At 35.5% G+C, this 144,179-nt stretch overlaps 4 protein-coding genes across 13 annotated transcripts; 1 reads left to right on the top strand and 3 right to left on the bottom strand.

The window, feature by feature from the left end:
- Positions 1-54,643: 54,643 nt before the first annotated feature.
- Positions 54,644-63,870, bottom strand: LOC106050995 (uncharacterized). Its single transcript, XM_013206108.2, has 4 exons — positions 63,455-63,870; positions 61,727-61,878; positions 60,150-60,263; positions 54,644-58,688 (listed from the first exon to the last, which is right to left on the bottom strand). Exons 1-4 carry the CDS (start codon positions 63,749-63,751, stop codon positions 58,610-58,612), a joined length of 642 nt encoding a protein of 213 aa, XP_013061562.2. The 5' UTR covers positions 63,752-63,870; the 3' UTR covers positions 54,644-58,609.
- Positions 63,871-67,718: 3,848 nt separating this feature from the next.
- On the top strand, positions 67,719-87,449 carry LOC106050986 (uncharacterized). 4 transcript variants are annotated; one of them, XM_056005985.1, is made up of 9 exons: positions 67,719-67,936; positions 72,486-72,631; positions 74,754-74,825; positions 77,886-77,933; positions 79,197-79,252; positions 79,988-80,066; positions 80,787-80,993; positions 81,938-82,054; positions 83,334-87,449. In XM_056005985.1, the coding sequence occupies exons 2-9, from the start codon at positions 72,491-72,493 to the stop codon at positions 83,454-83,456; spliced, it is 843 nt and encodes a 280-aa protein (XP_055861960.1). In that variant the 5' UTR covers positions 67,719-67,936; positions 72,486-72,490; the 3' UTR covers positions 83,457-87,449. The 4 variants fall into 4 exon arrangements, with proteins under 4 accessions (XP_055861960.1, XP_055861961.1, XP_055861959.1 ...); XM_056005986.1 differs by having other exon boundaries at positions 67,719-67,956; positions 72,489-72,631; XM_056005984.1 differs by having other exon boundaries at positions 67,720-67,948; positions 72,489-72,631.
- Positions 87,450-88,324: 875 nt separating this feature from the next.
- Positions 88,325-123,162, bottom strand: LOC106050994 (phosphatidylserine decarboxylase proenzyme, mitochondrial-like). 5 transcript variants are annotated; one of them, XM_056006021.1, is made up of 7 exons: positions 123,116-123,162; positions 122,302-122,510; positions 121,411-121,547; positions 94,581-94,817; positions 92,877-93,168; positions 91,775-91,935; positions 88,325-90,835 (listed from the first exon to the last, which is right to left on the bottom strand). In XM_056006021.1, the coding sequence occupies exons 2-7, from the start codon at positions 122,504-122,506 to the stop codon at positions 90,620-90,622; spliced, it is 1,248 nt and encodes a 415-aa protein (XP_055861996.1). In that variant the 5' UTR covers positions 122,507-122,510; positions 123,116-123,162; the 3' UTR covers positions 88,325-90,619. The 5 variants fall into 5 exon arrangements, with proteins under 5 accessions (XP_055861996.1, XP_055861995.1, XP_055861993.1 ...); XM_056006020.1 differs by lacking the exons at positions 122,302-122,510; positions 123,116-123,162 and adding an exon at positions 108,520-108,997 and having other exon boundaries at positions 121,411-121,550; XM_056006018.1 differs by lacking the exons at positions 121,411-121,547; positions 122,302-122,510; positions 123,116-123,162 and adding exons at positions 108,520-108,997; positions 116,570-116,798.
- A 1,837-nt stretch (positions 123,163-124,999) lies between these two features.
- Positions 125,000-140,936, bottom strand: LOC106053993 (splicing factor, suppressor of white-apricot homolog). 3 transcript variants are annotated; one of them, XM_056006235.1, is made up of 18 exons: positions 140,724-140,835; positions 138,690-138,778; positions 138,236-138,399; positions 137,065-137,172; positions 136,232-136,305; positions 135,850-136,072; positions 134,582-134,667; positions 134,297-134,385; positions 133,514-133,843; positions 132,941-133,181; positions 132,266-132,434; positions 131,791-131,889; positions 130,639-130,827; positions 130,008-130,155; positions 128,944-129,123; positions 128,407-128,661; positions 126,750-126,885; positions 125,000-126,380 (listed from the first exon to the last, which is right to left on the bottom strand). In XM_056006235.1, exons 2-18 carry the CDS (start codon positions 138,707-138,709, stop codon positions 126,294-126,296), a joined length of 2,598 nt encoding a protein of 865 aa, XP_055862210.1. In that variant the 5' UTR covers positions 138,710-138,778; positions 140,724-140,835; the 3' UTR covers positions 125,000-126,293. The 3 variants fall into 3 exon arrangements, with proteins under 3 accessions (XP_055862210.1, XP_055862208.1, XP_055862209.1); XM_056006233.1 differs by lacking the exon at positions 138,690-138,778 and having other exon boundaries at positions 140,724-140,936; XM_056006234.1 differs by lacking the exon at positions 140,724-140,835 and having other exon boundaries at positions 138,690-140,427.
- Positions 140,937-144,179: the final 3,243 nt, after the last annotated feature.

The following is a 144,179-nucleotide window of genomic DNA, read 5'->3' as shown; positions in this document are numbered from 1 at the left end:
AATCCACTCAATCAAGTCCAACACAGGAGCTACGTCATGTCAACTCGTCATACCGGTAACACGTCGCAGCATGAACCTATCAACCCAGACAAACAAACTAACAATCAATAATGAAAGTTTCACAGTTTAAAGCAGCGGTTCTCAAACTTTTAAGCTCGGTGACCCCTTTTTACAACCCCCCCCCCACTCTTCCATGACCCTCGCCAACCCGCCCACACATTCAGCAATAGAGGAGTTGACGAAGACAATCCAATTATCGATGATCTTAGGCGACCCCTGGCAAATCGTCAATCGACCCCTAAGGGGGTCGCGACCCTCAGGTAGAGAACCCCTGATTTAAAGCAATTACGTCAGACAACGTAAGACAACGAATCAATTCATTTATTTCACAGTTTTAAACCCATAGCCTAGTATAAGAAGTCAGTGTTACGGTCCTTTGATTGAATTCCCTAAAATACAGAAAGACACATCGTCTTTAGTCTGGCTGTCATTTTTTGTACAATGTTTGACATGTTTCGGATGTTCCTTCAGAGTTGAAGATAGTTTACTTCCTAGTCCAAACCTCCCGCAGGACGACGGGGGGATGGGAGCGGGCTGGGTTTGAACCCTCGACCGTCGATAAATCCGAACGACAGTCCATCGCGCAAAGCAGGCAGCCATCCACAGATGTCCTTGACCGACACAACAGTTGGCCCACTGCCTGATTGTATTTCCTTCTTTCTCCTTTTTTGCAATCAAGCAACATTTCTTTAAAGGTCATGAAGTCACTGAAGGTCACAGCTAGATTTCAAAAAATCTCTCCTTCTAATTCTTCCTTTCTCTCCTGCAGTTGTTGTGTTAAGTCTGACAGAAAAATTTGCTAAGCGTTTTTTTGAGCTCTGCCTCAAGGTAAGACTCAATGATTGTAATATATTCCTTGTGTATATCTGTGTAACAAAACTTTTTCTCTTCTGTGTCCTCAAATTCTTTATAGTATTTGTCTAGAAATCCATTCTGAATGATTTGATAAGGCTCCTCCATAATAATATCTTCTATACAACCAATAATTGTATCGAAATAGGCATCTTTCGATGAGAGTCCAGTTTCTGGATCTTCGTCTAATTTGTCATCTCCAATGAATAGGTCAACCTCCATGTCACCTTATGCATGGATATTGTTGGAATTAGATGCTTTTACTTTGTGCATTTTAAAAATCAACAAAATGTAATACGTCACAAAATATACGTTTCATTTGTATGGTTTAAAAATGGTTAAAATTGTCACGCATTTTAACTCTCTGGTATCTGATATTTATCTTTTCTTTTCCAATTTCATATTTATGAGAAGCTGCTTTCTTCAGCATTTGTAAACATTAAAAAAGGAACAGACTTATTAGACTAGGAACAGCGTCTCAGATTAAAACTAGCAACTAGGGAACCGAATTCTATGATCAATCATCTCAGCACATACATGCAAATACATATAGTGGGAAGGGGGGTCTAAGGGGTACTCAGACTTACAAAAATTGTAAACGGGGTACACATAGGTCAAAAGTTTGGGAATCTCTGCTCTACGTTATCGCGAAATTTGAAACTACATCAAGTTATGCTTATCAACATAACCAGGGCCGGCCTTAGACATAGGCAAACTTGGCAGCCGCCCAGCGCCTGAGATTGGTGAGACCTAACACATCCATCCATCCATCCCAGTGGCGCTACAGCCCATGGAGGGCTCTGGCCTGCTTCAACACATCCTTCCATTCAGATCTCTCCTGGGCCTTTCGTCTCTACGCCCTAACCCCAAGCTGCTTCAGATCTGCTTCCACATCGTCAATCCATCGCATTCGGGGTCTGCCTTTGGGTCGCCTGCCTTTTGGTTTTTGCCTGTATACGATTTTCGCTCCTCTGTTGTCTGACATTCTTTCAAGGTGACCTGCCCAACGTAGTCTGTTCTTTTTTATTTCCGTCACTATTGGTGGGTCTTCATACAATTGATATATCTCATGGTTAGTGCGTGTTCTCCACCCAGTTTCATCCTGTATAGCACCATAGATTTTCCTAAGAATTTTTCTTTCCCAAGTGTTAAGTAAATTTTCAGATGTCTTTGTCAGTGTCCAGGTCTCACTTGCATACATTGCTGCTGGTCTTATTATGGCTTTGTATATTATTTTCTTGGTTTTCCTTGAAATCGTTTCGCTCTTAAGTAATTGATGGGTGCCATAAAATGCCCTGTTTCCTCCTGCTATTCTTTCCTTTATTTCTGTTAGTAGGTCATTTTTGAAATCAATTGTACTTCCTAGATATTTGAAAGTTTGGACGTTTTCAAATTCGTGGTCTTTGATTTTGATATTTTGTCCCTCTGTTTGATTGTCTCTTGTCATTGTGATGTACTTGGTTTTACTGTCATTGACCTAATGTCCTGCTGGTCGAGATGCTTCTTCTGAAACCTAACACAGGACTCATTAAATTAATTATTTTTTTAGATAAGAAATAGCGAAACTTGTACCTAACGTTATTGTTGGAGTCACGTGATTTTTTAGAAATAAATAAATTTTATTTTTTCACTGTTTATTATTTATTTTTCTATTTCATTCAGGGCCACCAAATTCACTTCGTCCAGGGCCTCCGTTTATCTAAGGCCGGCCCTGAAGTAATTACTACTATATAGAATTACTAGTAATTCGGAACTGTAGCAAACATAACTGTAAATCTTTCCCAGATTAAAAAAAAATCTACAAAATAACGGTCATGAACAACCAATGAACCTTTGAACCAATTAGATCTAGCCCATTACATAACCATAGTTAGTGTTGAATGTGTTTTTCTGGGGATTTTTTTCCGCAATGTAAAAAGATAATTAAACTTGTGCCTTGGTTGTAAGCACTTAGTTCTGTGAAGGACCAACTTCAAAGAACAGAATAAAAATCAAATCGATTGCTGTCGTCTGTTGTTTGGCAGGGCTCAGAATTCCAACCGCAGACGTCTGAGTGTTTAGCAGTGATGGTGCAGGGCTATATGGTGTAGTTTAGTGGTGCCCAAACTACGGACTGAGGGTCGAATCCGGCCCGTGGCTTGTTCTATCTGAGATCTGTACCCACAGTGCAGAATAAAGCCGCAGAGGATCAAAGGATTGTTGAAAAAAAAATAGTCCAAAGCCGCAGAGGAATCTATTGGACTCTACCTTTTTGTTTTCGTTACGCATGTTTGAAATTTAAAATAAACCCCAGGCTAAAAAATGTTGTGCACCCCTGATGTGATCTGTAGACTAAATAGCAAGTTGAAACCAGCCGACAAAATAATTTGACGTGACTTCGTAACACTCGCACATGACGTCATCCCACCATTAAGAATCAAAGTGCTTATTCACTGATGTACATTAACCCCCCCCCCCCCCCCTCCCTGGACATTTCAGGCATCCAGACATTGCTGATTGATTTAATATATCTCCTGTATCCGAAAATGTAAGAAATGTAACAATTTCTCCCACTGGTTACGCCCGGTGTTTCGATATCGACAACCCTTAGGGTAAACTTACTAGCCTTAACCTTTAGACATCATCAGACTTGGCAAAGCCTTGAAATTAAAACCTGCTCACCTGAGACCCCCCTTCTACCATATGCGCTTACTGTTCCCCGGTCCTTGCCAGCGGGATTATTGAGCATTCTATACTGAAACATACCTCAACATAACAGACATATCAAAACAATACAAAAGTAACATAGCAAGCATAACATAGCATGGTCTAAGAAGTGCACATATAGTGTAATTGTTTTGTTTCTTAAATCTATATGTCAATGACTGTGATTCCTCTATTTGAAGTTGTAAGCAGAGTTGCTGCCAACCTTTAAAGAAGCGGCGGGCGAAAAGTCAAAAACGCGCCTTTTTTTTGTGTGTGTGTTTCCCAGCAAGGGGAAGTTACTGTTCGTGTACACTATGTTACATTAGCAGACGATCTTGTTGTCTGGAGCAAGGGATACAAATAGCGCAACGTAAACAAAGGCCTAGGTTTTAGTCGCGAAAATTACCCAGCAATTTATTTACGTCTGCTGAGTTTATACGTGGGTCGTTTGATGATTCGTCCTCTCCCGCCTTCTGCCATTCTTTACTCTTTTTTAAAATGTAGAGTGAGAGTATGAAGATTGGAGTGATTAGGAGGCCAAAACGTTTAGAGCAAAGAGCATCTGTTGGGATTGGTGAATTCTGTGTGACTTGTGTATCAGACTTATCTACGTCATTGGGTGACAAATGTAGGGTATTAAACTGTATTAGTCATTGCGTTGTAAAGCTAGACAGACTTATACTTAACGACTTTGACAGCGTGGCAGAAGAGGCTTGGTATGCGGGAGGATTTGGGGTAGGATGTAATAATGTTCAAATCTGAACAAAAAAAAAACACCCAGAGATGTAAAATAAACAAAAACAAACGAAACATTAGTTAATCACACGTCACACTTGGGCAAGGAGAAACATAAGACTATCTTGCGTCACAGTGAGGCAGGCAGAAACATGAGACTATCTTGCGTCACAGTGAGGCAGGGTGAAACATAAGACTATCATGCGTCACAGTGAGGCAGGGTGAAACATAAGACTATCATGCGTCACAGTGAGGCAGGGTGAAACATAAGACTATCATGCGTCACAGTGAGGCAGGGTGAAACATAAGACTATCATGCGTCACAGTGAGGCAGGGTGAAACATAAGACTATCATGCGTCACAGTGAGGCAGGGTGAAACATGAGACTATCATGCGTCACAGTGAGGCAGGGAGAAACACCAGACTGTCGTGCGTCGCAGTGAGGCAGGGTGAAACATTGGGCTGTCATGCGTCTCAGAGTGAAAAGATTTGACTCCGAAATAAAATATCAAACAAAATACAAAAAAAAAATACTTAAAAAACAAACAAACAAAAAACAAAGTTTATATTAAGTGTATCAATTAGTTTGGATCAATAATGTAATTAAATTTGCAATAAGCCTCAGACGACAATTTATAAAGGGGATTAATTCAGTTTATACCACCACTTCACCAAGTACTATTTCTTTTTCTTTGTTTGAGATACCCAACAAAGTAATTTATTACCAATAGTTAATTAACTAACTGGCTAAATTTTTGTTTTATTGATTCTTGTGTTGTCAGGTAAAAGAAATAATTGTGAAAACTTTTACCTTGATCCTAGATTGGGTGTCGGAGAAATAACGTGTACAAACCTTTGGTCAGACAGACACGCAGACAGACAGAGTTTATATAAGCTTTGTAAAAAAAAAAAGGTTTTGCGCCTCAACTTTACACCTACACACACACACCGACACACACACACACTAACAATTCCCACAGACAAAGTAGCTGATGCTAATCAAGTCTAAACTAACACCAATGTTAAGCACTGCCAGGAAACAAATAAATACCGTGTCTTTACGCAGCGATGGATAGTCCATTAGCGGAAGAATACAAGCACGCTAAAACATTCTGAAAAGCAGTGTACATGTAGATCTAAATTTCCAATAGAACTGGAGATCATAGACGAAGCAGCAGTTGAAATTAAAGAGAGATATTCGTTAAGGGGCCTCCCGAATACCTGGGGGCACCATCCGTGACCTCCGTGACCCCATATCGAAAGCGCCGCCCCATCTAATGTCTGATATGTACCTGTAGCAGTAGCACCTCTGGAAGTTACTTTTTAACTTTTAAGTAAAAAAATGGCTGAGACGGATTTTGGGAGTCAGTTACACAGATCGAGTCTCAAACAAGGAAATCCTATGCCGAACTGGGAGTTGACCACTTAGGTTGTGACACAGCGTCGCATGAGGTTTGCGAGACATGTTCTACGACAAAATGAACTACGCATACCAAGAGTTGCGATCACATGGAGGGCAATACGAGGAAAGCGCAAACAGGGACGCCCTCGTATTACTTGGCGCCACACCTTCATGGAGGACCTCCAAACAGTGGACACCAGGTGGGAGGAGGCTTCAGACATTGCCAATGACAGATCCTTATGGAGACAGCTTGCCGCCCAATGCGCCGAACGGCGCGGGAGGACCCAAGTCAGCATCATCTTCTTTGTTGATCATATGTTTTGCCGCTAAGAGATGTGAACGCTTTTGTTTGGTTAGTTTAATTACTAGCACGTCTGAAGCTATCTATAAGTAAAAATGTATTTTTACAAAGCTTATATCAACTCTGTCTGTGTGTCTGTATGTCTGGCCAAAAGTTTGTACACGTTATTTCTCCGATACCTAATGTCGGATCAAGCTGAAATTTCGCACAATTATTTCTTTTACCTGACAACACAAGAATTAATTAAAAAAAATAATTAGTCAATTAGTTAATTAACTATTGGTAATCAACTACTTTGATATCTCAAACACGGGAATGAAATAGTCGTTAACTGAAGCTCTGGTATAAGCAGAGTTAGTTCCCTTTAAATTAGGCTGCTGTCTCAGGCTTAGTGAACTCTAATCACAAACATGAAATAGAAACAATAGAGAACTATACCATCTTCCATGTACATAGACTCTTCGCTAGCAGAGTGGTTACCGTGTTGGCACATGTTCGAATTCAGGTTGTTCCCTTTTTTTTGTTGTTGTTGTTGTTTTTTTTTTAATTTGTATAAATGCTTTTTTCATTGCGTCTAGATCTATTAAAAATTTAATTACATGACTGATCCTAACTAATTGATACAAGTACGCTTAATATAAGCTTTGTTGTTGTTTTTTTGAAGTATTTTTATGTATTTCTAGGTATTTCGTCTAGTTGTATAGTAAGCGTGAGAGTGAGACAGACACAGAGAGACTGTTAGGAGCAGTAAGCCCTGATTTAGAATACAGCGAAGCTTCAAAGCTAAGCTAGAGAAGGAAGTCACGAGTGAACCAGGGAAGTGAATTCCTGATCATTGTATCCCCACACTGATGTTCAAAAATATTTTCTAAATCGATTTTTTTGTAAAGTTTTTATTGGATAACAGGGGAGATAATGAAGTTAACTCTGTTTTAAGATCATGACGTTGAATATAGCAGGGGAGATAATTTAAAAAAAAAAAACAACATGGAAATGAGAAATCTATTTTTAAATCGTTTGAGCATTGATTCCAACACATCTCTGTGACAAAGTCATCGTTCCTGGTTTTAATGAAACTAAAAATACTAGAATATTATTTTAATAATTAAAAGACTCTTCTAAAAACAAGTGTAGATCTACCCAGTGGCGTCACTAGGGTGGGTGTCACCCGGTGCGGCCCGCAACCCCCGCACTCCCATAGTGACGCCACTGGACCTACCTAATTACACCATAAACCTCACTAATTATTTATTATCCGGAGGTCAAATCTTGTAAAACATAAACACTACATGAACTATAAAATACTTTCTTAATGTAAAGCTCTTCAGTGTGTGGCAGTCAACTTTACACTTTCACAACATATAGATGATTGGAATTAGGAACAGTTTCAGAGTTACGTGTGTTCAGAAATCTGATAGATATTAAACACAGATATTGTTCTGATTACTCGCTTATTCTCCTATATTTGCGATGATGAAATTATAATTGATGAGCTGCTGCGGGTATATTACAATAAACAGTGTAAATCAGGGGTTCTCAACCTGTGGGTCGCGACCCCCTTAGGGTCGATTGGCGATTTGCCAGGGGTCGCCTAAGACCATCATAAATATGGAATGTTTTTGTCTTTTCTTCTATTGCTGTATGTGTGTGTGCTGGGGGAGGGTCGCGGAAGAGTGGGGGATTGTAAAAAGGGGTCGCCGAGCATAAAAGGTTGAGAACCGCTAGACTGTAAATGATCATAAACGATAAAAAAAAAAGATAGGCCACGAGCTGTCGACATTTGAGAGTAAGTAGCCTTGTCCCCGGTGAAGTGGAGATTATAGACATTCAGGTGAATGATTCAGTGCACTCAGGAGTCTTCATCGCACTGTTTTGTTTTCCTTTGAGTTATGTTTAAGATATTGATCTAACTACAAAAATACGAAATAAAGACCTATATATATATATATTTAATAAATATATATATATATATATATATATAAATGTGTGAATTTGGTCGGATTGGTTCTCAGAGTCTATTTGAGACGCATGACTGAAGCTTTTTTATAGGAAGTGGAGTGATCGTATCCTTTACTACTTCTAGCAATAAAAACCATACGGAACCGGGATAAGAGCTAGTATCTAGCCTTCCCGTCTATATACCAAGAAAAATAAGAAGAATATATCATCAATTTTTTTCAGCGTTTAGAAAAATGCAAATGTTTGTGGTGAAAGCTTGTTGACCAATGCTCCGAACGACGCTGGGGGGGGGGGGGGGATCTAATTTAGAGAACTGCAGAATGGGCCCATTTTAATCACAGCTGATACTATAAGACATGAAGTTCTTCTATATCGACACTAACAGCTGTGAAAAAGTGGCGCTAGATAGATCCACATGGAGAGCGAGCTTAAAGGAAGGGTCCCGGATTGCAGATGTCATACACAACAGAAGTATAAAGAAGGGTGAAAATGCAACGGCGCCTGTTGATTACATATGGCCAACCTGTGACCGAAGCTGTGTATTGGCCTCTTTAGTCACACAAGAAGTTGCAAAGGGAAAAGATCGTCTCTCGAGACGTAAAATGCCACAGAATAATGTGTCATATAAATGCCAAATAAAAATGTCACAAGATACCTTTGGTTTTGTCCACTATTTTTAGCACAGCTTGGGGGTTTGTCCATTATTTTAGCACATATTGGGCTTTTTGTCCCCTATTTTTAGCACATCTTGTTTTTTTTTGTCCACTATTTTTAGCACATCTTGGGCTTTTTGTCCCCTATTTTTAGCACATCTCCAAACTTAGAGGGATTTCGAGATACCAAAAAACTTGTTTTTGGTGACCTTGACACCTGTCCATATCTTTATTGGCTTGATACATTGGAACATTATTTTGAATGATATGAAGCCCAGCTTTTCGATAATTACATATAGTCTGAGTGTATAATGTTTGAGAACCACTTAATTAGCAACCACTAGCACTGATTTGCGCGTGCAGCAACGTCAAAGCATTAAAGCAGAGATGCCACTCGGGATGTCATCTGACATGTCACACGAGACTCCGCTGTTGTTGAGTTGTCTGTCCCCCGTCATTCTCTGGATGTCAGCAGGTAGTTTTGTACACACAGAATCACTATCGCCCCCCACGCCAGTAAATCAACGCTAAAAACAAACAACAACATAGGAGCCGAGGGAGGACATGACGATGACGGTTACCGGTACCTACGATACTGAAAAATGCGGTGATGTTTACATAGGCTTGTATTGGTATCGATATTTCAAAAAAAAAGTCTGTGGGTAAGATTGATACCTCTCGAGAGAAGGGAGTTCACCCAAAGCTTATTAATCATGCTATGCTACGTTAGCGCGCGGGAAATAAAAATATCAAATTCCAGGGATTCTCAACGATTTCATCCATTTGTCTTATTAGCTGGGAGACGGTTATGAAGACGGTTCTAAGTAGTGGCAAGCGAGGCTGACCACCAAATGAATCGCCCAAACGGGATCTAGGCTAACCAAAAATGTGTCCTTAGTATTGTACGAACTAGGTCTGTATGTTGCCAGCCAATGTCCATACTCCAGAGAGCTGGTACTATAAGTATGGTCTTCTGATATAATCAGATTTGATTCGCGCATGAATTGTTTATATACCGTTCAAAAAGCTTATGAAGAAATCACTAGAATTATATCCTACAAATATAACAAGTGAATAAATATCCGGTAGATTCCGCTTAATGACAAGGCTTACAAGACTTGCAAATAAAAGCCATACCTGTTTAGTGAAAAGATCATTCCCATACAAGTCTATTTTTCTAGTATCATACAATTATGCGGAGAGTTATTGAGCGAATTGTGCTGAAATGTTTGCATCGCCTTCAGAAGTTTATTGTTAAACCAAAAGAGGCGGCGGCGTAATGAAAATTCGTTGACCGCGAGCTGGATATCATCAGGGCCGGCCTTAGGCCACTGCAACCTATACGCCGCAGTGGGCCCCAGACTTTCATAAGCCCCGCGCTAATTCTGGGTGTAAATTATTAAATTAATATAACTTTAAATATGGTTCCCGTGGTCTCCTTATTTTTAAGGAGCTCCTCGAATTCTCCCTAAATAGCAAAATATACGAACAAGTCCTGGCAATCTCCTGAAATTATTAAAATCTCCTGAAAACTCATAAAAATGTCTTTAAAATAGACAAAGTGTCATTTTGGGGTGTCTATCAATATGGTAAACGCCAATACTAAGCGCGATAAAAAAAATGGTATTATCAGCTTTCATTTAATGAAAATGTAATGCAAAGACGAATTTATTTTCTAATACAAGATCTTTATTTTCACTTATCATCCTTATCCCTACCCTGACTGGGCCGCGCGCAAATAATTTCACATAGGGCCCTGGGTATCATGTTCAGTGTGTGCAAGTAAGGCAGCGGTTCTCAACCTTTTAAGCTCGGCGACCCCTTCTTACAACCACCCACTCTGCCGCGACCCCCCCCCCCGCACACACTCACAGCAATAGAAGAATAAACAAAAACAATTCATTTTTTCGATGGTCTTTGGCGATCCCTGGCAAATCGTCAATCGACCCCCCAAGGGGGTCGCGACCCACAGGTTGAGAACCCCTGAAGTAAGGCGTAGAGAAGCTGTGTTATGACCATTTCCTATGTTTGGTATGGGACAGTCAGGGCCGGTGTGTCCATTTATCTTGGTGCTTGGATCCGAGTAGGCTTTCCCAGGAGCAGGTAAATATAAGACTTCAGTCTTGTTTGTGTTAATGGTAAGACAAAAGTCTAAGCATGCTCTTGAGAAGTCACTGACGATGCTCTGCAGATCATTTTCAGAGCAGGTATTTAGGGCATAGTCGTCAGCAAATAGCAAGTCCCTGATTACTGCTGATTTTATTTTTTGATTTTGTTGAATAATAATAATACTAAGGCTTGTCTTCGAGTCTGAAGATTAATGAGGAATGCAGTATTTCCCGTGGCTACGCAACCACAGCTATGACCTACATATGATATGAAATGTTGAATATATAACTCACATAGAGAAGTACCCTTCTTGTATCTTGGACAAATGTAGGTATGTGTTTTTATGAATTTATACTCCTGGGTGTTAAGTACTTCCAAATGTCCATGTAATTGGGTTTTTTTTTTTTTCAAATTAAGCACGTTACTTGTGTGAGTCTGAGTAAAAATAAAATTTTCTGCTGACACCTTTTATTTCTTATGACACAATCGTTCGATGAATATTTAAGGACAGAAACGGCCTTAGCAGTATGCGGCCCCTGGGCGAGTGTCATAGCAAAGCTCCCGCATATTGGTATGATGGGCGAACGGTAAGAAAAGAATCTTCCTAACGCCCCTTCTCTTTAGGTGCGGAGCCTGTGGCGGTTGCTCCACTGGCCACCCCCATGGGCTGCCTCTGAGGAATTGGATGTATGCCCCTGGAAATTCCCGTAAGGGGGGCGAAAACAAATCCCCTGAAGCGTAGACTTCGGTATGAAACAACAAACTGCAAATGTACTAACACCTAGTCCCAGAAGGTCTTCCGCGGTATGTGAGCGCTCCTCTACAAACACTGCGCGAGGGACTCCCTGCGGCATGGCCATTCTATAGGTCGGAGTGAGGTACATTAGGTTTTCATATCGGGTCGTAGTGAAACATGATCTGGCCGGGGGGGGGGGGGGGTAGAGGCTTACGGGTTACAACATTACAGTTAGTATCGAGACACCACTACAGAACCAGCGTTTGGGCTTACATGAAATATGACATAGCCATGTATATGACAACTTTAAACAAAATATGACATTGACATATATCTGACAGTCTGGCATCTGTCTGTGTTTTAAACAATGACATATATCTGACAGTCTGACACCTGTCTGTGTTTTAAAACAAGTGATTTTCCACACAGATACACCACACTCCACACATATACAGCACCACACACATACAGCACACTCCACACACTACACGCCTCACACACCACATTCCACAAACATCACGCTCCACACTCACACACATCACTTTTTTTTTTCCAGCGGGTCATAAATAAATCATTAGCACCAAAAGCCCAAGTCCATTCCAATTTGGACTGTTAGGTCGTGACCTAGCAAAGTGAGACATTTTTCGGACCTTCTTCAATGGAGACGTTCTCTCCCCCCCCCCTCCCTCCCTCGTATTCGATCGGATGTGGTATGGTATCATCCTGTACTACTATATCAGAAGCATTCCTAACAATATGAATATGTTCAATGAGGCAGCACTGCACATATTGACATATAATTTCATCGTATTTATTGGTGGGTGTGGAGATAAACAGTCTGGGAAGTTCAAGTGTTTTTTCTAGTAGATGGTGATTGAGGCGTCCAGCGTTTGTATTCTGAGCGTAATTATGAAAGAAGATAAACAGAAGGGGTGTTTGTATTGGCTGAGAAATAATACTTACACAGAAGGGTTGCTCTAGTGTTCTCGTTAAACAAAAGGCGGACCTCTTAAAGAAAGTACAATGGATCTGTATGTGTGTGTGTCTCTCCCTCCCTGTCGCTCTTTCTCTCCCGCCCTCCCTCTCTCTCTCTCTCTCTCTTTCTCTCCATCTCTTTCTCTTTGTCTCCCTTTCTCTCCCTCTCTTTCTCTCCGTCCCCCTCTCTCTCTCTCTCCCTCTCTCTCCCTCTCTTTCTCTTTATCTCCATCTCTTTCTCTTATCTCCCTCTCTCTTTCTCTCTCTCCCTCCCTCTCTCTCTCTCCCTCCTTCTCTCTCCCTCCCTCTCTCCCTCTCTTTCACTCTCTTTTTCTCTCCCTCTCTCCCTCCCTCCCTCTCTCTCTCCCTCTCTTTCTCTCCCTCTTTTTCACTCTCTCTTTCTCTCTTTCTCTCCCTCCCTCCCTCTCTTTCTCTTCCTTCCTCTCCCTCTCTTTCTCCCTCCCTCTTCCTCTTTCTCTCTCTCTTACCCTCTCTCCCCACCCCTCTCCCTCTCTCTCTCTCTCAGTTCTAACTAGCACATTTTTAAAAAGTTGAATGGTTGACATGAATTTTGTCGACCTTAATTTCTTGAGTCCGTGCCTCTTTCATTTTTCATCACATCTCCGCCTCTGAAATTAATAATAAAACCTTTTCTTTTTTTGCAGGGTGAGTAGTACAAGGGGGAATTGGAAGGGTTTAACTGAGGAATCGTTACGAGGCAAGACAATTATGTAAAGCATAACCAGGAAAATAAATCTCGATACAGGTGAAGATTTTTGTATTGACTCATTGCTAATAGCGTCATGTACAAGTGCACAGCTATGTAGACTCAAAGCTAAAAGTACCATGTACAAGTGCACAGCTATGTAGACTCAAAGCTAAAAGTACCATGTGTAAGTGTACAGTTCAGTCTATTCAAAGCTAAAAGTACCATGTACAAGTGCACAGCTATGAAGACTCAAAGCTAAAAGTACCATGTGTAAGTGTACAGTTCAGTCTATTCAAAGCTAAAACTACCATGTACAAGTGCACAGCTATGAAGACTCAAAGCTAAAAGTACCATGTGTAAGTGTACAGTTCAGTCTATTCAAAGCTAAAAGTACCATGTACAAGTGCACAACTATGTAGACTCAAAGCTAAAAGTACCATGTGTAAGTGTATAGTTCAGTCTATTCAAAGCTAAAAGTACCATGTACAAGTGCACAGCTATGTAGACTCAAAGCTAAAAGTACCATGTGTAAGTGTACAGTTCAGTCTATTCAAAGCTAAAAGTACCATGTACAAGTGCACAGCTATGAAGACTCAAAGATAAAAGTACCACGTGTAAGTGTACAGCTAAGTAGACTCAAAGATAAAAGTACCACTTACAAGTGCACAGCTATGTAGACTCAAAGATAAAAGTACCACGTGTAAGTGCACAGCTATGTAGACTCAAAGATAAAAGTACCATGTACAAGTGCACAGCTATGTAGACTCAAAGCTAAAAGTACCACGTACAAGTGCACAGCTATGTAGACTCAAAGCTAAAAGTACCATGTACAAGTGCACAGCTATGTAGACTCAAAGATAAAAGTACCACGTGTAAGTGTACAGCTATGTAGACTCAAAGATAAAAGTACCATGTACAAGTGCACAGCTATGTAGACTCAAAGATAAAAGTACCACGTGTAAGTGTACAGCTATGTAGACTCAAAGCTAAAAGTACCATGTAAAAGTGCACAGCTATGTAGACTCAAAGATAAAAGTACCACGTGTAAGTGTACAGCTATGTAGACTCAAAGCTAAAAGTACCATGTACAAGTGCACAACTATGTAGAATCAGAGCTAAAAGTACCATGTGTAAGTGTATAGTTCAGTCTATTCAAAGCTAAAAGTACCATGTACAAGTGCACAGCTATGTAGACTCAAAGATAAAAGTACCACGTACAAGTGCACAGCTATGTAGACTCAAAGCTAAAAGTACCATGTGTAAGTGCACAGCTATGTAGACTCAAAGCTAAAAGTACCACGTACAAGTGCACAGCTATGTAGACTCAAAGATAAAAGTACCACGTACAAGTGCACAGCTATGTAGACTCAAAGATAAAAGTACCACGTACAAGTGCACAGCTATGTAGACTCAAAGATAAAAGTACCACGTGTAAGTGCACAGCTATGTAGACTCAAAGATAAAAGTACCACGTACAAGTGCACAGCTATGTAGACTCAAAGATAAAAGTACCACGTGTAAGTGTACAGCTAAGTAGACTCAAAGATAAAAGTACCACTTACAAGTGCACAGCTATGTAGACTCAAAGATAAAAGTACCACGTGTAAGTGCACAGCTATGTAGACTCAAAGATAAAAGTACCATGTACAAGTGCACAGCTATGTAGACTCAAAGCTAAAAGTACCACGTACAAGTGCACAGCTATGTAGACTCAAAGATAAAAGTACCACGTGTAAGTGCACAGCTATGTAGACTCAAAGCTAAAAGTACCATGTACAAGTGTACAGCTATGTTGACTCAAAGATAAAAGTACCACGTACAAGTGCACAGCTATGTAGACTCAAAGATAAAAGTACCATGTGTAAGTGTACAGCTAAGTAGACTCAAAGCTAAAAGTACCATGTACAAGTGCACAGCTATGTAGACTCAAAGATAAAAGTACCACGTACAAGTGCACAGCTATGTAGACTCAAAGATAAAAGTACCACGTACAAGTGCACAGCTATGTAGACTCAAAGATAAAAGTACCATGTACAAGTGCACAGCTATGTAGACTCAAAGATAAAAGTACCACGTACAAGTGCACAGCTATGTAGACTCAAAGATAAAAGTACCATGTGTAAGTGCACAGCTATGTAGACTCAAAGATAAAAGTACCATGTACAAGTGCACAGCTATGTAGACTCAAAGATAAAAGTACCACGTGTAAGTGCACAGCTAAGTAGACTCAAAGCTAAAAGTACCTTGTACACGTGCACAGCTAAGTAGACTCAAAGCTAAAAGTACCATGTACAAGTGCTCAGCTATGAAGACTCAAAGCTAAAAGTACCATGTGTAAATGCACAGCTAAGTAGACTCAAAGCTAAAAGTACCACGTGTAAGTGCACAGCTATGTAGACTCAAAGCTAAAAGTACCACGTGTAAGTGCACAGCTATGTAGACTCAAAGCTAAAAGTACCACGTGTAAGTGCACAGCTATGTAGACTCAAAGCTAAAAGTACCACGTGTAAGTGCACAGCTATGTAGACTCAAAGCTAAAAGTACCATGCGCAAATGTTCTGTTCTGTCGACTGAAAGCAATTGAGCAGTGTCTACATAAGGCCTTGTAGAGAGAATCGTAACAATAGGCCTATATGATAATTTTTATTTAAAAATAGTAAAAACAGAATTTTATTTTTTAAAAAAAAATATTTAAAAAAAAATAGTTCACAGTAGGTGTTGAAAGCCCCACCCTGAACTTCGACGGACAAATTCTCTCTCTTTATCTCGGCCACATTGTATTTTACCTAGAGACTAGATCTATATTTCCGATATCTAGCATCATCCTGAGTAGACATTGTGTAAATCTGGTCTAGATCTGCATCTGTTGTGTCTGTAATTTACACTAGACATGGACAGGGCGCTCCGGGTTGCTAGATCTTTTTATGTTTTTATCTCCCTTCTACAAGAAATGCGTCTGGACGAAGTCTGTTGATGTATTTGTCTGGTAGGAAATATTTAAACACAATAGTCTGCGCTGGGTGGTCATGACGTCAAACTAATTTGCAAAATGTGCTAATGTTTACTTGATGAGTGTTTGTGGATGGGCTGAACCGATCGGTGTGTGGGAGTGTGCGGAAAGCGGGCTTCTACCTCTGTGATCGTGGGATGTAATCATCTTCTGTACAAGATAAGATAAGATAAGATAAGATAAGATGCTCTGTCCGTATTCGTACGTTCAAAGCCGGCGTGTGGAATTTTTCGTGTATTAGCGGAGCTGTTCCGTTAATTTCGTTTTATTGTGCACGCAATCTTTAAGCGCTAATAAGATTATTTTTTTTTACATATATGCATGGCACGCTTTTCAACCATTAGCCACTGGCAATGTGTATGCATTCACATGTTCTGAGGATGGCTTTAAAAAAAAAGGGCGTATATTATTACAAGCCAATCTCAAGTTCGTGCATCACTCGTCTATTACTGTGAAATCCGTTTAATTACCGGTTTTGAACTGGAAATACTAGACCCACCCATAGGGGAGGGATATCTTAGATCCTGTGAAACGAGAAGTTTAAAGAAGTTTGAAATCAATATGTTAAGACAAGATCAATTTTTTTTTTTTTGTTCTGCTTTAGTTTCTTGTGCCTGGGAGAGATATTTATACATCTGGGTGAAATTTAAAAATGTAACCAATATGATAACATCTTTTCTTTTTTTTTCTTCCGGTTTAGTGTCATGGACCTCGGTAGATGTGATCGCAGAGGCGTGCCTTAGCGCGTCGTCATATGACAGAAGGTACTTGAATCATAGATAGATCTTGGTATCTTGATCTGTTGCGTCGGTTATTTTCACCAGACATGGAGAGAGCTCTCCGGGTATCTTTTTTTCTTTTTTCTTTTAAATTTCCTGCTAAAAATGCGGCTGGGTGAGTCTGTTGGTGTCTTGTCTGGTGTGAAATATTTAAACACAATAGTCTGCGTTGGATGATAATGATACATTGGAAAATGTGTTAATGTTTACTCGATGACTGTATATGTATATAAAGTTATCAATGCGTTAATTATTTGTATCTCCAGAAGTTTCCCTTCTAGTTTCGAATTGATCATCACTAATCATAAGTAGTTGTTTTTTTTTTTTTCTAATTGTCTTAAAGGTTGAAAGCACAGTTCTATGGGCTCTAGACCTATGTGCGTTTGCTTCCATCTGCCTGTCTGAACAAACGTCTGTCTGGGAAAGATCCAAGCAGATGTAGATTATCTTATCTTATACAGACGTTACTTCAAAAAAGAAGATGATTACGTCCCACGCGTCATGCATTTAGTCATACATATTAACCAATGACCTAAATTCTGCCAAGTCACTGGTTTTCCTGGCTGGCTCTAATAGCACTAAGGAAGAAGGAGCGTTTGTACAAATTTGTCCTAGCATATGGAACGAGGAATGTGCCTTTATCTTTGGGAAGCCAAGTGCTTTATCACTCATCTACCTTGCCTACACTCCTTTAACTGACCATATAAAAATGTCTGTGTGTGTAATGTGTGTTTGTGCTAGATTGACCTCTATGTTATAGAATGTAGAGCCAAAAAATAAAAAGAAATATGACAAGAAAAACATTAAAACCCGTGACTTTCGGTGTGACATCCAACGCTCTAACCATAACCACCAGATGAAAAAAAAAAAAACAAAGAAAATCCAGAACAATGCAAACAAATAATAAGCATTCAATCAGGGGAGAAGCTTTTGATTTGAATACCCTCGCCACGTTTGTGGCCTAAATATTGTTTAAGTAACGCACGCACACGCTCACAGTTCAAGTGAGGAACATCGCTAACGACTTTTTTTTAAAACAAGAAAGTTGCGTTTTTTGTTTTTTTTAAGGGAGAGACCTGTTATACATATGTTCCCCCTTTCAGACTTTGCAATTTAAAGGACAGATGATGTAAAGGTCATCTGTTTTCTGTGGCCCACGGTTAACGAGGGTGTCATGTTGCCAGCACAACGACCAACCACCTGTACTTGTCCCCAACCAATGTCAGGTACTCACTAGAGCTTCAGCTAGGTGAACTCAAGAGGCGCCCTAAAGATCCGAAATTACAAATAACAGGATTCGAACCCCGGACCACCACGCCTCCTTTTATACATATAGTTAGTAAGAAAAACTTTGTTTTCCATGACCCTAAGCCTTAGAAACCACTTCCTTTTTAAATCAATATATCTTTAAAACAAAATAAGCTTTGGATTCCACGGGGAGATCATCCCCCAGTTCTTTTCAGCCATCTACGCCGCAGTGAGTTCTCCTCTATATATGCTCTAAGGATAATAAACATGTGTCTGATGACCTGAACATATAAACCTCAGCAACAACATCATCCTTCACCACAACTTCGAGACGTCGACGTAATCCACGCAACCCCTCTTTCCCCCTCTCTCTATTGTTTTAACCACTGCAAAACTGCACTCGCATTTCAAGACAACGTCTAGATCTAGACAACGCAATGAAACAACCTTTTTTTTTTTCGGGGAGTGAGGCCAATAGCAACTCATAACAAAAACACTGTCGAATATAATCAATAAACAATACACTAGTTTCACTTTTACGTGGAGAAGCGGGATTTCCCGAAACTATTATAGATAGATAGATAGATAGATAGATAGATAGATAGATAGATATATTGGTAGGTAGGTAGGTAGGTAGGTAGATAGATAGATAGATAGATAGATAGATAGATAGATAGATAGATAGATAGATAGATAGAAATTTAAAGCGACTTTTAAATAGTGTAAACAGATGATATTAACTTTGGCAAGTAAATTGTGGGTTTCTTTGTAGTGTTTATTTTTAGCTATGACTCATAGCTAGCGACTATGACGTAGGTAAAAAATAGGAATGGAAATATAGATATGAAATAAAAGTTAGTTCAAAGCTCATCTGCAGTCATGATACATAGATCTCTTGTATTATTGGCGCTGTTTGGGTCTTAGTTGTTTTGTTGTCGTTATTTTTTTTTTTTTGGTCAGCTAGCGACAATGGGCGTATCTTTATTTTCTTTGATGGATTAAATTTGATGAACTTTAACCTCGCCTTATCGGCTCTTTTTTTTTTTAAATTAAGTCGTCTGCTTTGTGGTTTGATCTGAGTGTGTTTTAAGTTATTTAGGATGGTCACCTAAACTTAGTCAACACTCTAGATTAAATGCAGCGATAGTTTCAAGTTTCAACAATAGACAAACTGCTTCAGCTGAAACAAATGTAGCAAACTATGTAGGTCATTGTTTTGTAAACTCGGTTGCATTTCTCCTTCAATCATGGATCTGAAAAACTTTCACTCAATTCTATAAATTTTCACTTTTGGTATTGAATTAATTCAGAGGAATATCTGGCGATGAAATCTGAAAACGCTGATCCAAAATACACTTTTTTTTTTTACAGATGTTCGAAGATGTAACATTAATTGACTTATTTCCCTTTGATACCAAAAAAAAAATAATTACCAATAGTTAATTAAGTTATTGGTTAATAATTTTATTTTATTGATTCCTGTGTTGTTAGGTAAAATAAATAATTGTGCTTAATTTCAGCTTGTGGAAGAAATACCGTGTAAGTTGATACAAGCTTTGTAAATACTCCGAATTTAATTTGCCTACAATGTTCAACTAATCTATAATCCTAATAAATGCAAGTAAAGCTTATAATTTGTTAAAAGTTTGTTGAAATGTTAGCGGGTAGCCTGACTCCGCCCCTTCCAAAAAAAAAAAACAGTCGATTACCAGAGTTGAATCTTCTAATTAACACGCACGACTAGACTAACACACGACTACGCAAGGGACGTAATCATCTTCTCTTTTGAAGGAACAATTGTAATTTATAAGTTAAGAACAACGAAAAAAGAAACTCAAAATCTAGTTGAAAATACCTAGCGAAACAATCACTGTTTCCGATAGCCTCGTACCAAGAATGATTATAAATAGATGGCCATCGTACTGTTTACTCTTGAATACACACATTTTGCTGTGCACTTCAGTCTCATTGTCGTAGAGGGAGTTATACTTAGAAGGAGAATATATAGCAAAAAACTTACACATACATACAGCCATGATATCGGTGCATTAGTACTTTAGTCATTTATGAGTGAGTGCTGCAAATTTTAAAAAAATTCTAGTCTTTCTGGGATTCAAAATGTAATAGTTAGCAATCGATGACTTGAAAGAGCTTAAAAACTCATACAAAAGTACAGAATTCGCAATGGAGCCCCCACCTCCCCAATCAATTCCATACCCTCACTCCTGCTCCACCCCCCTCCCCAAGGATCTAATTGCACATAATCCCGAGCCATGATCCGCTCAAGTATGGTCAAGGGATCAAACGCTTACCCTACAGTTTCACTGCCGCCGGTGTAATTTACAGCGCGCGTAGGCCCGGGTAGACGTAGTACATTAGTGGACGATTAGTGACCACCGCTGACCATCGAGGTAATGGTAATGAAAGGAGACAACGAGGGCTTTGAGGGAGATGCGCTGTCGCTGGAAATGAGTGGGGCGGGATCTCAAGGAGCTCTTGGCTTTAGAAGTGAAACACGGACACTGCGGACCCCTTGCTGACCAGTGTCATCACGTATTAATGCCGTCTTCAATTTTTCAATTCCCCAACACTCATGTTTGTTCTAGTCAAAAGTAGACCACTTCTCTGTACAAATATCCTTAAGTTGTCAATGATAGTATTCTAGGGAAGCGATTCAAAATGATTTAGACATACTAGAGAATGGTTTTCAATTTCATATAAAATTTATTCGAAACAAAGGGAAGTAACAGTGATAATATTTGCAATCCGGTAATAGAAAACTGCCTAGCCTAGGTTTTAAACAATTTTAATAGCAGTCATTATAACCATACTAAGTCTTAGAATGTTAGCTTAGATTTAGATAGTCTCAATACAAAAAAAAGGTCCGGTTTAAAGGGTTGTTTTCTAGGAGGACGATCCGAAGTCGCGAGTTCGAGTACATGTGAAGGTGCCGGGGAACGTGAAAAGGGCCTGAGATCCGCCAGCTCTAAATGGGCAAAGAAAGAAAGATGAAAAACGTCGGTTTTAGCGTCCCCCGAAAGGGGCAAAGACGCTATTAGTTTTGTGTGGCCTGTCTGTCCGTCTGATCTCAGAAACTAGAAGAGAAAATGAAAATCGGACATCATGATATTTTAGATCATTCAAGGTTCTGGTGCAACGGCTACATTTTTCTTTTCTGAAAGCGAAAAATCTAATTTTTTAAATCAATTATGCAAGCAGTTTTTTAATTAAAATACACCATTTTTACAACTATTTACTATTAATAGTTACAAACACTAAAGGCTTTTTAGTAAGGCAAACACATTCTTCAAACTTGTGATACATTTATACAAATAGTTTTAGATTTTTGGTCAAAAAAAAAAATTTTTTACAATTGTATTGCTAAGCTATGTAAGTTCTGTCATATTAAATACTACATTTACAAAGAAATGTTAACTTTTTTTTTTTACAGAGAAAAAATCTATTTACTATGCAAATAAGTTGGGCATAATTTAAAACAATAATTAATTAGTAGTTTTTCATATTATCGCCTGAACTGTAGAATGCACAGAGCAAAGTCCTTATTTTTTTTCTGGATGATTCAGCCAACTCGTTGGATGCTCTAATGACCCTACAGAAGAAGCTAGTACGAATTAGTGCTAGCATATGAAATACGAAATGTGCCTTTATCTTTGTGTCTTCTGGGTATTTTATTGTTTTTTTCTTTCTTTCTATTTTGTAAGATATGATTTAGTGTTTTATTTATTATTGCTGTAATCATCTATTTTTCACTATTCATGCCTATATTTTAAAAAATGCTGAAAAGCTATAACCAAAACGATAATAAAAAGTTTAGTACTATAATAAAACTTGCATTAGCCCATTATGCAAAGGAGAGGAATGTACGCAGACTGTGAAGGATTCATCTTACCTTAGAATGTGTTTGAATGTCTTGTGTTTTCAAAGTTATCCACTAAAAAGATCTGCTTTAACAAATGCGAAGAATGGTTTCCCTTTATCCTGGAACGTTGTGGCCTAGCATTAACTAGCTGTTGAAGGAAGCGTTGCCATCTCAACAAGGGGAGTAATTCTAGAGTATTCAATTACAACAGCGATTTCTTTGATACCAATATGGCTAATTTTATCAATTGGAAAACATGTTCTATTACTCAGAGAATTTTTTTTCATTTCTCTCTCTCTCTGTCTCACTCTCTGTCTCTCTCTCTCATTCTCTCTCATTCCGTCTTATTACGGTGTCAAAATCCCCCCCCCCAGCTTCCCTTGTTCAGCAGACGATGGACACAGTGTTAAAGAACATTTTCTAACTCTCCCTGGCTCGAGTGTTAAGTTCTCAATCAGAACCTGGGTTAGCTGGGAAATCGATGTAATTGGAACTAATTGATCACTGTGTTGTGATTGACACAGACATGGGTTTAGGGGGAGGGGGGGCTGACTTAAGTTTGAGAACGAAAAAAAAAAAAAAAACAAGAAACACACACGGTGATATTTCCAGGTTTAATCTCACAGGGAGATGTCGCGGTGAGTTGCAAGCAAACATTCTGCGGCAAGGTGTGAGATATGATGAAGCCAAAATAAAAACATCTTCCTGTGTTCACTTTATTGACACATTTGTCATCGGTATGCGACACTTTTGAGCAGCCGTTTTGAGCGCAGCTGTTTTGACGCATGCCGTTTTGCCGCTTGACGTTCTGACGGTAATTTAAAAAACATTTTTTTTTTAATTATGTAAATTCTTTTCACTTTTATGAAATAGTATGCACTGCACCAAAAGGGTCGCATCAAAACAACTGCACCAAAAGGGTCGCATCAAAACAGCTGCACCAAAAGGGTCGCATCAAAACAGCTGCACCAAAAGGGTCGCATCAAAACAGCTGCACCAAAAGGGTCGCATCAAAACAGCTGCACCAAAAGGGTCACATCAAAACAACTGCACCAAAGCGTCCTGCTTCGACTTGTCCTATTCCTTTCTCTTGACCAGTACCTTGAGCATCTGTTTGACTTTTGAATGGTTCACTGCTATCAATCGGTTTGAATGTTTCTCCGCTATTCTAAACTTTGAATGATTCACCGCTATTATAATGTTTGAATGTTTTACTGCCATTATTAAGTTTATATCCTTGGCCTTTGTATAAATGTATCCATAGAAATTCGTTATGTTTGTAACTGATAAAACTGTTATATTTATAGAATTAATATAAAGCATATTATTTTAAGTAATTATATAATTTGATAGGTAATTTTTTTTTGAGGGGTGGGGGGAGGGTGGGGGGCTTTTTTAAAAATATAAATCGAAGAGTTCTCAAGTTTAGTGGTCATGTTAGAAACAAGTTCTTGCCATAGACGATTCCGAATCTTTCAGGGATCGGTCGATAAATTATTACTTGTATTATTGAAGCCTAGTAATCATAGACTCACTTGGCTGTTAGTTGTATCGATATTTTATTGTTTAATCGATACTGATGGTGTTTCTATAATCACCCACAAAAAATATGAAACTAAATCGGAATAGGGGGGGGGGGCATAGCGGTATAAACGTGAAACCAAATTGGAATAAGGTGAATTATAAGGTGAGGATGATTTTATAATGTGAAGCTTTTTTCGGGTACATACGAACTTAGCCTTAAGCTGGGGACAGCTTTGAAATACAAGTTGTAACTTTAGCAAGCTAAGGGAGTGTAGAGTCCAGAAGGCTTGGTTGCTTTGGCCATACATGATTCGACGTACAGTAGACAGATTATACCAGGGCCGGCCTTAGATAACTGAAGTTACTAGGCGAAGTGAATTAGGTGGGGCTCCAAATGAAATTGAAAATAAACAATTAACTGCAAAAAAAAAAATTACACAATTTATTTAAAACCTAGATTACTCCAACAATAACGTTGGGCACAAGTTTCGCTACATCTTCTATAAAGATTATTTTGAATCCTAAGCGAGGCCCCCACCAATCGATGGTAACATAGTTTGCCTATGCCTAAAGTTGGCCCTGATCACACAGAAACGGTCGCAAGAAGAAAATCTGGCTGGACAAGACTAACGAACCGATAAGTTTGTCTCTCATTTTGCTAATGCGGGTGGCTTCTGGCCGAGAGTCCTGACAAAGGTCTTTTTATATATATATAGTTAGTCCATCGTGGTTCGATGGTCACCACTTTTGTCATTCAGGGGGGCTGATTGAAACTTTAAACGATTAGCCTATTTATTGTACCTAAAAAAAACAACATGATTCCATTATAAACAGTTGACCAATTAGTCAATAATTATTGATAATTAATTATTTTGTTTAATACGGAAAAGGGGAAATAAATTCTACATTCTTGAGGTATATAGTTTTAAGTAGGGATTTCTTCCACTTAGATAAGCTGCTTTTTTTTTTTTAATGAATTTTAACAAATATTCTGCTTGTATCATTGCTAACACTTAATTAGGGATGAACCAGGTGCTGCCACTCTATACGCAAAATGATGCAAAATGTATACATACTACAGACTGTAGACCATGTGATCTAAGTGTCAGATCGTAGGCTACGCTATAGCATTGATACGCTTTAAAAGATCATTGAAAGGATTCAATTTGACACATCTCTTGCTGGGGCACAGAGGCGTAGCTAGGATGGGGGAGGGAGTGGGAGAATTTGAAAATCTCCCCGGGATATCACTTGAGGTGGACCCCCAATGAGTGTTGTTGTTTTTTCCATTAAATATTACGCAAAATGCAGGGGCCTCCAAAGAGGTCAAGCCCCCCCCCTCCCGGGCCCCCAAATGATGGCAAATTCATAGCTACGCCACTGCAGTGGCAGGTTCAGAAGCATGGCATTGATAAATTCTTCGTTGCGTGCCCTTGTTCTATGGAGCATTGAATTGTTCACTTGAGAGTTAGAACTTCAACCTTCTTCAGGTGTCACTGTTAAATGAACTCGTTTAGCACCTACTTGTAGAATGGTAATTTCGTGGTTCTCAAATCTTTCTTTGCTGCTCTCAGTAATGCATTCACGACAGCAAAACAGACATTTTAACAGAAGATTAAAAGGTTAAAATGAGACTCTCTGCTGCCTGGTGTGTCGATTGAAGCTGTTTCGGGAATTTCCATTCGAGTTATTTTTCAGCGAACTCGTGGCTAGTAGATCGATTAAATAAGGAGTATGTGACCTACTTGAGGAGGAAGAAAATACACTAGACATGCATAAATGTGATACTGCAGGGCCAAGTAAAAGTCCAGCAGGGTCACTTATATGCATATTTAGTGTATTTTCTGTACAGCCGTTCACCCCTGCTGAAGTAAATATTTGTTTTTGAGTCTTTGATGAGGAAGATATTTGATTTGTTCTTTCAATATTGAATACTAAAAAGAGAAACAACGAAACAAAGAGAAACAACGAAACAAAGAACAAAGAGAAACAAAGAAACAAAGAACAAAGAGAAACAACTAAACAAAGAATAAAGAGAAACAACGAAACAAAGAACAAAGAGAAACAACGCAACAAAGAACAAAGAGAAACAACTAAACAAAGAACAAAGAGAAACAACTAAACAAAGAACAAAGAGAAACAACGAAACAAAGAACAAAGAGAAACAAAGAAACAAAGAACAAAGAGAAACAACTAAACAAAGAACAAAGAGAAACAACGCAACAAAGAACAAAGAGAAACAACGAAACAAAGAACAAAGAGAAACAACGAAACAAAGAACAAAGAGAAACAACGAAACAAAGAACAAAGAGAAACAACGAAACAAAGAACAAAGAGAAACAAGGGAAATAGAACAAAGAGAAACAAGGGAAATAGAACAAAGAGAAACAAGGAAATAGAACAAAGAGAAACAATGAAATAGAACAAAGAGAAACAAGGAAATAGAACAAAGAGAAACAACGAAACAAAGAACAAAGAGAAACAACGAAATAAAGAACAAAGAGAAACAACGAAACAAAGAACAAAGAGAAACAACGAAATAAAGAACAAAGAGAAACAACGAAACAAAGAACAAAGAGAAACAATGAAATAGAACAAAGAGAAACAAGGAAACAGGGAAAAGAGAAGCGTGGGATTACCAGTGATTACTTTACTTTTTTTTTTATTGATTTCTGTATTGTCTTCGCCAATAAATAATTGATCCGAGAATGGGTGAGAGAGAAAAAAACGTGTTCACCATTTTTACCAGACAGACAAACAGACAGACAGAGTGATTGATTTACATTTTGTTATAAGTAAACAACTTCAAGGATCATATTAATTTCATATACTAAACTAACTAAAAGCAAATACATTCCTATTGGATATTAAAATGAATTTTATTTATTAATGCGAGACAATCAAGGCAGGTGCGCGAATGAAGAAATGGCCCACACTATTCAGGAGCGGCTTCTTTTCCATTAACTTGTGACCTTTGAACTCGATAAAAGGCTACAGGGGTCAAAGCAGATGTGAAGCCCTATGTGACGTACGTGTGAAAGAGGAGTCCATGTCCTTGACCTTTTATTTGATGTATGCTTTTATGAGGCTGAGGCCAAAGGGCTCAAACGAGTAGAGGAAAGTAAAACGATTTGATAGACCAAATGTAGCCCGCGTGCCGCCGTTAGTGAAACACTGCAGAGTAATAGCATTGGTGTCCAGCAAAGAGAAAACTTAGTGAGAGAAAATGAAAGATGAGAGAGAGAGAGAGAGAGAAAAGAGAAAATTAGCGAAGAGAGAAAAAAAAAGATAAAGTAAAAAATTGAATAAAAAAAGAGACTTAGAGAATGAGAGAGAAAGAAAAAAAAGAGACTGACATTTAGAACATTGATTAAAAAAAAAAGAGCAAGATAGAGAGAATGTGTTAAAAAGAGAAAAAATGAGATAAATAGAGAATAAACTGACAGAGAAAGAGAGAGAGAAAGAGAGAAAAAGAGAGATAGAGGAAATAAGTGAAACAAGCTCCACGTCCTTGACACGATGACTTCAAGTCAAAGCAATTTCCTTTTTTAATAAATATTTCTTGAATTTCAAGGAGGATGACCACTCGGACCCATTTAAAATTTGAAGATCTATTTACTCCCTTTCATTTTGTCTTCCATTTTGGTTTGAAAATACTTAAAACAGAAATGCGAATATATTTTTTTCCAATCGCCACCCCCCCCCCCCAAAAAAAAATCTTTTTTTTTCCCACTCGAAACTTCTAGATCAGGACTTGTCTAGACTAAAGTGCATTGATCTGAAATCATTCGATCAGCGTAACATGATTATTGATAAACGAGGTATTGGGTGAATATTTGTCCTTCGCGGCAACATTTCTTATGTGTTTATACTCTTGAACTCTTTCATTAAAACGTTTTCCTTGAGAGCAGTGGCGTAGAAAGGGATGATGGGGCCCGGGGGAGGCTTGGCCTCTTTAGGGGCCTCTGCGTTTTGACATTCGACATCATGACATGACATATCTCATGTCAAGTACTAAATAAACCTATAAGTCTATTGTGTGGGATACATGCACATGGTCACTGATATATATAACAACACGAATAGCAAGATGACATGGCATTGGCTTAATATTTATTGTAAAAGAAATTTCTGGCACTCATTTGGGGACCCCCACAAGCGGAGGGCCCGGGGGGGATTTTCAAATTTGGACCCCCCTCCCCCACCCTATCTACGCCAATGCTTGAGAGAGAGAGAGAGAGAGAGACAGAGAGAGAGAGAGCAGACTAGAAAGAGAAAGAAAGAGAGCGACAAAGACAGAGAAAGAATGAAAAAGATAAAAGAGAGAGAAAGAGTGAAAAAGATAGAGAAAGAATGAGAAAAGGGGAAAAAGGAGAAAGAGAGCATGAGAGAAAGAGAGAAAGAAATAATTGAAAGAGAGAAAGAAAAAGATGGAAGGAGAGAGACAGAGCAACATTCGCTTAGCAAACCGTCACACATCATCACTCTTATAAGTCGATAGATCGTACTGCCTATGACTAACTATTTGTTAAGTCCAGTTTTTAAAGTTGACTTTGTCCTATTTAGTCCTACTTTGTAAAATGTCCTATTTAGTCCTACTTTGTAAAATGCCCTATTTAGTCCTACTTTGTAAAATGTCCTATTTAGTCCAACTTTGTAAAATGTCCTATTTAGTCCTACTTTGTAAAATGTCCTATTTAGTCCTACTTTGTAAAATGTCCTATTTAGTCCTACTTTGTAAAATGTCCTATTTAGTCCTACTTTGTTAACCTTTGACCTAATTTTCTACCTCCTTGTGATATGTAGGTGTCTGGTAACCCTAGCTGAGCACGCTACACCTCGATACAACAAGCACATTTGTAAAATATTTCAAGACTATTTTACAGCCTAGAATGGATTCAGTGTTCTCTTCCAGTGCTTCCCAAACTGTTTCCTTAACGGGACACGCCCCACACATTCTGAGTATTTAGCGGAACACTTTGCTTATTTTTCAAGAAAGATTATTTCCCGGGTGGCCTACTAGTTAATTACTCCAACAGTTTGTGGAACACCTATTCAGACCGCGCGGAACACTAGGGTTCCGTGGAATTCAGTTTGAGAAACACTGATCTATTTTAAACGATATAGCTCATCGCGTAGTACAGCGTAAAGAGGACAGAGCGTAGTAATCAGGACAGAGCGTAGTAATCAGGACATAGCAAAGGAACAGAATTCAATCCTCCAATAAGAAACACTGTAATCGTCTCAATGACATGACACTGATCGATTTCCTCATCTGCTTTTTAGCTTATTAAAGTGTAAAGTATACAGGGGACATAACCAGCCCGCCTTAAGCGTAATTCACACTGGTGTCCCTTTGTATAAAATGGAACTCTAGAAGAAGCTGTTTTATTCTTATAAATATTATTTTTAACAAAGAATGAATTTTTTTTCTTTGTCTATCTAGTGTTCAGATGCAATCAAATTATATAATCAAATCGTTGTTGTTTTGTTTCGCTAAATCTATTTATGCAACTAAACAAAATCAAGCCATCTTATCATTGAGGGACTGCATTCAGCCCATTTACACAGCAGACGTGACAAAATGGAAGCCAGAAGAGAGAGTAGCATTATGAAATGTAATGGCTGCCTAGCCGTGTGGTCAACGCTCTGGTTTTAATATAGTCTCTGGTTCGACCACATTGACTTAATGATCTGAACGAACTATAAGTCACAAGCCAATAAACGTGTAATTAGTTTTCTGTAATTTCACAATTTTAAAGTCTTTACCAGACAATTTTTTTCCAACCAAATAAAAACGATTTCTTTGACTTAAAATTGCATGAGCATCTTTTTCCCACCTGTTCTCCATACACAAACACACACACACACACTTTGTTGATTCACGATATATTTCTGTTTACGCTGGTTCAAGGAATTTTTCAACTGTTTTACATTCAGATCTAATCTTGGGGCTAAAATGTGAGGCCAAAGGCCGAGCATTCCGTGGGAAACCATTTTCGTTCTACATACCTCCCAGTGATGAACGATGCACTGTATGGTAAGTGATTAGACTTTTAACTCCAAATGGGTTCCAAATTGGTTCTGCGATACCTGCTAGCTTCTATAAGTTGAACTACCAAAGCTGAGCTATATAAAGAATTTTACTCTCTCTCTCTCTCTCTATAGAGAAGGCAAGGTTAAAATAATCTGATATCTACTTAATAAAATCACGTGTTTCTTTTGGTGACTAAAAATGTCTTAAATATTACAAGGCGGTTGTAGCGGCGAAGAAATTGTCGATAACTTTTAAAAGCAAATGAATTAAATTTGTTCCTCTACTCTTGAGACGATGGTCGAGTGGGAAAATCCTCCGTCTGTGCTGAACATGAAGCTTAAGAAATTAAAAATCTTATGAAAACTTGGATTTCTTTTTTCTATGGAACAAGAGAAAACTCTTTTAAAATACCCGCCCTCCCCACGAATGTCTACAAATGAGATTAGACCAGAGCGTCAATGAGCATGCTGTAGATGCAAAAGGGGAGGGGGGGGGGCGAGGTGTACAAACGAAATATAAAAAAATAAATAAATAGATTTTCGGAATATAAACCCCTCCATCCAACACTTCTTCGTGTCCCGCCCACTTGATTCAATCACGGGCGTGAAATTCTCACTTGATAAATCGATGTTTGTATACGCGATGTTGCGTTACTTCGTTAAATTTCGATATTGAACTGTGGGCTATGTGCCCACCGGTCGATGACGTCGATAGTGAGTGACCACTGTTGTCCGGACCTGGATTTGTCATCTAGCTAACCACCTCTGCCTCTCTCTCTCTCTCTCTCTCTCTCTCTCCCTCTCTGTCTCTCTCTCTCTCTCTTTGCCCCACTCGACGAGCTAATAGTGGACTAGTGAAATTGCTGGGCAAATGTCAATATTGGCACCAGTCGTTTTTGTTCACAATAGAGTCGTGATTTTTTTTTTTGGGGGGTGGGGAGGCGGGGGAATTTTACTACACTAATAATATTGTTTATATATGTTTATGTGTTATTTGTGTTTCAAAAGATGGTTGCGCTCCATCATGGACATACGGTGGCAAGACCACACTACAAACTGTGAGCTCCTTGCGAACGCCAGTATGGACAGTATAGAGGGACTTCTAATGATCTGACAGTTACGCTGGGCAGGGCACGTATCCCGTTTGGGGGACGCACGTATGCCAAAGGCAGTCTTTTTTTTTGGTGAGCTAAAAGGTGGTCGACGTAACAGAGGTGCCCCACGGAAACACTTTAAAGACCAGGATAGGCGCCAACTTGCCTTAGCTGACATAGAAGAGAGCACCTGGTTGCAGGCGGCGTCAGAACGAGAGAGCTGGAGGTCACTCACTAAGGCCTCGGGATACTCATTTGACACCAAAAGAAAATCCGCTGCCGAGGACAGACGCAGACGGCGAAAACAAAATCTTAATCGATCATCGGCGGACAATGGTTATGCTTGCCCTGGAGTGGCAAAATATGTAGGTCACAGCTGGGATTGCGTAGCCACGAGAAATATTGTATTCCTCATTAATCTTCGGACTCGAAGACAAGCCTTATTATCATTATTAATATTATTATGTTAGAAAAGAAAGAGTATTCATTGTGAGGTCAGTTGTTATTATCCTCTCAGTTGATATGACAATGGGGTATATTGTTGTTTTAGATCACTTCCATAAACGCTTAATCTCCAAGCCTAGGTTCCCATATTTCAATTGTTTTTCCAACTCAGTTTTTCTTAAATTATGAGACAGTGGTACGGCGATGTCAATAATGGTAGCGGCTTTTTCTTTTTTATCGATGAGCAGCAGGTCAGGGCGATTAAAATCTACCGTTTTGTCAGTCGAAATAGGCCAATCCCAGTACAGCAGATGATTTATTATTATTATTGTTATTAATATTATTATTATTAATATTATTATTATTATTATTATGTTGGAAAAGAACGAGTATTCATTCTCTGGTGCAGCCAGGGTCGAGTTTCGTTAAAGGGAAACAAAATTCATCGTAGTCCCTTTATCAGTTTCCACCGAGGAATTTTATTATTATTATTATTATTATTGTTATTATTATGTGTGTGTGTTTATATGATCGTGTCATACATTTGCTTGTATATGTTTGTTATATGTCAATGAATGTGAACTTGAAATTTTGGCAGGAGGTTTAAAAATATGTCTAAAATAAGGCAATGGATAATGGGGCTCACGATATAGGTTTGCCAACAGTTGAGTAATTAGGAGAGAAGAACTTCACATTTACCTAAACTAGAACTGGTGGGGGGCTGCTAGAAGAAGCAGCTAGATTCTGCATAAAAAAAAAATGATGTTAACATGCTCCTATCTTATCTTATCTTATCTTATCTGGCCTGCTTAGACGAAGATAATTACTTTTGAACGTGTTATTTCTCCCCCTTCCCACTTCTCGGATCCAGTTGAAACTCTGCTGCGCATTTATTCAGTGTTCGTAACAAAACGTGAATCGATCGACAAATCAAACAGTTATGTAATTAAATAGTGGTAATTAATTAATTATGTTTGAGTTTGAAAAGGGAAATAAATCTTACAGTATATATAAATAAATAAATAAATATATATATGGGCAAATATATATATATATTGTTTGAGACAAACATCTATAAAAAAAAAAGCTAACAAGATCCTCGAAATAAAGAATCACCCTTTGTGTCAAGATTTTGTGATTTTACCATCACAAAAGAGATACAAGACACCGATAGCAAAGACAAACAGACACAAACACTCTTTTGTTTCCCTGGCAATCAAATCATTAAATAAGTACAACCTGGTATAAACTTTGTCACATGTAAATTATGAGTGAGTCTGGTGTGAATGTACACTTTGGTTTCTTATAGTTATAATGTTTTCTTTTGTTTGGTGTAATGCACAAATTGTAAGACAAATTTAACTCACCGATTGTCAGGTCGCCGATATCCTTCTGGTTGCAGCAGCACAATCCACTCCGAACAGTCAATAATCCAAGTAATAGAAATAATTTCAAAGTTCTCCTAAACAAATGTACATACAACTATTCACATAAACCGATTCAAGAAAAAAAAAATCCTCCATTGAAAAGTCCGCGATCATAACTCCAGTTACTTTACACATCCACACACTCGCTCAGGTCAGTTTCGCCTCCAAACATAAACAAAATTCAAAAAGTTCTCACTTGGGGAAAATGGTTAGTCGGGGGGAACAAGTTAACAACAATATATATATATATATATATATATATATATATATATATATATATATGTATATATATGTATGTATGTATGTATGTATGTATGTATGTGTGTGTGTATGTATGTGTGTGTGTGTGTGTGTGTGCGCAGTAAAAGTTCGTCCCATTAAATAAGCTTTGGCTTTTTTGTGGTTTCTTTTAGTTATTTAGTTTTGGGATCTTGTAAAACATTTAGAACCACTGTGCTCTTAGCAGTCTTCCTAATGTTTCTGTTGCCTATTGTTGTGCATGGGTCTACTAAGTTAGTGACTTTGATCCTGCCGCAACGTTCGTCGCACTGAGCGGCAAGCTGTCTCCACAAAGATCTGTCAATGTCTGGTGTCCACTGCTCTGAGGTCCACCATGAAAGTGTGGCGCCAAGTCCTACAAGGACGTCCCTGTTGGCGCTTTCCTCGTTTTGGCATCAAGTCATCACTTGATATGTATGGGTAAATGTAAATAATCTTAAGACGGAGTCTAAAAAAAATGTTCATTCTGTACTATTACTTGACCTAGACCAGTGGTTCCCAAACTTTTTTGTCTCATAGACCCCTTGCCATGTTTTCCAGTTTTCGGTAGACCCCCTGAATTTTTTAAAAAAATTCATTAATATCAAATGTGTTTTTCTTGCAGATATGTATGTACATTGATGATATTCAAATTAAAATGAAGCAAAAAAAAATTAATATGCATGACATGAATTGACTAATAAAAAAAAAAAAAAACTATTGGTAGAAAAGTTTGATAATAAAATTTTCATATTGAGCTTCAATTTAGGTTTAACGTTATACCTTCTCGATTAGATAATGTTTGACTAAGTTAAATTTGGAAAATAAAAAAAAAAATTCATGCTGTTCAATGCACGCTACATTCCTGTAATCCTCCCAAGAAACACTGAGATTATGACTTCGTTTTGACAAAATTTAGGCAATCACCTTGGTACAGCAAATAAACTACATTAAATTATGAAACAAATCTGTTAAAGTCACACATAAGCCTTTTGACAATGATCATACTTCAGTGTGATGGAGCCATTGATCAAAAAGTAGATCTTTATGATTTCTTGATTCATAACAAAACGAAAAATACGATAGTAATAACACACTATATTATCACTATATTGTAGCTACGAGGAATTTTTGATTATGATATCAGATATAGGCAGGGCTTTTTTTTGTGATGGTACACACCGCTATGGCATACCGGCACCTTTTTTGAAAAAATTATTATTTTTGTCGTATTTTAACGTATATTATTAATTTTTAGTAGTTAAAAGTTAGGCAATCAACTACTGAGTAACGGTACCTACTTTTTTTTTTTTTACAAAAAAAGCACTGGATATAGGATTGTGTAAAACAGGTTGCAAAACCTCTTCAATGGCTGGCAAAGTCTATTTTTTACCTACAGTGTGCAGTTTTCTGGAGTTTGATAAAGTAAAGTATTGTAAAATGTTCACAAACCTCTTCTCTTTTGTGATATCCAATCAAACATTTCAAATCTTAATCTATTATATCATGTTGGCGTTGCCTCAAATGATGTTCAAGATTTAATGGTTTCATAGCGACATAAGTTTAAACTTTATTGCATAAAAAGCACACATGCATTTGCTTGTTTCACAAGGACAAAATGAATAACCAATGGACTTTCTACAATTCTTTTCAGACTCGGTCATGTACAAGATTAGGTATTTTCATACAGACAAAATTAAGCTAATTAAAATAAGATGTTAAAATTGTAAAAATAAAATCATTAGACTAACAAGGCTAAAATTCAAAGGATTAACTAAGTTACAAATCATTAATAGAAAATGAAATTTCAAGTTTAGACATGCTTAAATGAGATCCACTATCGTAGACCCCCATTTACAGATCATAGACCCCCAATTAATTTTTTCACCTCCGTAGACCCCTTGGAAGTCCTCGTAGACCCCTGGGGGTCTATATGGACCACTTTGGGAATCACTGACCTAGACGAAACATGATTTCTAAACAAGATTTACAAAGAGAGTTTGTGTTATCACACAAACTCAGAGGCGGCCCCCGTCGGATCCCTATCGAATCCGCCCATTTGCAAGGAATATTCAAGACATGATTTTGTTTTGATTGTCCAAAGTAATAATTTGTCAAAGATTCATTTGGCTTTGTAAAAAATGTTGTTGTTTTTTTTGTTAAATGTTATTAATTTTAAATTGCCTCTTTTTGCCTATTAAAATAACCTGGGCAACAGTTATACTATTTTGTTTCTCATCAAACTATTCAAATATTCTAAGATGAAATTGTTGGATCAAACTAACGTGTTGTACGATGGAAATTAAGAACAATAAATGTGAAAGAAAATAAAATTAAAACGAAACAATCATCCAAACCAATTTAAAATAAAGAACTGTGTTAAAGTTTAAGCGATCGCTGACATGTCGTGAGAAGGTTTCACTACTCAGTTCCCTGCCTCGTGTTCTAACGACGTAGGGCAGGTTTCAATCCCGGATCAATGAGATGCTTCATCTGATAACAAATGAAATTAATACAGAATCGAAGCTCTAAGAATCTTTGAGAATCTCATTGTGACCTCACTGTGTTTGTGATCTAGTGTTTGTGATATGTATATCATGTTTGTGATATGTATATTGTGTTTGTAGTATGTATATTGTATTTGTGATGCATATCTAGTGTTTGTGATATATATCTTGTATTGGTGATGTATATCTAGTTTTTGAGGCATGTATCTTGTATTTGTAATATATATATATATATATATATATATATATATATATATATATATATATATATATATATTTCGTCCATCGTGGTTCGATGATGACCACTTTGTCATCCAGGGAGCTGAGGGCTTTGCACTGGGGTTTTATGCCTCCTCATGTGGCTGGTGAGACCTATGTGAGCCCGGAATGTTCGGCTGCACACCGGGCAGGTTATTCCAGCTGGAGCTAGTGTCGTTTGTCTTGCTTTTCTTTTCTGGCGTTTTTCTTCTGCCTGCGTTGTTCTTTTTTCCTCAGCAACCTGTGCGCCAGTTTTCACAGCGTGACGCCATGATGCTCTGTCTTGTGCCTCTGTCTCCCAGGTGCCAGGGTCTATGCTGAACGCCTTCAGAGAAGCTTTGAGGGTGTCCCTGAAGCGCTTTCTTTGCCCACCTTGCGAGCGCTTTCCTTCGCTTAGTTGGCCATACAAGAGTCGTTTTGGGATGCGGAGGTCTTCCATTCTGTAGACGTGACCTGCCCATCGCAGCTGGGACTGCATCAGGATTGTGTGGATGCTTTGCAGACACGCTCTTCGAAGGACTTCTGTATCTGGTATTTTGTCTTGCCATTTGACATTTAGTATTTTTCTCAGACATGTCATGTGGAAGCGGTTTAGTCTCTTTGCATGTTTACTGTACACTGTCCATGTTTCTGAGGCATAGAGCAATGTAGGGAGGATGACGGCTCTGTAGACCCCTAGCTTGGTGTTTGTGGTGATACCACGTCTGTTCCTGTATTTGTAATACGTTTGTGCTGTATATCTAGTGTTTGTGCTGTATATCTAGTGTTTGTGATGTATATCTAGTGTTTGTGATATATATATATATATATATTTTCTTTTTTGTGGTTTCTTTTAGTCATTTAGTTTTGGGATCTTGTAAAACATTGTGATGTGTATCATGTGTTTGTAATAAGTATATTGTGTTTGTCATATGTATATTCTGTTTGGGATGTGTATCTTGTGTTTATATTTTGTACATTGTAATTGTGATGTATATAGAGGTAGGCGCTTTTTTACTCGGAGGTGATTCGCCATTACGTGGACGACTGTAGGGTATAGATTTGAGACTCAAAGGAAAACCCTTATATAAGACATGCGCAGAAGACGAAAAAAAACTTAAATAGACTACCGCTTGACAACGGCTTTGTCTGCACGAGATGTGGGAAAATATGCAGGTCGCAACTGGGTCTGCATAGTCGTGTGAATCACTGAACGCATCCTTAATCTTCGGAATCGAAGACATTGCCATTATTGTGATGTATATCTTGTGTTTGTGATTTGAACCTAGTATTTGTGATGCATATCGTAAGATTTAGGATGTGTATCTAGCGTTTGTGATATGTATCTCATATTCATTGATGCGTATCTAGCTTTTGAGATGTGTTTTTTAGTTTTCGATGTGTATCTAGCTTTTGAGATGTGTTTTTATGTTTGTGATGTGTATCTAGCTTTTGAGATGTGTATCTAGCTTTTGAGATGTGTTTCTTATGTTTGTGATGTGTATCTAGCTTTTGAGATGTGTTTTTATGTTTTCGATGTTTATCTAGTGTGCGTGTGATTTGTTTCTTATGTTTGTGATGTGTATCTAGTGTTTGTGATGTTTTATTTTAGGTTTTTGATGTGCATCTAGTGCTAGTGATGTGTATCTTATGTTTGCATTGTGTATCCTGTGTTTGGAATGTGTATCATATTTATTTGTGAAAATTATTTTATGTTTGTATTTATGTCTTGGGTTTTCTAATATTTTGGTTTGTGGTGTTTATCTTGTGTTTTGTCATCTTATGTTTGTGATATATATCTCGTTTTTTTTTTATTTTGGGGGGGGGGGGGTTGTGATGTTTAGCTTGTGTTTGTGACAATTCACAAAGAAGATTTTTTTCCAGCTTCTGTTATTGGCTCAAAATTTCGCCAATCATTGTCAAAACCAAAATTTTTTTCAAGTTAGGTTACATCGTCTTGCTAATGACGCGAATGTCGTGGGTTCGATCCCCCAATCTGGCCAATTTTATTTCTCTTTATTGTTTTCAACGGCCAATAAAATATGAAGGTTTAGTTTACTATATCATTTGGAGATAAAGAAGGAATTCTTATTGTATTTGATGTGTATATTACTTGTTTTAATTATAAAGATTCGACACATTTGTTCTAAAGATTGAATAGTCCCACGTCTCGTGATTAGAGGTAGATAATCAAGTTCAATTAATAGGGTCCTCTAGGAAAATATGCAAGAATGTAGATACCTATTTCTTATCACGTTGTGTGATTAGAGGTAGATAATCAGCTTCAATTAATAGGGATTCAAAGCAACCTGTACACATATCTAGATACCTATTTCCTATCACTTTTCGTGATTAGAGGTCGATTATTACCTGCGATTAATGGACCACCAATACAATGTACATATATAAGGTCTCTGTGAATATGAACAAATTTCATTAATATGATGCTGCAGACGTATAGTTTGACATTTACTATCATTCCTCGACAGCCTTGACCTACAAGACATAGGCAGCATAGTATTTTATATTTTATGTTCGGTGAATTAAAAAAATGTAAATGTAGCTCTACGAAACATTTTTATAAGAAAGTTTACATAAAAACTAAAACAATTTATTGAACAACAAAAGCAATAAAACAAACATGAATATAGCTCTATATTCTAGATGCTACTCGACACGGGAGATTACTTTGCATGCTGTCTGATGACTTTTAAAATCACATTACAGTTGCGGCCCTTTCATTGTTCCTGCTTAGATTGACTGCTATAGATTTTTACGTAAATGGAATGTTAATTTCAAATAAATAACTAAATAGAATCTAGAAGGGAAAAAAAAACAGTGCATAGCATGCAATTAAGGGCATTCGGTAAATAAAGATAATTTTAAGTTCGTGATTGCTCTTACCGGAATAAAATTGTTTGACGCTAAACGAAGAGAAGGGAAAAAAAAGGCTTCTCCTGGCCAAGTCTGCATCTCGTGTCAGGGTCCAGCGGTCTCTTAATGTGATTCAATGGGAAATCTTCCATTTTTACGGCTTCTTGCTAAAATGATATTTAAATATCAGAATTTATTTTTCATAAAGCTAGGCCTGTTTCTTATATGACACACTCCAAATTAATTTAGACTTTGTGTGTACAGTGCTGCTAAGGATTCACAAATGGTTGGGGAAAGTTGAGATTGAAATGTAACACCTTTGTAGGGTGTCGATAAGGGTCGAGCAAGCGCCCTTTTATGACCATTGACCAAAAAGGAAGGATTTTACCGAGTACGAGGCCAATCGTTATTAGAATGCCTGAACACTGGCCTGTGACGTCGCAAGCTGTGGGCAGTTGAGACGAATAGCTCGTCGCCACGTCACAGCTCGCCAGAAATGAGAGATTGGCTCTTCGCCGATTCTCTATCCGAAGGTCTCTCGTCGACTAGATGATTATTTAATCATATCCGTCTGTATAGGACAGTTTCTTGAACTCCTCTGGTTTTCTCCCGGCGAGGTCGGAGGCCGAGCTCAGGGGAGATTCTTCCGTATTCCTGTAATGTACCACCACTAGCCGTGCAAGAGCGGACAGCGCAGCTTACGGTGTGGCGGTTAGAATGGATTGGCGGAGCCTTTTTTCTACATCTTCTCCACGTGCAAATGCGTCTTTGCGAGAAAGTGCTGTGGGACTCCCCCAACTGGAGGAAAAGTCTCTTTTCCATGCTAGCCTGTCTTTCTCTCCAAAAGGTGAAACAAATATGCCACGATGATGCAGGGAAAATATACCATTGCGATCTAACGCTTATTTGGAAGTCTAATCTCACATGTTCAATTCAGTCCCTTATCCTGTTGTACCGTTGTGCTCCACATATGATCCTTCGACCACCTCTCTCCATTTCTCGACGTGACAAGCCTACATGAAGGCGTACGTAAAGTGTTCAGTTTCAAACATATTTAAAATAAAAGCTCCAAAACAAGTTGATTTTCTCTATAATATAAATAAAGTTATATTTAGTATAGTTTACAAAAAAGTTACAATGGTTTAGTTGTCTACCAGCAGTTTGGTGCTACAAGTCAACGACCGGTAATAACATGACGATCACGCCTAACACAGAAGTCCAGCTTCACCTTTCCCTTAGTCTGTTGCACTGTTTGGGGCACCACACGTGAATTGACGGAGATAGTGTTGTAGTTGTTGATAGTGTTGTAGTTGTTGATAGTGTTGTAGTTGTTGATAGTGTTGTAGTTGTTGATAGGGTTGTAGTTGTTGATAGGGATATAGTTGTTGATAGTGTTGTAGTTGTTGATAGGGTTGTAGTTGTTGATAGGGTTGTAGTTGTTGATAGGGTTGTAGTTGTTGATAGGGTTGTAGTTGTTGATAGGGATATAGTTGTTGATAGTGTTGTAGTTGTTGATAGGGTTGTAGTTGTTGATAGGGTTGTAGTTGTTGATAGGGTTGTAGTTGTTGATAGGGTTGTAGTTGTTGATAGGGTTGTAGTTGTTGATAGGGTTGTAGTTGTTGATAGGGTTGTAGTTGTTGATAGGGTTGTAGTTGTTGATAGTTTGTAGTTCATAGTTTCTGATATTCTTTCTGAAAATATTGAAACCTGCCTGAGCGGACCACTTCGGTGGCCGATTTTGAGTTTGTGTTTCCACACAAACTGTCACTGTAACCTTGCTTAACATAAACTCAACATAATATTTTATTACACAGATTCAACTTAAGACGAGATATAGATCTAATAGTAAGGCATTGAAATGATATCTCAAATAACCACCGCAGCTGTTTGGATTATGAGGTTAAATTTTACTTTCTGTACCGCCAACTCGTCTTCTACTTAAAACAATCTTCAAAAAATACCCAGCAATGTCTCCAGGCATGCCGATGACGTAACACAAATGATAAATCTGTTACAACGTGAACGGAACAAATTAGAAAGTTGGGATGATTTGCAACTTTTACATTCTTTTTTTCCTTTCTTGCCTTTACAGGAAATGAATACTTTTTATTAAATAAATTTTTGTTCTTTTAAATCGTGAGAATATTTTAAATGACAAACTGCCCTCCCTTTTCCAATCTATTTTTGGTGTTAACTGGAAATCACGTGATCGATATTTAGTTGGGCCTGCTCTTATCGCCCAAGAAACAAACTTGCTTGCCGACTCAAAGCCAAGCAGGGGGGAATAAATAAGAAAGCAAACCAACTTAATGAACAATATATTTTTTTTTAAATGCTGAATACAGTAATAATAATCAGGGTCGGATTTACGGGAGGGCAGGTGGGGCTACTGCCCCGGGAAGTCCACAAGAGAGAGGACTCCACAAAATAAGTATTTTAAAAAATCCGAATTTCGACTGGTCGGAAACTTGACATTATTTTTATAAAGCTTCTATCAAGTCACTCTGTCTGGTAAAACGCTTGTACACGTGATTTCTCCCACTCAATCTCGGATGAAGCTGAAATTTCGCACAATTATCTCTTTTACCTGACAACGCAAGAATCAAATTTAAAAAAAAACAACTATTTGTTAATTAACTATTGATGATTATTTATTTGATTTGGTATCTCGAACAAAAGAAAGAAATCTTACGGAATCAGTCCCCTAAAAAGGTCGCCGCTTTAAAATAAGTTTGAAACAAACAATAGATAATACTATAGTGTTCTACTTTCATATTTACCTCACCGGCAGAGTGGTTAGTGCGTCGGCAAGAGGAGCCGTCAGCCACGAGTTCAAATTCAGGTCATTCCCCTTTTTTATATAATGAAACGTTTTTAAAAAGTGATTACGGTAAAATTCCCCCACATATCCCTTACTTTCTTCCCCCCCCCCCCGCCCTCCGCCTGCTACCAACTGGTCCAGATAAAGTCAAAAGTCTGAAATAGCGCTACACAAAAACCATTGGATTTATTTTTGTTGATCCAGACCTATTACAAGTTAATTGAATATTGATACAATTACATTTCGTCAAAGCATTTTTGTTATTCCAATTCTTCTCAACCATCAAATGTTGATGAAAAAAAAAATAGCTAGCAATGTCCAGTGCTGGATTTAGCTAAAGGCAACCTCCGCAATATAATCTATCTCTTGGGGTCCCCACTTACTTTCATATCATAGCAAAGGAAAAAAATATATGCCTTATGTTGATTACAAGCCCCCCCCCCCATTGCTCAAATGTCTTAGGGCCTTATCAAGTCTAAATCTGGTCCCGGCAATGCCAGTGTCGTGGACAGTGTCAGTGGTTGCTATGGGGGTCAAGAGAACAGAATCTGAGAGGTGTTACAGTAACGAGGGATGACACAAGAAAAAAGAAATGTAAATAAACATTATTAAATTCAAGCCTTTTTTGTAAATATATATATTTGTAAACATAAATTAAGAAGAAATGTACATCTTCATTTTCTTGTCTATCTTGAATATTCCAACACTTATTGCACTGACTAAATAGAGGTGGGTTTTTTTTTTGTTGTGCGGAACAATAGTCATACCTTAGTAGTCGCTCCTTAAAAGTACCGGTATCCAAAATTTTCCTATAATAAAAAGTCTGTTTTGGCAGTAGTAAATTCAAGTTATCAATATTTAATTTCTATTAAGTAATAACCTTTATTGATTCTATTTGTATAATTAATACTATTTTAACCTTTTTTTTTTTGAAGTTCAAAGATTTGTCCTTCTTTTATATCGATCCATTTGTTTTGTAATGATGTTCATGCGATATTATAATCTAATTAAATTAATTTGTATTCGTGTACAGTAGAAGCTCCCTCTCAAACAAAGTACACACGATCTGCCACCCTACCACCCCCTTCTCCCCACCATTTCTCTCTCTCTTTCTCTCTCTCTCTCTCTCTCTCTCTCTCTCTCTCTCTTCTACTCATCCTGTCTCCTACCCTTTACCATCAACCTTTATTTTTTTCCAAATTTTTTTAAACTCTCTCTTCGATTACTTTGTTCATATTCTTGATGCATGTATTTCGATTACTTTGTTCATATTCTGGGTTCACGTATTTCTCGCGTTCTATCTCCATATTCACAAACTGATTGGAGTAAAAGGCCTGGGGAAGGGGAGTCTGGAGGAAGGGAGTATTCTCAGAGCATGGTTCTGCATATGAAGAAGTTTGTGAAGTCTTCTGGGAGGTTTTTAAGAAGTGTTAAGACATGACGTATTACACCGGAACCAGTCTGTGGACAAGAAAGGGAAAGGGGGGGGGGGGGGCGGAATATTAAGAGTCAGTTCGTTGCATTCAATCTTGTGATGGATATGAAACGTGGTCGAGGAGGTTCTCAAGCTATAGACAATGTCTTTGAGAAGGTTCTCATGCTATAGAGAATATCTTTGAGAAGGTTCTCAAGCTATAGACAATGTCTTTGAGAAGGTTCTCATACTATAGACAATGTCTTTGAGAAGGTTCTCGTGCTATAGACAACGTCTTTGAGGAGGTTCTCATGCTATAGACAATGTCTTTGAGGAGGTTCTCATGCTATAGACAACGTCTTTGAGGAGGTTCTCATGCTATAGACAATGTCTTTGAGAAGGTTCTCATGCTATAGACAACGTCTTTGAGGAGGTTCTCATGCTATAGACAATGTCTTTGAGAAGGTTCTCATGCTATAGACAACGTCTTTGAGGAGGTTCTCATGCTATAGACAATGTCTTTGAGGAGGTTCTCATGCTATAGACAATGTCTTTGAGAAGGTTCTCATGCTTTAGACAATGACTTTGAGAAGGTTCTCATGCTATAGACAATGTCTTTGAGAAGGTTCTCATGCTATAGACAACGTCTTTGAGGAGGTTCTCATGCTATAGACAATGTCTTTGAGAAGGTTCTCATGCTATAGACAACGTCTTTGAGGAGGTTCTCAAGCTATAGACAATGTCTTTGAGAAGGTTCTCATGCTATAGACAACGTCTTTGAGGAGGTTCTCATGCTATAGACAATGTCTTTGAGAAGGTTCTCATGCTATAGACAATGACTTTGAGAAGGTTCTCATGCTATAGACAATGACTTTGAGGAGGTTCTCAAGCTATAGACAATGTCTTTAAGGAGGTTCTCAAGCTATAAACAATGTCTTTGATAAGGTTCCCATGCTATAGACAATGTCTCTGTATAGGTTCTCAGGTTTTCAACAATGCATTTGACAAGTTTCTCATGTATTGAACAATGTATTTGACCATTTCTTTATATTTTCAACAATATATGTGACATTATTTCATGCATGTTAACCAATGACTTAAATTCTTTGCAAGTCATTGGTTTTCCTGGCTAGCTCTCAGGCTTCCATGCTCTAATAGCACTAGGGAAGACGATTAAGATATGAAAAATAGTCTCAGTGATGTGAAAGATAGTCTCAGTGATGTGATAGTCTCAGTGATGTGATAGTCTCTGTGATGTGATAGTCTCTGTGATGTGATAGTCTCAGTGATGTGATAGTCTCAGTGATGTGATAGTCTCAGTGATGTGATAGTCTCAGTTATGTGATAGTCTCAGTGATGTGATAGTCTCAGTGATGTGATAGTCTCAGTGATGTGATAGTCTCAGTTATGTGATAGTCTCAGTGATGTGATAGTCTCAGTGATGTGATAGTCTCAGTGATGTGAAAGATAGTCTCAGTGATGTGATAGTCTCAGTGATGTGATAGTCTCAGTGATGTGATAGTCTCAGTGATGTGAAAGATAGTCTCAGTGATGTGAAAGATAGTCTCAGTGATGTGAAAGATAGTCTCAGTGATGTGAAAGATAGTCTCAGTGATGTGATAGTCTCAGTGATAACGATAGTCTCAGTGATGTGAAAGATAGTCTCAGTGATGTGATAGTCTCAGTGATTTGAACAAAACCTATGATGCTGTTCAAAATGTGTTTTTTAAAGACCTAGACTAAATCAGAGCTTGCTGCTCTGTAGTAAAATGTTCATAGTAGTTGTAAGTGAATGTAGATTGTGTCCCCTTGTTTGTAAAATAAATGTCCCCCTTTCGGACCTTGCGATCCAGTGCTTTTTTGTGACGGTACCACCGGTACAGCGTACCAGGACCGCTCTTATAAAATATTAATTTTCACGTATTATTCTTATCCCTACCCAGACTGGGACCCGCGCAATCCGTTTCGCATAGGGCCCCGCAATCTGTAGGACCGGCCCTGCAGCGTACCGGCACCTTTTTCAATGTGTGGAGAAAATTATTAATTTTCTTGTATTTTAACGTTTATAATTATGTATTAGTTGTTAAAAGTTAGGCAATTCATCACTGAGTACCGGCACCTTATCACTGAGTACCGGCACCTTATCACTGAGTACCGGCACCTTATCACTGAGTACCGGCACCTTATCACTGAGTACAGGCACCTATGTTTGTACAAAAAAAAGCACTGTTGCGATCTATAGGGCAGATGATGTAAAGGTCTTCTGTTTCTGTGGCACACGGTTAACGGGGGTGTATGTGGCCAGCACAACGATCTAGCGCTTTTACTTTTTCCCCAACTAATGTCAGGTACCCATTATAGAGCTTGTTACAAAGCTTATAAAATCAACTTTCTCAGTTTTTCTGGGTTCATTCTCTTATATGTTTTTCTTTTTCTCCCATTCTCGGATCAAGTTAAAAATGTGCACAATTATTCATTGTAAATGACAACACATGAATCAATCACAAAATCAAACACGTATTTTATCAATTAGTTGTAATTAAGTAAGTTTTATACAGAGAAAAGTGGAGAAAAATCTTGCAATATTGAGATAAATGGCAGCCAATGGACGGTCTTCCTCCTTCATTCAATATAAGCTTTATTGTTAAAAGTTTTTATTTCTATATTTCCAGGTTTGTGTCCCTTTAGACATAAATAGCGTCAGTCACTACTTCTTACTAACTGGACACAATCCATCCTAAGACCGGCACTGTGATTCACTATTTTGATTATGGCATAAATGATACAGAGGGACCTTCTTTTAAACATTATTCTACTTGGCCTTCATTACTTTTACGCAACAGTCAATTCTATCTGGGTTTTTTGTACATTCTAATTGGGTTTTTGCATTGATTTCTTTACGATGCTCTGCCACTGATAATCTTAGCTTGCTCTTGATTACCTTACTTAGTATGTAAATACTGAGAATTAAACAATGGGCCCTGTTTTATTCACTTCCTGTTTGCTACCGTAGTAAATCCGTAAAATGAAGAGGCAGATAGAGAAAGCGAATGGAGGACAACATAAAAGAATAGACGGGCCTGCCATTGAAAGAGGTTCAAACTAGGGCAAAAGACAGAGAGGAATGGAGAAAGACGGCCGGTGCCCCAACGGTCCAGCAGACTAAGGGATAGGTAAAGTTAAAGTAAAGGGATGTAAATCTGTAATAAATACTGCAGAAATCCTGAATTTGTAAAAATCACATCAGTCAGGATTCAAGCTCGAGATATCAGACCGACAATCAACACGTTTTGAAACTCGGCCACTACAATTCATGCCATTAGACTAAGCTAATAGTTGCATACTGTGGCGTAGCAAGGTATCCGTGGGCCCGGGTTCAAGAATATCTTGGTGGGCCCCCTCCCCCAAATAAGACGAATGTCGTGTGTGACAAAACAATGGAGTAATCTGAATGTATGGGTATATTAACCAAAAGACATTTCATTACTTTATGCTTTATGAAGAGCTTGCTGCTCATTTTTTTTCAACATTTAAAATGGAACACTGACTGCGCTTACAATTTAGTATTCGACAATAAGCAGGTCTTATTTCCTTCTAAGTGCTGCAGCTTAAAGGCGTTCTTTTTCCTTTGAGAAACAAAGTAATTTGTGTTAACAGCTTTAGGGCATCAAAATATCCGAATCATTCCTTGATGACCACCTTGTGAGCAAAAGTATTTGAGTGTACTATCCCAATTGGATTCAAGACGCAAAAAACACATTCCTAGTCCTAGAAATCTGCAACGTCTTGAACTCAGCGGACGTAATCATTTAAGATGACGTTTAAGTCGTGCTTAGCACAGTGAACATAATGCACAAGCGGCTACTTTTGATAAAGCGAGTACTCGAAGACCATTGTGGCCCTACTATCCACTTTCATTGAAGGTACCATCATAGCCTTAGCCTCGCATCTTATTTAAAGATAAATGCAGCAGTTCTTCCGCCAATTCTGCAGACGTCTGGTTCTCACAAAAACGAAAACCTAGACATGACTCTCACATGACTCTCGCATGACTCTCTAATTGCTTTTTTGTTCGGGGTATTCCATCATAGGAGATCACAAAACAGTTTTAAAAAAAAAAAAATAAATGCTAATGTCATCAAATTTTAATATGTCTTGAGTTCTCTCAGATAAATTGTGCGGAAAGGAGCTCGGTATATTTGCCAGAACTGCATTGCCCAACAGGTCTGTTATCTTGTTTTAAATCTGCAGGGCTTTGTTTTCCTGTCAAATTTCAATATTCATAACAGTTTAAAATAAAACCTGGTTAGTGATTTTTGTATAAATATATTGGTGATATCTTTCTTTAAGAACTATGAACCAAATATTAAGCATTGGTCAGAGTTCCATATTCATATATACCTTTGGATAGATCAGCTTTGTGGAAAGGGGGCAACTGCTGTGTGGGCGACATCATTCCGGATTAATGTATACGTAGGCATTTATCTCCGAAAGACATTATTCCATGATTATATTTTGTAAAAATATAATGGTGTTAACTTTCTTTACGAACTATAAACCAAATACTGAGCATTGGTCATAGATAGACAATGTTCCGTGATTAATTTTGACATCTTTCTATCTTCCACATTTTTGTTATAAACCTGCTCTACAATTTGATCTCACCGTTAATTGTAACAGAACATACATTTCAATTTTAACAATACATGTCACTTACTCTGGTGTTTGGTTTCCTTGCTAAATATTTAATGTTATGTTGTTTTTTTTTTTAGATTTCGTCATCTTTTTTTTTAATTCTGTTCTAATGATTAAGCTAACATTGTTTTTACACAATACAAAGACAACAAAACAATGTGATGAAGACTGTCGTCCTCAATGAGTGTTTTACACATTTTAAAGTATTTACTTTATTGGCTCGGATACAAAAGTTTTAGATTAACAACTGTTTTGACAGTTGTATTACTTTCAAAGTGTGTAGTAATCAATTAAGAATTCAGAGCTCACATTTAAAATACAGAATAAACAAAATCAAATTGAGCTTTGAGAAAACTGAATAATTAGCAGCTGTGTCGAAATTCGTGAACATCAGGACTTTTAGTGTCATCCGTAAGTTCTTACGTGGGCCCCAACTAGTCAAGAGTCATGGGCCCAAGTGCAATGAACCCCTTTTTCCCTTGCTACTCCACAGGCTGTGGGCCCCAAATGGTCGTGGGCCCGGGTTCATTAAACCCCTTCGCGCCATGAATGCTACGCCACTGGTTGCATAACAACTCAAAAAAAAAGAAAAAAAATCCCCTTTTTTATGTTCTATTTTGACCTCGAAAGGGGAGGGTAATTTGTTATTTGAGGAACTAGAATTTGTACAGATGTGATATAGACACAGACCACTAAGCAGCTCAACACAAACGCGCGCACAAACACACATACATCACACACACACAAACTTACGCACATCTCTCACACTGACACGACAAATATTCTTGGGGAGGAGAAACTATCTTATTAACCCTATGCCGGCTATTGTGATGTATTGAACCACTAAACAAAATTACTCTCGCTACAAGTGCTGTTGAAAGCTGGCTCTAGTGTCTGCGTTAATTAAATCCAGTGTCCGTCTTTGCGCTGAGCACATGAAGATCAAAGAAAAATAATTTGATTATCAGAGTCCTGAAAAAATGTGGCTTCCTCGAGAACAAGCGAAATGAAAACCTCAATATAGTAGAGTTTCAATGACGTAAAATTTTGCTTTTCAATAAAGTAATAAGATAAAAGGAGGGAAATGAGAATGCGACTTTGATTTGGGGGGGGGGGGGGGAGAGAGGGGGGGTAAACACTTGCGTCTCGAAGTCCATCACTATTGTCTATAGACAGATGTCAATAGGAAGATATGTCCGTTGTCCCCATAGACCAACCGTTCTAAAAGGCCTGAACACTGACCTGCAACGTCACAACCTATGGGCAAGTTTTAGACCAATAGCTCGTTGACATGTCTCAGTTCTGTACCACGTGTCAACGAGCTATTGGTCCAAAACTGCCGACATGTTGTGACGTCGCAGGTCAGTGTTATCACGTAGACTATTTGTTTGTTTGTAAAAATGTTTGACATGTTTCGGATGTTCCTTCAGAGTGGAAGATAATTTACTTCCTAGTCCAAACCTCCCACAGGACGACGGGGGATGGGAGTGGGCAGGGTTTGAACCCTGGAAAATCGATAAATCTGAACGACAGTCCAGCTCGCAAACCGCACGACCAGGCAGCCATCCATTTATTCGAAAATTCACACTAGGACAGTGGGGAATTCGTTGTACCTGCAAACATAAACACCAACAATTGAATCTCAAATGCTCAAAATCTTCTCCTCCAACAGCTGTGTATGTAAGTTAGATTCATAGGCTACTCCTGAGGAATGTTGTATATTGGTATTACTATATAAAAAGCAAGTAAATTCAAACATAGAAAAGGTAGTTTAATAAATGTGTACCTACTTTTGGGCCACGCTGTATATTTAGGTCTTTCATATGTGATTTAATGTCAACGACTGAGTTAAGTTTAAATTATAATGTGACATATATTTATGTCATTGCTGAATCCGCTTTAGAACCCAGAATTAATATCAGATTGGGTCTTAGGATTAGTACCCATTTGAGATTAAATTCCGATAATTTCCGAAAGTATTAGACTGAGTATTGCTGTATTGGTTTGTATGTTTTGGTTAGAAATAGTATGGTACTACTTATCTTATATTTTATATTACAAACATTTTACGTTCCTCAAAAAAAATAAGATAATTACGTCCTACGCATTTAAAGTGTCAATCTAGTCATGCATGTTAATCAATGACTTAAACTCTGCCAAGTCGTTGGTTTTCGTTGGTCACAAGAAAAAGGATGCCTATTATAAGCTACCTTGACATGACCCACGCATAATTTTTCGACTAAGAATCGAACACAACAGAATGAGACAACATATGTTCCGGAAGCTAAAAGTCGGGACTAGCGAAACTTGCCCTTGTGGAGCATCACCAGAGAATGCTGGCCATGTCCTTCAAAGCTGCTTACTATATTAAGAGGCCAGAACAAGACTCTGGGCCTAAAACCTTTCTATAAAAGAAAAACTTTACGGAAAACTGGCTGATCTTAAAACCACTGCGCGGTTCATCTCAGATATAGGATTACTAATCTGAACTCTCCGACCTGAAAAATTAGAACGAAGAAGAAGTTGGTTTTCCTGGCTGATCAAGGGAAAGAAATTGTACTTGACTGATGTGGTGGTATAAGTGAGTATAAATGAGTGTTCGAAATTTGTTTCAACATCAAATATTACGGCCATTATCTAGTGTGATGATGTCGAATGTCTAAAATGCAGGGGCCCCTAAAGAGGTCAGGCCTCCCAAATCTATCTACGTCACTACCCCCCCCCCTCCTCCTGTTTCCTGATTTCCGATAAAGACTATAATAACGCTCCAAATAGTCGTGCAGGTCAGAATCGAAAAAAAAAAAAGGTTTCTCTATCTAGCGGTGCTAGACCTAGACATGCTATTTCACTACCTAATGTAGCAAAGACAGTTTAATTGAAGTGGCGGATAATAAAGGAGGAGGGGGGCCTAGGGACCCCCCCCCCCTTTTCCCCCTTGTCAGACACCACTCTCTGCAGTGCAGACTAGTGTGCATGTGAATACGAACACATGATCAAGGGACGTAATGAAGGAGTTTCGTTCTGAGTTAGGACGTAATCATCTTCTTTTTTGAAGTAACGTCTGTATTATATAAGATAAGATAATAAAAAAATGCCAGTATCACTTGACATGGTCATTATGACTGTGTGTCTATATGACTGTGTGTCTGTGTACTGTGTGACTCTTCAACTGTGTGTCTTTGTGACTGTTTGACTGTGTGTGTGCTACGTATCTTTGTACTGTGTGTCTGTGTATTATTTTGGCTGTGTGCTACCTATCTTTGTACTGTGTATCTGTGTACTGCTTGGCTGTGTGCTACGTATCTTTGTACTGTGTGTCTGTGTACTGTGTGTCTGTGTACTGTGTGTCTGTGTACTGCTTTGGCTGTGTGTCTGTGTACTGTGTGTCTGTGTACTGTGTGTCTGTGTACTGTGTGTCTGTGTACTGCTTTGGCTGTGTGCTACGTATATGTGTAATGAGTGTGTGTACTGCTTGGCTGTGTGCTACGTATCTTTGTACTGTGTGTCTGTGTACTGCTTGGCTGTTTGCTACGTATCTTTGTACTGTGTGTCTGTGTACTGCTTGGCTGTGTACTGCTTGGCTGTGTGCTACGTATCTTTGTACTGTGTGTCTGTGTACTGCTTGGCTGTTTGCTACGTATCTTTGTACTGTGTGTCTGTGTACTGTGTGTCTGTGTACTGTGTGTCTGTGTACTGTGTGTCTGTGTACTGTGTGTCTGTTTGCTACGTATCTTTGTACTGTGTGTCTGTGTACTGTGTGTCTGTATACTGCTTGGCTGTTTGCTACGTGTCTGTGTCTGTGTGCTACGTATCTTTGTACTGTGTGTCTGTGTATTGTTTTGGCTGTGTGCTACCTATCTTTGTACTGTGTATCTGTGTACTGCTTGGCTGTGTGCTACGTATCTTTGTACTGTGTGTCTGTGTACTGCTTTGGCTGTGTGTCTGTGTACTGTGTGTTTGTGTACTGTGTGTCTGTGTACTGTGTGTCTGTGTACTGCTTTGGCTGTGTGTCTGTGTACTGTGTGTCTGTGTACTGTGTGTCTGTGTACTGCTTGGCTGTGTGCTACGTATCTTTGTACTGTGTGTCTGTGTACTGCTTGGCTGTTTGCTACGTATCTTTGTACTGTGTGTCTGTGTACTGTGTGTCTGTGTACTGTGTGTCTGTGTACTGTGTGTCTGTTTGCTACGTATCTTTGTACTGTGTGTCTGTGTACTGTGTGTCTGTATACTGCTTGGCTGTTTGCTACGTGTCTGTGTACTGTTTGTCTGTGTACTGTGTGTCTGTGTGTCTGTGTACTGCTTGGCTGTTCGCTACGTATCTTTGTACTGTGTGTCTGTGTACTGTGTGTCTGTGTACTGTGTGTCTGTGTACTGTGTGTCTGTGTACTGCTTTGGCTGTGTGCTACGTATATGTGTGCTACGTATTTTTGTACTGTGTGTATGTGTACTGCTTTGGCTGTGTGCTACGTATCTTTGTACTGTGTGTCTGTGGACTGCATCGCTTGTCTGTGTACTGTGTGTCTGTGTACTGCTTGGCTGTTTGCTACGTATCTTTGTACTGTGTGTCTGTGTACTGTGTACTGTGTGTCTGTGTACTGTGTGTCTGTGTACTGTGTGTCTGTGTACTGTGTGTCTGTGTACTGTGTGTCTGTGTACTGCTTTGGCTGTGTGCTACGTATATGTGTGCTACGTATTTTTGTACTGTGTGTATGTGTACTGCTTTGGCTGTGTGCTACGTATCTTTGTACTGTGTGTCTGTGGACTGCATCGCTGTGTGCTACGTATCTTTGTACTGTGTGTCTGTGGACTGCATCGCTGTGTGCTACGTATCTTTGTACTGTGTGTCTGTGGACTGCATTGCTGTGTGCTACGTATCTTTGTACTGTGTGTCTGTGGACTGCATCGCTGTGTGCTACGTATCTTTGTACTGTGTGTCTGTGGACTGCATTGCTGTGTGCTACGTATCTTTGTACTGTGTGTCTGTGGACTGCATCGCTGTGTGCTACGTATCTTTGTACTGTGTGTCTGTGGACTGCATCGCTGTGTGCTACGTATCTTTGTACTCAGTGTCTGTTTAGAATTCGCATGATCCTCCCTCCTCTTGCCTTTAAACCTCATATGTCACATGGGAAATGTATAGACTGAGAAAAGGGGCCATCGCTTCTATTTGTTAATGCTAGAGCTTGATTTACAAAGTCACTCTGTCTGTCTGTCTACCTGTTAGTATGGTATAAAGTTTGAACATATCTTTTTCTTCCCTTTCCAATTCTCTGATGAACTTTGCACAATTATTCATTGAACCAGACAAGACATGAATCAATAATAAAAAAAAAATTAACCAATTCCATCTCGACATCTGTCTATTACTCAAAATTTTTCTGTTATTTAAAAAACAATAATAAACAAAGTTACGGATAATTTTTCAGATTGAAGAAAGTGCACGATTGTTGACATATAATCCTTCTGTAACCCGTCTAAATCTTCCGCTGGAACCGTGAGCATGTAGAGGGAAACAACTGGAAAATAATTACTTTACAAATAGTCATAGAGTTGTTTACCTTGTGTTGCTATTATCTGATCTTATGAAATACAGACGTTACTTCAAAAAAGAACATGATTACATCCAACGCATCATGTCTCTAGTCATGCATGTTAACCAATGACTTAAATTCTGCCAATATTTTAGCCTAAGCTTCCATAAGCACATTTATAAATCTGGCATTAGGTACCAGGTAATAGCTGCTGTAAGAGCAGGTGAAATAATATAACTGAACACTTGGTAATAGAAAAGAGGTAAAAACTCAGTCATATAAGTGGACACTGTAATAGAGGGGGGGGCACTGTAAAGGGGGACATTGTAGTAGAGGGGATACTGTAGAGGGAGACACTCGTAGGACAGGTAAACACCGCGACAGTGGTTATACATAACACTGAGCCATATCTTCAAATACAAAAACAAAACCTGATAAAATACTCTGAAAGACACAAAGATAAAGGCACATTGCTAGGACAAAGTTGTACAAATGCTCCTTCTTCCCTAGTGCTATTAGAGAATGGAAAGGGTTGCCTGAATCAGTAAAAAGGAAAACCAATGACTTGGCAGAATTTAAGTCATTGGTTAACATGCATGACTAGATTGTACTAGGGACAAGCGTAGGATCTTTTTTAAGTACCGGTAACGTCTGTATTTTATAAGATAAGATTATATAAGATGTATGGCCTTCTGTAGCGAAACGACTACTGATAATCTCATGGAAATTAGATGAATGCCTGGGCATTAACTGTGGTCGGAACGATGTCATCCACACAGCAGTTCCCCCCTCTCCACGCAGCTGATGTTCCAAAGGAAGGGCAATACCGATACTGTTTAAGGCAGTCTGCATTAAGGTCGCTGGTTCATGATTTTTCCTAGGGATTGACTTACGAACTTGACGCCTTTCCCATGTTTGGACATAGCTGCAAGGCAGCAGAGGTTTGAATTCAGTTTTCCTTCTCTTAGGTGGGTAGCCAGCTGAACTGCTAATAGCGACTGCTCCTAGCGTATTTGAACCGACAGGGTTAGAGGTCAAGGTGTGCATTTTTATGTGATTTTAGGAGCGCTACCCTGCGTTTGGTCAATTTGATTTTGTGTGTGTATTAATTACAACAAAACTTTGCAATTTTCTTATTTGGAGGGCATCCTATACGTCACTGTATTTGGTTTTCCTATCACTAGATCTAATACGTTGTCTTGTCTTTTGAAAAAATTTATTTGTATAAAATATGTTAACTAAATTACCACTCTGGTAAAAAGTTGAAGCACATTTCTACCAGATCCATTCTCTGATCAAGTTGAAGCTTTTGCACAATCATCATTGGCATAGACAAAACATGAATAAATTTTAAAAATTAATCAGTTTGTCGATAAATTGCTAATATGTAGCTATAGTTTGATACAAAGGAAATTAATCCTTCAGTATTTACAGATCTAGTTAAATATCTTGGGTTTTGTTCCCTTGAATAATTGTGCATGTTATTTCTCCCAACCCCATTCTTGGATCAAGTTGAAACAATTAATGTTGTACCTAACAAAACATGAATCAATTAAAAAGGTAACCAATTCATTATTTTGTTTGACAGAAACATCAGTAAAATTGTGTTGTTTTTTTCATTTATTTTGCTTGTTTCTTATTCCAGATATAAAAACAAACACACTGAAATAAAACAGAAGACAAAGAAATTCAGTGATACACATTGTAATCAATGTATCAAGATATAACTGCAAACAAACTACTGCATTCTAAAAATAGAGGCCTCTAAAGCTGCATGCTTTCTTTATATACATAAAGGGCATGCAAAATACAAGCCATTGGTTGCAATATGAAGATATCAAACAAAAGGTCAGAATTTGAACACACAAACAAATAACATTTTTCACAAAGTTTATCATTCTACGCCAGGGGTGGGCAAATTACGTTCCGCGGACACCTACAGAAATCAGGTATGCCCACAGTATATACATTAAAAAAATTCAAATATATTAAAAAGAATTCTAAATATCTATGTAAATTATTGAAACTGTCTCATAAAAAGTTTCAAGTAAAGGAAGAGTATTCTTATCAGCTATACCTCAGTACACTAAGTCAAAGACACAATCTCAGGCCAGTATATATTCAATGCTATGAAGAACTGTGTTGGGTATGCTTTAAACAAGATGGCAAGTGTAACAACTGATGGAGCTCCATCTTTGACAGAAAAAGTTGTTTTTTTTTTTAAAGAATATTCCAACCATAAACTAAAAGCAGGAACGTTTTGCACAAAGCTGCATATAATAACATATTATTGGTCCATATATCAGAGCTAGGGATAACCACAGGCAGTTTCGTAGAGTACTTGATTTAGAAACAAAATATTCTGATGTACCCGGTATCCGCTGTCTTAGCATTTGTAAGGTACTGTTAAGAATATAAAATCTCAAGAAAGAAAATTTTCTGTTCCTTGATGGACATGCGAAGAGTGGAAGACTAGATTTCATGTTTTTCATGGCAGCTATTGCAAAGGGCTGTTTGCATATGAAATGTAAGTGCATGTTAAATCTTTTCAAACAAGGTTTTTCCAATTTCTCCCTTCAAGCGAGTGCAAAATGTCATTTTCCTTTGCTACCATTGTAATGAAATGGTTAATAGTACAAGATTCCTTATGTGTGGCATTTATAAAAGCAAATTTTAAGACGTCAAGAAAGTTTTCAATACCATCAGCTCACCATTTAGCGCTGAAGCTGATTCAGCTCCAGAGTACATAATTCCAAGCAAATTATGACCTGAAAGAGAAGTTCCAGTCAATACTCCGGCTGTAATTTGACAGCAGTCAAAAGGATAACAACTAGTAAGCTAATTTTACAGTTCCGGAACATTACACATGTGTGTAAACAGTTAAATACTTCACATTAAGTACAACCATACATTTGTGGTGAAATGTGATATAAAAAAATACAATTTTTTTTTTATCGTAAAATTAGTTTTAGAAATGGCTAACTCTTGTAATTCCTCAATTGAGAGTGTTAAAAAATGAAACATGAATGTATAATACAGTATAAATATGAATTAAAAGACATTATACAGTTAGCTAGCATATTTTTCTAAGTTGTAAGTACATATACATGTATATATATATTTTTTAGATATATACATGAATACATATATGCGTCCCCCCATTACCGAAATAGTTCTAATGTTGCCCACCCCTGTACGCAATGTGGAAAAATTTTTATAAAACCAATAATCATAAGCAATAAAACACAACCAATCAATAAATTTATATCCTATCTAGCAATAGAAGTTGCTAATGTATAAAGAATTTCTACTATCATTTTTAGTATGATATCGGTGTTAAAAAAAATGTCATGCTAAAAAAAGATACTAATTCACCGGAGCACCTAATCAGCCGAACACAATGATCAGATGCATTTTTCTATAACAGTTTCTTCTTGTTTACTCTCATATGTTCAAACATTTAAAATACACAACTACAAAGAAATCTCTCAAAAGACTTGTTTACCATCTAGTACACAGGTAACTTCAGTTAATGTATAAGCAATCAATGAGCTTAGATTATGATTGTGTTGAGCAGTTCAATGTGCTAGTTGAGCTAAGATTGTTAGTTGAGCTGAGATTGTAACTCTGTTGCCCAGAGAAAAATGGTAAGCCTCAAGTTTAAAAAAAAACAACATGTACATAGTTAACAAAGTCTTCTGACAAAAAAATGGAAAATTAAAAAAAAAAAATTTCTCCTTAAGTTATTACAAATCTATGTATTGATTCACAATGTGGAGGGAAAAAAATGTTAATAAATAATGTCATCACGTCAAAAGAGTAGAATATACATAACGAAAGTATGTCAAAAAAAAAATATAAAAAATTAAATAAAATTGTATCCAGTACATCTTGTATACTGTGTATTCAGACATTGCTGCCAAAGTTGTTATTTAAAAAGGCACATTAGACAAAACTAGTTACATGCACACCATTTGTCTTCAAAAAGAGTTGTTACCAGCAGCTATAAAAATGTTTACAGTTGAGAGATTAAAAAGTTAGGATCTAAGATTTAAACCCACAAAAAAAAACTTCAAAATATATACAGGATAACCATTTATTATTATTTATTAGCCTACAGTTATGTTATTGTTTACAGAACAATATATTGCACATTAAATGTTTTAAAAAACATATAAAAAATATGTAGCCTAATAGAAAAAATGTGGGTTAGTTTCATTCACTATTCATGCTTCAAAAGAAAGTTATGTTCTGAATGTTACAAAAACTAGAATAGTTTCCTAAGTAGCTTTGAAAAATATCTATTAAAAAATTTACAAATGTTCTACACTTGCTAGCTATTGAATGTTAAACTTCTCAAAAAAAATTCATGGTTTTTAGAATAAGTAGTACTTTGTGCTAAGGCAAGCCCTTTCAATAAATTTGGAAACTTAAAAAACAAGACAACAAAAAAGGAGAATGGACTATACTTCAACATAATTAAAAACAAAGATATAGAACAGAAAATGCCATCGGAAATCATAATTGAGATTTTGTTAAACTTTCATTTCCCCTCTATCACTTCAAAAAAAAAAAAAAATAACACAAAAAATTTTTGATTTAAAAATTAAAAAGTTGATAGACTGATATTTTATTCATAGTTATTTCATAGCATTAATTAGATCTATATTAATATTTTTCTTATAATTCTTTTTAGTTACCTTTCTTTAGTTAGAAAGTTAGCTTTTTAAACTGAAAATTATGAGCAAACTAAAGAGGGTGATAGGACTAAAAACACAACAAAGAACTAAAGATTAGTTGGATACATTGGTCCAAAAACAAAACCAAGCTATGATCAGCAAAAATTTTGCAATTTGTCATCTAATTATTCTATATTACAAGGACACTATATGATAAATATTTTACATAATATACAGACTAGAGTATTCCAATCAATTGGTCTCTATAATATCTGGTATTATCAATTTATTTCCTTATCCCCCAAATCATCTGCAGGATCAAAATAACTCCAAATTTTAAAGGTTAAACTCATTTTGCTTCAAGTTCACTGGAAATGCTTGAGCTTTATATTTATAAAGCATACCTTAACCCTTGACAGAAAAATTCCTCCAATGCTTAAGTTTGGAAATGCTCATTCAGATAGTTCTTTTATGTACATGTAACATACATAAGTAAGATAAGATTAAAACTGTATCATGGACTAAATAAAAAGTTATGATAAGCATATCATTAGTTATAGATTAACACAGTAAATAGTTATGATACCGTGATATAGAAAAGAATGCTATTAATAAAAATATTTAAATATCAGATTTTTTAAAAAGTTGGTTAAGGCAGACATTTTTCTCCAGTTCTTAACACGATTAGGAAAAATTTTCTTTTAAAAATATGTTTTTAAATTTTTATATACATATATATTACAAAAAAATACTGATTTTAAAATAATTTTGTGTGTGCATTAACACAGAGATGAATCAGCAAACCGGAACATTTCATCGCTTGAGTTAGTGTCAAGTCATTTTAAGTCTGCCATGCATATATTATTAGACCACTCTGTGAAGTGCTGGTTAGACCTGGACTTGCCTGGACTTCATAAAGAGGAAGTTCTTGTCTCATTCCATCCCACAAGTCGAAGCATTGAGCTTTCAAAAAGTTTAGTAGATGTCTGTTGTGATACGTCTGCGGCTTGATCTTGGCGTCTTCAGACTGCCATTTGTAAGTGGAGTTGTTTTTCTAATAAAAATGAAATATGAAGAGAAAAAAATGATGTGTATGATATTTCATCTTTTGGGGTTTTTGGCACAATTTAGGCCATGTTGTTCCCATAATCCCTTAAGGGTTACTTCCCATGTATAGGTCATGTGCTTAAAGTTACAAAACTAAGTTATTAAAAATAAGGTCCACTCACAACTCAAATAGTAAAAAATTTTTATAATCTAATAAAAAATCAATTGTTAATATGTGTATATTTACAAATACTTTGCCCGATCTCAACTCAAATTTTAGTAGTCAACCCCACCTCCCGGATAAAGTCCAGTATTTTCTCAGGTTCAACATAATCAAAAAAGTGTTTTGAGGTTGCCTGCTCTAAAATTTTTTCCCTCTACTATCCTGGGGCAATCAAGGAGGAGGATATATATGTTTCACAGTGAGATAAGAGTCACAGTACTCACGCCTCTCCCTTTAGCACAAAGGAGTGTGTGATATATACAATTGACTGAGATTTTTTTTAAATGTTGATTTACCCACAAAGGTATTTAAGTTCCACTTGATATAATGGGTAGCAGGCACTTACTGAGTACTGTAATATGCTAGTCCTAGTTACTATTGACAAAGGTTTTAAAGAAAGTAATAGGTTACACAGAAACTCATTTAAGAAAAAAAACAAAGTGAGTTTGTGATGAAGAAACATGTTACATTATCCTCATGTCACAACACATAGCTAAATGCATTTATCAAGTGACCTCTCATTTTATTCAACATGACAGGAATAAAAAAAATTAGTGGCCCTCCCACAAAAGGTCCTCAATGCTCGCAAAGACATTCCTTCAGGTAACAGTACAAGGAAAAAGAAGAAGAAAAGTCAAGAGGCAGACAGTGAAAGCATCAGAAAGACAACATAAAAGAATGGCTGGTCCTGTCATTGAACAACAGAGAGCAATGGAAAAAGACTGTCAACAGGTCTTGTGTGGTGTCCCAGCAGTGTATAGGATAGGTGATGCTAGCCAATGAATGTGTTATTTTAAGACTGCAAAATCTATTTTAGCAGCCCAAAAATATTTTATTTAATTACTTAGAACTGTTTTATTATTTGTCAAGATTTATTTTATCTAAAACAAATATTAGTTTCAAAATATTGTGAAATTCTGGTTAGGATCTAGATCTATAAGGCTGGTCTCTATTGACAACTGATTTGCGCAAGCGATTAATTTGATTTTTCAGCACATAGGTTTTAGGGAATATTGCACATATCACTCTCAAACCATCCTTCAAGGAAGAGTGATTGGAGAATGAAGAAAAGGTCGCCCAAAGAAAGGCTGCCTGAACAGCATAAAAGAATGGACAGGCCTCTCTTAATATCCTGGAAAAAGTGGAAGGATTTGGTTACACTGCCGCATCACCACCACAATGAAGGTCAATGGACAGATGATAAAAGAAACATTCAGCTCATTAACACAGGCAAATAATACCAACCTGGCTGTAGACCTGGCATGCAAAGTGTTCGGAGTTAAGGCACTGAGGGCCTGCATGTTGGCAGTTAGGGCCTCCACCTCACGTCGCAGTCTTGTGGGAGTTTCCATAGATAGACTGAAATACATAAATGTTCACATATTATACATGTTTTTTTATTTAGCACAGGCATGCAAGCACAGATCTGTTACTGGCAATGACATCCCATCTAATTTAACTTTCAATAATAATGCAAATAGTGGGGAGTTTTTAACTGATGTAGATTCTTAAGTAATTTTGGGATTTTGTCTATCAGAATAACTTTCCTTTTCTTTGACTTTTCAACATTTTGGTTAAGTCTATTCTCTTTTGGTTATCTTTAACCCACTATCTTTGATTTCCGTTTTGAAAAGCTACACTTTTTTTTTGTTCTAAACAAAGAGAGGTAGCTCAAAAAAAAATTCATTTAGGCATAATACAAAAAAATAAATAAAAAAAATAGTAAATAACTTAAAAAATTCAAAAACATGTCAAGATTGAAATAAAAAATTCTTTTAATACCTTAAGAAATAAAATATGCTAAAAAAAAAAAAAAATTATTAAAACCCAGTCAATAAGCACACCTTTCAAAGTTTTAAGCACGGCTATTGAGACAGAAGACTACAAAACATACATACTTTTAAAATGTGACATTGGCCTTAGGTTTTGAAGGTTTTCAGGGAGAAAAAAAAAAAGTAAGCTATAATTACATGATTTTCACCCACAAAAAAAAGTTACTTGCTTGTGTTCTGGTTCTGACAACAAAATGATCTAATATGAAAGTTTAAAAAACTGCTGCAAGTGTCCTGATTAGTCCTATTGAACTAGACGTCTTCCATAAACAATACATCCTGCTTCAACAAGAGATCATGGGTTAGATTGATATGTTGAAAATTTTTATAAAATTAAGATACACCCATGATCGACGTTAAAAAAAAAAAAAGTTTATCGCAGATATAAAAATATCACATTGCGTTTTATATGTATATATATATATATATATATATATATATATAGGAGGTCTTTTCCCAACATAATTGTTGGCTTGTCAAAATATACTATACTAGTCGACCCACTGCAGAGCATACGCCGATATTTTGCAGGGCCGGCCTTAGGCCATTGCAATCTATGCGGCAGCAGTGGGCCCCGTACTTTCATAGCACCCGCGCTAATTCTAGGTGTAAATTATTAAATTTACCAGGTGTTCTTGGAAATCTCCTGAAATTGCAAAATATACACACAAAAAAAGTCCTGGAATTCTCAGAATCTCCTAAAATATATAGACAAAATTGTCATTTTGGGGTGTCATTCATTATGGAAAACGCCAATCCTACACACAACAAAAAAAAAATGGCATTATGCAACACCCGTAATTGTGGAATCTGGTGAAAGAAGCTTCTCGCGCCTCAAACTAATGAAGAATTAGTTGAGGTCAACAATTCTGGTAGATATTACCTTTCTTTCTAAATTCACCTAACAATGACATTTCTGAAAGAAAAAAAATAACTGCGCCTTGCTGGCTGATAATTAGATCTAAAAAGTTGACAACTAAGGCTATTTACCAAGATTTTCCATGAATCTTGTTGCTTCGTGGTGTGTCAATTTTAAATGGAGAAGACATTTTTACATCACCAACCCCAAGACTGTGACGACGCTTGCCAACTTTAGATGGTGTCACATTCACACGACTTCTTCTGGTTGACATTCTAAGTTTCTGTGAATGCAATAACAGATTTAATATTGCTAAAAAAATTTTTAAAAATATATGGTTTTCAGAAATGTTTATTATAAAATATTCAATGCAATTTTTAAAAGCATTGTGTGTGAGTTTTAAAAAATCTAGAGTGAAGGACATGCTGCTGTGCTCTGCGCCAGTTTTTTTTTAAAACTATTTTATTAAAGCTCTAGAATCTATATAAATTATACTTTTAATAAAATCTATGCTTATATAAAAAATATATATATATGAAAAAAAGAAAATATCTTTACAAGCTCCAGCTATTGATATATCTAGATTCTAGATCTAGATTCTAGTAATATGGATTTCACTTAAATATTAAGGTCTATTAACAACTAGTATTACTTACATTCTAGATCAAATAAAAAAATTAAATTAGATCTAGCTAGATTCTAGAGATACTATAGAATCTATAGATCTCGATCTAAATCTATATTAATATATTATATAAAAATTATAATCTAGAATCTAGACCCTCTATCACTCTATCATAGTCTATCAGTGTTTCCAAAACTTTTGACTTATTTGTACCCCTTTTAGAATTTTTGTAACACTAAACGCCTCGCGCCAGCCCAGTGGATTTATTTTAATAACAATACCATTTTTTAGGTAGGCCTACATAAAAACAATAATAATAAACGAAAAGTAAAATTGTGAATGAAATAAATGTAAGTTATAATCTAGAATAAATAACACTGATTTGGAACCATGAGAAAGATGATTGTGTTTCAATGACATCACAAATCATCAGAATTTGGATCCCCGGGTGTCTATTTTAATCTAAAGTCTAAGAAGATTTTTTCTACATAAAAAAGTCATAAATATATGGGGGTTTTTTAAATAATAAAAATGCTGAAAAGGCATTTATCAAATGAATATAATAAATGGGTATTTAGATAAAATCCGCATAATTAATGAGGTACAACGACAACATGTACCCACTTAAACTTGTCTCTTTCTTTCTGTACTGCTGGGGGTACGCATACCCCAATTTGGGAAACACTGGTTAATCTAGATTCTAGAATAAATTGAATAATTATAATTAAATCTATGAGATATAGATATAGTCTAGATTCTATTTTAATTATAAATAGATCTATTATAAATAATTTAATATACTATATAGATCTACATCTTGATTACTTGATTGTAAATAGATCTAGAATTCTAGATAGCTGAGAAATGAGATAGGAAAGAGTGAGATAAAGTTGATAAACTGAGATTTAGATCTAGATAATCATTGATTTTGATTCATTCATTTCATAGACTTTGAATTTGATAGTCATTGACTACTGATAGTCACATTCACATAGTGATAGGTTCTAGATCTAGAATTCTAGATTCCCTAGATCTACTTCTAGGTCTAAGTCTAGACTCTAGAGGTAGAGTACTCTACTCTACCTACTACTCTAGAGATTCAACAAGAATTAGATCTATTCTAGAATCTAGAAATAGTAGAATAACTTTAAACTTAACTTGACTTAAACTTATAAGTTAAAAGTATAATTAAAAGATTCTTGAAAAAATTAATTCTAGTCTAGTCTGTCTCTACCTGTCTTATAGTTCCAACTGCTTCACGCATTGACTGTGTAACAGATGATCTCCTCAAACCTTTAGGATTTGATGACTTGGTGTCCTCATTCAACTCATTGTCATTGTTACTGTCGTTGCCAGAAGTTGAAGTCTTGGAATCATCCCGACGCATTCGACGTGTTTGATTAAATTTTATGTCGTCTTTATTTGGAGACATGTCAATGTTATTGTTTTCTTTTAAGTCTAATAATGCGTAACGACGAGAACGAAATGATTTTCTAATTACTGATCCTGCTTTCTTGATATTTGAAGCCATTCTGAAAAAGTTCTAAATAAGTCCAGACTAGTCAACAAGCACACCTTTCGCAGCTGCAGCGGATATTGAGACGGAAGTCTTGATCATTTGTTTTGAAATAAGCGCCAACCTTGACAACAAGGTGGAAAAAGAGGTTAAAGCAAATAAAGCTAGATTTTTTTATTTACGTACACAAACTTTATAAACGCAAACTACTAAAGACGTAGATCAAGATATACATTTATATCGGAATTTTTTAAAATAAAGATTTAGTTATCATTCTAGTTTAGTATTCTGTTTTAATTCGTTTAAATAAATGGCATGATGCTAAATGACAAACACATATTTCTGACCCCACCCATTTTTATATGGGTCAAGGACAATAAATGAATTAAATGCATGACACGTAGGACGTAATCATCTTCTTTTTTGAAGTAACGTCTGTATTATATAAGATAAGATAAGAAATAAAAGCACCCACAATGGGACTGGAGTTTAGTTATCTTAGCTTATAGATTAGATCTACAGACGTACGTTACTTCAAAAGAGAAAATAGCATATGCATGACTAGATTGACACATGAAATGCGAAGGACGTAATTATTTTCTTTTTGAAGTAACGTCTGTAATAAATGCATGACGCGTAGGACGTAATCATCTTCTTTTTTTGAAGAAACGTCTGTATTATATAAGATTAAGAAGATGAGAATATATATAGGCCCTAATATATAAGAAGATAAGCATTTCATGTGTCAATGTATTCATATGCATGTTAATCAGTGACTAAAACTCTGGTTTTCCTGAATGATTCAGGCATGAGGCAACCCATTCCATTTTCGAATGACACTATAGGGAAGAAATTGAGGAGCACTTGTACGAATTTTTCCTAGCATAAGGAAAAAATAAAGCTGGAACTAATCAACTGGCGTAGCCGGTGGCCGGTGGGTATAGAAGACAGTGCGCAAAAAAAAAAAATGTTGCTGAACATTAGTTTATTAATCATTCTTTAATGGGAGCCTGTACACGAAAATACCCGAAGATAAATATTTTCTATTTTAGCAAGTTTAAATTAATTTCTATTTATACTTTGAACAATTATAACGGTCAAACTTATATAGACAGTTTTCCAAGCATGGCCAACGAACTAGTATTTTTTTCCCCAATGATATAGCCTACATCAACTGTCGAATTTCTTGGAAAATAATCAGAGCCGTTTAATTATGAGATCCGTATGCCACCCAGACTATTAATTAGTTTTGAGCCCATCCCACCCAGAAGGTTTTAGGTCTTAGTTTCCAAGAAGGTGGGCCTATTACAAGTTAAATAGAGATATTGTAAAAAATATTATTTTTTTTACAATGTCTACAAAAGCAAGTTTCACCCCAAGAAGAGATTTACGTACAAAAAGAGTTAAAAGTGTTTAAAAAGGAAAGGATCATGCATTTAATTGTGTACTTTTGGATGTGTCGTCTTTAAAAAAACATTTTGGGTCGAAATTGCGAAAAAAAAAAAAAAAAAAACGTCGCCTAAATTTACCCGCGACGGTTTCGATCATACAAAATATCTTAGTTCTCTTATTTATATATCAACTGTAATTGATAACAGGCTAGGTTTTCGTATTCTTTCGTCCTCGGTCGGGATCCACGACAAATCTTTCACAGACATTTCGTTACCAAAAATAAATAAATATACAAATACGCGACAAGAATATGTAATATTAACATGTTGCTTTGTAGTGAACACTTTGTCGGTGAACGATTTTTCAGTGAACGATTTGTCGTGTGAACAATTCGTTGTAAAGCAGATGTCGGTGTACCATATGTCGGATGAACAAAAAAAAATTCGTTTGAAAAATTTGTCGGTGAGCGAAATGTCTATGTGAGAACAATTTTGAGTGTTCTCCACGGCAAGTGGGAGAATTTGTGATAGGTGAGTCAGTGAATGAGGGCCCTCTAGAGCATATTTATAGATTTTTTTTTTAAAGTCCTCCTTTTGCCGGAAATTGAGTAGCCTAACTCAAATATTTCTTGTCGATACTGGGAGACAGTATTCATGGTCACTGATGGTGCCTCTATATATATCACGTCATAATCAATTCAATAGCGTGAAACGTACTAAAAGCGTTTAAGATAAGAAATTTGAACTAGATCTAGACTCTAAATCAGCGGTTCTCAACCTTTTTAGTACCGCGACCCCTTTTTGCATTTGGTCACTATGCGGCGACCCCCAACCGTAATATTGGGGGGGGGGGGGTCATATATAACATTGAAATCAAAATGTAAATAGCTGATATGAATTGCCAAAGCTGTATGTTTAATCCAGAAATACTAAATATTTCTGCTAATAGCTAAATTGGTAACTTTTCAATTGCGTATTTAGGCCTACTATATTCATGATTTTATAATTATGTGACAATTTGGAAAACATGGTAATAAACTCCAGCAATTGAGTCATACATTGCTACAAAAGTTTTGCGACAGTTTGTGAAAAATGCCACAGCATTATTTCGATGGTTGAGCTTTGTTTTTGTTTGACCAGATCAGGAATTATAGGGCAGTCTTTGCAAGATCAGAACAAATGTCATCTTCTGCATCAAATATACTTCTGTATTTAACAAGTTAAAGAATACTTTTTCGCAAAGATATGGTGTTGGAAATGTAACTTGTTGCTCTAGTTCACATACATCGTTAAAGAAAGCTTCAACCTTCGATTTTGTTTTCTTATTAAAAACCAAAACAAAAATCGTTTTCGAACTTTACCTCAGCTAACTTGAATGTGAAATAGCAAAAACATTTTTGGATTCATCAAATTCATTAAAACGCTTTGAAAACATTCGAATGTTTATTTAAAACACTGGAATTTACAAAATTCAAAGGGCTAATGTTTTCGTGTGGAAATCAATACGTCGATGAGTTAAATTATATTTTCCAATGACTTTTGGGTGACTCATTCTGTATCAAAGGTTGAACATCCTAACCAACGACCAAGCAAACTTTGACGAGTATCTTTGCAGACACTTCAAATTTTTTCGGACGAGATTTTATTTTTTTCCAGGAAAAGTAACTTCTGTATTATATAAGATAAGATAAGAATTAGCATTTTTGTCAAATACATCAAGTGCTGTAGTAGACGTTTCAACAGGTTTACAAAGAAAGAACTCGTCTTTAAGATAAGAGATAAAATAAGATAATTTTTTTGATCCAATCAAATGGAAATTCAGTTTGACTACACTTGACAACCTCAGCGTAACTACTGTCGCCATCGATTCTATACCCTGGCTTTCTTGTCATCTCTACAACTATACTACAGTATGTCCTTGTAGGCCAAGCTGGGATGTTTGTAAACAAAATGATGTTTCAGTTTGTAAGGCCTTATTGACTCTGAAAAGAGAACTTCGTTACAAATGAGGCGTTAAGTTTTTTAAATGCCTGCTTTAAGTAGTGAAGTAAAACAATAGAATAAGAAATCGTCAATATATTTTCTTTTCTTAATGTTCTTTTGTTCGAGGTTTATTTTCATGGTTTGTTCCATATATATATATAATGAAAATATTTCCTTCAACAACATGATGGCAGCTAATTATTGCTAATTATAAACTAATGTAATTCTCATAATTTTTCACCCTATAAATAATTGAAAACAAATTATTACACAATGTTTATGCTGCGATATTATAATGTTTAAAAGGATTTATATTAAGTTAATGTTTCTCAACATCTATATCCTTGAATTACAATTAATTTTTTAAAAAAGTAAATAACTTTTTAAAAAAATTTGTACAATGTCGTTTATTCTATAAGAAAAATATATTTTTCTGATTGTTATTAGGCGACCCCTGGTAAATTGCCAATCGACCACCATGGGGGTCGCGACCCACAGGCTAAGAACCCCTGCTCTAAATCATGTTTGTGATTATTTCATATAGCTTTCAAATCTGGGGATTTCTTTTAAAATATTCTCGTTATTTTGAAGCTCTTGGCACTACTGACCTAGATTCTAGATCTAAATCATAGACTGTCATAGACTAGTCTAGATTATCTAGATCTTGATTCTAGATGATGTAGACCTAGACCTAGATCTAACTAATAAACTTTAACTCAACTCACCATTAGTAATTAGTAGACTAGAGACGTAGAGTCACGATCTAGATTCTAGTAACTAGAGAAAGTCGCAGTTATAAAAAAAAAGTGAAAATTCAGCCATCAGGATTCAGAATCAGGTAATGAGGTAAACAATACGACATACTCTATACTGTCACATACGTCTACGTTAGTCGTTACGCCAGTTACGGTAATTTACTATGACTATGAGTAAGTATGAGTATTCATGACTCAGTATGAGTACTGGTTACTATCATTCATAACTATGAGTATGACACTAGTGACTAGTAGTCACACTACACTAGTATTCACTTATCACTATTTAGTATTGTCGTCTATAGCTAAGCTCTATGTGACTATGTCAGTATGTGTGTGTATGTCTATGATATGACTATGACAGTGACAGTCTATAATCTATATATTTATATTATATTTTATGTCTGTCTATGTCTATATATTTATATTATATTTTATATTATAATATTATAATTATATCATTAACTATATTATATAATTATATATATTATATATATTATACTAGACTAACAAGTATTATATACTATCTATAATATTACTATACATATATAAATTATATATAGTATATAGATCTAATAATTATATATTATAATAATTATATTACGTTAATTTTTATTTAATAAAATGACTATATAATATAATAAAGCGAGACATGAGAGCCACAGGCATCAGCGAAAGTATGTGGGAAAACATAGCCAAAGGGTTAGGGTTAGGGTGCATGGAGACAGACTGTGCGTGCTGGGACAACCCTCGCTGAGAACAAAAGAATTGAAGCGGCCTTAATCAAGAGGGAAAAAAAGAAAGCTGCCCTGTCCGCTAGCCCTGAATCAGAGGCATACACTTGTATAAATTGTGGCAGAGTCTGCCGTTTTAGAATTGGCTTGATTAGCCAAACCAGATTCTGCCCCGTCTCAAGATTAAGCCAAAACCAGTGACTCATTAGGGTGCATCCATTGCCTTTCGAGACAAAAGGAGCCATATATATTATATAGATCTATATAATATAATAATATAGTAATAATAATAATAATAATAATCTTTATTGTCCATATGGAAATTTGTCTTACAATTTGTGCATTACACCAAACAAAAAACATTAATAGTTATAGTTACTTTTTTTATATTTTATTATATTTATATTTAGATCTATAAAATTATATTATATAAATAGATTTATAATATTTAATAATTAATATTATATTATAATATAATCTAGAATATTATATAGATATAGATCTATCAAATCATCTAAGTGTAAAAAATGACTCAATATGTGAAAAATGTGATACAATACTCAATATATTATTGAATATATTATACTAAATTATAGTATTATTTATACATTATATTATATAGATCTAATTATTATTAATATTATAGTATAATTACTATACTGTCAATAGACTATAGTGTGTATAAGTATAGTTTAAAAATATAGTCTAGTAATAATACATAAAACACTAAACTTGACTGACTAAACCATAACTTACTTACAAAAATAGAAAAACAAAACCTAATGAACTACTCAGAAAGACACATACGTCTAAACCAGGGGTGGGCAAATTACGGCCCGCGGGCCACATGCGGCCTGCCGAGGTGTTATATGCGGCCCGCCGACACCTACAGAAATCAGGTTTGCCCACAGTATAAAGATAGAAAAATGCAAATATTATAAATAACATTTTTATAAATTATTGAAACTGTCTCATTATAAAAAGTTTTAAGTAACGAAGACTAATGATTATTGGCTATACATCATTACACACAATTGAAGACATAATGTCTGAGTGTTGGGTAGGCTTGGAACAAGATGGCAAGTGTAACAACTGATGGAGCGCAATCTTTGACTGAGAACCATAAACTCGAAACAGGAAAGTTTGCACAAAAGCTGCGTGTAATATCAACATTGAATTGTCAAATACGCAAAATTATGAAATAGGGTTAGTAGTTTTAACCACCGGTAGTCTGATTTTGAATAAATAATCGAATATATCTGCTATCTTAGCATAGTCAAGGCAAATGAGAAAAATATAAAATCTCAAGGAAGAAAGTGTTTTGTTCCTTGAAGGACATTGTCTGTGACTTTGTTACCAATATTTCTAACGAAGAGTGGAAGACAAATTTCATGTTTTATTTTAGCTATAGTTGCAATTGATTGTTAGCATATGAAATGTAAATACATGTTAAATCTTTTCAAACAAGGCTTTCCCATTTCTACAAGCAAGTAAAAGAAAATAGTTTTTGTCATTTTCCTTTGCTGAAAGGTGAAACTATTATTAATGAAATGATTAATGATTAAAAGTACAACACTTATAAAGATTCCTTTATTGTGCAATTTATAAAAGCAAATTTTAAGACGTTTCAAGAACCAGTTTTCAATACCATCAGCTCATCATTTAGCACAGAAGCCGATCCAAAGGACATAACTTAAAGCAAAGAGAAGCTCCAGTCTGTACTAACACGGGAGACCTTATGGGTGCCAGAAGCTGTATTTCCACACTTAAAAAAGCCTTGCTGCTGTTCACACTATTTGGGTACACATACATCAGCTCTTCTTCTTCGTTCTCATTTTACATGTTGGAGGGTTCAGATCAGTAATAAGATATGAACTGCGTAGTGGTTTCCAGTCTTGTTCGGGTCTCTTGATTTAAAAACATGGTCAGAATTCTCTGGTTATGCTCCAGAAGGGAAGGTTTCGCTCGTCCAGACATTTAACTTCCGGAACATATGTTGTCTCATTCAGTGAGCAAGCATCTTTTTTGTGGACACTAAAATAGTATAATCATTTGTCAATGTTGACTGACTATAATTTGACAGCAGTCACACACAGAGGTAACAACTAGTAAGATAGTTTCACAGTTAAGAAACATTATGTACGAGTGTAAGAAGTAAAATACTGCACAGTAAGTACAAATGAATATATGTGGGGATATTGTGATATAAAAAGACAACAGCAATTTAAAAAAAAATATGTAAAATTGGTTTAAAAAATTGCTAACTCTTGTTGTATTTCAACGCGGAGTGTGAAAAAAAGGGAAAGAAACGTGAATATAATAGAGTGTATATATGAATTAAAAGACATTCTACACAGCAAGCTTATATATATATATATATATATATATATATATATATATATATATATATATATTATATATGCGGCCCGCCATTCCCAAACTTTTTTTAATGCAGCCCTCGATACAAAAAGGTTGCCCACCCCTGGACTAAACCAACAATAGTCAACACAAAGCTAGGGCTAGAGGCACATTTCTTACTCCATACACCAGAACAAATTCTTACTCCTTCTTCCCTAGTCCATTAGACTAGGTTGAGAGGCTAAGTGCGCTTGAACTTGGCTTGGCTTGGCTTGGCTACCTAGAAGGGGGCTCGAGGTTCGACACCCGACTCGGGCAGAGTTGTGTTTACTGAGCGCCTAAAGGCAGCACGGAAACCAACTCCTAGATACTCCCTCCCCCCCGCTAGTCCACAAATGAGATTGGACCAATGCGCTCTGAGCATGCTATAAGCATGAAAGTAGCGCTATATAAAAGCTATAAATATATATCCTAGAGTCAATAGAGAATGGAATGGGTTGCCTGAATTAGCTAGCAAGATCAACGATTTGGTAGAGTTTAAGTCATTGATTAACATATGATTAACATATGCATGACTAGATTTAGATTGACTTATCACATGAAAAGCCTGCTAGGATGTAGAGCTAGATCTAATTATCTTCCTCTTTTTTTTTTTGAAGTAACCTCTTTTCTAGCATATGATATTGATATTTATAATATATTGGATTATTCATATTGTCATTATTCATGAGCCTTGAAGAGGTAGGAAACATGCCCTTCTGATTATCATTATAATCTTTGACTTAAGAAATTATCTCTTTATTCGAATAGAATGTAATATACTAGCTATATATTAAATAGCTTACTATAGAATCAATATTTAGACTCTTAAAGTTGGACCAAGATGTTCTAGAAAATTTAAATATCTAGATCTATCATGATCAAAATCATTTACAATCTGTTCTAACAATCTTCAGTTAGTAAAAGACAAGAGTAAAATGTCAGCTCGAAAATGAATTTGCCTGATTTGGAAATGGTTTGGGCATCAACATTAAGACTGTTTTGTGAAGAATTTGATCAATCCAAATTACCCATAGTTGCAATACAACACTTTTTGTTTTACATTGTGGGTTACAATGGCAACCAAATATTTGCTAATTCAATTATTATTCAGTTTGGTGAATTGTAGAACTTGTTTGTGGCCACTAAGAAGATTACTTTGAAATGTCACATTTCGAAAATGTATTTTTTTTTTTTTTTTTTTTTTTTTAAGTTTCATCAATTTGCATCGTAAGCAACATTTTATCCCCCCCCCCCCCCCCCCCCCCCAGATTATGTTTTTTTTTTGGTTTTAATACATTCAAGCAATTAAGAAAGAAAAGAGCGATTCTTAAAATAAACAATTAAAATACTATTTTTCACTTTTATTTCACTTGATTCACTAATGTCGTAAATAGATTTTCATTTATTATAATTTTGATTGTAAATCATTTTAAAACTCTTCAATAATTTATCATAAGTATTTTTTTTTTTTTTTGCCCTTTTTTTACAGAGATGAAATTACGTCATAGGGCACTGCTGCTTTTTGCTATCTTTGTTGTGTGTCGTGCCCAGTCAGATTTTCATGGGGATCCCAATGATGAGCATGGTGGGGTTCCCATGGGGATCCCAAAAACAATATGTGATGATGGAAAGGTAAGTCCTACCTATGAAGGAGGCTCGAGGTTCAACAACTGACTCAAGCAGAGTTGTGTTTACTGAGAGCCTAAAGGCAGCAAAGAAAATGAAATAATGAAACAAATCAAAATAGTAAGACAGGTTTAGGTCTAAATAATTAAAGAACCACCATCACAGAGGCACAATAATGTCTTATGTCAAGAACCAAAAAGATGGTTTACAATAATATCATATAAGCATTAACAATGAAATGCCATCATCCATGAGACACACTACTGTCTCGTATCAAAACAAAAGATGTCTTTTACAAATAAAAAAAAAACATACAGGAGAGGATGAGAGACTAAGTAGACATATAATATTTATGTAAGCCAACTTATTACTAACAAATAAATAAAGTCTACTTAGCTCATTATCAAAACAGTGGCACACTCCTCTTGAGTAACACAGTAATAAAACAACAACACAAGTATTTAGTTAAACATTATAGAGATTTAGTTCAAACTGCACTGGTCAGCTCAAAAGACTCAAGAGAGTCGCAATTGTAAACAGTTAACAGGGACTTAAATCAAGTACTAAAGGGACTAACTCTTATTGAAAATAAAAGTAGCTATCCTTACTATCCCTCTTGTCACATGCACTGAGCATGAAAGCATGAAAGAAGTGCTATATAAAAGCTATAATTTATTTAATATCCAGGCTGTCATCTCCTAATTCCACCGGATGAGCCGTAGTTGTCTTATGACTGAAACTATCCTTTTTTGTTAACATCTATTTTCAACATTTTAGCTAGACATTTTTTTCATTAGTATGTTTGAAAATTTGTCTTGAGTTATAAAGTATGTTCAGGCGAATATTTAATTTTACTTTTTTGTTTACAAATGCAAACCAAAAAAAACAAAACTCAACTGCCTAGCTATGGGCCAAAGAAACATCATCTGCCCTATAGATCGCAAGATCTGAAAGGGAAACTTTACTTTACTTCACTTTCATATGATATAAACATTATTCCACCTCTCACTAATCTAGCCATCTCTGCACAAAGTTCAATCTATGTATTTTACATTTTTTGTATATTTCTACCCTAGTACCTTGAGTTGTCTTTGAATAAAATATGGGTAGGTAATAAGCATGTAAAAATGGGTAGTTGGACCAGTAAAGAAATGAGTCATGAATGTAGGTCAGTATTGGGCTCCAGATTAATTGGTAACATTGACCTACCAATTTGAGTTAGTAGATATAGGCTCAGGTTTGCTCTGAAACCTTAAAGACAATATTTACATTGGGGTTATTTAAGCTATTCATGACAGTTTTTATATTTATTTGACTCTCAAGTCAAGCCCAGAGTACATTTTAATTTTTATATGGGATGGTAAAGGGTCAAGCAAAATAAAAGTTAACTGTGTATATATATATGTATATTATGTAAGTGATGTGTATTTCTTGTGTGACATAAATATTTCCCCTATATCTAAAAATTTAAATTGTTTTACTTAAAATTAGTTTAATTTTTCAAATTACAAAGTAAGTGTCACAATTTTTAAAAGTCAATCTATACTGCATTTTTTTTTTAATATTAAAAGAAGGATCAATCTGCATTTTAAATGCTGTGCTCTGTTTGGGTATAAACTTTATAAGTATAAATCTATCGCACTCTTATTGTCAAATAAGGGTAAACAATATTATATCTAATGAATGCATAGTTAACACAGGGGCGCAGCAGGGGGCTGTGACATCGCCATTGTGGTTCATTTTGTACAACAATGATTTTCAATCCGATAGTTCTTGTTGCTCCTTCACAAAATTCGCTGATGATGCGTCTCTTCTTGCCCTGCTCTCACCCTTTGTGTCAGGATTTTGTGATTTTACCATCACAAAAGAGATACAAGACACTGATAGCAAAGACAAACAGACACAAACACTCTTTTGTTCCCCTGGCAATCAAATCATTAAATAAGAACAATCTGGTATAAACTTTGTCACATGTAAGTTGTGAGTGAGTCTGGTGTGAATGTACACTTTGGTTTCTTATAGTTATAATGTTTTTTGTTTGGTGTAATGCACAAATTGTAAGACAGATTTCCTTACGGATAATAAAGATTATTATTATTATTAAATTTATATATATTTACAATTTCAGGTGAATATTAACATTGATTGGGATCCAAATTCATCCGAGGAGTATACATGCACTGAGCCCAGGAAAAATCCAGTGAGTAGATTAGAAAAACTTTTGCATAATGCATGGTGATTTATAGAGTTGAATCAAGTTCTCATCAGATCACCACTAGTCTGTGTAAAGTGACTAACAAATATAAGTCACCTTACTGCTAAATAAAAAAATGTTTCTGTCTATAGAGATTTTTACCAATGATGCAATTTTTATTAAGCATGAATATTCACTTGTGATATACCTCTAGGCTCTTGTTGGGCTTGTGATGGTCTCTACATTATTTATTGAATTGAGGGATCCCAGGCATAATCTCTAAAGCCAACATATTTAGCCATATCTGTGAATACTGAAACTTAAGTTTCCCTTGTTGCTATTAAACAAAATAATGAATTACCAGCTAATTAAATGTCTAATTGGTTACTTATTTTTTTAATAGATTCATGCCTTGTCTATGTCAGTGAATAATTGTGCGAAGTTTCAGCTTGATCCGAGAATGGGTGTGGGAGAAACAAAGTGTACAAACTTTTTACCAGAGAGACAACAAAATGAGTTGATATAGGCTTTGTAATGAAAAAAAGTACTTCTTTCAGACCTTACAAGCTATTGGACAGATGATGTGGTCATTGTTTTTGTGGCCCCCCTGCACATTGATCTACCACAATTACTTTTCCTAAACTAATGCCAGGTATCTATTAAAATTGGAAGGAGTCTATGGCGCCCTTAAAATCTAGAAATTAATTTCACTAGGATTCAAACCTGAGATCCCATCGGTTCAGTGCTTTACCACTAAGCCGGGGGGGGGGGGGGCGGTGGCATGGACCAGATATCCCAAAGTGTACTAATTTTTAAGTAACTTAAGGTGGTGAACTTTATCAATTTCTTCTTCTTCATCGTTCTCATTGTTATGTTGGAGTGTTCATATGACTAGACCAATACATGAGATGAACTGCGCAGTGGTTTTCAAATCAGGGAGCTCTCCATATAGTTTTCTTTCTATTGGGGTGATTTGGGGCCAATGTCTTATACGGGCCTCTTGGTAGAGAGAGCAGTTTTGGAGGACATGGTCGGCATTTTCTGGTGATACTCCACATGGGCAGATTTTCACTGGTTCCTATTTTGAGCTTCCGGAACATGTGTTGTCGCATTCTGTTGTGTCCGGTCCTGAGTCGAAAGATTAGACGTTGGTCTTGTCAGGATAGCTTATAGTAAGCATCATCTTTCTTGTGATTTGGATGGGATCTCGTCCATTTCTCATTTATTTTATCTACAATTAATTTCTTCATTTCTTCTGGATAGAGTGCAGAGTTTACTTGTGAGTTTGTTCTCCCACTCTTGGCGAGTGTGTCAGCCTTCTCATTTCCTGCTAGTTGTATGTGAGCTGGTATCCATTGAATAACAGTTTTTTTGCTGTTGTGGTTGAGCTTTGTAAGTGCTGTTCTGGGGTTTTTAATATAAGGGGAATCAGAGTTTTTCAAGCTTTGGAGGGTTGTTTTTGCGTCTGTTAGAAAGACAATCTGACTGTGAGGGGAACTTGGATGATTTGCTAGCATGGTAGCAGCTAGTGCTAGTGCTTCCCTTTCTGCTCTGTGACTGTCAGAGAGCTCTCCAGTTGCAAAGGATTTTTCTAGTTTTCCTCCATCTGGCCATTCGATAAGTATTCCAGCTCCTCCATTTGTGGTGGCTTTATGGGATGAGCCATCCGTGTAAACTCTGATCCACTGATTGCTAGGGTAATTGGTATGTAGAAAACAGTTCACTATTTCCTTGAGCTCTGTTGGTCTGTAATCAGATTTTCTTTTTATGTTTTCAATATGCTCCCTTATAGTAGGAAGAGGGCTTTCGTCCCAGGGTGGAGATTCATTATAGTGTATCGAGGATCCCAGAGTAATTTTTTCAAGTTGGTGTTTCTTTTTTAGGTTTAGAGATTCCTGTATGAAATTGGTCCTTTTGAGACGTTTTTTTGTGCCAGTTTTGTGGATTTTTGTTCTGAGTGGGTGCCTCTCCAAGGTTTCCAATTTAGTGAATTGGGAAAGGATTTTTATTTCTCTTCTTTCATCCAGAGAGATCAGGGCAGCGGTTTCCTCCATAGCTCTTATGGGTGTTGTTTTGATTGCTCCTGTCATTATCCTTAGACCAATATTTTGAACCTTGTCTATTTTTCTTAGGTTGGTTTGGGCTGCTGAGCCCCATGCTGTGGCACCATATTCTAGTACAGGTCTTACATAACTGGTATAGGTCTTTTTCAGGATGTTGTGATTAGCTCCCCAATCTGTGTCAGCTAATTTTTTCAAGAGGGATAGTCTCTGGATGCCTTTACTTTACTCTGTGTTTTATCTATTTGGTTTTTCCAGGTTAGTCTCGGGTCATAGGTGACTCCAAGATAAGTAGGGCTGTCATTTTTTTCTAAAGCTTCCTTATCTAATGTTAATTTTATTGTTTGTTGTTTTGTTGACAGTGAGAATATGGTATATGTTGTATTTTTTGTGTTAATGGACATGCCCTTTATCAATTAAAGTTGCATCTCTTTGCTCATTATTTTCTGAAGCTAGTAAAAATCAACTATTAAATCATGTTAGTGTGGAGGGATTAAGATAAGATAATTTTTATTGGTTCAATCAATCAGTTTGATTACAAGTGACAACCTCAGCGTAATTACTGTAACAATAACAATAAAGATTGCAAATACGAACAACATACACTCACAACCAGCACTTTATGAATTAGACTTCTATGTACTTCTCGATGACGACAGATGACGTTGTAACACTCTGGCCGAAAGTGGGATAAAGGAGTTTTTAAATCTTTCTGTTTAAGTTCTAATGGAAAGGAGACGACCACTTCGTTCAGATCTGATGTAACAGAGGTTTAATGGGTGCAGGTTGTCTTTGAGAATTGTGTGTGTTTTTGAATGGCATCTTTCATGAAAAAGTTCTTTAAGCGATGGTAGATTGTGTTCGAATGATTTACAATGCTTTCTTAATTAGTCTATTCAGTCATTGTCTTTGTGCCAGTGAAGTATTAGAGCAGTATGTTTGTCTAGCTAATTGATGCTACTTTATACATGGGTTCTAACTGTAATATTTTACTCTTCACTTTCAGCCTACACTGGGATTACATTTTTATCAGGATGAAGAAAAGGCTCAAAAAGTGAGTTAAATTAAAACTGTAAATTGAGTTAACATCTTTATATCTAGTACTTCCTAAACCGACATACTCTGTAATCAGACACAGCACTTAGGGAAATTCATGTAATTAACATACACATGTATTCTGTACATTAAATTGTAATTAATCAAGAAAGCTGAATTTTTTTATTTTTTATTTTTTTACATCAGTAGTAAATTTTCCCTTTTCGTTTATAGCTATTTTGTACCATTGAAAGTCTACTAGAGCAGGGGTTCTCAACCTGTGGGTCGCACCCCCCTTGGGGGTCCATTGACAATTTGCCAGGGGTCGCCTAAGAACCCTTGAAAATATGGATTGTTATTGTCTATTCTTCTATTGCTGTGTGTGTGTGTGGGGGGGTTGCGTCAGAGTGGGGGATTGTAAAAAGGGGTCGCGAGCTTAAAAGGTTGAGAACCGCTGTACTAGAGTATCATATAATATCATTAATAGAATTTTCTTAACATATTCAATTCTTGGAAGTACAGCTAACATTTTTAGCAATCTGACACATCAAAGAGGGTCCTTTAACTATCAGACAGATCAAACGTTACCTGTATGTCTAGAAACTTTCTCTGGCCAAATAAAATTATTGATAAAAAAAAATTATTGTCCTACATTATACATATTGTCACGTCCCTAGTGACACCTCATTGTTCACAAAATGAGGACAGTGTACCTATCTCAAATCAGGTCAGCGTACCCATGCTTAAATGCCAGAAAGACGCCGATTAAAACTTAGTTCAAGGCTACAGCAGGGAAACATAATCAACCTAGGTTAAATTAAAAAAAACAATTAAAAGGAAAATTAAATGTAAACGGGTCAAGGAGTCAAGGATGGGTATTGAGATGTCACGGCTCTTTATTCTAAGGAAAGATATAAAAGGAGTAGTAGTAGCTTGGGACGAGAGAGAGAGAGCTAGAAAGTTAGACTTAGAAGTCGCTAGTTTTAAAGTAAATAGTTACTCATTTTATTGATCACTATTACTGTATTCTGTATCTATTATATTTTTGTACATACATTTATTGTTTCGAGTTCAAGTTTACATTAATTAAAACTCAAGAAAAACATATCAGCACTTTGTTACTTCATTGATTATTAAAGTGTTTGAACTTTAATTAAGGCACCTCCGAATCCGCATATGTCACAAGTTTATATCATCAAGATCATCAAATCAGACAAACATAATAAACACGTGATACGTATATATAAATATAAAACTTAGATTCTTGTTTTTCTTTGCTCAGCCCATGCACATTTGTTTACCTGAAAAAATTAATTATCAAGAGGATTTACCAACAAGGTAAAAATGTTTTCTTTAGCAATATTTGAAAACTTTCGAAAGTGAAATTCCTATAATGCATTTTTTTGCTCCTTTTAAGTTCAGAAAAATAAAAATAAAAAAAAAAAAAGACAATTCTTTATATGGCTTATATAGCAATTATTTTCTTCTTAATAACGAATAAATGTTATATTTAAAAAAAAAATGGAACTACAGATAAAATGCATTGGTAGCTTTAATGTGTATTTGATCTGTTGTTATGATACAATCCAAAGAAATCTTGACTAACTTTGAGTCCACACAGCTGCTGTTAACTAAACATCAACTAATTTTCAGAGTATTCTTCAAAATAACTTTTTTTTTTCAATATAGGGAAATAAGTTTTCTTCTTATATGATACAGATGTTACTTCAAAAAGAAGATGATTGTCTGTTAGTCTGTTGACTAGTTTCTATGTAACTAATCTCTATCCAAATGTCATAATTTTCTTTCGAAACATAACTACTTCTTTGGATCTAAAATAGAACACAAATATCTATTGTATCTCTACCCTGACACTGTTGAGGAAAGTAAAATCATTTGATGTTTGTAATTCATATTACATGTAACAAAAAAAAAAAGGTGACAGCTGACAACTTCTTGTACCCATTTAGACTTCTACAGTCACACTTTACTTGCTGACTGCACCAAATTAATGTGTAAGTTATTCATATGAAATATATAAGCATTGTTTAACCGATTTTATTTCTTGTACAGTGGTGCACACCGTCCACTTTGGGCCCAGTTTGGGGAATATGTTTATCTACCTCGACAACGTTGGCTGCACAACTTAGAGGCAAGTACACTTTTGTTTTTGACATGAACTTCTTTTACACTACACTTCTCTTGCTTTACACTACACTTCTCTTGCTTTACACTACACTTATCTTGCTTTACACTACACTTATCTTGCTTTACACTACACTTCTCTTGCTTTACACTACACTTCTCTTGCTTTACACTACACTTCTCTTGCTTTACACTACACTTCTCTTGCTTTACACTACACTTATCTTGCTTTACACTGCACTTTCTTGCTTTACACTACACTTCTCTTACTTTACCCTACACACTTCTCTCCTTTGACACTACTCTTCTCAACTGTTTTGTTTGGAATATACTTTTGAATTATTAAATTTTCATTACAGTGATAAATTTGATATTTAGGGAACATTTTAAATTAGTCATTCTGTACATTCTGCAGAGTTTAAATCCTTATATGCCATGTTCAATTATTTATTCCAATAAAACCTTCTTTACTGAATGCAGACTAAGTTTTATATTGCACTTGTTAATAACTTGAGGTATTGTCTCTCCACATCAATAAAATGTATCCAGAAGTTTCAAAATCCAAGGCTTCACCAGTAGTGAAACTTGAGACCCTTTGGTTTAGAAGCCAATCGCTTTACCATGCTCCTTCATATAGTAATCACTTGAGACCCTTTGGTTCAGAAGCCAATCGCTTTACCATGCTCCTTCATAGAGTAGTAACTTAAAAATAATTTTTATTTATCAGCATGGTGCAGTGGTGTTTCTGTACCACCCTTGCGCTGACCCTGATCAGATCCTGATTTTCAAGACCCTAGCCCGGAACTGCCTCTGGAAGCACATCATCACGCCTTCCAAGCTGCTGCCCCCCGATATGAACTTTGCCCTCCTCACCTGGACCCACAAGCTTTTACTGAGTGACCCTGACTACAGTCGAATGATTTCATTTATAAAGGTAAAAACTGAATCAGCTGTAATTCAAGAAGTTACTTTCTAGCTTGGTGTATGCAGTCATGTATAGTGTCCAAAAAGATTCTAAAGAAAAAGATTAGTGAAAAAATTTATTAATAGTAGGGATTTTAAAATAGAAAAAATAGTCTGAGAAATTAAATGTGTAATTTTTTTTCTCATTGGTGGTTATCTTTACATATATTTGAAAAAAGTCAGACTTTATTGTCTAAATGCTAATAATGCACAACTAGATTAACACATGGGCGCATAGGACGTAATTATCTTTGTTTTTGATGGAATGTCCATTATTTATAAGATAAATCCTGTAAAGACATTATCCTTATCATATATAATACAGACATTGCTTTAAAAAAAGGTGATTGTGTCCTACTGGTCATGCATCTAATCATGCATGTTAACCATTGACTTAAATTCTGCCAAGTCACTAGTTTTCCTGGCTGGCTTAATTTTAAGCAACCCATTCCATACTATAACAGAATATCCAACCATGTTTAGTCTTTTATTGATAAAGTGGAGGTTACTCATTCAGTGACTTGAGTATTCTCTTAGTGAATACATACAATTGAGTTGTTACCTTTTGCTGTCCTTGTTGGAGTTCTGAAAGATATTGACTAGTGTGACTACATGTTGTAAAGGAGTGTCTAGATAATGCTGATATATCAAAGCCATAATACTTTTCCAACCATTTTAACCCAATGCTTTTTGATTTCACCTATCTCCAAAGGAATCATTTTATTTTTATTTATTTATTTATGTATTTTTTTTAAAAAGTATTTTGAATAGAAACTTTTTTTTTTATTGTTTATGTCCAAAGTGACTTCAGTAAAGGTTAAAGTAACAGTAGGCCTATATATAAATGGTAAGAAAACTATTGAATGTGATATCTTTGTAATTACTTTGATTGTACCAGTATCATTGTTTCCATAGACATATGCTTTGAAAGCACCAGAGGGGATGATGTTTGAAGATGGTCAGTATAAAGTTGGTCTGTTGCACCCAGCATCCATTGTCTCTGATGCCAAAGACTCTGTCATCTGTCCTACAGTAAGTCACATAGTTTCCATTTCCTGGTGATGAAGCAATTATACCAAGTTAATTCCACCAATTTTTTTTTTCAAATTATTAAGATTATATAAATTTTTTAATGTGCTGATTACCAATGATCACGAAATACATTAAGGAAAACAATGGATGGCTGCCTGGTCGTGCGGTTTGCGCGCTGGACTGTCATTCAGATTTATCGATGGTCCAGGGTTCCAACCCTGCCCACTCCCATCCCACATTGTCCTGCAGGAGGTTTGGACTAGGAAGTAATTATCTTCAACTCTGAAGTAACATCTGAAACATGTAAAACATTTTACAAACAAACAAGTATTCTATCTTTGCCTATATGAGTTTGCCTTTTTATCAGTTTTATCACCTTCTTTGTGTATCTGCGGTATTCAGTAGAGAAAAGGAGATGATGAATAGTCTCTGTTTCTACTAGTTTCTGGTAAAGGAAAGAAGAAAAAAAAAACCCAGATGTTACTGACATTTAAATAAAAATCTTAGAAAAATAAAAGAACATGGGATGTGAGGCTGAGTGGATAGACTGTTGGCCTACCTATCAAGGGGGCTCGAGTCTCTCAGATACCCCCCCTCCTCTTACAGGTCGACTAAACAGATTGGGCCATAGCGCACTGAAAGATGTGCTAAAAGCAATGAAAACAAAACTATTTTGGGAGGCTTATTGACCAGACGAAGTTCACTGATAGTGAAGAGAAAAGAAATATTACCTTTCCAGTCCTTGTAATCCAACATACTTATCTTTATCCTAAGTTTATTTCACTTAGAAATGTGTTGTTGTTGTGTTTTTTTTTACACAACCATTGTTGAACTTTTCACATTTGAACCTTCATTCACATTGCTTCTCCTTTGACCTCTTCTTTGTCCTCTTTGCGTAACTGTATGAAATGTTATAAGTTTTAAAGTTCTTGAAAAACTCACTTTTGTTTGATTTATAAAGTAAAGTCTCCCTTTCAGACCTTGTGATCTATAGGGCAGATGATGTTAAGTTTATCTGTTTATGTGGCCTAGGGTTAACAAGGGTGTCATGGGGCCATCCCAGTGACCAACCACCTTTACTTTTCCTCAACTTATGTCAGCTACCCAATAAAGCAGGGTGGACTCAGAGGCGTCCTAAAGATCCCAAAATTAAAAATCTCAGGATTCTAACCCGTAACCCCAGGTTTGGAAGCCAAGCGCTTAACCACTCAGCTACAATGCCTCCTTTTGATTTTTACATATCATGATTATTTGTAACATGTATGCTGTTACTTCTCAGAACATTCTCATGGGGGATACAGCTGAGGACATCAAGAAACAATCTGAGGAGCGTCTTCGTAAAAATGAAATATCCAGGAACCAGCTGACCAGAATAATACAGTCCCTCATGAACAGTCCCTAAATCTTTGTTCAACACTGCCCTATTTCTTGAACAGACAATCCTGGTTATTTATGTACGGTTAAACTAATGTACCGTTAAATAAGATACTCTCATACTTGGTAGCAAAAGATGCAGATCATTATTGTGAAAAGAATTTTTGAATGAATATTGTTGTAGGATAGTGATACATAATGTTGTGATTTTTTTAAACTTTGATATAATATGAATGTTGGAAAATACTGATCAATATGATCAGAGCAGAAATAAACAATCATTTAAATTCTAGATTTATCTGGATAAATTTTTGATCTATTTAAAGATTGCACTTTTGCTAACTATTTTATCCAATTGGATTATTGCATTGTCAGCTTAAACGTGTTGGTGTTTAAAAAAAAAATGTTTTTGTTTGTATAACGGCTGCTGGTGAAACGGCCATCTTTATATCTTGTTGTTGTTGCTATCGCTATTGTGTTGTTGTCTTTTCTATGGATATTGTGTGTAATCCCAGTTGAACCTTCTGTTTTACTTTGATACGTCTTCTTCAGCTGTGCTGCTGGGAGAAATTTAAAGAAAGTGATTTATTCAAGTTAACTTTATTTCAACATTTGCATGGACTAGTCCATAAAATGTGCCATCATAAATATATATATAGGTATGTGGCATTAGCACAGTAGAATGATATCAATATTTATTATATGACAAATGTTTACACTGTTCCGAAATGTTTACACTGTTCCGTAAAAGAAAAAAAACATTCTATTCTCTTATCAACTGATCTCTTCAATCAGATATTTTGCCTGTGATTTGTTTTCATAATAACTGTATGTACCCTATTGAAGTAATTCCAAATGAAAGAACCTTTACCTCTGCTCCATGACATCAGTGTGAACTTTCTTGTGAGACATTGGACTTTTTTTTTTCAATTGTCTCTAATTGAAACATATATATTTTTATTGTCCATGTATTGCTAAATTTTTCTTGCAAATTTACTATCTCTTTACAAACCACTTTATATTTGGGACCAATTTATTTCACTTTGAAAAGTATTATTTTACATTTTATATATTTTTTCATTGCCGATTACTTGGAAACACAGGAGTAGATGTTATAAGATTTTAAAAAATCATCTCTTTGCACTGTACAGGGTAGAAGGACAGTTTCTGTTGATGTTTCTTTTTCGATCCTAGTAAGTATTTTGCTGGAGGCAGTAGAGTGTGAAACGGGAAATAATAATTAATTTGAAACTCTTTTTTTTAAAATCATATCAATGAAGTCAAAGAATTTAATTTGACTCTTTCTCGTGCTACATTCTGCTGAACTTGAAGTTTTAGCTTATATTTTTTTACAAGCTAAATACCAGAATCTATGAAACGTAATTATAAAAGAAAGTTGTTACCCAAGATACACATGTTGACACAACTCTATCATTGGTTAATGCTGTCTTTCCTTGCAAGTTTCTTAAGTCTTGGACTATCACTTTATAAGCAGTGGCTCTACACAAACAGTATTTAATGAATAAAAGTTTCATTCTTAAAGCTCCTTTATATTCACGTCTAGTGATATTACTGAAAAGTACTTAAAGAAATCTTGAATAAGCTCAGTGCTGATTTAGCTTTAATCAAAAAGATGTACTTATTGGTTAAAAGGATGTGTATCTATTGATGTACTTAAATGAATTTCTTCCTTATGATTTATTTCTGTGTATTTCTTGTTCCCAGAAAATATCAATGTATGGAGTGAAAATAATATAACATTAAGAACTAGCATGACATGACCTCTTCAAAGTTGTGCGCAGAAAAGAAAAGGGGGTTTGAAAAAAAAAGAAAAGCTTTACTTTATTATATATGTTCTCAATGTTTTGCTTTGAAATTATGCAACAGTTCTTTAACCTTTTCTATAATTTGTCAATAATATAATATAAGATTTTTGTTGTAAAAAGTCTTTTTAGTCTAAACTGTCTCTCTAAACAAAAACAACAAGAGGACTGTATCAGACTTTGTTGTTAAAATAAAACCACATTTTGTTCATTTAATCAGCTCCTTGACCTCCTGAGTGTTCAGAACTTCACCCCAAGCTGACTTCAGCTCTACTATCTCTTCACCTCATGAAGAAATATAAGATTGTAACTAAATATTTTTTGGTCATGACTATCTAAGCTGTGAAAATGTTACTTTTCTCTTTCAATAGTGGAAATTACAGTCCTTGTTTAATGATATCTTCAGTTTCTACAATATTGCTGGATAGAACATAGAGAAACCTTTTGTTTTGTTTGTTAGTACAAATAAGAGAAATTGTAAGGAGATTCTATTATTCAGTGTGATATGTATCCTTTATTCTCAAATATTTATTAAAACTGTTTCATCTGTGATGCTAAGTTTAAACAAGCTCTTTGGATTTATCAGTGTAATTGTTTCTAGATGCTTACAAAGTCGACAGAATGTTTTCACTATAAAATATTTACACATTTTGTCTTTTTTGTTTTGTTGTACATTTGACTTGAATGTATTCTGATCTGTTTCAGTTGATTTATGTTCACATGCTTATATTAAATTAGTCAAGTTCAAATTGTGTTTTTTATTTCAGTGTTTGTTTAATTTGCAAAATAGCATCTTTGGGTTTAATGGGTTTTTATTGAATCTTGTTTTAAGCAGAGTTACTACTTGGGGTATTGTGGCTGTGTAAGTGTTCATAATCACTCTTCAATGTCTCCATATATTTTATAGAACTTTTTGTTTGTTTGTTAGGATGTTGCCACTCCTTGTATTCCACAGATTATAAACCTCTTTAGATATTATACAACTAGCACACCTATAGTCACAATTTTTCTCTGATTTCAGTTGTAGCACACAATTTTTGTATACATCTGCAAGCACTTTTGCTTGTGTAATAAATACTGTTATAACAATTGAGATCACTTTTGATTTTGAAGGTCAAACCTTTTGGAAGAGACATGACTTAAATGTTTTTTGGAACATTGTTCAACCTTCTATAAATATTTTTAGTTTTTCTCTAAAAGGTTCAAATTTATTTTTGATCTTCTAAATATTTTCAGCCAATGCTGGTTTTGAATTAGTTTATATATGTATATTTATTTAAATCAAATAATGTATCCAGAGGAATAGTTCAGTGGCCAGTATATGATAAGTCTGTTCAGTGCTTATACACTGAAAGACTTTAATTCTATAGTTCCATCTTTCATATGCCATTATTTCAGACCCTGACTTAAAAAGAATAAAAAATAAATATTTTGATTTCATCTGAGGATGTGTAACTGGATTCAAATCCTGATTAAGAGTTTCACTTTTACATTTGGTAAAAAATGTCAGAGTGACATGGGCTGTTCAAAAATTTTTGGAGTATGATTTCTGACATTTAAGCCCATTAAAACTGTTTAACAAGTGTAATGTCTTATAAAGCCCTTAGACTGAACATTTTCTTTGTTCTTATGTATACCTCTAACCTTTTTTTTAAAGCTTTAGTCCAAAGTTTTCTGAAGTATACTGACTTGAAATCCTTCTGAAGACATTGCTCATCACCCAACACATTTTTTTTTTTTTGCTCGCAGCATTGACTTCATGAAGCGTTTAACTTTTATGGTTTTCATTTTTATTACCAAAGTTTTGGAACTTCCAACATGCTTCCTTTGTTTGCAGGGAAACTCTTATACAAATAATTTGTCCCAGCCCGCATTTAACTATGAAGTCAAAGTTCATGTCTGGCATTTGAATATTCAGAGTGATGGTGATGGTTAGTTTGAAAATGCTTCCCAATTATTTTTTTTTATGGTGTTGGTTAAAAATCTGATTTAAAAAAAATGCACAAATGAATTTTATTGTAATCACCAACAATGTAATAGATTAAATTAATGGCTTTCTGTTATGGTTGATAAATAAAAACATTTTTTTTTTAAATTTTGAAATTACAGTTTAATGTTTGAATAAAATTATGTTATGAATTCTAATGTTTTAAGATCTATGATTGTCAAGTAATAAAAGATGTCAGCAATTTTTGAAATATTTTGTTGTTGTTTGCATTTTATTTACATCTTGGCTGTTTTAAATAAATTCAAATAATAAGGCAGAGAAATTAGAAACCAGTAACACCTGTTTGGCCAATTGGCCTACAATGGTATATCAACTGTGAAGTACAAACTTATACCTGAGCAATTTTTTTTTGTGTGCAGCTTTCTCCTCCTCCCCCCCCCCCCCCCCCCCAAAAAAAAAAAAAATTACCAATATTTAATTGCTGAAATCATCTGTCATGTTTTTTTGTGTGTGAAATCCCTTCCCCTAGAACTGCTGAATTGCCAACTTTAACATAAAATTATCCAGAATATGTATAACTGGCCAAATGTGTCTAAAGTGCTTTGTGTGGTGCATCTAAATTCTGTTACATGCCATTAATTCTTCTCAAAGTTCTAGTTTGGGTATTTCACTATGGAAATCTTGTGTTCTATTGAGTGATCTAATGGCGGCACTGCACATGACAGTTGACCATCTCTATTTCAAGTACATGCCATTCTTCTCCAAATTCTAGTTAGGGTATTTTCACTGTGGAAATCTTGTGTTCTATTGAGGGATTTTTTTTTTTAAAAGTATCATTTGTAGTTGATTCAAGGACATGATGAAACTTTTTTGATGGTAATTTTCTTTTAGGTGTTTCCCGCACCACCTCCAAGTTCATTCCAAGATTAGTACACTGTAGTGTTCTGAAGTCTGTAGTTTGGATTTCAATGGCTTGCATGCTTGAGTTCGGGATTTTGGATTTAGTTTCATAAGAAGTCAGAAAATGTCACATTGTAGCATAGCCTTTACATAGCACCTATCTAGATTTCTGTTTCAAGAACTTTTTTTTTCCATTAAAAAAAAAAACAACAAACAAAACTGAAAGACTCTTTGTAAATAATTTTATTTAAGAAAACTTCATGTCCATAGTGGAGAGAGAGATGCTTAGTAAACAGTTTCTAGAATGAAACTTGAGTTACAAGCAGTCTTGTTCACACACAGCTCAGGTATCAGCAGCCACTCGGGACACATCATACAGTGACTTCTGATGTTGAAAATAAAAACAACATATCTTTAAATTAAAGTTTCCTAAAATATGTTCTTCCAGGCACACCATACAAAATGAAAAGTCAAATGCTCATAAAGTGCTAACATAAAAAGCAGCAGTAGCTAAATAATACATCATCATCAAATTACAGCTTGCCTCATAGTGTACTATACTAAATTGTTCAATAATATGCCTGAGTACCGATGTCTCTCTCACTTAACTTTCCTAGTTGTCTAGTAAACTTAAGCCATGCTATTTATTGCACACAGTTTTATGCCATTGAATAGGTTGTTTTTTTTGGTCTGGTGTAAAACTGATTACAAAATATATGCTGCTGATATATAAGGACTATATCTCTTATGGCAGATGAGGGGCTAGAATGCTGGTCTGCAAAGCTCAAGATTTCCTAGTTCTAGAGTTGTCATAAGCTGTTATAGGGTAGAATACAAAAATAGATGTGTTTGGTGTGTAACATCCATCACTTATTGGTCTAAAAATCTTAAAGATACATAAAGGGGAATTTTTTTTTTTAGTCATTTTGAATGAACAAAAAAAAAAGGGAACTAATCCTTGCTAAAATTGGTTATATCCTATTAGCATTCAACATTAAACAATACAAACTTGAATCAACAAGACACAAACAAACAAAAAAAAAAAGAGTCCTGATTAGACTTAAAAGACTCCCAACACATATTGCTTGCTCATAATAGCAGAGGACACTATTTTAGCTTCCAAATTAAAATGATAAATAATCGATAAAGATATTTCAATTCAGTGCTATCAAGCTATTTATCCCCCTTTAGATTGGAGCATGACATCAATTTTAAACAATGCATCTTTCTGGATGGAAAGTGTTTCATAAGGACAAAATGCCAATGAAATGTAAGAATTCTTGTTTTTCTTTTAAAAATGTTTAATGTTGGATTCTTCATGAATTAATTTGTTCAAGCTTAAATGATTTACACTGTGATTAATTTCACAGATCCCTCCTCATTCAGCAGAAGTGGCAAGACTAAATAGGACATAAAATTATGTGCTACATAAAGAAACATATCTGTATACAAAGATGATAAGGCCAGTAGTATTTCATAGGTATTTGTATCACAAAAATATGACTTCACAGAGCTACACAAATGACTTACAACTGAAGCTCAAACTTAAGTCAATGAAAGTGCTTCTGTTGGTACCCGCATTCAATGTTTAAGTATTCTAGAATAAGAAGTGACATCCAGCAGTGACGCTGGTGTGACACTGAAGGGGCGGGCAGGTGGATAGCCCGTAAGATTTGAACTCTATTTTCAAAGTAAACCCCAAAGAGTAAATGCAACTCTTTTTTCAATGACCATCACTGACTACACAGCAGCTATGACAAACAAGATGGCTGAGTGGAGTGTACAGCAAGAAATAATTCAATTCAAAATGTTTCAATTGCTAATAAAAAGCATATTGGTAATGATCATTAATAACTTAATACAATCCAATAAGTCAAAAAGTGACACTAAGATATAAATCATAATTGGAAATCATTGAGAAATTTTTTGTCTTTCAGAGTCACCTTTTCACCTCTGCCTTGACAATTATTGAATGGAAATGACTATTTTAGAGAAGTCATTTCAATTTTTATTTTAATGGTTTACATTTCAGCATGAACATTTAAAACTAAACATTATCTGTTGACAAAATTGTAGTTACTGTCTCATTGGAAGACCTGCCTATTAAAGGAGTGAACACTGAGTCATCTTTAGTCTTAAATTGTTGGTCTACACCATGTGTTAAAGACTTTTGAAACTTTCGTATTATCATTTTTAGGACACTATTGACTCAACTCTGAATTTAAAAAAGTATTATGCAACTTTAAAAAGTAATTAAACAAAAACAACATCTGTTATGACTTACAAAAACAAACAACATTACTTAGTCAAATTCAAATATAATATTCAACTAATACTTTACAAAAAAAAATGGAACCCTCATTACATCCCTTTGATCACCATTGATCTCTCCCCTTAAAATATTTATGGAAACAACTATTACAATAATGTCTGTTGGCTTTTTTTTTTATACAAGAAAACTTTATATACAGTATGATATAATAATAAAAATCCTAGATGAGCTGGAATATGGTTAGTCACTTAAGGCGCAGTTCCAAGAGGACGACCATATTTGATTTTATCCCCCTCTTTCACTTTGAAGACAAATCCGCTGGGGGCTTCGAAGATTAACACCATAGTGGATCCCAAGTTGAACTCCCCAAACATGTCCCCCTTTTCTACTTCAACTGGCGTGGTGAATCTCTTGTCAAAGTAAGTATACTCTGGGTGCTTGGTTCTAGTGTTAGTCTCCAGCTCCTGGTGAGAAGGCAACAACTGATCAAATGTATGCTACTGGTTACTAGAAAGTCTAACACGATTTATGGTATAGAAAAGTTGGCAAGTTGTAGTTTACAATAGTGTGAAGCTAAAAAACATTTAAAAACTCTTAAGATATAGGTGGTTTAAAATATGAATTTTTAACAGCTGCAGGTGCGAACAATTGCTTCAGCTGAGGAAGGTTTTATGATCCAAAAAATTCTTTGTATTTGGCTTTTTTTCCAGAGGGTTCCTTATATTTATGTCTCTTGTATTGTTCTATATAAATGTGTTAGTAGTATTCACTTAACTATCATTCATGTATTACTTGGTCATGTCACTTTTGCCTTAATCAAATTAAAGCAGTTTTTTTAAGGAGATTATCTGTGTTACCAATAACTTGATTTAATCTCTAGCAAAGGGTAAATTAGGTATTGTCTAATATTTAATAAAAAGAATTGTAGTTCCCAATTTTGATGGGTGGGACATGCTGCCTGAATGCCAGACAATCACCTTCCTAAACAACTTTTGTACAGGGATCTATGTGCAGGAAAGCACTTCAAGGGAGGGTCAATACTAGCGCTATAAAGACAACCTTAAGTTGTTAGCAATAGTTCTTGATTGCTGGTCATGAAATAGAGCAGTGAGTGTTGGGAGTCACGAGATACGAAGCAAGGAGAGTGGCCAACGTGAAAGAGCACTGAACCAACCAAAAGCTGAGAGAAGAAGCAGGGTAATTTGCAACTGACCAAACCTACCCATGTCACATTTGCAGCCTCTAAAAGCGAGGATTGGACTTCACAGTCATCTTCATGTTCATGAGAGATGAGAAAAGTGCTCATATTTGACCATGAACTATATATATTAATACTTCTCTCAAATATTTGCGTTAATTACTGTAATCTAAGGTTGACAGATAGGACATGAAGAAAACCATACCTCATCACAATATATTTTGATGGATCCAACATTTGTTGCACCCACGGCTGCCATAGAGAAGAAGCCATGTTCCCATTCCCCTGTATAGACAGCACGTTCATTGAAGTTAAACAATCCCTGCAACCAGCGTGCGACACCAGGGTTCACGCTCAGTAGCTCACCTACAGATAGAACAATGAAATGTAAACTCATGCATTACAGAGAAACATATTTACACATGGAATAAGTCAAACTTTATTATTTGAAGCTTTTTCTTTTCTTTTAATAAAATCAACTTGATAAGTTTCTTGTTAAGTCCTAACTGACTAACTGAGTCGCTTTATTTGGACCTATTGATTTATTAAATAGTTCAAAATAAACAATAGTTTGATTTGCTGTATTTAATGAGTGAGGAAATAAAGAATTGAATATATTCTAGCCAGATATGTACTTTTCATACAGTTTTCCAGTCAATTAGAAATAATAATAATTTGTGACTAAACATGAAAAGATAGCCCAGATATTTTTGCTCTACTTTACTGATGAAACGTTTTCAAGAGCATTCATTAGCAGGCTTAAAGCCTAACCATGTCCCAGAACAAAACAAAGGACTAGAATTGAACTAAAATTAAGACCAAAACTAAGGTCCATAGCTAAGGCTAAAAAAAACTTTACTTCCCAAAAAAGGGCTGGGGGCTATTAACCAACTAAAACTTGTAGAAATTGGACCAGAATTCACATTCATAATCTTTTGCTCTGCTAAACAAGCTTGATGTACACCACTACCTATAGTCCAATATTGCTACAGCTAATTACAACCCAATGTTCAATATAGATAAAGCTAATTACAACCTAATGCCAAAAGTTGCTAAAGCTAGTTACAACCCACTGTCCAATATTGCTTAAGGTAATTACAACCTATAGTAATATTGCCATTCTGAACTACAGAACTGAACTGAACTTGTCTGAAGTGTGGAAATAAATGTTCCTGATTGCAACCTGATATGTAAGCCTTTCCTGAGCAAGCCTAACCAATAGTGACTTTTAAGTTATTTAGCCAAAGGTTAAGCAAAAACCTCAGCTAGCTCAACATCATATGTTTAAGCACCCATTAATGAAGTACCTGGGAAATGTCTTCTGTGGTGAATGGTCCATGTGGCTGGGGAATGAAATCTGTGGTAGTCGCCAGGTGCTAGGTATACAATAACATGGTACAGCTCGTTGCCTGGTTTCAGAGACAACACCTTCTGATAGTCCTCATCAGAAATATGGCTTACGTCCTGTACTTGGGGTGAGGCTGTCCATGTCTGTGGTCCCAGGAAACCTCGCAATGAGTATGTGACACCCTTAACCTGTTCTAAGATGCCATTTTTAACTTCACCATAGTATAATATTTTACCGTCTGCAGGTGACGTCTGAAAAAAAAAAGAGACTGAAATTTTATGATTTCTTAATTAACAAATAAAACATTAAAAGGCTTATAACAGCACACACCCATCCCCCCACCCTTTAAAAAAAAAAAGGGCCGGGGGGAGGGGGGGTAAGAATTATCACTAATAATATACAGTAACAGAAAATAAAACAACAACATTAGTAAAACACTAAATTAAGATACCAGGTACCATATACTTTTATATAAAACAAAATTTAAAAAGTAAAATAGAAAAAAAAAACATAAATAGCTAAATTATAAAACCTTAACTTACAAATACATAAACTAATGAAAGAAATACACAAAGAGACAATCATATTTCAATCAGTACTCATTCTTTTGTAATGGTTTGTTTGAATTAGCCATAAAAACTAATGGCTGAGGGTAATTAAAATCCAAAATAACCATGGACAGCTACATTAGCACAAGGCTATAAATAGAACACACACACCTTTATCTTATCTTATATATTACAGACGTTACTTCAAAAAAGAAGATGATTACATCCTACGCGTCATGCATTTAGTCATGCATATTAACCAATGACTTAAATTCTGCCAAGTCACTGGTTTTCCTGGCTAGCTGTTATTTAAAATCTAAAATTAGAACTATTTTTTTTTTTAAACCACACATTGTAGCCTAATAAAGAAACATTGAATTGTGGACATATATATATATATATATATATATATATATATATATATATATATATATATATATATATATATATATATATATATATATATGCAAGTCTAATAGAGCTCTTCAACTTAACAATGAAAAGTCTGGAGAAGACCTTGCGATTTATGGGGACAAATAATGTATAGCTCATCTGTTTCTATGGCTGAAGGTTAACAATGGTGTTATGTGGCCAGCACAATGACCAACAGATGTCAGCAACTCTAAACTTAGGGGCTTCTAACCCCAAATCCTTGCCTTCACAACTCCTCATGCTTTACGACACCAATCTTCCCCCATGCCCCTCTTCCCCCACATCTCTATTGAATTCTTAATGTTGTTCAATTTGTCCATCACATCAAAACATTATATCTAATAATACAGAGAAAACAAATGATCTGATATCGTAAAAAGAAATGTAAATTTCCTTGAGGGCTAGTCAGTTAGATTGTATTGATAAGTTCCAAGGTTTAGTTATGTTTTAAATGTACATTGTACAGTGATGCAAAAAAGAGTCAAAAAGTGATACACCCTGTCATTATTTCTGAACAGTAAAAAGAAAGATGTGATATACTGAAGAGTTTCTACATTTTATGTATTTAAGCCAAAGCTTGGTTAAAAACTTGTTTCTCAGAACATTACATTCAAGACATCACAACTCTCTGAATAGCAAAACAATAAAACACAGAAACAAAATATTAAAACAAAACAACTTACTAAAATATGTTCATTGTCAATTGGTCTGACATGAGGTTTTAACTGTCGGCGGAAGAACTCTCCCAAGTTTCTGTACAGCTTAAGATCTTCTATTTCAGCCTCTTCAATATTACAACCAAACATCCAGATATAAAGACCTAGCAAGGGCTTTCGTAAAAAGATGGGTAATTCCATTTGGTTGAATTTACCCCATAATCTGGACAAAGTCTTTAAGGGCATCCGCCTATACAAGTTAATCTGAAAATAAACAAACAAAAATTGATTAAATAAAATACAAAAAAACAGTTGAAAATTCTATTATGGTGTGATAAAAATTTGGGGATGTATTTTTTTTTATATTTGATTCATTTTTTATCTGCTTTTTTTTTTAACTAACAGACATAAGTGTATACTTTTACTCACTACTCTGAAATACCTGACCCTCCTTTTAACAAAGGATGCCAATTAATATTTTAAGAACCAAAGTGGAATGACAATGTTAAAATTTGATGACAGCATGCACTCATGAAGTTACTAACATGAATGATACACCATGAAATTGAATGTAGAAAAAAAAATCTTATATACATATATATATATATATATTTTAAATCTTTAGGCATTCTCTTCAATTACAAAGATTAGGAATGAGAACAGTATTTCAGATGATCACACAAAATCAGTTGCAGCCTGCATATATTATATTTTACCACTTCTGATGTAATGCAGACAACATTATAAGGATTAAATCAGGCGCCATTTCGCCCTTACTGACATCTAGAGAAAAGCAGCTGGAAGCAGATCTGAAAGAGAAAGCTGGAGAGCTCTCACAAAGTTCACAGGACACAAAAGTATTTGAGAAGGGCCCTTAAGACAGACTTTGAAACAATTAAACATAGGTATAAACCTATATATGTGAGTGTTTGTATTGTCTTCAAGTCTGAAGATTAAGGATTTGTTGTATTTTATGTAATATAAGTAACAAAAGTATAATTAAATATTTAGACCAATGGATCTTCTAGACATAATCTAGATCATCATCATGATCTTAAAATAAAGAGTATAAAGAAAAAAAAACCTCTAGATCTGGTATTAGTTTACGTGACTAGAAACGCTAAATCAGGTTTCTCTTATATTTTAAGAATATGCAGATTACAAATATGTAATTTGATTTCCTCGGAGATAAATAGTTTTTAATATAGGCCTATATATTTTTAAGTTTTATTTCTTATTAGCATATATCGTCATTGGAAATATGCCATTTTGGTTTTAAGGCTTAATACTAGACTATCTCCCTTGAATTACTTTCCAACATTTTTCTGTTGCTGTTTTGTCTTTCTTTCAAGCAGCTATTAGAATCTAGATCTAATATTAAAATTCATTTAAAATGATGGCATAAGAACAAAAAAACTCTCTTTAAAAAAAAGTTATTGAAAAAAAGAAGAAACAACTTCATCAAATTATTATTAACATTTTTTTAAACCTTCATTTCAATAAATACACTAAAAAATTCATAAATTGAAATTGACAGCATAAGAACAAAAATCTCTTTTAAAAAAAGTTATTGAAAGTTTAATATAGATTCTAGATAAGGTAGATAGGCTTAAAAACAACATGGTGGTCAGTAAAGGTTTCTGAGCATCTAAACTCTAAACTATTACTATTACCCTATAAATTTACACAAAGTCTAGATCTTGAAGTTGATCTAGATCTACTCTAATTTTGACCATCTGGATTATAATTAGTCTATAAGTTAAAAAATAATCATGTGAGAAAAGCAAAGGAAATATTCATTAAAAAACGTACAGTATTATTTCTATGATCCTTGCGGGCTGATTTTAATGCTCCAAGCAAAGCTGACATCGAAATTAATTTCCACAACATCAAACACTGCTTTCTTGTCCTTTTTATGCGAATACGCCTTTGATCCATGACTCTCTTTTTGCTCCATTTTGAAATTTGATACAGTAACTTCACCATTGTGGCAAATTTTGAGACAAATCTTTTTCCTTCAGTCACAAGTCAATAGAGATCGATATTCAATCAATGTCCAATGTTGTAGACTTCTAGATCTATCTAGATCTAGATTAGATCTACTTAGTTCTAGCGAATTAGTCTAGAAAAGCCAAAACTAACCCTGACTTTAAATCTAGGTACTGGAACTCTAAATAGTAAATCTAGATTCTATAATCTTGTTTATTATAGATACGCTACGAATTCAATAATAGCAGTTTTAAGCACTCTGAACGTTGAAAACCTTTTTTTTTTTCGTTAATCTTATATGTAGATCTAGACATACGGCTCCGTACACACTTGAAATCTAATATTTGAAATTTTTCTATCCAGCCTGCCAAAACAGTTTAAATATACGCTATTTTCGTGACTTTTGAAGCTAACCATGCGGAAATTTACAACAATTATCGAACTTTTAAACAGGCCTCTAACGATCTATTTAACATTTAACAGTAATTTACAAAGCACTGCAGTCTGTAGATCTAATTGGCCTACACAGACAAGGGATTGCTACTGATGGAACACTAACTGACTTAGCAACCAAATTATCAAATTAAAATAGATCTAGCTAGCTCTTTTCGATTTTTTTTTTTAAACAAAAATAATATAGATTTAGAACAGGGTCTATCCGCCTAAGAGTGAAAAATGGGACTATCAGACTGAACCTGTTTACAAAATTTAGATCTTATTTATCAAACATGACAAAAGTGGACATCAGTAGCAAACGTTTATCACATCGGGTGACATCGTAGATGGTCAACTAAAAATACGAACCAATCAAAATGCACGCAAAACTCAAACAATGGCCTCAAGAAGACAAATTGACTCGGCTTAGCCTAGTGAACTTTGATAGATGTTCCGTGATAAAACTAAACGTATAGATCTATATAGATCTAGAGCTAAGGCATAAATGGCATACGAAAAGAAACACGCCAACTACTTAGCAATGAAAATACCAAACACAGTAGAAAGAAAGACAATCTAGCTTATAGGTAAAATAAAACTTATTGGTGATGATGGTCAGTCGAAAACGTTTTTTTTAATTATTTCAAAGATCAACTACGTTCTAGCAGTTGTTTGTTGAAAAGATAGATTAAGGGTTACTATCGTATGCAGTGGCGTCCCTAATGTCTGTGTCACCCGGTGCGCTCAGCTCAGTGTGTCACCCCTCTTACCATTAACTTTCTGAAAAACATTTTCCAATATTATCGTTTGCTCTTTTTATAGAACCAATACAGTGAACAGATTACCAAATTTCAATGATTGTTTACACAAATGTAAAATGAGTGTCATTATATTTTATAAAGCCTAATTGTCTATGACATCTATTAGTAGTCATAGCATATTTTACAATGCAAGTTTATTAAGTAAGAGACTTAACATCGCTTGAACATGTTTCCTCTGTTAGAGTTTTGGACGGAAACCATATAACATTATGCAGTGTTATTCAAACTTCGCCTACCACCTAGACCAGAAAATGTACGTTTGCCGCTCCCTTAACCAGCTATTGGTCTGGGGGAGCGCTTAAATTTTCTGCACCTTAGTAAGGTGATAAGACCCGGGATCTAAGCGCCTATTACCATTTCTGAGCTTCAGAAACTCATTCTCTGGAAGTCTAGCTCGTAGACCTACTATTTCTCCTACATAGCATTAAATTAAGAAAGGGTGCGACAAGCTTCATCCGAGGCAAATAATCAGTGATTCTCGAACTTTTACCGTTAGCGCCCCGCTAAACATTAAGACTTTTCCTTTTTGGAAATAAGTGTTTAGTAGATAATTTTAAAGTGCCCCCCCCCCCCCAAGCTTCAGAAAGAAAGCTACACTAGATGATGCATGTTTGTAGTAGGCTTGTTGTCCTAAGATCAGCCTAGCAAGACGAAACACGTCAATACTACGTTCGTCGGGAGAAATCATGTCCACTCTGCATTAAAAAGAAGTCGACTCTAGAATCGTGTTAGTGAAGAGGAATTTAAAGAACATTTAGAATCGATCTTAGTGCTAAAAAAGACGTCCTTTAAATTAATTTTTTTTTCATTTGGTAATAATGCCGTTTTGCCTGATTAATACTAAAATACAAAATAACTACAATACAAATACAACCGATTTTTTTTTAAACAGAAAGACACATTTGCATCCCCCCCCCCCTATCACGATTGGCCATTTGTACCAAGAAAACAAAGTGTAATAAGGCCAAAACTAAAATGTATATAGATCTAGGGTGCTACAGTAGATATGCTTAGGCACGCTTGGGTAGATTTTATTTTTATTTATGTGTATGCTTGTGCCAAGATATACTTTTTACCACTTGGGTGTCATCCCCAAATAGGCGTCACCAGGTGCGGAGCGCACCCTCCTAGTGACGCCACTGGTCGTATGTTGAAGTCAAGTGTTTGCAGTGGCGGTGTCTACCGGATACAGACCCCCCCCCCCAATAATCCTTGAGGTATCGCAGTTTTCGTCTTAGAGACAAACTGATGGATGGATCGAACGATTTATTGAAGGATGAACTTAATGAATGATGGAAGAATGGACTGATTGAAGTATTGATGTATGGATGAACTGCTTGAATGACCGATTAAGTGATCGATGGAAGGACTGACTGAATGATTGATAAGATCAATTTAATGATTGGGCAGAACGTGTGATTGATCATAATAGATTGATGGACTGCATGGGGGCTGCCTGATTGATTAATGGACTGATTGTACGATTGATGAACTGATACTACAACAAGCTATAGTCTACCGTCATATTTGACCATCACTAGAACTTTCTTTTATTGTAAAAAAATAATAATTAATGTGTCAGAAATGTAAAGAAATGGATTATACACAATAACATAATAGTAATTCCACAATAATCATCAAAATAAAAAACGAATGAATAAAAATACGATGAGGTGTTCCATTTTTAATTGAAAAGGCCAGTGTTCCAATTTGGTGAATTACTCAAAATAATGTTGAACACAATAGCATACAAGTAACAAGTACGACCCCCCGTTTAGACCTTGTGGTCCTTAGAGCAGATTGTGATCCAACGAGGATGTCATGTTGCCAGCACAACGACCAACCCGTCTTTACTTTCCCACAACTAATGCCAAGTGGGCCGTTAAGAATTGGTTTGAACATTTTTAAATTGATTCGTGTATTTGCATGTCACAGTATTTATTTATTGTCTTCGACTATGTATAATTGTGCAAAAGTTTCAACCTGATCAGAGAAATGTACCAGACAGAGTGAACTGATATTACCTTTGTAAAAAAGGAAGAAAATTTAAAAGAAAAAAAAAAATAGCATTACTGAAATTTCAGATGGCATTAATTCAATGAGGAAAATATAGGAAGAAAAAAAAAAAGGTATATATATATATATACATACAGTGTGCGTCAAAAAAAATGTATACACACTTTGAACTGTCATAGACAATTTATTTCCCGTTCTACAATGCTAAATTTCAGCACATAGAAAGCTTAATGTCTAATTGGAAAAATAAAGGTGATTGATTTGAGAAATGTCGAAATATATTATATGAATGACTTTTCTAAGATTGTTTTGTATGTTTAATAAAGCTCAAAAAAAAAAAAACGGCATTGTAATTAACACACATTCACACAAACTCTCTTTTTTTCTAAAACAATTAAACTGATTTTTAAATTTCTCATCAGTGGCGGGTAAAGAATACAAAGTTAGCCATTTGGTGTATCCGGTGTTTAGAATACTGCGAGTGTTCATAAGCATTGTCAAAGATAAACGATAAAAGTTATGTGCATTTTTAGCAGTGTAGAAACAGATCCTAAACTCTTCGCTTCTAATAACAATACCTCTATTCAACTTGTGGAAACTAAAACCTCCTGGGTGGGTGGGCCAAAAAACAAGGGTGGATACGCATCTTGAAAACGGCTTTGACAATTTGATGAATATATGAATTACTTGCTCGTTGACCACTGGGAAAACTCTAGTTTGACCGTTATATTATTTTTACAAAAGAAATACATTTGAATTTGGCTAGAGAACTAGAAATATTTATCTTGAACGGCTATCTCATCACGTACTTCATTAAAGAATTTAAAGACTAAACACAGACTTCTATATACTGTATCTAGACTGGACATGGAGACTTTTTAACACTACAAAAGATATCGTGAAAATTTTTTAGTAAGTTGGATCAGGGCGTTGTTTTGTAAAGTAGTTTAAAGAAGTAAAGCTGTTTGTTTTTCAACCCTAGCCTATGTAACATATGATTTAGTTTTTAGATCTAGATCTAGTAATTGAACATCAAAAACAAGAGTACTCTCGTCTCATAGTTATTATTTTGCAATTTTTTAGATACATAATCTAGAAAGATATAGGTAATCAATCTATTTAAATGTACATAAGATGATTTAAATCAACATGAATTATTTCCATCTAGGATTTTTGAAACATTATCTCAATGGTAACAAACAGGGAATGGCTTTGTTTCATATATTTGCGTGAATATCCGAGAAATGATTTTGCATTATTTCTAAACTTTGAAAACTAAAGATCATTACTTTTCTAAGACAAAATAGATTGATGGGGCGACTCCCACTAGAGTCTGAAAAAAAAAAAAGAGTTTACATACATAAAACATTTAAAGTTGTTTTAAATTTTAACTTGATTTGTTAGATGTTAGAGCACGTTACTGGTTATCAGTTGTAGTGTTTTGAACTTTGAAGTTTATTTTCTTAAATTTTTCTTTCATCCTTTTTTTTTTTGTTTCTCCATATCGCTTTTCTTTTTTCTTTTTTTTTTACACGGTTACTGTGTTTATTTACTTAAAGAATGTCAACGGGATTTTAAAAATCAAACTGTAAACAGAGAGGAGATCCCCGTGTTTTATCGCGTGAAATAACATCTCTATTTAAATAGAAAATGACAATAAAATGTTTCCGTACTCTTTTTTTTTTTTTCGTTCAACAAAAACAAAACAGACCAAAACTGTTTATGTTGACGTTTTGGATAATTTAAGCATTAAGAGAATAACTTATAAGTCTACAATCTCAATCAATAGGATTAAGCTCGCCCCACTGTATGTGGAATGCACCAATAGAAATGTACTTATTGTTAAAAAAAAACCTCGTACAGATATACATGACGTCTGTAGGTAAAAAATACCATATATATATATATATATATATATATATATATATATATATATATATATATATATATATATATATATATATATATATATATATATATATATATATATATAAGATTTAAAAAAAAAATAAGCACAATAAGTGCATTTTGGTTTGTTCAAGGACAGACACATCCAATAAGAATGGGCGAGCTAAATCCCCTCTCTCTCTCTCTCTCTATATATATATATATCTAAAGATTATGCAGATCAATGTCAAAGATGCTTATCTCTATTGAGAAACAGCGTCTTGTATGGGGAGGGAGTGGAAGGTAAGCTAGTCAAGTTTTAATGGAATGACGTCTCGAGATCGATTTAAAAAAAATAGTATCAACAGGACAGATAGATCAACCTTTTCAAACAGCAATAACAGAGAGAGAGAGACCACCTGCGGAGAGATGCAGAATGGAATACCCCGGCGTGAGACTGAAGTGAATGTCCAGTTCGAGTGTAAAGCAGCGACTGTATAGGATGCAAGAGACTCAATCCATTAGATGCATCATGGTTGGTCGATAGTGAACTACAGGGTAGATAAACATTTGGGGGAAATACATACAAAGTATGTTGATGTAAGAGTATACGAGAGTATGAATAAGAAATAAGACAAAACAACAGTTACGTTATCCTCTTTTTTTTTTTTTTGTTAGTTTAAGCAGCGGTTCTCAGCCTTTTATGCTCGGCGACCCCTTTTTACAATCCACCACTCTGCCGCGACCCCCCCCCCCCCCGCACACACACATACAGCAATAGATGCATAGACAATAGCAATCCATTTTTTCGATGGTCTTTGGCGACCCCTGGCAAATCGTCAATCGACCCCTAAGGGGGTCGCGACCCATAGGTTGAGAACCCCTGGTTTAAAGGATCAAAGAGACTGGACAATGGTATACAGCTAGTGCGGTCATTTCACAATGTGGAGGCAGACAACTGAGGCTCGGCTAAAACAGCTTGGGAAACTTCCCAAAAGGTGACAAAGTGAATATATATGTGTTATTGTCTATATGAGCTGAAAAAGTCTAAAGATGTCTTCTTGTCTGTATGAGTTGAAAAAGTTGACCAAATCTAAAGATCTGTTCTTGTCCGAAGAAAGTGTGAGGTGTGTCTAGGGGGATCTCTCTCCCCTGTTTATTTCTGACACTATTCTTTGGCCTGGCCCGATACCAGTAAAGGTATATTATGAAGGTCGTTCAAGTTGTGCACCTTTCTGGCATGTAGGTCACTGGGTCACGTGAATAATTAAAATTCAAAAGTTCACTATCTAGCCTCAAACAAAATGCATCCAGCCTAGCGTTAACAAGTACAGTGACACCGATCATCTTATCGGACGACGTGTTCGCTGAAAAAAAAAAGAAGCGCGCTCAATGTACATGCCCCAACCGATAACGAACAATCCTATGAGTTTACTTTGAGAAAGTTACCAACTTGCTAGCGGAAAATTTTTTTTTATTTCGATTTGAGTTTTACCACGCACGATCAGCAGGCGTTTAAAATGGAAACAGGGAAAGAAATTTGAAGGAAAACTGCATTTAAGAGTTGCCAACTCATCATTAAATTCATAAATACCCTACTCTTGGAGCCTTCGATAAACTGCTAAGTATTATATTGAGCCTTCGACACATTGCTAAGTATTATATTGAGCCTTCGACAAATTGCTAAGTATTATATTGAGCCTTCGACACATTGCTAAGTATTATATTGAGCCTTCGACACATTGCTAAGTATTATATTGAGCCTTCGACACATTGCTAAGTATTATATTGAGCCTTCGACACATTGCTAAGTATTATATTGAGCCTTCGACAAATTGCTAAGTATTATATTGAGCCTTCGACAAATTGCTAAGTATTATATTGAGCCTTCGACACATTGCTAAGTATTATATTGAGCCTTCGACAAATTGCTAAGTATTATAAAGTGCAAATACAAAAAGCCCAGTTTACAACCAAACGAAGTAGAAATTGACATTCTCCTTCTACAACTGGAACAGAAGCTGTAAGACGAAATCTTTATTAAAACTCTTTGGTTCTAGATCTAGTGGTTTTAACTCAACTCTCAGTTATCCGTTTTATTATTATTATTTATTTATTTATATTATTTATTGGATGGCTGCCTGGTGGTGCGGTTTGCGCGCTGGATTGTCGTTCGGACTAATCGACAGTCCCGGGTTCAAACCCTGCCCGCTCCCATTCCCCATCGTCCTCCGGGAGGTTTGGACTAGGAAGTAGATTATCTTCAACTCTGAAGGAACGTCCGAAACATGTCAAACATTAAAACAATAAACCTTCATACCCAGCAGAGCACTCTTGTTAAAGGTATGTAATTAGCACGACTTCTACAGCGGCGTATTGCCTAGAATCTAGAACCAACGAATATAAGAATTACATTTTAAGCTTTATTGTAGACTGACTAATCAAATATAACAAGCAAAATAAAAAAAAAATCCCTTTAAAAAAAAAAAACAAAAAAAAAAAAGCTTATCTAAAGGGGAAGAACTCCGTCCTTAAAACTATATCTACCCATAATGTACTAGTTATTTTCCTTATTCCATATCAAACAAAATAATTAATTACCAATGATTTATTATTTTTGTCTATTGATTCATGTTTTGTTAGGAACAATAAATAATTGTTTAAATTGATCGAAGAATGCGTGAGGGAGAAACAGCTTAAAAAAACACAAAAACAAACAAACAAAAAAAAGCTGAGAAAGAAGTGCATACAATGGTGGCCCGCTCTAAGGTTCTACATTCCAAAAGAAACAAATAGTAAAACAAGGGTCAAGGTTGTAACAAAAGTAATTTAAAAAAAACGATAAGCCAGCATTAAACTTATCTCAATATTAAAGCAAGGGGGACCCCCCCTCCCCACACACACACGCGAAGAAGATAAACAAATCATCATCTGGGAGTCAGGAAAAAAACAAACAGTTCACCCAAAATGATTATTACATTACACTAATTTCGATTGAAACTCAACATTCTTTCATCACATTAGCATCTCTCCAAAAGTTGGCAATGACAATATTTTATTGACCAAGACAAGTTATATAGATCTACTAGATAAAAACGTGGGGGCCTTCATTCACACGAAATAACACCGAAGACAAAAGACAGGCGCATGGCCTGGCACCGCAGAGGCGTCTTCCTTATTGCACTAAAGAAACCTTCTTATCGAATTGAATGGGTGACATTAGATAGGGCGTGGGTGCGTTAACCAGAAACCCAGGGGCGTATCGTCAGCTTTGTTCAAGTGGGTGGAAGCAAATGGGGTTGGAAAGTAGTGGAAAAAAAAACAAACATTAAAAGACTTGAAAAAAAATTAAATTGAGGTTATAAGTGTAGGTCTTCGCGAAAGGTTTGAGACTCCCAACTAATCCGAGTAACAACTGACCAATCAATGGCGCGAATCAAGCAAGCACTAATGAAGTCGGGAACAGGGCGGGGTCCTCCGAAGTCTGCTGTGACTGGTCTATAATCAGTTGAACTGAAATCTAACGAGAACGAACAAAGAGCAGCGTTTCTCAATTCGGTGTAAATATATACCCCTAGTAGCAGAGGCTTGGTTTGTTTCTCAAAGCCTCTAATATTGGCATTAGCGAACCTGCTTTTTTAAATAAAGTTTGCCATTGAAATGTCCGTGAGTGTGTACGTGTGATGGAGTACAAAGAAGAAAAAGAAAAGAATAAAGATCTAAATGGATTTAAAAAACAAAGGCTTTCAAACACTGAACTATCGCAGGTAAGAATCGTTGAATAGAAACATGCACATTTCCACCAATCTAACACATCAAGTTTTCTAGCTAATCACGGGGTACCTGTTCTTTGGCTGTATTTTCTGATGCTTTTCTACTAGCTGATATGACCCGCGGACTGAGGGCCTTAGTTTGTGTATTACTGATCAACTAGATTGAATTTAGATCTATGTCAAACATGGTGAATGTTCCCTTCACATTTTTTTTTTAAATTTTGCCACGAAAAAAAAAAAAGAAAAAAAACAGTATGAAAATAGAGTTAACAGTTTAGCAGACATATTCATATAAAAATACTGTGAAAACGGGTTTTATCTACTTTATTAAAAAGTTTCATTGTTTCATGGAGTTAATTTATTTTTATTTATTTTTAGAGCTCTCCGGTTGCTGGAGGGACATTAAACGTATACTACAGTCTCTGCCATGATGTAAGGAACAAGTATATCAAGTTTGATCAAGACATGCCAAACGGTTTTGATTTCTAAGCGGGACATACACGCCTACACATACCTTACATTCACGTATATATATTAGATAATTTTTATTAATTTTTATTCCACGATGAGGAAAGGTTTCATACGATTGACGCTGCATTATAATTTACTAAGAGACTTCTTTCAAATGACTCTTTTGGACGTAAAATGGTGGGGCGAAAAAAAACAAAAAAAGTGAAACAATGACCATTCGGCACACTGAATAGAAGAACGTCTGGTAACATGTACGCCTCGTTTCACTTTTGTGTGTATGTGTGCGTGCGAAAATAATTTTTATCTAAAAAAAAAAAAAAGAACAAAGGTATGGGGAACGTGTACAGGTGTCATAAAAAGTGACCTAATGACCTAATACGAATTTCGCCGACACAAGCACAATATGAACCAACGAAAAGAACGCCTGGAAGTCGAGAGGAAAAAACGGCCGAGCCGAGTTCGTATCCTTACGCGGCCTTGACTTTTGAATGTGAAGGTCATTTTTTTAGACCATGCTAGAGATGTTACTGACTCGTGATTTCATAAGGGAATAGCAAATACTAAAAGTAAAATTTTCTTTTTTAGTTCAGCCGCCAAGGGCCATAACTGTATGGCAACACTTCTAGGAAAGGTTGTAACTAATCGACTATAGGTTCTAACTCTACATCAGACGTGTACTCTATAGAAGCTTAGCTTCTACTACCAGCAAAACATTCAAGTCGGTGTTTCCCAAACTGTGTTCCCGCAAGGCCTGACTAGGTGTTCCAGGAACTTGAGGAATAATTAACCAGTAGGCCACCACGTGAATTAACCTCTCTTTAAAAAATAAGCAAAGTGTTAACGCATAATTCTCAAAATGTGCGAAGTGTTCCCCAAGGAGACAGTTTGGGAAACACTGATTTAAGTTTAAAAAAAAAAGGGGGAGAAGAAAGAAATGTAGCTTTAAACCTCTCCAACTGCCTATCACCGAGGAGGACCACAATGCTCTGTTACCAGCCTACCACAGCTGTAAAGGGCAGGCATTTAAGTACCACCGTTACGTTGATGATGTAATGTTAATGATCTAGGTCATCAAGTGTCATTCACCAAAGTGTCCCGGGAACGAACCAGGGTCACACATTTGCGCTGCGCCTGCAGGTTCACATTGACGCGATACGGTCCACTACGTTTCTTAAACGTGACAAATCCAGGAGTCAGATGCTTTCACATTAAGTCGTACGACTCTACAAAATAAATGATACCTTGACTTACTTTTATCGTATGACTGAGAAATTTGTACATTTAGGTCTTGACTTTATCAATGAAAGGCTTGCACTGGGTAAGTGCAGCATTAAAGTACTACCGAACTTATAAAAAAAAAAGTAATTCTTCCCCCCCCCCCCATACAAGCGGACATTATCTTTGTATAGACTCATATAAAAATAAAGTTCCCATTTCACACATTACAATCTATAGGGCAGATGATGTTAAGAAGATTATTATTATTATTATTATCATATTTACTGAGCCAAAGGTTAACCTGGGTGTCATGTGGCCAGTACAACGACCACCTGCCTTTTACTTTCCTCAACTAAGGCCAGGAGTTGGGAAGACTCAGGGGCGTCATAAAAATCCCGAAATTCAAAATTCCAGTCATCACCGAGATTCAAACCCGTGACCACTCAGCGATCACGCCCCCCCCCCCCATAGTTTTAACATAAAAGACTAAAAATAATTTGGATATAGATTCTATTTTCTCTATTGAAATATATTCTCATATATGTCTAAATAAATAAGTAAAGTTCCCCTTTCAGACCTGCAGTCTATAGGGCGGATGATGAAAAAGGTCTTTTTCTGTGGTCCACGGTTAACGAGGGTGTCATGTGGCCAGCACAACGATCAACCACCCTTTACTTTTCCCCAACTCATGTCAGGTAACCATTAGAGCTGGGTGGACGCATAGGCACCCAAAGATCCCAAACTTAAAAAATACCAATCTTCACCAGGATTCGAGCCTACGATGCCCAACTCGGAAGCCATGCGCTTTACCAGTACTGTTTACATATTACAAACATCCCCCAAAAAAATTCTTTAAACTGATGTAGGCAGAAGCACAACATCATATTTCTTCGTTACGCAAAGATTTACCGAAATAGCCAATACAGAAAGGACATAAGGAAAACGTCTTTACTGGACAAGCTAATACAGTATACCAATGATCTTCTTCATCAAGCCACACAGCTAGGCGCTAGAACAACTGTAAGAACTCAGTTAAAGCCATGTCCTTTAAAAGGCAGACTTAGGCAGGTGGGAATCTTTTTTAAATTTATTTATAAGCAAATTATAAGATCAAGGGAAAAAAGAGCCATAGATTGTATTTACAAAAAATACCCAAAAGAAAAATGAAATGTTCAACACATTAACAAACCAACAAAAATAAATGCAAAAAAGAAATAACTGAACGGTGACCTTACAAAGATTCATGCATAAAAAAATATATATTATTATTCTGACAAACAATAGGAAGAAGGATAAAAATAGAAAAAAAAATGGTGGATGAGAAAACGAGACGACACCGTTACAAGAATCTCTTACCGTTCGATTGTGTCGCCCTTTGGTCGCGTGGTGGCCGTGCTTCTGGCTGTGCTTGTACCTCAGGAACTTAATCAGCGCCAGCTTCCTCAGCGCCGACCTGCCCAGCATCATCTTACTGGCCGTCCTCACGCCCGACCGCACCTTCCTGGACACCACAGGGGGCAGGGCACGCTTCATGCCGGACCAGACTTGGCGGTGGGGCGAGTAGAGCCAGACCTTGCCCCAGAAGTCGCCAGGGTTCAGGAGGCGCCTCATGGCCTGCCTGGTGGGCTGCTTGCCGCCGAGGAAGACGGCCGCCAGGAGGATGGTCACCAGCATGGTGTTGCTCAGCTCCAGGTCTTGGTACACGTACGAGGTTAGCGTGGAGGTTACCATGGCAGCGGTTCAAGTGTCGCCAAAAAGTTTATGTCGCAATAGATCTATATAATGGCACCACAAACGTTGCGATATCCGGGAAAATAAGTATTACAGAAGCCCGCTGTTGGGAAATAAAGAAAAATCTAAATTTAAACTTACTAAGCTTCGGTTGAGATAACTGAATAAAGAAAGAAATGGATAAATCGCGTATTATTATTTAAAGTCCTCTGTTGTCAGATATGGGCCAACTAAGAATAATAAGCAGCAAGCCAGGTTAGTTTATTTATACTAAACCTAGTGAAAAACTATGCATTTGGGAAGCGTGGTCGAAAGGCTAAGTACGCTTGAACGTGGCTACTTATCAATGGAGCTCGAGGTTCGACACCCGACTCGAGCAGAGCTGTTTACTGAGCATGTAAAGGCAGCACGGAAAACCTTCTCCCCCACCCCCAACGGGTCCATAAATGAGATTAGACCATAGCGCTCTGAGCATGCTATAAAAAATATAATTATTATTATTTTTTAAATAAATAGCACAATTAAAAGTCAAAGGGTAAGGGCGAGACCAACGGTTACAGAAGGCCTCATTAAGACGTCGCAACCTGTGGGCAGTTTAGACCAATAGCTCGTTGCCACGTCACTTTCCTGAAGTTATGACCCGGCAACGAGCTATTGGTCTCAACTGCCCTCAGGTTGCGACGTCGCAGGTCAGTGTACAGGCCTTCTGTAACGACGTGGTCTCGGTTAGGGCATTGGTTTTAAAGAGTGTTAGCATGCAATCCTAGACATTGTCTCCCTCCCCTCCCTTCCTCTAACTTACGTATGCCACGGAGCGGAAGCGTACGCGGCCATTTTAAAAAACAAATTATTAATTCTTTCATTGGTTGAATATTTGCATCGCAATGTCTTGGCGGAACGCTGACAACCTGATTTAACTCTTTCTCTCCGTAATTATTTACCACATTCTGGTGGAATCAACGCTGGTATCGTCAGTTAGGAGAGAAAGAGTTAAAAATGACATAGGAGTGGTTGGAAATTACAAGCGCACGAGAGACGCTTGGATAAATAAATTAAAAAATGGCGGGAAAAGGAGATGGTAAAAGGTATTTAAAAGAATGCACAGGTAGTTCTGGGGACTGAAACGACGGTAGTAATGTGTTTAAATTGCATTGTGTTGTACATCTATGGAGTGTGTATATTATTAAAGTGATTCCTAGTTCCAGAAGAAAAGCTTTGTATTTATTGTAATAGGATCTCAGTTTTGCATGTATACCTTACAGTTGTATCTCCGGCATCACGATACTGCATGGGTGTTCATTAATTGTTTAAAAAGGGAGAACTATACGGAATTGAAAATCAGATACGCATTGCCTGATCAACACAATCTCATCGTAACACCCAGCAAACAATGTGACATCAAGCACCAAAAGTATCGTCTCAAATTTCCTTTTCTAACTGCACGTGATGCACACAGGAAAACCTATAGAAGTTTGTTTCGTCAAAATGTCAGGCCACATTTGTCAGTCGCTTCTTATACACACGGACAGACACATCTAGATACGATAAAACCGGTCCACTGACAAATGACACATAAAATCTACAACACTGGTCCTCAATTCTTTTCAGTCATGGAGCCAAATATACCTCCGACACATATGTCACGGACCAGACCACCTCAAAAAAAAAAAAAAAAAGTCTAATCCAACGTAATCAAGTCACTGCGGTCTGATTCCGCAACGTTTTCACAAGTTTCGAGGGGGGGGGGGGTCGCGATAGCACTGTGTCACTTGACTTAGGGTTGCAAGTTCATCACTGATCTACGACATGCCTAACGCCGATGATAAATGGCATCTAAAAAATGACATGACAGCCAAAGTCGAGATAATTTTTTTTAGTGAAATGACACCGAAAAATCTCGAAACAGTGTACGCCATAATTCATTGACAACTACCAGCCAAGGTTAAGCTACAATGAAAGGGTAAGGGTGTGTGAGAGTGTGAAATGCAATATAATGACAAGATGTTCCCTTAAGACTTTCTATACAATCTAAAGTAATTTATGTTAATAAGATGCAGAAACGTATGCAAACAAAACATCAATCTGTGCACGACTCCGATAGAAGAACAATTCAGAAATGGTTCGCCACGAATTCGAAATCAGGTGAAGATGATCAATAAGAACTCGGGATTCCATATGGACCTGCTGGGGAAAGTTAAGCAAGTTGATCGTTGTGCTTAGCCATACGAAACCCTCGTCAACCGCTGGGCATAGAAAAAGGGGTGAACAACACCTGTTACATCGTAACTTGGTCCTCCTCCGGGAGCGCAGCCTCCTTGCCTATTTAATGATACAAAATGAAAGATAATACCATACCCAAGAGATTATCCAATCGCCACTTGACACCAGAAACACGGCGATCATAAGAGAGATGCACAGTGCCATGCTCTTAAAAATGGACACACCGGAAACCAAAAACACAACCCAGGTCAGGAACAACTTAAAGTCATCTCCAGGCGACATTTCATTTGGCTAGCGTCGGACATGGACATTAAAACAAACAAATGAAAGTATCTTTATATACTTTCAAACAGCGAAAGGCAAGTCTCGGTAGTAATCGTATCTAAGATCTTAATAACATTAGCAAAAAAAACCCCCGAGATTATCCGAAGATAAGCAGTCAAAATATTATCTTATAATGAAATACTGGCAACAACTCTTATTAAATGTTTGTTTTTAGATCAACGCGAGGCAAAAATTTCCACCAATGGTTATCTTTCTTTTCCACTGTCAATAAGCCCATCTCAAGGTAAACAATCAACGGCGTTGGGTGGAAATTTTTCCATTAAGAGTCAAGGGATTAGATTCCATAAATTGTATTATCAGAAGGACAATTCGCTAAACAGACTGGCGGACGGCGATGTTGAAAAGACAATATGTTAGACCTATGGGAAAGCAGGTAGCTCTATGTGGCCTTTTAATGGACTAAATAAATCAGGGTTTCTCAAACTGTGTGCCGCGCCCATGTAACAAGGGAGACGCCAAGAAATTCAATGTATTTTTGAATAGACGAATAGAAAAAAAAATCTGTTGCATTTGCATTGTTGTTTTTATCCATATTTCTATATTATTCCAGCAAAATGACATTTTACTAGCATTTCAGACATGAAACTATCTAATTAAGAGACGTCGCTCCATTTTCTAAGCAGGGCCTTAGAGAATGCATGCCATTTTGGAAAGGAATCTGCAAAAAAGACAAAACTCAATGCTTTTTTTTTTCTTTGAAGAAGTAATGATAATCTGGGGAATTTTTCATTTTTTACTTTTTAATTTCTCGTGTCAGATCGGTCGAGAACTTTTGTGTCTCAAAAAAAAAAGGAGGGGGGGGGGGCTTGCTACATATTGGTTGATTAACAGGAAACTAATTTTTTGACACACAGAGGTCAAGACTATCTTTGACTTAATTTGTGATGAATAGTGCGACCTTAGACACAGAATGCCGCAAGGTCGACTCCCACAAGATGTAAAGTGATCTAACAGAATTATATCTGCAGCCCAAAAGCAATATTTCCGCCCCAGACCCCGCTAGAGGAGCGTATGGCGTTCCTCTGAACCCTAGCTTACAATAGGGGGGTGTTGGGTGAATGTAATTTCTTTTTTTTAAAGGTGTCCGTCAAGAGTAAAATTTTGAGAAACACTGTACAAGATATCATGCTCATTGAGTCTAAAAATTCCCCAAAAAAGCACATGTAACCAATGCTTTTATTTATTTAAAAAAAAATATGGCTCCGCGCTAGCACAGATACATTTGTCAGCCTGTTCTACAGGTGTTGTTTTTTTAAACTATCGTAACGATAGGATATGATTTGTATGCTTCGGCTCAATATTAATTATACACCACTTCCCGCCCACCCTCTCCCCAATATTGAAATAAACTCCTATGCACACACAAATTGAGCATATCAACAAAAAAAATTATTACAAATCGTCATTGAATCTTTTTGTGTGCGTGTGTCGATGTAAGAGAAACTAAAATGAGTTGCAATTAAAAACAAACTTCTAAAGTCGTATCTCTTCCCGGCACACGCCAAGTGGTGTCACACGGAAATGACGTCTCTCTTCAGACAGCACTATGACTGCTACTTCAACGAAACGCTTCGGACTTTAACCTTTAGTTTATTTTTGGAAGCAATTTTACGTTTCATAATACGGAATCTTATGCAAACCCTGTGGGGGACAGCAGATAAGTTTGTGACTAGTGCAGTGATCAAATCAAACACGCTATGAATGTAGACTTTAATAGGCAAAGAATCTCATGTCATGCTCAGAGTAATGGGGCAAAGATACTACAAAAAAAAACAAAAAACATTGCTACGCGGACACAGCGGACAGTGGCGTGACTTCTTGGGTGAATCTGGTTCTGGTCAATGCAAATCGCAAGAATAAAAAGAACTAACATTAAATTAAAAAAGAAATAGTATTGAAGTAATGAAGAACTGAGTGGGAAAAAAAAAGACTCATTGGTGTCAAACAGAAATTGAACACTTGAGGCTGCCAGCACCTTCTTGGTTACTTATAGCGAATACAATTAATGTTAACATCCTTCATCTAGCACAGCCCGCGGGCCAGATCCGGCCCGCGAAATAGTTCTATCCGGCCAGCCGAAACGACGGCACAAAGTGTAGAAAATCCCCTCTCCAAAAAGGTTGATAAAGTTATTTCTACCTACGTTAGGGCCCTAACTTTTTCTCTGATGGATTGGTACCATGACCTTTAACATTGTGTTTATGAACTGGGACTAGATGTATAATCTGACAGGAAATGTGAACCTATCTTTACTTTTTTTGTGGACAATGATAATGAGCCAATGTATTTGATTTGAAAAGAAAGTGTGGCTGTTTAAAAAAAAAAATATGATAGCATTCTTGATTTGAGCCGCGAATAAAATATTATTAAACTACACCTAGAGATTGAAGGATTGAACAGTTGCCAAAAAGAGATACTAAGAAAATGAGTCGGTGGTTAAGCTAGATATAATGTTGCTCACATTTTAAGTAGAGAAATGAAGCCCTTTTTTCCCGAAGGGTAGAAAAAAAGATAAATGAAACATCTCACTAATTAATGTAAGTACTAGATCCACGGGTTTCTAATAAAATAGTTTTAGCTCCTTTTCATTACATTTGTGTATCTTTTCGGTCTTGTGGCCCGCAACACGAGTGTCGGAAATTGAAATGGCCCGCAGGTCGAATTAGGCTGGGCATCACTGATCTAGCACATACAACAATCTCGAACCCCATGTTAGAGCTGAGAAAGGCATTTCTAAAATACCTTACAGAGAGATGCATTAAGACAAGAATTATTTTTAATGCCACATTTTCGGATAGCTCTAAACCAGCGGTTCTCAACATGTGGGTCGCGACCCCATAGGGGGGTCGAATGACGATTTTCCAGGGGTCGCCTAACACCAATGAAAATAATATAATATAATATATAATACGTCATGTGTTTTTTTGTTTGTTTGTTTTAAATATCCACATAAGTATGCAACATAAAATGGTGAATATGAAGTACAATAGTAAATAGTAAACTGTTTTATAACATTATGGGCTTATGATTTTTACGGTTGGGGGTTCGCCACATAGTGGAGAATCGTAAAAAGGGGTCGCCGACCTGAAGAGGTTGAGAACCGCTGTTCTAGACCTGGCTACCAGAGAAATTCCATCCCATACCAGATTCCCATTGATGTCACAACACAGTAGGACCGAACTGCATGCTTTTCGATGGGCATTACTAACGTACTTTTGGTTGCTGCTATATTTTTAATCTGAGCGCATGTATTACAGCACATTATTTTCCCTTAGCACAGTCTGCAAAAGAGCCCACAGCAGGAAAAGTGTGGATAGACATTAACTAGTAGAAGTGCCAGGACAATGTGCACACACGGTAAATCAATAGCACGGGAGACACACTGAACACGCGACACACAGCCGTCTACACACTTGAATGTCACGAGCACAGTGTCAACAACGACACTGCTGCCCAGAGGTCATTACTATTATACTCGTGACCTAGAACCGTTAACTGACGGAAGCGAAACAGAACGAGTGATGATACTTGCGTGGCTTGAATAGCAGCACATTTATAATACATCGTTTCATTCAATGCATTGCAGAGACAAAGGGTCAACAAAGTTAGACTCAGGACCTAAGGCTAAAGTGTCTATAATCTTTATTGTGCTTATGGTGTATATTATCAAGGTCAACTAAAAAGTAAACAAATAATAATAAGATGAATTATGTGATTTGATTCTTTTTACTGTTTTTTTTTTAAATTTCTATATATATTTTGAAATGGATGGTCGTGTGGTACGCGATCGGTGTTATCGAAGGTACTGGGTTTGAACTCTGCCCGCTGCCATCCCCTTGGTCCTGCGGGAGATTTGGATGTAATTATTTTCAGAAACTGAAGGAACATCCGAAACATGTCAAACATTTTAAAATGTTTCATTTGTAATGATTAAAATATGAAATTTTGCTATGATTGCAATGAAATGTCTGAATTATTGTTATCATTTTAGTAAATATCATCATAAATTTCTGCTTGGTCGTGTGGTATGTACTACAGACATCACGATCATGACACGATGGTGCCGAGTTCGAGCCTTGCCCGCTGCCATTCCCTACCGTCCTGCAAGAAATTTTCATCTTCCAAACGTTTAAACCAAAAAAAAAACAACAACAACAAAACTGATAAATAATCTATTCATATTTTCCAGTGTTTACGAATGAGATAGTGCATAATATAGATTTAAACAAGAGAATGAATTAGATCCAGTAGAAACTAATTTTAATTTTGTCGTGAAGTTGCGAAAAAAAAAAAAAGCTAGATGTAGACAAATGTAGTAATTAGGGAGCGTCTTAATCAGTTTTAGGATCCACCTCGATGTGCCCACCTCGAGCAATCACTTAACTGTTAGAGGACGGGAAGGAAGCTCCTGGACCCCCCGGAAACAAAATCAAATTTTAATTGATCAGAGACTTAAGTTCTAGATTACATTTTTAGAATCTACAAGCAGACTTAAATTGTTAGTATTTGCTTCTCCGGTATCAGGGAACATCTCACGGAAATCTGCCCAATTCAACTCAGTGTTAATTTTTAGATCTTACTGTAAACATTGCAGACTGTGTACATAAATCTAAATCTAGATATAATTATAATTACGATCTAGATCTATAATGAGTTTAATCATCTCAGTCACGATTTTAACACGTCGGCTCGGAGTTGTAGCAACGAATCAGAAGCAAATAGACCTAGAAACTAGATTTAAAACCTAATATCTACTAAAAATATATTGATCTAGATCCAGATCTAGGAAGATTGTTAAGATCTAGTCATGATCTAGACCTAGATATACTTATACTTATAGATTCTAGAAACTAGTTACTAGAGTCAATATATATCTACATTTAGATTTGAAAAGCATTTATTCATTATAATGATAAGTCTATGTTAATATATTCGATCTTAATTTACATATATGCAGAAAATATTAAAATAACTGTAGAAATATTAGACTCTAGATCTAGATGAAGTCTAAATGCACATTTATTAAAAAATAATGACTCCAGTGAACAAACATCAAAACCAAACCCCCTTTTCATTTTGGGGAGACTAGGCTAGGACTATATAAACAGACCTGAAATTCCCTAACAGAGCTAGACCTATCCACTAATCGTTATCTTCGTTATCTACAAAGATCTAGATCTAAGTATCCTTCAGAATATTCACAACGGATAGGTCCAAGAAATAAACACAATCCCGAATATCTCGATATTATTATAAGTAGCTATGGATTTTTAGATCTTTTAGCATGAGAGTGAGTAACCCTGCCCTCGACAAGCCGGTGGTATTTTCTCTATTATCGATTCCATTAATATTTCGAATTACTTCCCTTGAGTACGGAAACACGAAAGAGTCATAATTTATATTTCTTCGACAAAATGATAGTGCAAAACGAAGCTATATAAACACACATCATTTAACAGGTTGCTCTAAGTATGTTAAATAAATGCTTGAAATTATTTATTTCAGTTTTTGACCCGTGCCTTTAAACCATTTTTTGACTACAAAGAAAGAGCCAATGATAATAATTTAAAAAAAAAAAAAGCAAAAAAAACTGTAGTCAAATGACAATAATGCGATTTTTTTTTTTAAAAGAGCGCTTAATAACGAAGTATAAAGTACATTTAACATCAAATTGATTAGCACAGAAGAGATATTTATAGCCCAATAAAGAGAAGTGTGTACTTATGTAAATGGGTTAAAAATATTTCGTCAACAATAGTAACATAGGGCCTATAAAGAAAAACAAGGAAAAAAAAAACAACATTAAATTAAAATAATTTATTCACGATTTCAATTCCACAATTAAAATACAAACAACAAAAACTTAAAATGTATTTTAAATTCTTGTTGTGCTGGCAGTTAAAAATGGAGGGAGACTCTTTTTAATTTTAACTGCTGAATTAGAACACGCAAAATTTAATATATGTATTTTTTTTTTATTTTTAAACAGCATTTTCTTTTTCGTTTTAATTTAGCTCTTCATTTTTATTTCCGATTCACGCCCAACCATAAGCGTCTGACATAACGGGATAATTAAAGGCACATTCCTCGTCCCATATGCTAGGACAAATTTGTACAAATACTCCTTCTTCCCTAGTGCTATTAGAGCATGGAATGGGTTGCCTGAGCTAGCCAGGAAAACCAGTGACTTGGCAGAATTTAAGTCATTGGTTAATATGCATGACTAAATGCATGACGCGTAGGACGTAATCATCTTCTTTTTTGAAGTAACGTCTGTATTATATAAGATAAGATAAGATAATAGTAGAATATTATGAACTACATATAGGTCATTGCAGATCATTTAGACTTTTGCTTCATTTCGGATGTGGTCTACCTTTGCTATTCATCTTTTATATTCAAAAAGGGAAAAGCAACAATCAATATTTTGACTAGCAATATTTATAGCTGATTATTTGTAACACTATAAACCAGGGGTGGGCAAATTACGGCCCGCGGGCCACATGCGGCCCTCGATAGAATAAGATTACCCACCCCTGCTCTAAACCATACATCCTTTTCATATTGCCAAACCCCATTCCCTATACCGGTACGTCCTGAACTGGGGGAAAAAAAGATAGGTCATACTGCATAGTCAATAAACTTACAATACTGGTTATGTATAATTCAAGCCAATGAAAATTAAATACACGATTTTAATAGCATTTACTGAATAAGCAAATTAGCTTTTTTATTAAAAGAACTCATTTATTCAAATAAGTTGCCTCTCTTACATTTAACAATTTTTATATATACTCTGATACAAGTGGGCTTCCGTACTAACTTAGCGCCATGCACACACGCAAACAGAACGGAAAGCAAATGGGAATCACCTTATCCAGGTCGCCCAATGTAAAGAGGCCATTCATTTCCAGCCCGCTGTGACCTAGTTACTGGGACTGGTCGGTTTCGCTACAACCTCCAATGAAAACGCCAAATAACAATAATAATACAAACAGCGAGCTTTATGTCAAGGAGTTCCCGTTTCTATGCCTGTGGAAAAGTTTCAATGTGTGGATTATGTAATGGTCATAGAAGCAAATGGGGAAATACATTAGCAATTTAAAAAAAAAAAAAAGTTGACTTGCATTTGTTAGCATACTAATATAGATTAGCTGTACAACTAAGCAGGCTGTAGATCTGGTGACTGTAGTCTAGATGTAGATATCTAGATGCTAGGTTAAATTTTTCCTGGAGATTATTTTTAAAACTAGCACGCGAGCCTTTTTACACCCTAACAATAGTTAGCTTACAAGTCTCATTGAGGTTGTTCCGGATTTCTGACCCACTTTAACCAAAGTCACGTGGCTGCTGGACAACAAAGAGGAGAATGGCCTTGTCTTCCTATATTTCCATTGCTGTTGCTCCTCTATTTTTACATGATTTTTACATTCACAAAAATTAAAAAATATACAGAGTACATCAACGAACTTCCCGATTGTTCAAATAATTATACGAATGTTTTCATAAAGGGCCAAGAACTGTTTAAGGATGGGTTTAAATTATCACAGAGAGAGAGAGAGAGAGAAAGAGCTTCGAAAAGTTCTTGAAGATTTAAAAACAAAATATTCCGATGCATCCGCTGGCTTAGCATGGGCAAGGTAACGAGAAGAATATAAAATCTCAAGAAAGAAATGTGTGTGTTCCTTGAAGGACATTGAACTGTGACTTTATTACTAACATTTCTAATGAAGAGTGGTAGACAAATTTCATGTTTTACATGATCGTCATTACAATGGATTGTTTTCACATGTAGGCATATGTGCATGTCAAATCTTTTCAAACAAAGCTTTCCCATTTCTCCAGCCAAGCAATTGAAAACATTTTCCTTCGGTGAAATTATGAAATGGTTGACAAGTACAAGACTTATTTGGAGGACAAGTACAAGACTTATTTGGAGTCCTTAATCGTGGACACAAATTTTAAGACATCAAGCACTAGTTTTTAATACCATCAGCTCACCATTTAGCGCAGAAGCTGATTCAGCTCCAGAGGACATAACTCAAAGCAAATTGTGACTTGAGAAGTTTCAGTCAGTACTTCCACGGGAGTTTTATGGATGCCAGAAGCTGTAGTTACACTCTTTAAAAAAAACAACTTTGCCACTAAACGTTTACATTATTTGGGTACACATCTGTGAACAAATTGTCATTTTTTTGTGGAAACTTAAAAAAAAAAATGTAATCACAGGGCGAAGGTAACTGACTGTAATTTGACAACAGTCACAAGGATAACAACTAGTTAGTAACTAGTAAGCTAGTTCCACGAGTTTAAACAGTTCAATAATTCACTTTAAGTACAACTGTTCTTTTCTGGTGAAATGTTGTGATGTAAAAACACAATTGCAAGTTTTTTTTAAAATAGTAAAATTGGTTTCACAAATGGCTAATTCTTGTTGCAATCCCTCAATTGGGAGTGTGTCAAAATGAAAAGTGAATGTATAATAGGCCTACAGTATAAATATGAATTAAAAGACATTATTCAAAGCTAGGGTATTTTTGTAAGTTGCAAGTACCTGTATATATATATAATGCGGCCCCTATTCCCCCCCAAAAAAAAAATTTATTCGGCCCTCGATACAAAAAGGTTGCCCACCCCTGCCCTAGAGCTATCTGACCAATTCAATACACACTGGTCTGCTGTCCAACTTTTTTTTTCTACTCAAGTTCAAGCTTGTTTACTTTTGGGCAAGGAGGAAAGGGGGAGGGGGGGGGGATGAAAGTGTTACTTTTTTTTTTTTAGGATATGTTATCCGAATGCTAAGAACTGTAAGTGTAGTCATTGTAGATCAAGAAATCTAGATCTCAGTATGGCAGATTATAGGCAAACGCTTCAGTACCTTCTATCAAAGTTTTTTTTTTTTTTCTGTTACTGTTTTATTACATTACAAATGGCATCTATGGTGTTTCCATAGTTAAAATCTTTGTCAAGATGCCCCCTTGACCTAAATATAGTAAAGGCTCTTGTTGTAGCCCAGCTTTACAATATCCTAAGATCACCGCTATCATCTAAGGAACATTCATGCTAAATTTGATCAAGATCGGTCAAACAGTTTTGATTTCTATGAAAGACATGCATACATGCACACACCTTACATTCTACTTTATACATTAGATTAACATATTATATTTTCACATCTACTGTATATTATTCTTTTGTGTTTTGCTTGTGTGCCTGGCTGAATTACATTTTTTTCCTAAGAACTTAATGAGAAATAATAAAAATATAAGTGAGACAAAGGCAAACAACAAATACAGAGTAAGTCATCCAGTGCTTCCACAAAGATTTTAAACATTTCCTAGACTATAGGTAGACTAACTTGTAGCGCATTTTATATAGCAGATGAGAGAAAATTTATGGTGGGGGAGAAAGAGATAGCCCAATCTGGCCACCAGCGCTAAAAAAACAAATGTCTTTTTTAGGCTGGTATCCTCCACCTGGCAAGGCATTGGCCTAAAGTGAAAAGTGTGAAAATGTCTGCTTTTCTACTCTGTTGTTTATTGTAATTGCATGTTATCCAAAATTTAAGTCCAATCTTTCATATTTTCTAGTTTAAAACACAAACTCACTAATAAATAGCAGAGAGATGACAACGTTTTGACAGGTGTTGGTATAGTCAGCGCTGTTCAAAGAAAGAGAAAAAAAACTGGTACTAAGGCATAATGTTAAGAGAGCTGATCAACCAACAAAAAGCGGACATAACAGTTAAACAAGACTCTCCATGGAATCGGTGAGAGGCTATCTTCTATAAAACTAGGCTTATGATAAAGTGAAGAAAATGTGTATGGAGTTTTTCTCTTCCCTTATGTTAGCCAGATTTAGAGGAAAAGACACAAAAGTAGAAGCATCGATCAAGAACAGATAAGAAATCCCTATGGACTGAACATTAAATGCAGAGAAGCTTTAACTTACCTGCCAAGGTTTAGCTGGTACATCTGAATGAGTGGCTGTATGAACACAGTAATACCCTACAGCAAGTACTCCAGAGGAAACAAGTAATACTTTGTATTTCAAAGGAAGTTTAGCACCTTCTTTTTCAGCTGCCTGGTCTGTGGGGAAAAGAAATCCTTTAAAGAATATCACTCTTAAAATTACATTTTTTTAATTCAATTATAATCAATACTCTTTTTTTTAATTTGACCAAAACTAGTCTTCATTAAATCTGAACCAAACATTTTATACATGGTTACTTAACTCTAATTTTAATCAGTTGGATGTCTGCATTTTTAGAGGAGATTTTAAGGGTTATCTGATTCTACTCAGTTAAAATTGAAAATAAAAGTACCATTGATAAAAGTATACACTAGCTTCTTTAAAGTCTGTTTATGAATTGTTGGATTACCCCTTGTAATTTTCAACATTTGTTGGTTGGTCATTCCTTTCACATGCTCTAAGGGAGTATATATATAATTTTCAGCATGGTTCATACCAATGGGGTTTCTGATTGGGTTAGTCATTGTGCTGGAAAAATTAAAAACTCTTGACCCCTAGATCTTAAAGGAGATTCTTATTTTTACTTTTATAGTAAATCGATAAATACAATTGTTTTTCTTAAATCCTTTTGCATAGTGTCAATCATGCTATAGCGAACTCATTGCATTCTGATCCAATCTCGTTTGTGGACCTGTTGGGGGGGGGGGGTATCTCTGCTCCCTTTAAGCACTTAAACATGTTCAGCTCAAGTCAGGATTCAAACTTAACTCCCTTGAAAGGTAGCCAAGCAGTTTACCCCTCTCAGCCAAACAGCGACATCCCTTTGTTTTAAAAATTTTAATGCAAAGAAAACTTGTCTTCAAGCATCACCTGTTTTTAAAAATCTTTTTGGCGCATGATTATATCCAGGTGTTCTCAAATGTTGGTGAAATGACTTCTTTCTAAATGAAAAAATGGATATCCTACATCTCCATGCAGTTGGTTGATGCAGCAAAGGTGGTTTAGAAGAATGTTGAAAAATGTTGTTAATACACTTCAGTAAGCTACAATGATAGCCACATTTAATAAGCGTCATTCTTCTGAAATAAGATAGGTGCCCATCTGTTAAACATCAGACATTGCATCACACTAAAATATGCCTGTACTAAAAACAGCCAATATTTGTCATTTACACTAAAACTTAATGTGTAGTTTTCAAAAAAATTAAGAATAGCTTTTAGATTCTTTTAGTAGAAAAAAAATAAATTATTATTAATTTGTTTTATTTGGCTTTTTGTAAATGATATAAAAACTGGATCTTGACAAGCCATTCTATTTTTTTGTTTGTTTATTGCCTTCTTTGGAATATGAACATTTATAATGTAAATATTTAAACAATGATGTCACAGTCATGGTCTTCTTCAAAACAACACAAATAAATAAATAAATCTAGATACATATAAAATTGTAAAGTTTTTAAAGATTCGGTAATATTTTATTATTTATTAATTAAATTTTAATCATTTTTAAAGTGCGTAGCCGTAGGGTACATTTTTTTACATGAATACTAGATCTAGATAAGCTCTGAGTCACAAATGAACAAAAAGAAATTAGCATCAAGAATTGTATATACATTTAGTCATTTAACTTTTCTAAAATTTGTGTTTCTTTTATTTCAAATAGAAAGAAATCACGATGTACGCACTTTGGTTGTGGAAGTAACCATATTGTTTACAAGGTTATAGGGGAGATTACCAGCATTACAAAAATCTTTGCACTGACATATGTAATCTATATAGGGAGAGAGTAAATAGAAAAAAAGAAAGGGGGGATGGTGACAACAGGGCCGGCCTTAGCGATTGACAAACAAATTCAATTGTTTTTTTGTTCCAGGTATAGCCTATGATTCCCCGCAAAGGCTTGAATTCTTTTTTTTTTCCCGCTTCAGTGTTAAGTGTCCCCAATTGTCACAACACCACGTAGAGAATTGTTATTTTTATTGCAAGTTGGTGTTATTTTTTTCCATACTTTCCACAGTTTGTTTACTCATGACGACGAATAGCCTACCAAGGTCAAACCAACTTTTATCTCTACCATCTCTTGTTATGTTTGACCCTAAGTATTTAAATAACTTCTCATCTTTGGCCATTCAACTGTATGCATCATCTCCTACTATCTCCTCCACAAACTAGTATTTTGCTCTTTTGCATTTTCTCCAATGAGGTCTATCTATATCATTTGCAAACCCGAGATTGGTCATAGACCGCCCATTTATGGTCAAGCTAGGAGTGAATCCTTCTGGAATGTTCATCATGATGTGCTCCAGAAATAGTTTTAAAAGAGCAGGGGAGAAAATGTATCTTTGCCACACTTCTATGTGGTTGTTCAGAAGTACTGAGTTATTCCCTTTATGGTAAAAGAGGTTTTGATACCATTGACAATGTATGTTGATTGTTGAATTCTTTTATCGCTTGCCTCATGCCAAACCTGGTAAAAAGTTTTTTTTGAAGTCTAGAAGTTGTGTACCAGTTTTTGTTGTTGCTGTTGAAGGATGTATTTATTGAAGTCTTTGCTTATGAGTAGTACAAATGGCCAAACCGTTGTAATATAAATGTATTCATAACCAGATGTGTAATCTATTACATCAGTAAGCCTGCAATGGATACTGTATCGATTTTTTTAAAAATATTTAAGCGATTTCAAATAAAATACCATAGATGTAATGTTTATTTTAACCAAAAAAAAAAAAGCCAGATACCATAGGCTAATGGGTTGTAATAAGCAAGAAAATCAGCTAGCAAGGTAAAAGATTGAAATACAAAACAAAGAAAATGCTAGCTTCCAATGCAAAAAACAAACAAAACAAAACCTAACCACTACTAATAATAAAACTTAACCTGAAACTGTGATGACTTAAATTTGGTCAATAAAGCAACAAGCAATGGCTAATACTACTTAATAGACTAAAAATCAAGACTGAAAATAAAATAAAAATTTTACAAGCCTATTTAATAACAATTTACAACTCAGGCATGTGAAATGTATTATTGGTTTTGTTTATTGCTACTTTCATGCTCCTTCCACAGCTGTCTGGTATATTCTCATACGGAGGGTATCTTGGAGAAGGTTTACATGCTGACTCAAGGCACTCAGACAATACAGCTCAGATAGAGCTAATTAAAATTCCTTGACTACATAGGGAATTAAACTCAGCCCCTTGGGAAGCCACTCAGAAACACTTCCAATATTCTGGACTCTGCCTTAATCTTTGGAACTTAAAAGCCATATTATTAGTACCGAATGCCTTAATCTTTGGAACTTAAATGCCATATTATTAGTACCGAAAGTAATTTAGAGATTTAATATTATAAGCTTTAAACCCTTGTGCATAGTATTAGTCTATCGGGATTGTCTATTATTAAAATTCTGTAGAAATAAAAAAAAATGTAAAAGATTTATGGTTATCATTGTACATGTTTCTGATAGGTTTTGATTATGATAGACTGGTTAACAGAATGTGTTAAAAACTGTTACTTTGGCAACTTTAGAAACAAAACACTAAAAAGACACTACTCTAGAAAAACACTGATCATTTTTTTCTAGCCAATTTATTTGTCAGCATTCAATCAATCAATATGAACAAAATCAATCAATATGATGGACAATTGAAATGTAATGCTTGTTACAAACTATCAACAAAACAGTTACTCTGTTCAATATATGTACATCACATTTCACCTATTTTATATACAACTATATTCATTTGAGTAACTCTCTAATTATGAGCTGACAATGACCAGAATTGAAAGAGTCTACCATGATAGTCACTCATGACAATGCCCACAACTTAAATGTCTACCAGGATAGTCACTCATGACAATGCCTACAAGTCATTTAATGCCTATAATGTATTTACATTTACACACAACAAATCCAGAAACTTTCAAATAAAAACTAATTATGCATCTAGAAATTACTTTTGACAACAAAAAGTTTGTAGTTCTTATACTTCATTTTGAAATGCCGAAAATAATATTCGAACTGAGTAGGTCTTACTCAGAGTATATTCACACTGAGTAGGTCTTACTCAGAGTATATTCACACTGAGTAGGTCTTACTCAGAGGATGTTGTCAACAGAATTTTTATCCAAATAGATGTTAATATGAAAATAACGGCATATATAATCAGCAAGCTTCTTTTTAACAGAACTAAAACCTTTAAATATGTTAGAGCAAAAATTATGAAGGCTATACTAAATGTGAGACTTGTTAAATTCACTTGGCTCTAAAAATAAGATGCTTTAATTTACTTTCAATGTCATGAATCATAGCAAAAGTAAGTATAGTTCCCCTTTCAGACCTTACAATCTATAGGACAGATGATGTTAAGGTCATTTGTTTCTGTGGCCCAGTGTTAACAAAGGTGTCATGTGGCCAGCACAACGACAAACTGCTTCTGCGTTTCCCAACAAACGTTAGGTACCCATTAGAGCTGGGTGGACTCAGAGGCGCCCTATACATCCCAAAAAAAAAATCCCAGGACTTCACAGTTCAGAAGACAAGTGCTTTACTACGCAGCCACTGCGTCTCCATCATAGTAAAAAGAATCAATTACATGCAGAGACATAATTTTTTACACAACAACATATGTAAACAAAATACCCTAATATTTTTAAATCAAAAGCACTATTTACAGTGGTTCTTTAGCACCAAGTGATTCTTCTTGTATTTACATTGCAGCCACAAAATTCAAACCACACAATCAGTCACAGACACACATCTCACACACAACTCAGTCACACACAAACTATCACATACAACACTGCCCATATTTACAATCACATACTTAGGATAAATACAATGACATTCAAAATTAAACAGAGTTATGTATCCTCTAATGAGAATCCCTCTTCCTTCCGAATCAGTTCTCGACTTTTCTTGAGCATGGCTCGCACTTTGCTCATCAGGTCCTAAAACGAAATATTGTTAATGTTAATAATTCAATAACCATGAGTACATATTTCTTAAGTCAGTAATAAAAGAAGGTTTAAATGTGGGATAAGATCTGGCCTTCCATGTATCACACTGACCATCTTTAAAGTTATCAGAAAACATTTTGCAGACTTTAAGGTGCAAGATTTCTCACAAAATAAACTTAACGATAAAAATACTGAAATAGTTGAAGATATCTTGTTCCAAGTTTTTAAAAGATTTTAACATTGTTTTAAAAAGAGCTCATGCTTCTGAATAATATTACAGAAATTATTAAGGGAAACAATTTTTAAGAAAACAATTTCATAACAATTAACACAAAATTTCAAATGGTTCACAGTACTCACAGATGATGCAATGGATGTGTTATCTGTTGAGGATCTGCTTGGGGTGCTGCTCCTGGAGATGTCCGCCAATGGTGCAGGTGAATTCCCCTGACTTGTTGTCCTACTCACTGACTCTATCAAGTCATCTGTACTCTCACTGAAACACAACAGAATAAAGTGAGTCAGGTGACTGTCCCAGACAGTGTTAACATCATGTGAATGGAGTCACTAGTTAGAGTTGTTCCCCTTTGCAAGGGAGACAAAACTGTAATGTGTTTATGTCATGTTAACTGTGTGAATGAATATAGAGTTTGTTATTCCAGCTTATAGTGTTTGTGTTGATAGTTTATTTAAACTAATCCAGTTAGGAATTTCAAATATTTTAGAAAAGGAAACAGATAAAGGTAAAAATAGTAACCCGAATGCAGTAAAAAATTTGGATAAATAGGAAAAAGTAAGTAGTTTGTGGCCCCAAAAAAAAGGTGTAACCACACTGAAACTATGCTCACACATTGAGATAAGTCTACCTCTCATTGAACACACTTGGTCTAAGCTTGGAGCCAGTTACAAACCTTGGCCCCTCCCAAAACTTAGACAGGCCTAACTCCTATGACAGAAGGAACCCCCACTGACAAAGCAAGAACGGGACACTGGAACAACTGAGGTAAATTAAACAAATAAGGATCACACATATCTGTATTATCAGCAGTAGGCAATATAAGCAATTTTAATGTATTATTTTTATTTCAAGATCTCTGTTATCATCCCTACCAGTTTTACTTCATTCATTTAAACTGTAAATGTCATCAGTGTATACAGCTCACTGTTAGAGCCTCCTAGATCTAGACCTAGGTCAAGTAATTAATTAGTATTTACTAAAAAAGTAAACGTTTCAAAATAAACACCACCAGAATCCTATTTACCAATGGAATACAATATACAAATCAAGGGAACAATGTTTAAGGATGTTCTACAAATGTTTTGTAGATTGATGGTCACACTTGTTGGATTCACAACTATTTCAAGTTGAAGTATTGATGACCTAAAAATATTGTTTAAAAAATGCATACATCTAGTTTTAATGACAATTAGTCTTTAACCAGTGGTTATAATTATGTGTAAATACCCATTAGAAATTAAGGTCAATACTAAAAGTTTTAGGAGAAGGAAAACTTTGAATCCAAACCTTCGCTGCCTTGCAGCTATACCTTAACATAGGAAAGGCTTCGGAAGACAACCCTGAGGAAAAATCAGGAGCTGGTAGCCCTTAGGCAGATGGTGGCACACTGTGCTACAACCTGGCAGAACCTGTTGCACTACTGATCCCAAACTGTATGGATATTTCAACTTCTTTTAGACACATCAGCTGCATAGAGAGGGGGGAAATGCTGTGTGGACGACATCCTTCTGACCATAGATAATGCCCAGGCTTTCATCTCACTTGTTCTACGAGATTAACCATAGTTGTTATGACTGAAGGAAGCCAACAATAAAAGTTGCAATTTGTCATCATCAACCCAACATTGGGTTATTTTAGTAACTCTTTTTCTATATAAAAACAGCTCTCTGTCTGTGACATTTTATGACTTTAAAGAAGATCTTTACAACTTCTCATGTGACTCAAGAGCTCTTCATTCTCATATAAAATTTCTTCACCTAAACAGAAAGAAAAACCAACCTCTTAAAAATGCTTCTATTCTTGACATTTCCTGCAGCTGTTCTGTTGTTGAAAGCCCTGTTATCCGGTGATTTATCCAATATCTCCACATCACTACCACTGCCGTCTTCAACTCCCTGGTCTGTTTTCATTGGTCTGGCTTGGTCTCTGTCTCGACTCCTGTGCCTTCTCTTCTCTTTTTTTTTCTCTTTCGTTTTATGCTTATCCTTAGCATGTCGAGATTCCTCTTTGTTCCTCTCTCTTCTTGGTGGAGACCTTAACAGAATTATACGAAATGGAAAGCTTGAGGATGATTATTAATTAACAAGTAATTCGCTTAGCTAACTTACAATTATTAACACCACATGTACTTTTTAAAATACATCTCAAAAACAACTTTCAGAATGTTAAAACATGCCACTTTATATGCTTCTTAGATAGATTTTGGAAATGCAAAACAATGATTACAATCAGTGGCCTTTTTTTCTTCATTAAAATTTTAAAAAAATCTTGTAAAAATGTGAATATCATTGAATGAAATGCAGATAAATATTTTACCTGGACTTGGACCTTTTATATTTGTTTCTTTTATCTTCTTTTCTGTTTGGGGAGCGTGATCTTGACCTTCGGAATGCCATTTCACGGTTTCTGCGCTGCCAGGGTGGAGTCCTTTCCCTCAGAGATGACCAGGGTGCTGGCCTGACCGGCCACCGTGGAGGAGTGGGCCGACTAGGTGACCTGTTTAAACGATCGATGATTATGATCAGGTTAAACTTAACAAGCAGACGAGACACTAATTACTAAATGTTATTTAGTTTTACCAAGACAAAATATTTGGTTTCAGTCAAAAATTAGTGGAAATTCATTAAAATGAATCAATACAAATCAAATTTTAAAAAAATTATAAAATTAATTGCCCTAACAACTAGGACCTTATTAACATGAATATCCCTTTTTTTTCTTATATATTACTGCATTTTTTTTTTCTAATTTGGCGTCAGTCTTATGAAATACTGGTAACAACCATAGCGAACAACAATGAAATATGTGTGTGTGTGTGTGTAGCTTCCCCAACGTTTAATTAAAAGTTTTGCAAATTGCCAAATTATTTTAGCTTTCCAGCAAAGTGAGTTTTTATACCCACCCCACAATTGATTTGTCTATTTTATTAGATGGGTACTGCTTGTCCCAGTACACGTTGACTTTGCAGATTTTAATATAACAAACATGTATGATGACTTGAAAACTCAAGGGTTTGTTAATGTACTCATCCTTATGGACAGAGGTCAGTGAGTTAACAAGAAAAGAAATGGGTAATAATAAACTGACTGATTATTTGGACACTCAGAAAAACAGATTGAATGTGATGGCCAAACCTTTGACCGTCATCTTACAACATTCTGACATTAAAACATAGCATACTCACTGCTCTTTGGTGGGACCAACATCAGCATAAACATTTAAAACCTTATTAAGCAAATTAGCATGAGTAAAGCAACCCTGTTCGTATAATATATTAAAAGAAAAATTTGTTAAGGGTTTCATAAACTGGACATTGGATCTGATAAAAATATTTTATTAAGAAAACGTCCAAGAGGGAATTTACTGTTATTTCCATTTACCTTCTTTCTAGATTATAAGCACTTGGCGGGGTGGGAGATCTCCGCCGTCTCTTTTTGGACTTGGAGGAGGATCTGTCAGGCTTAGCCATCACTTGTGGAAAAGGTTGGTTGTCATATTCATACACCAGAGGGTTGGAAACTCCTTCACCTGTGGGAAGTATACTGATAGTAATATACAAGTTTTTCTTTAAAAGTCTGTGTTTAAGCTAACGTTAATTGGATCCCAATATTTCTTGCTAAATTATATCTGAACCAAATAATGTATTTAAAGAATGAAGTTTGTAAGTAGCAATAAAAGTAAGCAGTCAATGTTATGATCAATAAATGAAAAGAATAAAAAGGAGCGCTACAACATACAGACCAGCCAATCTAGGTGGGTAGATAATGTAAAGCTCATCCGTTTCTATGACCAAGGGTTAATGAGTGCCATGTGGCTAGCACAACGACCAATGGCCTTTACAAGCCCCCTATATATCAGATACCCATTATAGTCAGTTTGACTCACTAGCTTCCAAATAAGAATCCCAAAATTTAAAATTCCACTTTTCAGTGGGATTCCAACTGGAGAACCCTTTAACACTTGGCCACCACTCCCATGATCTTGTATGAGATAAATTGACTAAATACTTACCTACATACAAAGGAGCAGAATCATCTGTTATGATAGTAGGCATAGGGCCTGAAGGCTGATTTGTTTTAATAAGATTTAAGAACATGGCTGCCTTTCTCTTCCGTTCCATCTGAACCTGTTTCTCTTTATGAGATTGAGATATCCTCTCTTTCATAGCACTGGTCAGTTTATCTTTCAGCTTTTCTTCAACTGTAGAGTCAAAAAAAAAAAATTGTATTTATTTAAAGTCATTTGCTGACTCAAGTTTTTTTTCTGGCACTTTAAATATTTTTCTTAGCATAAAGCTACAGATGGTTAGAAATCCCAGCTAGCTAATAATTTTAGGCATCTTTTTTTTTTTTCAGAACAAGACAAGTATTTTAAACCTTGGTGTATCAAAGATTTCCCAACTATGAGAGAGTAAAGTAAAGTTTCATAATTAATAATCACACATGCCATGGCATAAAGGCACTAGGGTACATTAAATGATGATGCTATCAAATCTAAACTATATCTAAACGATATTTACATAGAAATTAATTTGTCTTTCAAATCAGGATTGAAAGTAGGGCAAACCGTATGCCAGCATAATTTTGAAAGGGCAATAAAAGACACTTTCACTTAAAATACATTAATGCTACCTCAAACAACTTTTACAAACTAGAATCTTTTAGAATGAATTGTAGTAAGCTGTTTATGTCTTTAATTTCTCCCAGGGATTAAAAAAAATATTTCAAGACATTTTGTGTTAGAAAAAAAACCCACTTTGAATTCTTTCTTCCACACAGACTTGTATACAAATTAAACCTAGAGATGATAGAGTGGATAGTGAAGAGACTGGGCATCATAGAAGAATCTCTAGCACACAATTCAAAGAACCATCACTCTGGTAAGACAAAATCCCATGGAACATTCAAGTTAACTTAAGCTGAATAGATTTGTAGCAACGCTTAGGACTAATTAATTAATGCCATTATGTGTATTAAATATTCTTCTAGCATTAAACAAAACTTGTACACTGATTAGGGGTTGTAAATTACATTCTAAATGTTATAATTGAGATGAACCTTTTTCACACTTAACAGTCTTTGACCATCAATAAAAAAAAAATCTGCAGGTAAGACCCAAATGTGGGAAAAAACAATAGAAACACAACTTTAGGTGCCAACTCACGTTCTTTTTGTGAATCTTCATCTTGTACAACTTTAGCTGTTGGAGTGACTGTACCAGAAAGGTTCTCACACAGCTGGTCCCTTTGTTTATCGTCTTCTCCTGTAAGAGCAATAATAGTAAGAAATATTTTATAAAAAAGGATCAGTTTTAAGTCACAACCTTTTAACAACTTTATTTCAGTAAACCTTTCTCCCTTAAGTTAGAAACAGTTTGCAATGATAACCCATTTAGCTGAAATTACTTTTAAAATAATGAACACAAATCTTAAATGTAATTAGAAATGTGTAAAAAAAAAAAATAAAAACTGATGATCAGCAACACAAACTACAACTAGTTACAGCCCTTGAAGTTTGCGTTTACATCGCAAAACAACATAAGTTGAAACAAGTCTATATATAGTATAAAATATAATATAAAATAATTCTTTGCTTTACATAAATTAAAAAAAAAAAAAAGCAAACAACAATGACTGCACCTTCACTGCTATCATACTCAAACAGCCAAGGTTTGCCTGGCTGCTGGCCTCCTTCTTGGTCTTTAGGCCTTGGCTTTATAGAAAAACTAACGCTTCGCTGAAGATTCTGAGCCGATTTGTCTTCAGAAGTATCACCCTCATTAGCTTCATTGGCAGCTTTGACAAAGCCCTGGAAGAAAACAAAAGTGTTTTTGTTGATTGTCAAATTTTATTATATTTATAATTTTTTTTTTTTATTATTACTAAACTCCTTGCTCTTGTCATGGTTTGTGACAATTACCAAACAATCTCGACAAGTTGTGGTTATATAGTTAACCAAATGATGAATCACAACAGGTAGGGTAGTTAAAAGAAATGAATGACAGCTCACCACAAATAACCCAATTCTAAATAGAAAAACACTAATCCTGCAATTCAAACAAGGATGTCAAAAAAAAACATTCCCTACAAAATTTGATATTATCCACCCCACAATGTATTATAGCACATTTAGTAATTCTTGCAGTTAAATTTGTAACTATATATATATATTAAGCCTAAAACATGAAAAACATGTAGAAAGTATCAAAGTAACAAAACTACACTTTGCTAATATAAAATTATTGGCTTTTAAAACAAGAACAAAGTGTGTTGTTCTGTTTTTATTAGATAGTGAAATTGAACTAAACCAATTACCTGAATATATTTGTCCTTTTTCATCTTGTAATAAAGATGGTAGACATGAAATTCATTCAAGAACTGGAAACGTGGGTCGTTTCTACTCATCACGACCGTCTCAAACTCGGCACCATTTTTAGCCACATACATGGCCATGCGATCAACAATGGGCTCCACATCTGGGGGTGGTGCCTGAATCTGGTTAGGACCCTGAGCTCTGGCTTGCCCTTTAGAAGGCGTTGCATTCTTTGAAGATTTTCTGTAAACAAATAATAGTAACCAACAGTATAGAAGTACTGAACTGTTTTCTTTAAAAAAAAAAAACAATATTCAATGCTTGACTAAATCGGTTAATATATATATATATATATATATATATATATATATATATATATATATATATATATATAAAAAAACTGAATTTTGATCAGTTAATTATTGATAAACTTCGGCCAAGAGTTTTAATTTGCTCATAATTATTATCAATTTTTTATTTGCTTGGCAGCATCTCATAGTGTACATGAAAACATTAAAGAATATTGATTAAAGCTAAAACTATTATAGACTACTTAGCATCAATGTGGCACTGACTTGTTACGGTTAGACGAGCGAGAACTATTGGAAGTGGAGCTTGAGGATGTGGATGACGAGCTGTCGGAACTGTGCGATCGTTTCTTCTTGCCTTTCTCCTTCACTGCCGGCTGCGTTTCCCCATACTCATCTTCTGTGCCTGGGGGCAGAGGCTGACTGTACAGCTGGTCAACAAGAGACTGACCACTCAGGGAGGTGACCATGGGCAGAGTTACTGTCTCGGTTCCAGGGGGAGGTGGGTTATTATGATACATGTACATCATCTGCTCTTGGTATTCATTGTTATAGGCCATCTGGTATGACTGAGCTTGCAAGGCAGCTAGGCGAGAGCTGAAACACACAGCAAATGTCATTACTATTATTTAAAGTATGTTTTAGTGAGAAAAGTCAAGGTAATAACTGTTGTAAAACTATTATTGGCAAACAATATCTAATATTTTGCCAACACCTAAAATATCTATATTTTGGTAGTAAGGCAGTTAGTTAAAATAGAGCTAGTTTGGTGTTAAAACAGACAATTAGATCCCTGATTCTCAATAATTTCAGAACTAGCATTTAATCAAAAGCGCATACTGGTTTCATTTACTAATGAACTATTGGTAACTAGTTTATAAATTAATGAAATAAGACACACTAATTTAAATAGCTCTAAAATTTATAAATCAAATAGTAAGACAGATGCTCTTATTGTATCACTCAAAATAGTTTTGTCCAGGCTTGAATCTGGAAGACTGACCTATATAATGTACTAAGTTTATCTTGAAATGAAAAAGAATGGCTCACCTCTCAGTGTTCTGTCTGATTGATTTAATCAGCGCACCATATGGAGTGTCATGGATGGAGACTTTTGGCAACTCAATAGGTTTTGAAGGCTAGAAGCATTTTGATAAATAAGAACGAGTATTGTAATATCCTAGTTATCATATGCACCATTTACTATCATATTACTCTTACGTATTACAATTTACTACCCTTAGACTATGGATAAAGGACTATCACAAGTTCACACATGAATGTATTTTTCAACAGGCAGAACGACTACAAAAGTCACTAGCATGAAATACTTACTGGAGGTGGGGGAGGAGGCAGCTGTGTAGCTGTATTTGAAGACAGGGATGGGTGGAGGTAGCTGTGATTTCCTTCCTCTTCTTCAGCTGTCGAAGTAGCAAATTGAGACCAAACAAATATCAATGTAGCTATTTACAAACTACAATACAACATCAGAGCTTTCATACATGATAGTGCTGAAACTGATTTATTCTTAAAAGAGAAGTTAACTTATGCACTCTCGAACTACTCATTGCAATAATAATTATGCACCATATCTGCACTAGTAAACTCTGCAAATGGGGGAAAGCCAGGGCTTGGTGATCTAATACAAGGAAGGAGAACTGAAGGCCGGCCACTAATAAGGTATACTGTTGTATGCAAGCGCCACACGAAGCTATTAAAATTGAATCCAACAGTTGAGACAAAGAGGCCATGGATAGATCTACATGGAAAGCAATGATTAAGGAAGGGTAATTAATTGCAGTTGGGGCACACAAAAGAAGTAGAAAGAAGGGTGAAAAAGCTGCAGATGTCCATCCTGTGACCGCAGCGGTGTATCAATGATTGGCCACTTTAGTCGCATGAAAAGTTGCAAAGGAAAAAGAATATTTTGAGACATAAAATGCTACAGAAACTCTGCAAATGTAGAAATAAACTGCAGTGTCGTATAAAATTTTTTGAAAAACTCTTCTTAAGTAAAAGGTGATATTTAAGAACAAGACTTCTTTATTAATCTATATTGAAAACTGGTTCTGATTACAAGGACTCTTTTCAATTAAAAACAACAATACTCCACACAAAAGAGAACAGACAACACACAGAGATTGAACTTTGCTGATTTACTCCTATACTAAATTTTCACAGTTTGATTTGTGTGAAACAAACTAGCAACAGACAGTAATTGACAAAGCAAACATAGATTAGAAATTTTTTTTTATACCAAATAACCAATATAAATTATGTAATTATGATAAAATAAAAAAAAATCTTTTAAATTGAAATAAAAAAAAAAAAAAAAAGAAGCAATATTTTATATGAATTTTTTTAGCCCAGGTTTTAAATACTACAAACTAACTGTTACTGGGTATATATCACTAAATTATATGCATATAAACAGCATTTTTTCCCCATAAAAACTGAAAGATGTTTAAAAAAAAAAAAAAAAAAAAGTTAATTTTGAGGTTAGATTACATTTAAAACGACATATTTTCTATCATTTGGAAACAAAACTTTAAAAAATATGATTACTTATGACTCAAGTATAAATCTATGAAACAAATCCAAACCTTTCTTTGTCTCTTCCTCCTCCATAGCTGGTTTATATTTGCCGGACTTGATCATCTGGACCATGTGCTTGTAGTAAGGGTTCAGCTCATTTTCAAAATGCAGGAAGTCAAACTGACTATTTCCAGCCTGCTTGGTTTTCAGCATAATTTCCATCTGGATACCGTGCTGTGCTATAAAGCTGGCTGTTTTCTCTATCCGAGCATTTTGCTTTACACACGTTGGCTGAGGGAAACAAACAATGTTAAAACTTGACAATCATTTATGAACACATTAATGTGACACTAGAAATAGGTTCCCTGACACAAAGAAGTTTCTCTTCTATAAGTTGTTTACAAACACACTGATATGGCAAAAAAACAAAAAAAAAAAATTAAAACTCACTAAGTGCATGTCTGCTGGAAGTTGTAGCTCTGGGGACGGCACAAATGGTTTTTCATCGTCTTCTTTCACTGTCTCTGTGACAACAACATGAAGTCATTGATAGAACAGAACAAACAAATATATTTCACTTCAACAACCAAGCAACTAAGTAGGTAAGAAAATTAGTATCATATCTTTTACTTACAATTTCAAATCTTATTGTGTAAGAAAAAAAAAAGTCCTGAAATATTTGGGTTACAAATATATATATATATATTTTATATATATTTACATTCATGTCTTACTGTGTACTTTACAGTTACAATTTGAGAAAGAAAGTAGCTTAAATCCCTATTAGAATTATATAATTGACAACAAATTTCGAAATTTTCATTCAAGTAATTAGTGAAGTCTTCCTTGATTGTTTGCTTAGTCTTGCCAAGAATACTGGCGTTTGGAGGTGGCAGTGGGCAGGGTTTAAACCTGGGACCATCGAGACAAAAGTACACAGCTCATATCACACTACTAACAGCCAACTGTTGTAAAAGAGTGATTCTTTAATGATTACCTCATGATGAAGATGAATAAATAACAGCTAGATACCAAAAAATTTTCCGAGCTGGCTCATGTAGACCTCAACTGCTATTAATGGACCCGTCTTTACCATTCATTTGTAAAAATTGTAAGTAGTGTCTGACATCTAAATGCTGCCTTTACCATTGATTCTAAAAATTGCAAGTAGTGTCTTACCTCTGAATGATGCCTTTACCATTGATTCTAAAAATTGCAAGTAGTGTCTTACTTCTAAATGCTGCCTTTACCATTGATTCTAAAAATTGCAAGTAGTGTCTTACCTCTGAATGCTACTTCTTCATTTTCTTCCCCATTTTGTTCATCATAACTGAACCCAACAGCTTTGTAGCCTTCTTGAAGAGACAAGTAGTAACGCTTCCATTCTTCTTCTGATTCAATAATTAATATATAAATAATTAGTAAAAGTACACGATTAATTGACAGAAATTTAGAGAAGCACAAGATTATTTTAAAATATTGACCAGGAGAAATTTGGGTGTAAGCAATATTTCGTTAAAGAAATGTATAGTGAAACTAAAGTCTTATGTGTGTTGTTCTAAAATTATTATGAAGAATAATTAATATTTTTATTAATTTGAAACACAAATGTAATTTTAAAAAATTTTCAGAAGCAGATTTAATTTAAAATAAATGGCTACTTTTTTCATTTCAATTTAATTCTTGCCAACTATTAAAAGGACAAGGCTCATCTCATACTGCTAATTGAACTACTAAACATATAAATGCTAGGGTTAAATGTAAATGTTTAACATGTTTCTGATGTTTCTTCCAATTTGAATAAAACTACATCCTAGCCCAAACCCCACACAGGAAAATGGGGGATGGTGGCGTGTAGTGTTTAAGCACAGACCCATCAAATGACAGTCCAGAGCCCATACCACACAACCTGGCAGCAAACCAAGGTGAATGAATTAAATTGAATAAATAAATATAGTTTTCCATATTTGCAATATTTGTCTGAAATAGTAAACTGAACAATTTATTATTAAAAGTCACTTGGAATTAGCTTAAATAGAATGTATATTTACTTCTACAGAGGTTTTTATTTTGTGTAATACTATATTATCATAGATTTGTATTTGTCTAATTATGATCCACATAAAATTAGTTGCACAGAGGGCATATTTCTATCTGGATGTCATACCAAAGTGACATAAAATTGTTTTCTAAAGAAGATTGTAATTGAAAAATTACTAGTCTGGCTTACACATTACCTATATTTTTACATAAAATAAGCAGCTAACAGTTTTAATTCCCATTGGTTCGTAACTTTCATTAGTTTTTAGTCTGCTTATGGCCAACATTCACGCACACAAAAAAACAGTAACAAAATGCCATTTTTAAGTAAGTCCACATCCATACAATTGATAGTCTGTTGATTTTTCTTCAAAATAATGATTGCATGACTTGAGTAGCTAGACAACAACTGACCTTCATAAATTTGGGCTTCTCGTACATCTGTATGCAGTTCTAAGTAACGCTCTTCATCGCACGCTTTTTCGATGGCTTCTTCTTCTTCTGTAAGTACCGGATTCTTGTTTGCGTTTTCACTATCATGTGATACCAAATCATACAGGTGCCCACGGCCATCATATCTGCGCCAAGCAAAATATAAACACAGTAAATATCTAGAGCTTGAGTAGAGGTAACATTTAGTGATAAGACTTGAACACAACAAAATACAATAAAGAAAATAATTTTTTAAAGTAAAAAAAAATGTGTCTTTAAACTACAAGGAAGTAAAACATTGTATTATCATATTTACTTGAACTGATTTTAAAACTAGGATTAGTGCTATTAGTCTCATACAAACAAATTAAAATACATAAAATCGTATAGAAAAAAAAAAAGATAACAAAATAATCATGTTGTTTTGAAAGCATACCCAGCCTTGCTATGCTGCATCAACTGGAAGCACCTGAAAGTGCATCTAATCCACACGAACCAAATTTTTTTTTTAAAGTTTCATATTTCCTGGAATTGATTCAGTTTTGACCACACAAAAATAAAAAAAAATGATAAAAGAACAAATACAAATATTTAAAAACGCTGCAGGCTTGTTGATTCATCCAGAGTATAATCCAGCTTCAAGCAGTTCAGAAATAGGGATGAATGAAAAGACCCAATTTCTAAAAATGTGACAATATCCTAGCACATCCGAACATTAATATATAAAAAATATTTTTTTTTTAAAATGAGGGATGAATTGAACTAGAAAAGTATGTTCATGCCATTATGTTTTTATTTTCTAAATATTACTATGTAAGATTTTTTCTATTTTCTTCAAAATGTTAGCCTTGATAGCAAAACAAATAAATAGGTGTCTATTGCTGGTCTCGCTCTGCAAGTTTAACAAGTAGAAGGGTATTTATATTTAATAAAGTATAAAGCATTATAATTTATGTTTAGTTTCTACTTTTATTTTCTCTGGGCTTCTAGTAGACATTCTGAGAGGCTAGGAATTTGATTTGAACAAGACTTTTGCAAATTACTAAGTAGGGTTACTATAGTTTTATTAAGGAGATTTATTTCATGATTTATTTTATATTTAGCAGCATTTACTATTCCTTTTTTTTTTTCTCTAGTACAATTTTATTGACATTTTTGTGAACTGGGGTTTGATAGAAAACAAGATTAAAAAAAAACAAAAAACATTAGCATATTACATTAATTTCATTAGATATTTTTAAGATTATTGAAAAAGTGATCATTTATTTTATTTTATAATAATTGTAAAGCATCTAGTGAAGAGTAATTTCTAGGCCGGAATTCCCACCCCACTTTTATGATATATATATATATATATTTATAATGCTTTAGAATAAAATATGTTTGCAAATAAAAAAAAAGCTTCAATATAATAAAAACTAGATCATATATATAAAAGTCTGAAGATAAGTTTAATATAAATATAATATCACTAATATTAGTCCTCTAGAGATTTATAAAAATAAAAAAAATGTTTAGATTTTATTTTTTACTTAGATCTAGATACTTGTTAAAATTTTATTTATGTGTTTCATATCACAATTAAGTTAATTGCACTTTTTATATATATATATTATATATTTGACAAATACTGTAGAGATAGATTAGTGTAGACGAGTGTGGATATTTAATACATGACTGTCTTGACAAGTAACAGGTAAGAACCAAATGATGCCAATTACTTGGCAAGGATCTAGATCTATAATAATCTAATAGTATTTAGTGTATAGAATTTTAATGTCTATAACTATAAAAACAGATATAATTTATATCTAATTGTATTTTTTTGTTCTTTAAAGTTAGACTAGTTCATGATTAATATTGTTTAACTGAACTGTTGATTGAGTTTAGCTTATAATTTTTACATAATATAATAATGTTAGGTGTAAATCACAGATTTAACTTGGGGATGCTGATATTCTTATATTTATATATATTATATATACACGCCAATATGGCATTGTGATATAATATATTCAATTCATTTTTATTTGTCATTAATAAATTATTAAAATTGATTAATAATAAGGGTTCAACTACAAGTTTAAAAGACAACTTGTTACAAAGTAGACTCTAATACAATGATTTTTTATTTAATAAATCATTATGATTACTTTATGATTAAGACTAAGATTTAATTTATTTTTTAAATTATGAATTATGATTGATTGAATCATCATAAGTCATAAGATAATTGAATGGAAAAACAAAGGAAGTTTAACTTAAATATTTGAAACTGATTTTGTATTTGTAATTGGTTATATAAACTAGACACAAGGACCCTAGAAACTTTTTCAGTCATCCCATTTTGTTCAAGGTGAGCTTGATTTGCTGAAAAGTAAATAAGTTGTATTACGCGAAAGGTAAATAAACCGCGAATGACTACGAAATCGAAACCTTGGTTTATGACGAACTGTTGTCGAGCACAGACCTGTCTATCATTAGTCTTTCATCTCCCATCCACGGTATTAAGAGTTTCCCCTTGTCAATGTCGATAGCTTTATCATCGTCTCTAAATATTTTGCAAGCATATCCAAAAACTAATAAATCATCAAGCGAATTTTTAGGATCAGATTTGGTCGTTGTTTGTGGATCGTCCCACCACAATGACGCCGCCATTTTGAATTAAGAATCTTGACATTGCTTATAAAAAGAGTGGAGTCCGAAAAGAAACGAATATAATTTCTGGAAGTAATTTTTAGCGGCCCCCGAACGGGGAATAGTCGCTATTAGTTTTGTGTGGTTTGTCTGTCCGTCCGTCCCGTTTAGATCTCGTAAACTAGAAAGGATATGGAAAATCCGACATTTTATTTCAGACCATGCAAAGTTCTGATGCAATGGCTACGTTTTTCTTTTCTGAAATCGAAAAATTTAATTTTTTAAATTAAATATGCAAGCAGTTTTTTAATAAAAAATACACCATTTTTACAACTATTCTTTATTAATAGTAATTAAAACGGGAGGCTATTTGGTAAGGGAGGAGAATATTTACCATATTTTTAACAAGTTTATGCAAACGGTTTTAGATTTTTGTCAAAAACATTTTTTTTTGACAATTGTATTGCTAAGTTGATTTTGTTCTGTCATACTTAACTATTACATTTACAAAGAAATGTTTACTTTTTTTTTAATAGAAAAAATCTATTTAGTATGCATATAAGTTGGACATAATTTAAAACAACAATTAATAAGTACTTTTTCATATTTCATAACAAACGAATATTCACACTAGACTAGAGTAACACCTTTAGTAAAATCACTAAATTTAGAAAGCCTTCAGGACAGAAGGCTCAAAAGTAAAGTAGCAATAATACATAAAACACTGAACCATAATCTTCAAATACAAAAACAAAATTTAATAAAATACTCTGAAACACACAAAGATAAAGGCACATTCCTCGTCCCATATGCTAGGACAAATTTGTACAAATACTCCTTCTTCCCTAGTGCTATTAGAGCATGGAATGGGTTGCCTGAGCTAGCCAGGAAAACCAGTGACTTGGCAGAATTTAAGTCATTGGTTAATATGCATGACTAAATGCATGACGCGTAGGACGTAATCATCTTCTTTTTTGAAGTAACGTCTGTATTATATAAGATAAGATAAGATCACGTGAACTGCAGTAGTGCTCAACGTATATAATATAGCATGGAACACTTAACTAAGTTTTTCTGTGTTTTTTTTTTCGGAAATATTTTTTTTCTTGAGGCTTTGAATAACAGATTGACTCTTTACAAAACAATGGACCTCATTCACCAATCGTAAACAAACAACATTTAGCCACGTGATGCTTTATCTCTTCTATATAATTTACGATCTCATGTTTAATTCATGATGGTTGTCACGTGACAGTTTTTTTTTTCCACTGTTTTATCAATAAGATCACGTGACTAAATGTTGTTTGTTTACGATTGGTGAATGAGGTCCATTAGATCAATTAGATACTCAGTATATGATATCAGTTAGGCCAGGTTCACATCTAACTTCTTCACTTTCACATATCCCTTGGTCTGATGGACCTTTGGGGCACCACACAAGATAGATCAACCTTCTTCCTCCCTTCTTCACTATCATTTGCCTTCGATAGAATTTCATTCTGATATCTTTCTGAAAATATTGAAACCTGCCATTTTACCTGGCTGGGTGGACCACTTCGGGGGCCGATAGTGAGTTTGTGTTTCCACACTAAATAAACCAGTGCGGAGTTCCAGGTCTTTCCAGAACATTATTTGATCCGGTACTACTATATCTTCAGAACGAAATAAAATACTTCCCACATTGATCTACTTTCCTACCAGTCGCCGCAAGGAGCTCACTTAATGAAGCAGGCCTAAATCTACAAGAATTCAAGCAACAGCCTAGGAAATACTAAAGCAAAACTACAGTCACCAAATTCCATGTGCGTAACCAAAGCAGTGAGTAGCTCATCTCCCCCTCCCCCAAATAAGAGATTTCATAAATGGTTGTTGTCCTAACAGTCACTGGGCTCCATCTTAAGCGCTGTTAGAGGAATGGCAGGATTTTACACAGAAGACACCTCAGAAAATGCATTTTGAAAGCTCAGAATACAGGGAAAAAAAAATTGGCGCCGTGTATCCGCCCAGACCCTCTGGCTCTGGGGAGCTATTAGCAAACTTTAGCTATCAATGCAGTGGTATTTACTGTCATTCCATTAACTCCAGAAAGAACCTAATCTAGGAGACAGAAGACTTACCCCCTCCAAACAAAAAGTATATATAAAGAAACACAAGTGGAGATTTTTTAAATCTCCATAACTCCCCTCTCACAAAAAATCCTGGCTAGCCCTAAGTCATATCTAAATATAGAACACTTTCCTTTATTTCTCTCTCCTTGAACTGTAGGTAGCACAATTTAAAAAAAATAAATAAATATTAAATTAATTTAACTCTTTCTCTCCGTAATTATTTTCCACTTTTCGATGGAATTATTTGTTTTGTTTCACTACCCTATTATGATTAAACATTTTGTATGCAATTAGGAAATATTATATAAGGTATACTATTATAGGCGAATGCGTGTTCTTTTTATATAACACAGGTTAAATTTTATAAAATCAAAATTTCATTTAATTTGATGGGGTCAAATCAACGTTGATATCGTCAGTTAGGAGTGAAAGAGTTAAACACTTCAGCACCGTCCTCATCTGCACATCAAGCATCCGCGCCCAAGCCATTGCCTGCCTGGAATAAATCCCAATCAACTATTCACTTGCTGATTACTTCCTAGCTCAATCATGGCGCGATGGGGTTTATTGTTCAAGGACCCACGACCAATACATATAAAAATAAATATATATAGGTTGATGTCGAAAATCTATTAAGGACAGATGCCTTGTGGGAAGCCCCCAGGACTTAGTTGGGTTGTTGTGAGGGGCCCCTTTAGGGCATTTACTGGTTCCCATACTTGTGACGATCAATACACATTAAGATATACGAAGGTTGAGCATAAGACTCCGAGTCCTATCTAGTGACATTGCGGACTAATGGCATGGACTTTGAGAACCTCGTTCTCGTTTTCCCCTTGAAGAACTTGAGTACTTTATGTATTGTCTGTCTTAAGTATTGTTTTCTTGGAAATGCACTTTCACGTTAGATTCAGTACAGCTCAGTTTGGACTCGTTCACAATCAGTTTAAAGGTATAAAGATAATAATAATATTAATAATAATAATAAATAATCTCTATATATAATCCTCTTCTTTCCTCAACAGTTTGGACGAGCAAGAAGTAAAGGAAAGATCACTCTCTTATTTCTGCGGATAGTAACCCCACAAAAAAAACAAGAGGGGGGGGGGGGGAGAACAAGTGGATATTCACACGTCGCTACGGATGGCTGCGCGCTGGACAGTCAGCCCTGCCGGCGCCTT

The sequence above is a fragment of the Biomphalaria glabrata genome, chromosome 12 (genome assembly GCF_947242115.1).
Source record: "Biomphalaria glabrata chromosome 12, xgBioGlab47.1, whole genome shotgun sequence".
Classification (NCBI taxonomy): Eukaryota; Metazoa; Mollusca; class Gastropoda; family Planorbidae; genus Biomphalaria; species Biomphalaria glabrata.
Note: the sequence above shows the minus strand (reverse complement) of the source record. Positions and strands in the feature narration are given on the sequence as shown.

Excerpts from the sequence above, each read along its gene's own strand:
- LOC106050995 (XM_013206108.2), bottom strand. The coding sequence starts at position 63,751 with ATGGCTTCAAATATCAAGAAAGCAGGATCAGTAATTAGAAAATCATTT. Across the intron at positions 61,879-63,454 it reads CAGTTGGAACTATAAGACAG|AAACTTAGAATGTCAACCAG; the intron begins GTAGAGACAGAC and ends TTGCATTCACAG. Across the intron at positions 58,689-60,149 it reads CATGCCAGGTCTACAGCCAG|AAAAACAACTCCACTTACAA; the intron begins GTTGGTATTATT and ends CATTTTTATTAG.
- LOC106050986 (XM_056005983.1), top strand. Across the intron at positions 74,826-77,885 it reads CTGAGCCCAGGAAAAATCCA|CCTACACTGGGATTACATTT; the intron begins GTGAGTAGATTA and ends CTTCACTTTCAG. Across the intron at positions 82,055-83,333 it reads ACTCTGTCATCTGTCCTACA|AACATTCTCATGGGGGATAC; the intron begins GTAAGTCACATA and ends GTTACTTCTCAG.
- LOC106050994 (XM_056006020.1), bottom strand. The coding sequence starts at position 108,894 with ATGGTAACCTCCACGCTAACCTCGTACGTGTACCAAGACCTGGAGCTG. Across the intron at positions 94,818-108,519 it reads AAGGGCGACACAATCGAACG|ATTAACTTGTATAGGCGGAT; the intron begins GTAAGAGATTCT and ends GTTTATTTTCAG. Across the intron at positions 90,836-91,774 it reads TCAAAATATATTGTGATGAG|GAGCTGGAGACTAACACTAG; the intron begins GTATGGTTTTCT and ends CCTTCTCACCAG.
- LOC106053993 (XM_056006233.1), bottom strand. The coding sequence starts at position 140,911 with ATGGCGGCGTCATTGTGGTGGGACGATCCACAAACAACGACCAAATCT. Across the intron at positions 136,306-137,064 it reads TGAAGAAGTAGCATTCAGAG|AGACAGTGAAAGAAGACGAT; the intron begins GTAAGACACTAC and ends TTGTTGTCACAG. Across the intron at positions 136,073-136,231 it reads TTCCAGCAGACATGCACTTA|CCAACGTGTGTAAAGCAAAA; the intron begins GTGAGTTTTAAT and ends TGTTTCCCTCAG.